We start from the raw sequence: 144,179 nt of genomic DNA on the forward strand, positions 1-144,179 counted from the left end.
AAGTGGAATAGCGACAGCTGGGCGAGGTTTTTTACGAGTTAGAAAATCATATAGACTTCTGACAGTTTTAGCGTCTTTCAGATGGAAGTCTTGGCGGTATTTTAGGCACGGGAGATGACATCGATACACACTTTGAGAATACATATGGAAACTAAGGAACGATGAAGGCCTTGGAGCATGTGAGTGCGTGCATTTTGGACGGATGCAAATAAGAAAGAAATGCAGGCGAAAAATGAAGAGACCAAGTTACTCTCAATGAGACCACCGTAGCTCGGAGGTAAGTATGTCCGCTTTTGACGCTGAATTCCCTGGTTCAAATCCCAGCGCGACCAATTTTACAGCGGTGGTTATATCCCCTCCAAACCTAACCTAGCTTAGGTAATCAGCAGTGCTAACTTCTCTACTGAGTGGTGTCGCTCAGCGGCATCCGTTCAGACTCGGCAACAAAAAGGAGATCCCTTATCATGGAGTTTAAATTTATATAGGAAAGAATTAATTGATACGAGAAAAGTATCACTGCTGTTACTCTTAATAATTTCTTAAAAGGAGCCGCAAAACGGAATTTAACAATGCTGTATTCAATCCCATGGCAGCCGGTTGTACGACCCGGATTGACCCGATGGAGTTCTTCATCGGTAAGGGCTACCGCATTTTTTTCGTTTTGTTTGATTTTAAAAAGAGAAAATAGCTTTTTCCAATGACTTGGGGAACGAATCGAGTCTCAATTCCCACAGAGCTAGGATTGATGCCGACGTGCAAGATGTATGTCCCGATTGTAACCAGGGACCGCACGATACACGTCACCTGTTTAACTGCCCGGCCAGACCCACTCGACTCAGACCCCCAGATCCCTGTGGACGCACCCCATCTTAGTCGCGGAGTTCCTGGGTCTTGACACTCAACAGAATCAAGCAGACGAAAGATAGTACACAATAAACTGCTACAACAACAACAACAACAACAACGAATCGAGTGGCAACAAGCGTGAAAAGTTAGGCCGGGCCGAATCTTACATACACTCTACCATGGATCTCATTTGTCATTTTTTTGCCCCGATATCTCTTTATAGGCAAGCAAAGGATAATGGATAAAAATTGCGAAGTTATTGGAGCTATTTCAGGTTATCAACCAATTCGGAACATGCTTGGTTTGGCTGTTGGAGACCATAGTAGATGTCATTGTGTAAAATGTCAGCAAAAATTGGATAAGAATATAAGCCCTATAGGCTTAAGAATTAAAATCGGGAGATCGGCTCATATGGGAGCTATATCAGGTTATGGACCCATTCAGACCATATTTGGCACGTATGTGGAAGGTCATAGGAGAAGTCGTAAAAATAATGTTTAGCCAAATCGCATAAGAAATGCGCCCTCTAGAGGCTTAAAGAGTCAAATTAGGAGATCGGTTTATATGGGAGCTACATCAAGTTTTAAACCGGTTTGAACCATACTTAGCACAGACGTTGAAAGTCATAACAAAATATCTTATGCATAATTTGAGACAAATGGGATAAGAATTGCGGCGTTTAGGGGCTCAAGAGGTCAATATCCGAAATCGGTTTATATGGCAGCTATATCAAAACATAGACCAATATGACCCATTTAAAATCCCAACTGACCTACACTAATAGGATGTATTTGTGCAAAAATTCATGCGTCTGGCTTTATCCCTTCGAAAGTTAGCGTGCTTTTGACAGATAAACGGACCGACATGGCTAAATCGATTTAGAAAATATACATATATACTTTGTTGGGTCTCAGATGAATATTTCGATGCTTTACATACTTTACTTTACTTTAATTGGCTATGACAGAATATTTGTTCCACTAGCCGAACGTAGAATAGCGTTCCAAGCGCCTCCATCTTCTGCGCTCATTCTAAAATCTCTGACACCAAGTTTTGAGGTGTCTCCCACAACTTGATCTTTCCATCGAATCTTTCGATTCTTTCAAAGGCTGCAGTTACTACTTCCGGTAACCGACCTATGATATCGATGTCGTCAGCATAAACGAGTAGCATGTGTTCTCTTGTGATAAGTGTGCCATATCTATTCACATCTGCATCTCGTATAATCTTCTCCACCAGGATATTAAAGAGATCACACGATAGGCTGTCTCCTTGTATGAAACCTCATTTGGTATGAAATGGTTCGGAGAGATTCTTTCCTATTCTTACTGAGGAACGCGTATCAGCAAGTGTCATCCTGCAGAGTCTTATTAATTTTGCAGGGATACCAAACTCAGACATGGCTTGAAATACCTTTGAACCTAAAGGAGTATCGAAGGCGGCTTTGTAGTCAACAAAGAGATGGTAGGTGTTAATTTGTCCTTCTCAGGTCTTTTTCAGGATTTGGCGCAGTGTGAATATCTGGTCTAGGGTGGATTTACCAGGTCTAAAGCCGCATTGATAGGGCCCAATTATCTCATTGACTTTAGGTTTTAATCTTTCACACAGTACGCTCGAGAGTATCTTGTATGCGATGGGGAGGAGACTTATTCCTCTGTAGTTGGCACATTCCGTCTTGTCTCCTTTCTTGTGTACGAGACATAGTATGCTGAGGTTCCAATCATCGGGTATGTGTTCTTCTAGCCAGATTGCGCAGATAAGCTGATGCATACGCCTTATCAGCTGTCGCTTCCGGTCTTAAATAATTCAGCTGGTAACCCGTCGGCTCCTGCTGCCTTGTTATTATTTAGTCGGGTTACTGCTACTTGGACCTCATTCTGACTAGGAGGTAAACATTCTATACCATCATCAGGGATTGGTTCTGCGGTATCCTCTTCGCCGCCAACATCGGACACTAGCAGTTGGGTAAAATGTTCTTTCCATATCCTCAGCATGTTGTCTATGTCAGTTACCAGATTTCCTTCTTTGTGTCTGCAGGAGGATGTGCCTGCACCAAATCCATCGGTTTGGTGTTTAATTCTTTGGTAGAATTTTCGGACTTCATTCTGACTCCTGTACATCTCAATTCGCTCGAACTCACGTCTTTCCATTTTCTTTTTCTTTCTGCGGAATAGACGTTTCTCCACTCTCCTTTTCTCCCGATACCTCTCCTTCATCTGGCGCGTTGCTACTGATTGCTTTGTTGCTCTATATGCCGCATTCTTGGCTTCAGTAGCATCTCGGTCATACCATGGGTTTTTTGGAGGAGGCTTCCGGTACCCAAGTACGGATTTCGCGGCATTTTCCATGGAGTGGGCAATAGTTTGCCACTGCGCCATTATATTATCGGAACAAGGAGTGCTTTCATGAAGCAGTTGGGTCAGTCGAGTGGAGTATGCCGCTGCCATTTGTTGTGTTTGCAGCTTTTCAATGTCCAGCTTCCGTGCAGTGTCAGATCGTACTTTCCTCGCCATGTTCAAACGGGTGCGAACCTTTGCAGCAACAAGGTAATGACCCAAATCTATATTCGCTCCACGGATCGATCGATCTTACACGCTGGATGAATGCCTTCCATCTATCACAACGTGATCAATTTGGTTTCTCGTGTTTTGATCGGGTGACAACCATGTGGCTTTGTGAATATTTTTATGTTGAAATCTGGTGCTACTAACTACCATGTTTTTTGCCGCGGCGAAATCTATCAGCCTCAACCCATTACTGGACGTTATCTCGTGGAGGCTAAACTTTCCGACTGTTGGACCAAACATTTCTTCCTTCCCTTTTTTCGCGTTAAAATTTCCCAGAACGATTTTAATATCATGAGCGGGGCAGCCGTCATATTCTATGATTAACATACAGAATGACGAAATTAGATTATGATGGAGGGTATAAAAAGAAAAAAACAAATTTAGTGGTTTAGGCCGGAAGTTTTTGTACTGAAGTCTTAAACGGATAGTTATTCACAGTTGTCGCAACTATTATTGAAGGAATATCCAGGGCTGAAAATTTTTTCTAATATTTTTGGCATGTGTAAGCCGAAGATGACATTAGGTAGGCCGATAAAAAGTGGAAATTCGATTGAATTTAAAAATGACAATGTGATGGGAATCAACAGCGAGCATCACCAAAAACAAATTCAGCGCCATCTATTGGGAGATAGAAATTATTTGAATAGCCAAGCAAACACGAACAAAGAAATAGAGGTACAGGAGAGTGTGTTCAAAGTTGATCATATGCTTTTCACTACTGTTTTGACAAGTTGTCAGTCCTTCGAATAAACAAAATAAAGGAACTAACCTTTGACTGTTTTCGGCTTTATTTTTTTAACCCTCCTACACTGGGACAAGCTTCCACAATAGTCTAAAAGTTCTATAAAAACATGGCCGCAAAATATATACGTAACTTAGTGAATGCAAAGAAGAGTAATTGAAAAGAAAGTTATAATTCATATGGTGTAAAAGGAAGCGCAGCGAAGCGGACCGGGTTCAGCTATCTATCTATCGATCTATCTTCTATCTCTATATAAGATATATAATTTGTTGATATCGGAAGGGGGCTGACCCTCCCCCGATACCCCACCCAAAAACAAGGTTGACCGATAGGGACAATATGGGCATAAAATGAAAGGTATTGGCGAGTATAATACGAATATGGTGTTAAAAGTCGGGTCCAAGGAACCCAGGGGCCACTCCAGCCCCAAAAGTTCCCCAAACAAACATATTTGACGTATGTATCAATATGGGACTCAAATGAAATATAATCGGGAGAAGATTACGAATATGACATAAAAAATGATTTCTAAGTATTTGAGGGTCGCGCCACCCACAAAAGGCCCCCCAAATGGGAATTTTACTCGATCATAGCAATATTATACTCAAATGAAAGGTATTTGAAAGTTGATTACGAAAATAACATTAAATATTGTGTCCAAGAATCTAGGTGGCGCTTTACCTTCAAAAATCGCCTCCAATAAATTTCATCCCCCATATATATTAATTATATGGGGGATGAAATGATAGATATTTTTGAGTAGAGTACGTCATTCGAATATGTGCTCAAGTGGCAGATGGAGTGTGGCGCACAACACTCATATAGACACCCTCCACCAAACGGCTGTTTACACCAATCATGACAATATGAGGTTAAATTAAAACTATAAAGTTGTGGACTGCAAATCTGATGCCTTCCTTCTGCTCAATTATCTAGCGGACCACCTCACCCCAAAACAGTCGATCAATCATAATGACGTGATATCACTTTTTAACTTAATTAATGTATGAGGACACAAATAAATGTAGGCCGCCATACCTCAAAAATTATGACGTTTGCCGTGATAGGAGTTGCAAACCCTAACGTTAAGATTGCAACCATTTTTAGCTCATCGATAGACAAGACCAAACGACGTGCTGCTGGGCAACACTTTTTTTGTTTAAAAGTTGTTCATGGTTTAATAGTAAGAACTATATAGACAGTCATATTAGCTCTTTACTACCGAAAATCGTTTAATATTTGGTTTGATTTAAAAAAGACTAAATGAGACTATTTAATAGGTAGCCATATAGTCAAATATAGACAACCACCACATGATGATCCATTCCAGGCGAGTAGCACTAACATTTAAATTAGCCCATCTAATGGCTGTCTTCAATTTTATTTAGTTAATCCAGCTCGCCAGCCAGTAGATGGCGCTAATTTAGAGAAGCCAACAAGAAGAGAGAGATTTGTTTGTTTGTGTGTTCCATAGAGGCTCAAAAACGGCTGAACCGATTTTCTTGAAATTTTCACAGGTGGTTTTATGGACCCGTGGTGAAAATGGAATTTTTTGATATGTAAAGGGGGGCGACCTTCCGCCTTACCCAGATCTCGGAGATGGGTAGGGTAATTTAAGATAAATTTAGTTTGCACCTTATAGTAACCTAAAAACAAAAATTTGGTATCAAAATCTGGGGTGGGGTGCCCAGGAGGGCCGCTCACCCCCAAAAACCGCCAAAAGGATTTATAAACCAATCACTACAATATGGGAATCAAATTAAAGATTTTTGAGAATAGAAAACGAACTTTTTTTTTAACTGAAATTAGGCAGAAATTTCCAAATTTAGAGTCCTCTCTAACATAGCATTATAGGGCGCAGCAGAGCGGGCCGGGCTCAGCTTGTATATATATAAAAATAAATTTGTGTTTGTTTGTTTGTGGGTTTGTAAATTTGTTTGTTCCGTATAGACTCAAACAAGTAAGAAGGCGTTAAGTTCGGCCGGGCCGAACTTTGGATACCCACCACCTCGGGCATATATGTGAACTACATTTCGTCAAAATACAGTGAAAAATGCATACCTTATGCCCCATAGCAGCTCTATAGATATCATCCGATTTAGACCAAATGCTTATAAGTACAAGTCATTGTTCAACCGAGAGATCGGTCTATATGGCAGCTATATCCAAATCTGGACCGATCTGAGCCAAATTGAAGACAAATATCGAAGGGCCCAACACAAGTCATTGTCTCAAATTTCGGCGACATCGGACAATAAATGCGCTTTTTATGGGCCCAAAACTTTAAATCGAGAGATCGCTCTATATGGCAGCTATATCCAAATCTGAACCGATCAGGGCCAAATAGAAGAAAGATGTCGAAAGGCCTAAGGCAAATCACTGTCCCAAATTTCAGCAAAATCGAATAATAAATGTGGCTTTTATGGGCCTAAGACCATAAATCGGAGGATCGGTCTATATGGCAGCTATATCCAAATCTAAACCGATCTGGACCAAATTAACGAAGGATGTCGGAGGGCTCAACGCAACTCACTGTCCCAAATTTCAGCAAAATCGGATAATGAATGTGGCTTTTATGGGCCTAAGACCATAAATCGGAGGATCGGTCTATATGGCAGCTATATTCAAATTTGGACCGATCTGGACCAAATTGACGAAGGATGTTGAAGGGCCTAACACAACCCACTGCGCCAAATCGGATATAAAATGTGGCTTTTATGGGCCTAAGACCCTAAATCTGAGGATCAGTCTATATGGCAGCTATATCCAAATTTGGTCTGATTGGAGCCAAATTGATGTCGAAGGGCACAACGCAACTCACTGTCCCAAATTTCAGCAAAATCGGATAATAAATGTGGCTTTTATGGGCCTAAGACCCTAAATCGGCGGATCGGTCTATATGGGGGCTATATCAAGATATAGTCCGATATAGCCCATCTTCGAACTCAACCTGCTTATGGACAAAAAATGTATCTGTGCAAAATTTCAGCGCAATATCTCAATTTTTAAAGACTGTAGCGTGATTTCAACAGACAGACGGACAGACGGACGGACATGTCTAGATCGTCTTAGATTTTTACGCTGATCAAGAATATATATACTTAATAGGGTCGGAAATGGATATTTCGATGTGTTGCAAACGGAATGACAAAATGAATATACCCCCATCCTTCGGTGGTGGGTATAAAAATGCTAAACTGATTTCTTTGGAATTGTCACAGATTGTGGGGAGTGGTTCGGAAGGAGCAATAAGATATTTAATTTTTGGATATCGCAGGGGGGGGGCGGTACTACCCAAAAATAAAAGTGGATCGATCGGGTTAATATGGGACTTAAATAAAAGATATTCAAGAGTAGAGTACGAATTTCATATTAAAAATTAGGTCCAAGTATTTGGGACCTCCCCAACCCCAAAAACCTCCCAAAATAGGTTTTTTGGACGATAATGACAACAGAGGGCTCGAATGAAAGGTATTCGGGAGTAGACTACCAATATGGTCAGGTAGGAGGTATAGGCTATACAATTTGTTGATATTGCAAGGGGGGCAAACCCTCCCCCATAATCCTAAAAATGCCACCCAAAATCAAAAGTGGACCGATAGGAAAAATATGCGTATCAAATGAATGGTATTGGAGAGTAGAATACGAATATTGTATTAAAGATTCAAGTTCAAGTGCCCAAGGAGTCGTCCAACGCCAAAACTTCCCCAAACATACATATTGGACGTACATATCAATATAGGACATAAATGAAAGCTATTCGGGAGTAGACTACGAATATGACATAAAAAATGTGATTCAAGTAATTGGGGGTCGTCCCACCTCTCAAAGCCCCACAAATGGGAATTTTACTCGATAAACCTATATGAGACTCAGATGAAAGGTATTTAGGAGCAAATTACGAATATGCCATGAAACTTTGTGCCCAAGAATCTAGGTGGTGCTTTGCCTCCTAATATCGCCTCTAAATGTTATTTGACCAATTAAAACAATGGGGCATCAAATGATAGATATTTTTGAGTGGGGTGCCTCATTCAAATGTGTGCTCAAGTGGCAGATGGGGTGTGGCGTACCACCCCTTTTACAGACGTCCTCCACCAAACGGCTGTATACATCAATCATAACAATATGGGATTAAATTAATAGTATAAGGTTGTGGACAGCGAATCTAGGATCTTTATTCTCTCATATATCTAGCTAACCACCTCAACCCAAAACAGTCCTTGGTCCTTAACATAAAAATAAGTAAAATATAGGAATTTCGTTGCGATCGTTTGTGGTATTATTTTTCTACTTTTCCACCCTAATACGGGCCAAAACAGTAGGTAAAGGTACAGGTAGTTTAGGTGGCTATAGTAGAGTGCGAATATCCACGTTTGTGTTTAACGATTAGAGGGGAAGGCTCAATCAACGTATATAGAATCAGAGCTATTGGAGAGCAGGCCACATTACAAATGTGACATTTTTCTACTTTTGTAATGTAGAGCGAACGCGTAGTGGAGCGGGTTTGATTGAAATTTTACTTAACGATAAGAAGGCTTCTTTTAATAGTCGACTCCAAGAGACGACCCGATAAGCACCTTTTTTTGTTTTTGTTTTCACTCGATTCGTTCGCCAAGTTATTGAAAACAGCTGATTTTATAATCGGAAAATATATGGTTTCAATGGCTTGGCGAACGAATCGAATGAGAACAAGTAAAAGCGTGCTAAGTTCGGTCAGGCAGAATCTTATATATCCTCCACCATGGATCTCATTTGTAATTTTTTTGCCCAATATCTCTTTATAGGCAAACAAAGAATAATGGATACAAATTGCCAAGTTATTGGAGCTATTTCTGGTTATCGACCGGTTCGAACCATACTTGGTTTAGATGTTGGAGATCATAGTAGAAGTCATTGTGCAAAATTTCAGCCAAATTGGATAAGAATAGAGCCTTATAGTGGCTCAAGAATTAAAATCGGGAGATCGGTTCATATGGGAGCTATATCAGGTTATGGACCGATTCAGACCATATTTGGCACGTATGTGGAAGGTCATAGGAGAAGTCGTTAAAATAATGTTTAGCCGAATCGCATAAGAATTGCGCCTTCTAGAGACTCAAAAAGACAAATCAGGAGATCAGTTTATATGTGAGCTATATCAAGTTTTGAACCGAATTGAATCATACTTGGCATGGTTGTTGCAAGTCATAACAAAATTACTTATACAAAATTTGATATCTGATTATATGGCAGACTAGCTGACCCGGGCCCGCTCCGCTGCGCTTTCTTTTACTTTATATGGGACAAAAGTTTCCTTGGAATATTTATTTTCGACAATTAAAGATCTTTTAGTGAAATACCATGCTGCGAAAATAGTATATCGCTTGACTAACAGTTTACCAATATAAGTGCCTTTGTCTGAATCCCATATGGTCTTTATTGGTCTACGAATTTAAGTTTGGATGTAAGGTGTAGTCCATTCTTAAAATACTTTTTTCAGCCCGCTACTCTCATGATATCTGATTTAGGGGTGTTTTCGGGGGTGAGGTGGTCCCCCAGACATTTGGCCCTGAAAAAATTTCAGCATCGTGCTCTTCTCTCACATACAATTAATTTAAACCTCATATTTCCATTGGCTTAAGAAGAGTTTACAGGATGAGGCGTCCCCAAACGCATGACCCCAAAATAGGTTATCAAATTCGTTTTCTAATCTCAAATACCTTTCATTTGAGCCACATATTGGAATGGTCGAAAAAATTTTTTCCTTTGGGGGTGTTTTGGGAAAGGGGTGATGCCCTACATACATGGTCCTACATTTGGATATCAAATTCGTATTCTACTCCCAAATAAAAAATAGCGGTTTGTAGGGTATTTTGGTAAAAGGGTAGACCCGGAGAAAATTGGTTCCAAAAATGGGTATCAATTCTTGCTCTACCCCCCAATACCTTTCACTTAAGCGACACATTGTCATGGTCGGTAAATGTGCCCGATTTAGGGGTATTTTGAGGAGTGAGTGTCTCTTTAAGACCCAAATTGTCTTGGTGAGCAAATAGGTCTTATTTGGGGGTTGTTATAGTGGTGGGACGTGAGTTAGACAGTTGTTAATATCAGATACGAGGTCTACTCCCACATACCTTTAATTAGAGCCCCATATTTCCATAGTCGGCAAACATGACCGGCTTGGGGGGTGTTTTGGGGGATGGGCGGCCACTCAGTAAATTGGCCTTGAAAATATATATCGGATTCGTATTCTACCTTAAAAACCCTCTTATTTGAGCTTCATATTGCAATATTCAGAAAATACTTACTATTTGGGTAGTGTTGTGGGGGTGGGGTTGGCCCATAGACACTTTTCCCAAATATTGATATCAAATTCGTGCTTTACTCCCAAAGACCTTTCATTCGAGCCCCATATTGCTACGGTCGTAAATTTGTCCACTTTGGGGGATGTATTTGGTGAGAGGCGGCCCCCCAAACACTTGGTCCCATATTTGGACATTAGATTCGTATTCTGCATTCAAATACCTTTTATTTAAGCCCCATATTCCCATGGTCAGTAAATAAGTCCTGTTTGGGGGGTGTTTTGGGGAGGGGGTGGACCCCCAGAAACGTGGTCCCACATTGGATATCAGATTCGTATTCTATTCGTAAATACCTTTCGTTTGAGCCCCATATTGCCATGGTCGGTAAATATGTCCGTTTTAGGGGTGTTTTGGGGATTGGGGTGGTCCCCCTAGCACTTGGTCCGACAATTGGATATCAGATACGTTTTCTTATTCTAAATACCTTTTATTTCAGTCCCATATTGTCGTGATTGGTCTAAATATATGTTTGGTAGGTTTTAGAGTGGGGCAGCCCCCCTAGGTACCCCATCCGAAATTTCCAAACCAAATTTTTATTTTTAGGGTACTATACGAGAGCACACAAAATTTCGCTTAAATCGCATGAGATGAAAATTAGGGTAAGGGGGAGGGTCCGCCCACCTTCAGATATCAAAAAATGTAGTACCCTATTTTCACCACGGGGTCATTATGCACCATCTGTGAAAATTTCAAGAAAATCGGTTCAGCCGTTTCTGAGTCTATAAGGAACACACAAACAAACAAACCTACAAACAAACACAAATTGATTTTTATATATAAGATATATAAAACATGGACCGATATGGGCCATTTACAATTCCAACTGACCTACATTAATAGGAAGTATTTGTGCAAAATTTCAAGAGCCTAGCTTTATCCCTTCGAAAGTTAGAGCGCTTTCGACAGATGGACGGACGGACACGGCTAAATCTACTTAGAATGCCAAGGCGATCAAAAATATACATATATATTTTGTTGGGTCTTAGATGAATATTTCGATATGTTACAAACGGAATGACGAAATCAGTTTACTTCCGTTCTATGGTGGAGGGTATAAACAGAAAACAAGTAAAAACGTGCTACGTTCAGCCGGGCCGAATCTTATATACCCTCCACCATGGATCGCATTTGTCGAGTTCTTTTCCCGGCATCTCTTCTTAGGCATAAAAGGATATAAGAAAAGAGTTGCTCTGCTATTAGAGCGATATCAAGATATGGTCCGCTTGGACCACAATTAAATTATATGTTGGAGACCTGTTTAAAATGTCAGCCAATTCGAATAAGAATTGCGCTCTTTGGGGGCTCAAGAAGTAAAGTAGAGAGATCGATTTATATGGGAGCTGTATCGGCTATAGACCGATTCAGACCATAATAAACACGTATGTTGATGGTCATGAGAGAATTCGTCGTGCAAAATTTCAGGCAAATCGGATAGGAATTGCGCCCTCTAGAAGCTCAAGAAGTCAAGTCCCCAGATCTGTTTATATGACAGCTATATCAGGCTATTATTGAAGGAATATCCAGTGCTGACATTTTTTTCTCAAATTTATACCATGGGTAAGCCGAAGCAGCATATCCAGGCAGAACAGTGACATTAGATAGGCCGACAAAAGAGGAAATTCGATTGAATTCAAAAATAGACAAAATGATGACAATGTGATGAGAATCAACAGCGAGCATCACCAACAACAATTTCAGCACCATCTATTGGGGGACATAATTTATTTGAATAGCAAAGTCAACCCGGACTTAGGCAGCATTGCAATTGGTCAGACGTGTTTTTTTTTACTGAGCGAAATTTATTTTCTTAAATAAAATCTCTTTATAAACAATTTGTCTCACACGGGCGTCGTAGCTGCATTTATTTGCAAAAGAATGCCTGGTCTCCGCTCTTCTATTATGGAGTGCGACGTAGTAGAGGAAATAGCGACATCTCGACAGTCAACATATATGGCAGCAAACAACAACATCAACTAGGCTATAAATGTAACTAAGGACCGTAAGCGTCAGCGACTAATTAATATTAATGTGTCCGACCTAAATGAGAAGTTGGCCGAACATAAAACTAAGGATTAAAATCAGTTTGCACTTCTGAATGTGCTTGGCGATCTGGAAATTCAGCAAAACCTCCCTGTCAACAATTCTCAGTCAGAAACTATCAACAAATGAGAATACAAAGTTGTGGTGTCCTCTAATTTTTTTATTCAATGTGAAAGTCAAAGATCTTGTCGGAACGCTTAAAGCCAAAATACCAGCCACTTCATTTAAAATAAGAAATGTAAATAGAAACAAATGCAGACTTTTTTCTCTGATTCTTCTGTTCACGCATCATGATGTATTTTCTTAAGACTAAGAACATTTCCTCCTATTCTTTTACACCAAAAGAATTAAAACAATCGTCATTCATCATTCGAGGCCTTTGTGCAAGTACGGATATTAATCTTTTGCAGTTTGAATTGGACAGTGTTGTTCCTGATACGGTTTCAAAGGTCATGAAATTTAAAATTGCGACAATGTGGATACGGGTCTTTTTCTTGTTTCACTAAAACCAGGAAAGAAATTGGCGATGTTTGTCATATTCATGGTCTGCAAAATCAAGTTTTTCTTTGGGAGAAACCAAAGAAAAAAGACGGTGACATACAGTGTTGAAGGTTATAGCATTGGGGTCACTTAGCCAAGAACTGCAACTCACCGTACAACTGCGTTAAGTGTAACCAAAAACCTGACCCGGGTGAATGTGATCGCAACCGATCAGATTCATCAGAGCCTTTTTGTACAAACTGTGGGCAGACTGGTCATCCTGCTAATTATAGGGGTTGTCGCTCATATAAAAAAATTTGTATCCGCACGAAAAGCAATTTTGGCCAAAGCAGCAGAGAAGAGAACAAGCGCCAGACACAACGTCAACAGAGCAGTGGCTATGTAGAGAATTTCACCAGGCAAATCATTCGCTAATCTTTTCAATGCTCGCATAGCAAATAAAAGTGCACAACCATCTAGACCGTCAATTGTGGATCAGTTTATGAATCTAGCAACATATATCCCTGAATCAGAAGAACTAACGCTGGAACAAGAGATCAGCATATTTTTAGTAAAATATCAAGACATGCCCAAGAATAAAGCCAAAATCGAATTCTTGCGTTTATTTCATTTCACAAAATTAAATCTCAAAATGGACCATAATTCCTTAAACTCCGTTTACACTGCTCATTAAATCAGGATTAAGGCTTTCGTCAGCTGATTTTATAAAGGGAAAACAGATAATCGATCCATTAAATCCGGATTTAAAGAGCAGTGTAAACGAGGTTTTAAAGCTATTATCGTTAAATGTCAGATCTTTGGTTGACACAAGTCGCCAAATTGATTTATGCAACACAATCAAATGTAATAAAAAAAAAAAGGTTAAAATTAATGATTACAACTTCATTTACGATAGCTCCCCTATTGATGTGGCTGTTCTTATTAAAGATTCTATTCAGTACAGAGTTTCCCAAGATGGCGGTGGAATTCACAACTCTTTTGTACAAATAGACTTTTTGTCCAATAATATACGGAGGAAATACATATTCGGCTCTCTTTACATTCCTTGTGCATATCCAGCTCATCGCTTTTTGACTGATTTGGATCGAATTCTCCAATATTGCAAAGATTTTCATGGTTTTATTTTCTGTGGGGACTTGAATTCCCGAAATCAATCCTGGGGAGATTTACATGATAACCCTAATGGAAAACTTCTTATCAAGTTAGATCTGAAAATGGATTCATCAATAATTTTAAAATCACCACGTATCTTCACTTCTTATGGTAATACAAACTGGAACAGGTTCCAGCATGATGCAGGAACATCACTTTTACTGCCTTCAGCACACGGATGTTTGAACAACCATGAAATTGATTCATTGAAAAAAGATTTTATAGGGAGCACCCCGACGGAAAAACGCCGCTATCTGAAAGGCTAAAAAAATTATGTAGAATCAAGCATGAGTGGCAGCAAGAATTTAAAACAAGTAAAAGCGTGCTAAGTTCGGCCGGGCCGAATCTTATATACCCTCCACCATGGATCTCATTTGTCGAGATCTTTTCCCGGCATCTCTTCTTAGGCAAAAAAGGATATAAGAAAAGATTTGCTCTGCTATTAGAGCCATATCAAGATATGGTCCGGTTTGGACCACAATCAGCCAATTCGAATAAGAATTGCGCCTTTTGGGGGTTCAAGAAGTAAAATAGAGAGATCGATTTATATGGGAGCAGTATCGGGCTATAGACCGATTCAGACCATAATAAACACGTATGTTGATGATCATGAGAGAATGCGTCGTACAAAATTTCAGGCAAATCGGATAATAATTGCGACCTCTAGAGGCTCAAGAAGTCAAGTCCCCAGATCTGTTTATATGACAGCTATATCAGGTTATTAACCGATTTGAACCATAGTTGGCACAAATGTTAAAGGTATCATAACAAAATACTATGGGCAAAAATTCATTCAAATCGGATAAGAACTGCGACTTCTAGAGGCTCATGAAGTCAAGACCCAAGATCGGTTTATATGGCAGCTATATCAGGTTATGGACCGATTTAAACCATACTTGGCACAATTGTTGGATATCATAACAAAACACGTCGTGCGAAATTTCATTCCAATCGGATAAGAATTGCGCACTCTAGAGGCTTAAGAAGTCAAGACCCAAGATCGGTTTATATGGCAGCTATATCAGGTTATGAACCGATTTAAACCATACTTGGCAAAATTGTTGGATATCATAATAAAACACGTCGTGCAAAATTTCATTCCAATCGGATAAGAATTGCGCACTCTAGTGGCTCAAGAAGTCAAGACCCAAGATCGGTTTATATGGCAGCTATATCAGGTTATCGACCGATTTGAACCATACTTTGCACAGTTGTTGGATATCATAACGAAACACGTCATGCAAAATTTCGTTCCAATCGGATAGGAATTGCGAACTCTAGAGGCTCAACAAGTCAAGACCCAAGATCGGTTTATATTGCAGCTATATTAGGTTATTTACCGATTTGAACCATTCTTGGCACAGTTGTGGGATATCATAAAAAAACACGTCGTGCAAAATTTCGTTCCAATCGGATAGGAATTGCGCACTCTAGAGGCTCAAGAAGTCAAGACCCAAGATCGGTTTATATGGCAGCTATATCAGGTTATGAACCGATTTAAACCATACTTGGCAAAATTGTTGGATATCATAACAAAACACGTCGTGCAAAATTTCATTCCAATCGGATCAGAATTGCGCACTCTAGAGGCTCAAGAAGTCAAGACCCAAGATCGGTTTATATGACAGCTATATCAGGTTATGGACCGATTTGAACCATACTTGGCACATTTGTGGGATATCATAACAAAACACGTCGTGCAAAATTTCGTTCCAATCGGATAGGAATTGCGCACTCTAGAGGCTCAAGAAGTCAAGACCCATGATCGGTTTATATGGCAGCTATATCAAAACATTGACCGATGTGGCCCATTTACAATACCAACCGACCTACAGTAATAAGAAGTATTTGTGCAAAATTTCAAGCGGCTAGCTTTACTCCTTCGGAAGTTAGCGTGCTTTCGACAGACAGACGGACGGACGGACATGGCTAGATCGACATAAAATGTCGCGACGATCAATAATATATATACTTTATGGGGTCTCCCCATCCTATGGTGGAGGGTATAAAATTTTTTTCATCAGCCAGGAAATCGACATAGCAGTGAGTATACAATTCTTTCTAAAAAAATTCTTTCAACTGCTAAAAGTAATCATAAGAGTGTGGGAATATTGAACAAGCTAAAAATATTAATAATAGATTAAAAAATATAAAACCTGGCCCTTCAGCATTCAAAGAGATCTATAAATTCACAATCAATAAAAAAATCCGGATTCTGTGAAAATAATCCATAATGAAAATACGATATTAAACACTCTTGAAATCGCTGACAAATTCCAGAATTTCTACGCATCAACTTTCCGTCCACCATCACTTCGCATCCCCATCGAATTACTAGAGTCCACTGTGTCAACTGCGTTAGCCCCATTCCACGCCATATTTACAATTTCGTCGAGATGTCGTTGTTTTTTTTATTAATTGATTTATTTCAAATTTTTCCAATATTTCGATTACCGCCGGTAATCTTCATCAGGGAATGGATGACTAAAAAGATTATAGTAACAGAAAACAGAATTTATCAAAAGCACAGAAACAAAATATGAATTTGATTAAAATTTAACGTTTGAAAACAGAAATTACATTTTAAAACAAGTGAACTTATATCTTACACCACACAAGAATGACTAAAGCTTATTGTCTATTGCTTATATTGGTCTATTGCTTATATTTTTGTATTAAGTTTCTATATATTGGTGCACAGTGGTCTGTTAGGCAGTTGGGGTGTTAATTATATGCAGCATTTCTAATGTGTATCTTCTTTTGTAGTTAGGTTCTTGGGCTAATATCTTGACGTCCTTGAAATTTGGTACATGTCCTCGAGTTTCACATTGAGCCTTCTGTTCTAAAGGCTTTTCCTTTGCCTTTTGATCCGATTTATGAGCGGACACCCGTGTCTTCAGTTTTGTTTTTGTAGTCGTCTGTTCTAAAGGCTTATCCTTTGCCTTTTGATTCGATTTATGAGCGGAAACCCTTGTCTTCAGTTTTGTTTTTGTAGTGCCAATATATGCCATTGGGCATATATTGGACTTGTCCTCATCGCACGTTCGATTTTTCCTCTTTCCTTATCCTGGTTTTAGTCTTGCTAAATAGGTTGTTGACGGTATTGCCGCTTTTTAGTGCCAGTTGGTATAAGTCTTTGTTGTAAATGTTGGAATTACCAAATCTCTCCGAAAAGCCGGAAATATATGTTGTCCTTTTATAAATTCTTGGTGCAAGTTCCTTCGTATCCTTGTCCTTTTTATTCTTCCCGTATTTTAGTAGATCCGTTACCGTTTTTCTTGGGAAATCATTTTGCTCTAGTATGTTTCGAATTCTCTTCTCATTTTCGATGTGGAAGGATCGATACATTTTGTGGCAATGTTGATTTTTATCCTCCTTGGATGCTTTGAATAGAAGTTAATGAACCTTCCCGATGCTGTTTCTTTTTGGTACAAATCGAGCTTCAACCTGTTGCCTTTCCTATGGACTATTGTGTCAAGGTAGGATAGCATGCCATTTGTTTCGCATTCCATTGTAAATTGGATCTGTTTATTGAATGAATTCGAAATTTCTAAAGGAAAATTAGGAGATTTTAATATTAAGCGCAGATAAAGGAGGAAAAACTGTGTCGATGAAAAAGAGAGAATATGATTACTCACGGCAGCGTTTATAGACTGTCTAGACAAGTACCAGAGTTTAGTGCCTTACCAAAATCGAACCATTTGGAATTAGTGAGGGAAGAGGTCAGAAAAAGGTTACAGAAGAGTTACCGCAATAGGGCTAGCAAATACCAAATTCGTGCCCGAAGAGTCAGGGTTTTCCCAGGTCAAAAGGTTTATCGACGTAACCATCAATTGAGCGACTTCAGTAGAAATATAAACGCAAAACTCAACAAAAAATACATTAAGTGTCGAATAGTTAAGGCAGTCGGAAAGTGCTTATATGAGATTGAAGATCTAAAAGGGAAATCATTGGGCGTTTACCATACTAAGGATCTAAGACAGTTAATACCTTCTAGCCTTGAGCTGTAATTAAGGCGAAGCCGTTTATTTGTAGCTGTTTAAATTGCTTCCATAAGATTCTGCTTGCAATTTATGTCCCATAGTCAACAAGCGGTGAGGAATGTGTGTGTGTTTATGATGATGAAATTGACCTAGAGGATTGGGACTTTATACTTACCGTCAACTTACCTGAGTTATCCGTCGGGGCCGCCAGGAGTGGTCCAGTGCCTCGACCGCGGGAGAGCTCGCTGTCAACCTCGTGATGTGTGACCCGTCTTTCTATCACTATGGCATCTTGGACATGAAGCGCGAGTTGCTGCAGGAGGCGTTTTGTCCGGACGAGAGATTATCATCTCTCGATGCCGGACCCAGGAGATCACTCAACCACGGTAGAGCCTCATGTCAACCTCGCGATGGGTGATCGACAGTAAATACCTTCTAGCCTTGAGCTGCAATTAAGGCGAAGCCGTTTATTTGTAGCTGTTTAAATCGCTTCCATAAGATTCTTCTTGCAATTTACGTCCCATAGTCAACAAGCGGTGAGGAATGCGTGTGTGTATATGATGATTAAATTGACCTAGAGGATTGCGACTTTATACTTACCGTCAACTTACCTGAGTTATCCGTCGGGGACTGAGAGCGACGAAACTCATGATATTACGCAGTCGCGAGTGCGGGGCCGCCAGGAGTGGTCCAGTGGTGTAATGTGCACATGGGTTAGAACGGGGTAGTGCCAATTCTCCCTGCCTATCTGGGGTGCCTCGACCGCGGGAGAGCTCGCTGTCAAACTCGCGATGTGTGACCCGTCTTTCTATCACTATGGCATCTTGGACATGAAGCGCGAGTTGCGGCGGGAGGCGTTTTGTCCGGACGAGAGATTATCATCTCTCGATGCCGGCTCCAGGAGATCACTCAACCACGGTAGAGCCTCATGTCAACCTCGCGATGGGTGACCGACAGAAGGACAGAAGCAATAGAGACAGACCCATTGATAATTATACCGATCGACTCAGAATTGCTTTCTGATTCGATTAAGCTATGCCCGTCTGTCTGTCTGTCCGTCTGTTTGTCTGTCTGTCCATGTTAGTTTGTGTATAAAGTATAGGTGCCAATTTTCATCCAATCGTCTTCAAATTTGGTAGAGGCATGTTATTAAGTCTAGGGACAAAGCGTATTGAGATTGGAAAAAATTGGATCGGATTTGGATATAGCTGCCAGATATACATGTTTGTCCGATTTGTACTAAAATTGGAATTATATCGTCATTTGTAAACCGATTTTCACTCATTTTTGCCCGAGGGATTCTCTTATAAGTCTTGACTTTATTGATGAATGTCATAGAAATCGGTTCAGATTAAGATATAGCTGCCACATATATATGTTCGTCCGATGTGGATTAAAATTGGAATTTTACCGTAATTTGTAAACCGATTCTCATGAAATTTTGCCCGTGGGATTCTCTTATAAGTCTCGACGTTATTGGCGAATTTCAAAGAACTCGGTTCAGACTTACATATAGGGTGATTTTTTTGAGGTTAGGATTTTCATGCATTAGTATTTGACAGATCACGTGGGATTTCAGACATGGTGTCAAAGAGAAAGATGCTCAGTATGCTTTGACATTTCATCATGAATAGACTTACTAACGAGCAACGCTTGCAAATCATTGAATTTTATTACCAAAATCAGTGTTCGGTTCGAAAGAAGAAGAAGATAAATTTTTTGCGGGAAAAAAATGTCGTTAAAAGCCCTACAAATTGATCGACCATTTTCTTTGCCATAAATCTTGAATAGAACAGCGTTTATTAATATGCGAGGAGCAATGGGACAAGCGGGTCTGTCAATTACAGTACCCTTCACCAGAAACAACGGCTCCGATACTCCTGCTGCCTCCATCATAACAAGAACAAACCGAATCTTGTGAAGCTGGGACTGTTGTCCATAAAAAGTTAGAAAATTGATAATTCAAATGTGGACACTATTAGAAAAATAGCTCTCTACGACCTCAAGAAGTTTAATAGAATAATCGGTTTATATTTTGGCGGTATCCAAATATGGTTAGAGTTGCATCATATTTAGCATAACTATCGTCGGGCTCCTACAAATTAAAATCTAAATTCCAGCCGAATCGAACAAAATTGTTTACATAGTAGCTTATATGAATATTGTGAAGTAGGGCTTTATTTAACAGGGACTACGGTAGTAAAACACAACTAAAGACTTTACGTATGATTTTAAAAGTTCTGTTCTGGCAGTGATATGTGAGAAGTTTGCCCAAGTTTCTTAATGGAATGCAAATTTGCATTTTGTCCTAGCGATGGAAGCGCGTGTAAGCTCGCACATATAATTATTGACTTTTTTTTATTTGGATTTGACTACAACTTTTAACACAAAATACTGCTTTCAAGATAAGTATCATTAAAATTTTACAAAATTCTCAACCTATTGACTTATTTTTGGAAGCAAAAGCGCCACCTAGAATTTAACACAAATTTTAATGTCATATTCGTAATCTACTCTCAAATACCGCCCACGTCTGATATCTAAAAATTATATAGCCTATTTTTCCTTTCAGCCAAACTTACACAATCTGTGAAAATTTTAAGAAAGTCGGTTCAGCCGTTTATGATTCTACGGAACAAACAAAAAACCGAGTCCCATATAGTCATGATGGGTCATATGCTCAATTAAGGCGTTTTTGGAGGGTAGGGTGACCCTCTATACTTCAATCTAATTTTGTATGCCAGATTCGTAATCTACTCCTGAAAACCTTTCATTTGAGGCCCATATTGACATGAACGTCCAATATGTCTGCTTGGGGGAATTTTGGGGTTTGGGCGGCCCAATGGGTGCTTAGAGCCAAATTTTAATGCCATATTCGTATTCTATTTTCCAATACTTTTCATTTAATACCCATATCGTCCTGATCGGTCCACTTTTGATTTTGGGTGATGTTTTTGGGTAACGGGTGAAAGTCCGCAGCCTTCCGAAATCAACAAATTACAAACCCTATATCTCCTTCCTGACCATATTCGCAAACTCCCGAATACCTTTCATTTGAGTCCCATATTGTCATTATCGTCCAAAAAATCTATTTTAGTGGCCTGCGAATCTCATATCTTTATTCTGGTTATATATCCAGGGGATCACCTCATCCCAAAACAGTCGATCATTCATATAACTATGTGATTTAATTAATGAAGCTACAATAAACAATTTAGGCCGCCTTGCTCCAAAAATTATAAGGATTCGTTCGGCGTCATACGCGAAGATGCAAACCTTAGCGCCACGTGGCGTTTCAAATCTTAGTTCATCGATAAGGGACCTTTCTTTCCTAGGCAATTGCAAACGACGTGCCATTGGGCAACACTTTTTTTGTTCAAAATTATTATATATTATATAATTACCAAGAAATGTCGCCACCAATAGTATGGGGATGACCATCACAAAATTTTTTCCAAAGTCCTCGCCTAATTTCGAACCCAGACGTGCAGCTGTACAGGTGGTCATGTAGACATCTGCGCAAAGGTGACTACCAAATATATAGACTGGCTTATTAGTTCCGTACAAGGTGGCCGCTTCGGCGAATTGCTACAAAAAAGCATTTTTTTGGGATCTTGATATGCCAACATTTGTATACAGGTCGAAAAAATCGATTCGCCGGGACATTTAAAATTTACGGCAAATTTGCTTCAGCCAATCAGAGCAAGAAGAAAGTAGTTTATTAATATTTGAGGGTCAAGCAAGAAAATACAAATTATAAAATGTTCAAAATTTCCATTGGCTCCAGAGGCTTTACCCACAAAACCACCAAAATTGCATGTTATTGCTACCAAGTGCAGACCACGGTAGTTCTGGCTTTTTTTGAATTTTTTTGGGGCGACAAAGCGATTAAGGTTGTTAGACGAGTACCATTATATAACCTAAGTTTAAGAACCATAACAGCAGCAAACACAAAAATCAATTTAGAAAATTTTTATTTTGAAGTTTATATTTTTATAAGGCGAATTCTAAAATGAATTGACATATCGAGTTCCATCAGCTGTGCTGATGCGGCCACCTTATTAAATACGCCTTGGTTCCGAAGGACAAGAAAATCGATTACTATGGCAATTTGAATTGATTTAAAAAAGAAACCTGAGTGAAGTTACCTACGATAACTCGCAAGATGACAGTAATACAGGGTGACTAACACAAATTCAGTATGTACGGAAATTATCAACCGTTTTTAGCTACTGTCGCCGGAATATTAAGCTTTGAATAAACTAATTCCATTCTGGAGGAATGAGATCAATACCTTTAATTTGGTATACCACACATATACCAGAATTGTTTTTCGTAGAACAATCCTTCCAGTTTTCCGTTCTACGAAAAACAGTTCTGGGGTAAGTGTGATAAGCCAAATAAAAGGTATGGATCTCTCCTATGTGTTGGTATACGCACTTTTTCGAACTAAGTCCATTTATGGTTTCCAGACTGAATTTTGTGTCCTGCCCCCTAGCATCGAAATAGAAATCTGGAAGGCTTGTTCTACGAAAAACAGTTATGGGGTAAGTGTGTTATCCCTCCCCTTGATCTCCCCTTTAATTTGGTATTACACTTTTATTTGGTATTTTCACTTTTATATCTTCCAGAGTGGATTTAGTGTCCTGCCTTCCACTTTCGAAGCAGAAAACTTGAAAGTTTTTTCTACAAAAAACAGTTCACTTACAAAAAACATACACTTTCTACAAAAAACATACACTTTTTTGAACAAAGTCAATTTATGGCTTTCTGCCCCCCAGTTTCAAAACAAAAATTGTAGTGTGCGGCCTAATGTACATACCCAGAGCCATTATGTCACTGTGTCACTAATATGATTCCAGCGACCCCTGCTGGTTATATTTGGCCCATCAGGGAGAGAGATATAACCAGCTGACACCAACCTGTCATTATGGCTGCCCCATATGTTTTGTTGGTGCCGGCTGGAAGACCTACATCATGATGGGGGTCAACCAAAGCCAAGTTGGCTAGAGCCCTCAAAATGAAGGTTCCTTTTTTGGTTTGAACTCGGCAGAGAAAAGGAGGTGGAACACAACACAACCCAGAAAAAGAAAAAACGAACATTAAAGGTTGAAAATTGTTTTATTAGACTTTACAAAAGGAAAAGGCTTAAGATTATTTGAGTGTAAATTTTAAAGAAACGTCGAAGAATAATAAACAATTACAAAGCCTTAAGTGTTAAAGGAAAATAATTAAAGCTTGAAAAATAAATAAAGAAATAAAACAAAAACTGAAGAACTGAAAAAAAATTTAAGTTATTAGAAATCTGAAACAAAAGAGAAGTTTCACAAAAAAAACTGAAAATTATTAGAAAGAACTTAAAATTGTTAAAAGCCAGTGAAGACAACAAAAACTGAAATCACACAAAAACCAAACGCCAAAACTTAAGATTCTCCACCTCCGCTGCCCATCTTGGGAACATCCGACTACTGGGTGACATCATAGGCACTGGTCAGCGGTACGAATAACAGAAAGAAAGATAATTTATTAATAAAGCGGCTAGGAAGGCAAACACCATATAAATACATATCTTTGGTTTTTTGTAGACGACGCGAGAGCAAATAGGCGCCGTTCAACCTTGTACCAGGGGAGTAGCAGTTCTAGCTTTTGGGACGAAAAGGAGCCCCTACTGCATGTGGTGTTCGCTTTGAACTTAGGCCCTTGGAGGAAGAAATATAAACATATAAAACAGACAAAAAAAACTTTTATTTACGGGAAACCCAAAAACAGACGGAATACACATACTTATCACAACTATACGGACGGACAGACAAGAGGGAATGCTGACGCCGGCGAAAATACACGTTGCTGAAAAGGAGGACCAGGAAGACCGGCTGGACATGCACAAAAAGAAGAGACAGTGTATTGATATTATTTTATTTGAAGTTTTTATATTGTATTAAATTTGAAATTATTAGAATTTTGGATTGCTGTTGTCACTATAATTTCTGGTTTGTTAGTTTTTTGTCTTCTTTATCATTTGAAATTTAGGTATGAATTTTGCATTATCCAAATAAATTCTCACCATTTTCATAACGTTGAAATGAAATTCATCTTCGCCTAGTTCTCATTTCACAATGGAGGAGTAGTTGTTAAGGTAAGAAAGAGGTAGTGCACCATGCTGTAGAGGGGGTTGAGTAGGACGATTCTGGGGTATCCAAAATGGTTAAACATCGGATACCGTGGTTGGGGTGGGTCATCCAGGGTATTGAAGTGTATCTCAGTGCCCACTGAAGAGCGGATCAAGGCGGTAAGTGCGAGCGGAAACAGTTTCAATGTGACTGTCTTAATGAATGTGTGTGACCCTTTTTTCAGTTCCATCCAGAGCTGGTTTAAATTTGGTTTTGTCAGCTGTCTCTGGAGATGGTGTGTTGGCAAGACCCGCGCCCCAGACTGAGCCACAACCGGTGCTTTAAACGCCAAAAGCCAGCGCCCACCAGCACATTGTGTCCACCTTCTCCGTCGAGACAGTCCGGATCCACTGGGTTCCACGACAAAATCTGGTAGATTTGTTCAACAAAAACAGTTCTGGGTTTAGTGTGATATACCAAATTGAAGGTAGTGATCTCCCCTTTAAATTGGTATATGTACTTTTGTGAACGAAGTCCGTTCCTGGCCTCCCGGCTGGAAGTAGATAATTCACAGCTTAATTTTCGTTTGATAATATCCGTACTTTTTGATTAGTTTGTGTCACCCTGTAATTTTATAAATTTTTGCGTTATGAAAGTTACAACGTCGTTAACATCACACAGGTGAATTCACGGTTGAGTTAAGAAGTTTTGCTCACTTGCCCAGCTGATGGAATTGTCCAACTTCAGAGTTGTTTCCAAATTCCATTCGATCTTGTGGCTGGTACGCATCATAATGCAAATAAAAATTAGAATGTCAATTAAAAAGTGTCCAGAAATTTGACAGCTCAGTGGGAATTTGTGCCACCATCATTACAGGGTTGTATAGTTAATTTTGTTGTTGTAGGGCAAGTGAGCCAACCTTGTTAATTCAACCATGGGTAATCGCCAACAACACGTATCAATTTGTTGACTTTGAAGTCGATTATTCGACATTTTTAATCAGTCAAAGTCGACTTTGACAATTAATCGATTGGTCGAAAGACGACTTTAAGATTCCTAAAAAGCACATTGTAAACAATAAAATAAACAAATATGTTTGTTTTGGCAGAGCTTAAGGATACGGTGCGCATAGCACCAGAACAATTTAATCTAAAGTTGCTAGACGCCATAAGCGATGAAATCAATCGAAAGCTGGCCAATAAGGTAAATATGAAACAAAATAGGCAAACAATATTCTCCCAACCCTGTTGGCACTCTTACAGGTCCTTTTAAATGTTGGTCTTTGTATAGCCTTAAAGGATATTGTGTCTCTGAAAGACTCCATTATACTGCCGGGCGATGGCGCCTCCCATACAGAAGTCATTTTTCGCTACATAGTATTCCGTCCCGCCATCAGCAACATATTGACGGGAAAAATACGAAGCTGCAGTCATGAGGGCGTTCATGTTACTTTGGGCTTCTTTGATGATATTCTAATACCACCTACGGCATTGCAACATCCTTCTCGCTTTGATGAGACAGAACAGGCTTGGGTATGGGAGTATCCCTTGGACGATGGGGGAAAACATGACTTATTTATGGACATTGGAGAACCTATAAAATTTCGGGTATCAAGAGAAATGTTTGAAGAAAGTTCTCCAATTGGACCGCCAAAAAATGACAACATGAAACCAGGAACCTCGGCGGCAACTACATCCACAACTGCAGGTCAGAGTGGGGAGTCAAAAACACCATATCGCATTATTGTGAGTATGAGATGAATGAGATAATGGTGATTAAATGTTTCTAAAGTATGGTAAAATTTTATAGGGTGCCATAAATGAGTCTGGTTTAGGAGTATTATCGTGGTGGGATCAACAGCAACAGGAGGATGATGAAGCGGGTGAGGAAGAGGGCGAGGAAGACAATAATGACTATGAAAACGATGAAAATGGCGAGGGTGCCTATGAGGAGTGAAGACCAATAAAACTTAAATATTGAAATAAGAAAAAGACTTTTTAAGAAAATGAGATAAAACACAAATAAGGCAAAAATAACCAAAAACTGTATACATGCAAAACAGTTGGCTGGCACGTGGTAAACTATACAACGCAGGTGAGGGCTCGCCAGATGCGTGCCACGCAGTGCAATAGGATTTAGACTAGACAGAAGGGTGCTCTACGAACTGTGATGGCCTTACGAGGACCACCTCCATCAGGAGACACATACTTCCCATGCGAATACATAACTACATGTTGTCTAAGCAGTATTTAAGAGACTGTTATCCACCATCTTGTAGATAGGCATCCACCGCCCAGAGATATCAGCGCTTCAAGAGAGTTGGTGCATAAAAGAGCCATTTCAGGATATGGGCGGACCCCGACCAGATTTTCCATGCATGTTTAAAGGAATAACAAATTCTCACGTGCACCATTGACCAAAAATTCCATCCATGGCATGAAGAATAAAATCGCTAAATATAGAAAATGTTTACGTATATTGATTTAAATTGAAGAGGAGTTGTTATACTTCAATTGCTTAAATAATTCTACTAAAATAATGGTGGTTTTGGTTTATCGCCCACTCTTCTCGTGATCCGACGGAAATTATGTTTTACTAAAATTTTGTATATTTGTCTCTTAATTTCAAGCTAATTATCTAAATTCCGCTTTATTTTCAAATGGATGATGAGGATGTCCAGTAGCACTGCAAAATAAATGAAAAAAATATGAGGAAATAACCTCATGAGCTTCCCCAAATGAATTTCTTACTCAATCATTAACATAAAACGTCCACCGAAATCCATGCCATCCAAAACCTGCATATCTTCATCACTTAGGGTAAAGTCATATACTTTTAAATTTTCCTCCATATGCTGCTTGCCGGATGATCTTGGTATAACAACATTGCCTCTTTGTAATTGATAACGAATCAAGATTTGAGCCGGTGTCTTTCCACTCTTTGAGGCTAATTGCAATATTGTCGGGTTTTGAAGTATGGGAAATTCACCAGGTTTCTTGTAAGGTGAACTTGGTGATCCTAAGGGACTATATGCAGTAACGGCTATATTGTGTTCTTTACAAAACTGCATGAGTTCTTTTTGATTGAGATATGGATGACATTCAATTTGTAAATTTGCGGGAGGTATATCTGCCACATTTAAAATACGTTTAATTTGTGCGATGTTAAAATTAGATAAACCTATGCTATGGATTAGACCTTCCTCCACCAAGGTCTCCATACTTTTCCAGGTGTCTATGTAATCGATTTGGGAGAAAGCCAAAAAGCCATAGGCATCTTTGGGATAAAGATCTTCGCCATCTCTATAGGCCATAGGCCAATGAATTAAATAATTATCCAAATAGTCAAGATTTAAATTGTCTAGAGTAGTATACAAGGCCTGACGTACCATAGAGGGATGATGAAATGTATTCCATAGTTTGCTGGTAACAAAAATATCTTCTCTAAAAAATGAAACAAGGATCAAGAAGACTTTCAGTAAGCAAAAACATTTTTTTTACTGTTCCGCACAACGAACCTTTTTATCACACCCTTTTCCATGCATTCATTAAAAGCTTCTCCTACTCCTTGTTCATTGCGATAAATATGGGCGCAATCAAAGTGTCTATAACCCACCTCTATGGCATCTCGCACAACCTCAGAGGCTTTGCGTTGCAACTGTTAAAACAAAGAGAAAGTGAAAAGCTTAACCAACTTTTAGAAAAACATGCATGTGTCCATGTGCTTGATAATGACCCTGAAAGTTGCAATTTCTTTTATAGGTCAAGTTCAATTGTATTGCTGACTTGGACAATGCAATGATTTCAGCGTATGTACTACATATGTATTAACTAACTTACTCTCCATGTGCCCAAACCTATCATGGGCATTTGACGCCCATTATTTAAAACTACGCAAGGCACATTTTGCGATGACACCAAAGACATACTACTATCTACTATAATATCTATATAAAAGCTGTCTTTAAATTTCCGGAAAATATGACTATACGAGAATATTCTTCTCTGCGATATGAGTTGCACTGAGTATTTCTATTATGTAGCGTTCAGTTACTGCACTACAATGGTGTCTTCGAAGCTTTTTGTAGTTGGATAACGTCAAGCTTTCAGGTCTCTGAAAATTTAAGTGCCGTTAATTTAAAAAATCACAATCAAAATAAACAGTGATTATGTTTTTATTGATTATTTCTTCTATGTTTACTGCCTTTTATGATTATCTTTGTCTATGTGGAATCTACATAGATGATTACAGTGGTTAGCCTTTTCTAGTGCTGACGGCACTTGCGAAATATTTACCGTAGGTAATCAGCCGTGTAAACTTCCTTACTAAACTGGCGTCAATCTGCGCCAAGCCGTTCGGGTTCCGCAATAAAAAGGTTGTTGTTGTAGCAGTTTGTTGTGTTCTATCTTTCGTCTGCTTGATTCTGTTGATTGTCAAGATCCCAGAACTTTGCGACTTTGGTGAACTGCGTGCAGAGGGATCTGGGTCTGAGTCTGTCTGGCTGGCTGGGCAGTTAAACAGGTGACGTGTATCATGTGGTCCCTGGTCACAATCAGGACATACATCTTGCACGTCGGCAACAATCCTTGCTCTGAAGGAGTTGAGGCGGTGGCATCTGCCGGGACGTAATTGAGCCAGAACTACTCTGGTATGCCGTGGGAGGTGAATTTCTTCAGATGCAATGGGAGGCGGTCGTTCTCCAAGGACTACATTCACTTGATCTAGAGTTTCTCTCTTGTAGCGCTGAACCTCACGCTCTAGAGCATGTAAATCTACATTAAGACTTCTGGCCGGTGGATATCTATCCACAAGATGATGATTTGAATGGTCTCTGCGATAACGGCCCAAAAGGTATTGCTTAGACAGCATGTAGTTATGTCTTCGCACTAGTAGAATCTTTGTCTCCTGATGGAGGTGGTCCACATGAGAACTGAGGAGACAGTCCGTCGCAGTTCGGAGGGCGGCATTCTGACAGATGTGGATATTATTCCACTGCGTGTCACAGAACTTACGAGACCACACTGGCGCTGCATAACTTACTATAGACAATTGCTTTACCAACAAGTTTTCTTTGTCTGCACCCCAAGTGCTGCCAGCAAGTGACTTGAGGACCTAGGTTCTACTTTTGACTGTATTGCAAATTGCTGTGGCATGTGGGGAGAATGTGTAAGAGCTGTCAAATGTGACGCCAAGTATTTTGGGACACTTGATGGTCGGAATCATTTCTCCATCGGCCATGACAGTCAGCCCGGCATTCACCTCACGCATATTTGTAGTGAACAATGTGGCTGAAGATTTGGTGGCAGATTTCTTCAGATTTATTTATTTCATTTCGTGCAATGCGAAGCCATTTCTCCATTTCTGCAGCGAAATATGAGGCAAGTTTGTTGAGGTAGACGTTCAACCTATCGCAGATGTCAACAATAGGTTGGGCCTGATGCCATGTTCGAACAATCGTCCGCATATGATACGATATTCTATGCCGTCAAGCGAGGTGGAATGGAGGATATGTAGAGGTGCCGGAGATATCACCCCAGTGATGGAGATATTACCCCGCCTTGGGAAACTCCCTGTTTCTCTCTACGGTGCTTCGACTTTTTATCCCTAAATTTCACAAATGACTGGCGACCACACAGATAATTCCTTCGATAGGTCCAGTGCCACGAGAACCGTCCTATCACATGGCCTGGGCTGATTGAAGCCACGGCAAATGTGTGTGGTGTCCAGTTTCCGAAATCCATGTTGATGCTCTGCGAATGAAAATTCTCCTACGAGGCCTAAGGCCTCCAAAGCGTACTGGGGAGAGAAGGGAGATCGGTCTGTACGACTCCCCCAAACTCAGGTCCTTTCTAGGCTTCAGTAGCGGGATCACTCTGCCCATTTTCCAGACATCGGGAACTATAAGAGTGTTCAAAGACAGGTTGAGGACAGTAGTAGGGCCCAACGCCTTGGATGATTTGGCGCCACGGATGACTCTCGGGATGCACAATAAATTGACGGTTGAACAACCTGGCGCATCTCTTCGAATCAGTCACGGTTACGTCGCCATAAGTGACTGAGGTCCTGTCATCCCGTCTACCGGGGTGCGAGAGTGACTTAACAGTAGACCACAGCTTGCCTAAGTTACATTGCTCCAAGTGTTCCATCCACAAATTCCGCCTATGTTCGTTGACTACCCTGTTTATTTCCAGATTCAGGTCACTGATTCTGGGGTTAGTGGGGTCCGTATAACGAATCTAATCCGCTCGTCTGCGACTATCACTGTCTGTGCCGGGAAATTGGACCGCACTTGGGATATTCGACCGGCTGTTATAAAGCGAGAGGCTGCTGCGTTAATGATGTCTCGGAATTTCCTCTCGGCAAATAGCATATCCGAGGGGTGTCAGTTCACTGAAGAACCGATTGGTGTACTCTCTGAAGCCAGCCGAATCGGCCTTCTTCTGATTGATAAACGTCCGGCGCTCAGAGGTTATGAAGTGTTTGGTCGATGGTGAGAATTATGGGGAGGTGGTCTGACCCCAAAGAGATGACTGCTTGCCAGGATACGTCACTCAAGAGATCAGGGGATGCAATATAAATGTCTAGCAAGCTGCTACACCCTCTCGTTATCCTAGTGGGGTCATCGTCATTCACCGTGCAAAACGTGGACACTTCAATCTGCTCTGCCAAAACTATGCCCCGCTGGTCGTTATCTAGGGGAAAATGTCATGAAACGTGATGCGCATTCAAGTCCCCTAGAACCTGACGATTATGGCCGGATATTAACTCACTTATGTCTGGTTTCTAAGCCTGGCCATTAATTGGGACACAGCTACCAACCGGCGGTATGTACACGTTGTATAGCTCTCTGTTCGCATGCAAGACATGTAGGGGTCACTAGCGCCAGGCGCAAGAGAGATGGGCCTATACTGCACGGAATGGTGTGTCACGACGGCCAAACCCCCACCTTTATTCCTTGAGCGATCCTTACGTATCCGTGACAACTGTGAAATCTGTAGGTGTTGGTCAGCGTTGTCTCCTGGATCGCTGCAACCAATATGTTTTTCCGACTCATAAAATCCAAAAAGGTCCAAAATCCAAAATAAAAGGTCTCTTAAAACTAAAACTTGTATCGAACAGAACTCATTTATATGAGAGAAGTATAATCGCTGGTCCTTGATGAATTTTTCATGCGGCCAGCATTGAGAAGAGATAACTACCGCTTAAATTTTTTTAATGTTCTCGGCAGGATTCGAACCCAGGTGTTTACTGTCATAAGCGGACGTGCTAACCTCTGCACTACGGTGGCCTCATTATAGCTGTCTTTCGATAAAAATTCAATTTTGGAATTTTTTGTTACTTACATCCTTTTGATGAAGGCTGTTCGATATGTAGTTGGAAATAACGGTAAAAAATAAATTTGTGATAAACATTAAAATTTATCGAGAAAATTGTAGTTGGCGATTAATTATGTTTAAAAACATGGTCGACATCTACACAAAAATGTTAAAAGTCCAATTGCAGGGAATACTACATTGTTTCTTGTTTTGAAGAAATTCAATTATTAACAATTTTGATATAAAAATTCGCTATCGTATCAACTTCCACATTTTAATCGATTTCAATGCAAGATTGGCAAATTGACTTTTCGATTTTTTAATTGAAGGAGTTGATTAATCGATTAGTCGATTGCCAGCTTTATCTTAGGGATCCCAAGTTGGTTTGAAAAATCGACTTTTAGACTTTTCGACTTTTATCAAAATAGCAAAGGTCGATTTTTCGACTTATTGTTGCGAAATGTCGCCTTTTCGACTTTATCAAAGTCGATTTTGCAAACAGTAGACGACTTTTTGTCAAAATTTTCCAAAATTTTCTAAATAATTGTCTATTTCCTATAAATCGTAGACTTTTGCCATGAAGATATAATGATTATTGGGAAAAATTTCAAATGCAATTGGCGAATTTTTTGTATCAAAACCATCCCGCTATCTTAAAGCCAAAATGCCTTATTGTAGAAGTTTCCAAATTTACGTTTACTTTGCCTTTTTTGTTGTTGAATTTTATTGTATACTACCTAGACAACTTTGTTGTTGTTGTTGTAGCAGTTTATTGTGTACTATCTTTCGTCTGCTTGATTCTGTTGAGTGTTAAGACCCAGGAACTCCGCGACTAAGATGGGATGCGTCCACAGGGATCTGGGTCTGAGTCGAGTGGGTCTGGCCGGGCAGTTAAACAGGTGACGTGTATCGTGCGGTCCCTGGTTACAATCGGGACATACATCTTGCACGTCGGCATCAATCCTAGCTCTGTGGGAATTGAGGCGGCTGCATCTGCCGGAACGTAATTGAGCCAGAACCACTCTGGTTTGCCGGGGGAGGTCGATTTCTTCGGGTGCAATGGGTGGCGGTCGTTCTCCAAGGACTACATTCACCCGGTAGCCAATTAACGCGTCTGCTACCGTGTCTGCATGAATGTTGTTCAGACCCGCTTGATATGCCGCTTGATCTAGAGGTTCTCTCTTGTAGCGCTGGACCTCACGCTCCAGATCGTGTAGATCTACCTTAAGGCTTCTGGGCGGTGGGTATCTATCCACAAGATGATGATTTGGATGATTTCTGCGATAACAGCCCAAAAGGTATTGCTTAGACAGCATGTAGTTATGTCTTCGCACTGGTAGGATCTTTGTCTCCTGATGGAGGTGGTCCACATGAGAACTAAGGAGACAGCCCGTCGCAGTTCGGAGGGCGGCATTCTGACAGATCTGAATATTATTCCACTGCGTGTCACAAAGTTGACGTGACCACACTGGCGCTGCATAACTTACCACAGACCGGCTAATTGCTTTGTACGTGGTCAACAAGGTTTCTTTGTCTGCACCCCAAGTGCTGCCAGCGAGTGACTTGAGGACCTTGTTTCTACTTTTGACTTTATTGCAAATTGCTGTGGCATGTGGGGAGAAAGTGTAGGAGCTGTCAAATGTGACGCCAAGTATTTTGGGACACTTGATGGTCGGAATCATTTCTCCATCGACCATCACAGTCAGCTCAGAATTCACCTCACGCGTATTTGTAGTGAACAGTGTGGCTGAAGATTTGGTGGAGGATATCTTCAGATTTCTTGCAGCGAAATATGAGGCAAGCTCGTTGAGGTAGACGTTCAACCTATCGCAGATGTCATCAATGGGTGGGGGGCCTGATGCCATGATCGTACAGTCGTCCGCATATGATACGATCTCTATGCCGTCTGGAGGGGGTGGGATGGAGGATAGGTAGAGGTTAAACAGAGCCGGAGATATCACCCCACCTTTGGGAACTCCCTGTTTCACTCTACGGTGTTTTGACTTCTTATCCCTAGATTCCACAAATGACTGGCGGCCACACAGATAATTCGCGACCCAACGTTTCAGGCCTGGCTGGAGGGACGTGTTGGCGATGTCCTCAAATAATTTGGCATGGCTGACCGTGTCGAATGCCTTCGATAGGTCCAGTGCCACGAGGACCGTCCTATCACATGGCCTGGGTTGATTGAAGCCACGGCAAATGTGTGTGGTGATGGCATGCAAAGCTGTTGTTGTGCTGTGCAGTCTCCGAAATCCGTGTTGATGCTCGGCGAATGGAAATTCTCCTACGAGGCTCGGGAGGAGTAATGCCTCAAGCGTCTTAGCCACTGGTGAGAGAAGGGAGATCGGTCTGTACGACTCCCCCAAACTCGGGTCTTTACCAGGCTTCAGTAGCGGGATCACTCTGCCCATTTTCCAGACATCGGGAACTATAAGAGTGTTCAATGACAGGTTAAGGACAGTGGTAAGGTACTCAACTCCAGGTAAATCCAGATTCTTCAGCATCAACGTAGAGATTCCGTCGGGGCCCAACGCCTTGGAAGGTTTGGCGCCACGGATGACATTCGTAACTTCGCCCACGGTAAATTGTGATGGCTGTTCATCGGCTCGGAGAACACGAATACGGCGAATGGCTCTCCTCCTTGCCCTGTCTCTCTCGGGATGCACAATAAATTGACCGTTGAACAACCTGGCGCATCTCTTCGGATCAGTCACGGTTAACTCGCCAAAAGTGACTGCGGTCCTGTCGTCCCGTCTACCGGGGTTCGAGAGAGACTTAACAGTGGCCCACAATTTGCCTGCACCGGTGCCTAAGTTACATTGCTCCAAGTGTTCCAGCCACAAATTCCGCTTATGTTCGTTGACTACCCTGTTTATTTCCAGATTCAGCTCGCTGATTCTGGGGTTAGCGGGGTCCATAGCACGAATCCCATCACGCTCGTCTGCGAGTACCACTGCTTGCGCCGGGAAATTGGGTCGCACTTGGGGTATTCGACCGGCTGGTATAAAGCGAGCGGCTGCTGCGTTGATGATGTCTCGGAATTTCCTCTCGGCCACAAGCACATCAGAGGGGGGTGGCAGTTCATTGAAGCGGCGATTGGTATACTCTCTGAAGCCAGTCCAATTGGCCTTCTTGTAATTGATGAACGTCCGGCGCTCAGAGGTTATGAAGTCGGGTGGTCGGTCGATGGTGAGGATTATGGGGAGGTGGTCTGACCCCAAAGAGATGACGGCTTGCCAGGATGCGTCACTCAGGAGATCAGGGGATGTCATGGAGATGTCTGGCGAGCTGCTGCACCTCCTCGTAATCCTAGTGAGGGCATCCTCATTCACCGTGCAAAACGTGGAGCTATCTATCTGCTCTGCCAAAGCTATGCCACGCTGGTCGTTACCTAGGGGAGAATGCCATGACGAGTGATGTGCATTAAAATCCCCCAGAACCAGACGACTATGGCCAGATAGCAACCCACTTATGTCGGGGCTGTAGGCCTGGCCATTAATCGGGACACAGCTACCAACCGGCGGTATATACACGTTGTATATCTCTATCTCGGCAGTACCAGACCTGACTGCTACCCCCATACATTCCATGTATGGGTCACTAGCGTCAAGCGCAGGCGAGATAGGTCTATACTGCACGGAATGGTGTATAACGAAGGCCAATCCCCCACCTCCATTCCTTGAGCGATCCTTACGTAGCACATTGTAGCCGTGACAACTGTGCAAGCTGCAGGTGTTAGTCAGCTTTGTCTCCTGGATCGCTGCGACCGATATGCTCTTCCGACTCATAAAATCTACAATCTCATCAATCTTGCCTCGCAGTCCATTGCAGTTTAACTGCAAGAACGATACATTTCCCGACACTGGCCTGGCAATAGTAGGGCTAGGGTGCTGTCGTTGCATAAATTGCCGTACGGGAGAGGTCGGGGGGGTCACATATTCCGACGACGAGGACGCCGAAGGCGACGACGGCGACGCTTGTGACCCACTGCTGGCTATATTCGCACAGCACCTAGCGACATAGCCAGTATGACTATACTCCCGTAGCGAAGTTAGGCCAGAGCAAGAACGGAAATGTACCCACTCCAAGCACCGGTTACACCTCACCGACACTGACCGATGATGAAGGCGGTTCTGGCAAACGGAACAGAACCAGGGTCCGGGTTTTCTTTGCAATCCCGGCACGGACCAGAAGCATACGGAGAAGGCACTCCGGGATGTGCCTCTCCCATGACGAAAAAAGACGAACACGTACACTGAGGCGGCAGTCCTTGCCGATGAAGATTCCATCGGGTCAATCCGGTGCGTACAACCGGCTGCCATGGGAATGACCTAGACAACTTTCAACTAGTGTTGCTCTGAATGTTAAATTCCAAATAGAACGTCACATTTTATTGCACATATGAGTAACGAACTTTTATAATTGAGAAATTACTTCCTCTGTAAAACCCCAGAAGAAACACAAAATCATCTATATTTTATCCGATTTTATGCATCCGACATTAACAAAGACAATTTTTCAAAAATGAAATTAAACTTGAAAACAGACCGCCTTCCCCAAATCGGAGTCTACAAATTTACAAATTTTGCACATGAGCATTCTATTAAGGAACAGGGGTAAACTTCTCACATATCAATTTGTGCAGTCCGATTCAAGTTTAAGCTCAATGATAAGCGACCTCCTTTTTATAGCCGAGTCCGAACGGCGTGCCGCAGTGCGACACCTCTTTGGAGAGAAGTTTTACATGGTATTGTACCTCACAAATGTTGCCAGCATAGGGAGGGGAAAACCACCGATGAAAAAGAAATTATTTTTGATGGTATCACCAGGATTCGAATTCAGGCGTTCAGCGTCATAAGCGGACATGCTAACCTCTGCGCTACGGTGAAATCGGAGTCTACCTATTCTAAATTCCAACTTGACTTCGCTGAATTTGGTGCAAAAATCTCTATTTGTGAAATGTACCCTTCTATGGAAGCTACTGTAAAACATTGTTCGAGTCGCCCATGGATTGGAATATACTTTTACCATGCCAAGAAAATGTTGTTTGCTAAATTTTAAACTAATATTTCTCTGCAACTTTCTTTTGGACTTCAAAATCGATTATTTGACTTTTTAATCATTGAAAGTCGACTTCGACTTTTCGAATTTTTACACAAAAAGTCGACTAATCGACTAGTCGAAAGTCGACTTTGGGATCCCTACTTCAACTAAGAATATAAAAGCCCACAGCTGACCCGCTATTTCATTTATTCGGAAATATTACCGGTGTGTTAACGTGCCAGTAGCAAATCAAATATTTAAAAATCCTCCTAAATTGTTTAAATAAGTTGGAAATGGTGAATGTACCAAATGTTATGTTGAATAGTGGTCATCCCATGCCTATTTTAGGGCTGGGAACTTGGGGTGTAAGTAAAAAGTAATTTTAAATGCTTTAGCGAGTGAATATATTGCGACATTCAATTTAGTGGCCACTTCTTTCTAGCCCATATAAAGGCAAATATATATTTATTAAACTTTTTTTTATCAGTTTTATTGTGTTGCTCGCACTTAAGATTGCACAACGTACATCCACAGAACCGGTACAAATACACCCAAACCCACAGTTATTTATTTATTACTGATTGTTCTTGAAGTGTATAAAAACCTAACATAGCTACGGCATCAACATACTAAAGTAGCACAGTGGGACTGATTATATTGTGAACTATGCTACGAACAAAAATTAGATATCCGAGAAACTATCATCAAAACGATAAAGTATTCTGTAAGCGATTTTAGCTACTCTGTATGCAGCATTCCAATATTCGCAACCTGTGGACGTGTCTGGTAGCTCGCCACTAAGCTTCTCGTGAGAGCGATGAATACCACACAGATCTGACCTTAATGTTTGCTTAATGCATCGCAATATCGATTTAGACTGATTTATTTTGGTACTACTACACATTTGTTAAATCTAACGGACGGTATTAGAGCTGCTCTTTACGCTCTTAACCATAATATTGGTCCGCTTGTTATTTTAGATTTAACTAAAGCATTTGGTAGAGTAGACCACTTAATACTTGTAGACAAGTTAAACACCAAATTTTCACTTTCTTCCTTCGTTTGCACACTATTTTTATACCCTTCGTCATTCTGTTTGTAACTCCTCGAAATATTCGTCTAAGACCCCATAAAGTATATATATTCTTGATAGACATGACATTTTATGTCGATCTTGCCATGTCCGTCCGTCTGTCCGTCCGTCTGTCAGTCGAAAGCACGCTAACTTCCAAAGGAGTAAAGCTAGCCGCTTGAAATTTTGCACAAATACTTCTTATTAGTGTAGGTCGGTTGGTATTGTAAATGGGCCATATCGGTCCATGTTTTGATATAGCTGCCATATAAACCGATCTTGGGTCTTGACTTCTTGAGCCTCTAGAGTGCGCAATTCTTATCCGATTGGAATGAAATTTTGCACGACGTGTTCTTTTAATGATATCCAACAACTGCGTTAAGTATAGTTCAAATCGGTTCATAGCCTGATATAACTGCCATATAAACCGATCTTGGGTCTTGACTTCTTGAGCCTCTAGAGTGCGCAATTCTTATCCGATTGGAATGAAATTTTGCACAACGTGTTTTTTTTATGATATCCAACAAGTATGGTTCAAATCGGTCCATAACCTGATATAGCTGCCATATAAACCGATCTTAGGTCTTGACTTCTTGAGCCTCTAGATTGCGCAATTCTTATCCGATTGGAATGAAATTTTGCACGACGTGTTCTTTTAATGATATCCAACAACTGCGTTAAGCATAGTTCAAATCGGTTCATAACCTGATATAACTGCCATATAAACCGATCTTGGGTCTTGACTTCTTGAGCCTCTAGAGGGCGCAATTCTTATCCGATTTGAATGAATTTTTGCACAAAGTATTTTGTTATGAAAGCCAACAATTGTGTCAAGTATGGTTCAAATCGGTTCATAACCTGATATAGCTGTCATATAAACCGATCTTGGGTCTTGACTTCTTGAGCCTCTAGATTGCGCAATTCTTATCCGATTGGAATGAAATTTTGCACGACGTGTTCTTTTAATGATATCCAACAACTGCGTTAAGCATAGTTCAAATCGGTTCATAACCTGATATAACTGCCATATAAACCGATCTTGGGTCTTGACTTCTTGAGCCTCTAGAGGGCGCAATTCTTATCCGATTTGAATGAATTTTTGCACAAAGTATTTTGTTATGAAAGCCAACAACTGTGTCAAGTATGGTTCAAATCGGTTCATACCTGATATAGCTGTCATATAAACCGATCTTGGGTCTTGACTTCTTGAGCTCTAGAGGGCGCAATTATTATCCGATTTGAATGAATTTTTGCACAAAGTATTTTGTTATGATATCCAACAACTGTGCCCAATAAGGTATGAATCGGTTCATAACCTGATATAGCTGCCATGTAAACCGATCTGGGATCTTGACTTCTTGAGCCTCTAGAGGTCGCAATTATTATCCGATTTGCCTGAAATTTTGTACGACTGATCGTCTTATGACCATCAACATACGTGTTTATTATGGTCTGAATCGGTCTATAGTCTGATACAGCTCCCATATAAATCGATCTCTCTATTTTACTTCTTAAGCCCCCAAAGGGCGCAATTCTTATTCGAATTGACTGACATTTTACACTGGTCTCCAACATATAATTTAATTGGGGTCCAAACCGGACCATATCTTGATATCGCTCTAACACCAGAGCAAATCGTGTGTACTTTGACACACGAAGATTTTGCCTGTTTGAGAAGCAACTCACTGCTGTCGTTTTCTCAATCTCTTCTTTTTCGATCTAACAGCATTTAATTTCCAGCCAAGGGCTTTAGTGTCATAGACAAACCTCTGCTCTAGGGTGGCCAACAATGTGTGAGTTTTGTTGTTGTTGTTGTAGCAGTTTATTGTGTTCTATCTTTCGTCTGCTTGATTTTGTTGAGTGTCGAGACCCAGAAACTCTGCGAGTAAGATGGGGTGCGTCCACAGGGATCTTGGTCTGAGTCTTGTGGGTCTGGCCGGGCAGTTAAACAGGTTACGTGTATCGTGCGGTCCCTGGTTACAATCGGGACATACATCTTGCACGTCGGCATCAATCCTAGCTCTGTGGGAATTGAGACGGCTGCATCTGCCGGAACGTAATTGAGCCAGAACCACTCTGGCTTGCCGGGGGAGGTCGATTTCATCGGGTGCAATGGGTGGCGGTCGTACTCCAAGGACTACATTCACCCGGTAGCCAATTACCGCATCTGCTACCGTGTCTGCATGAATGTTGTTTAGACCTGCTTGATATGCCGCGTGATCTAAAGGTTCTCTCTTGTAGCGTTGAACCTCACGCTCTAGATCGTGTAGATCTACCTTAAGGCTTCTGGGCGGTGGGTATCTATCCACAAGATGATGATTTGGATGGTTTTTGCGATAACAGCCCAAAAAGTATTGCTTAGACAGCATGTAGTTTTGTCTTCGGACTGGTAGGATCTTTGTCTCCTGATGGAGGTGGTCCACATGAGAACTGAGGAGACAGCCTGTAGCAGTTCGGAGGGCGGCATTCTGACAGATCTGAATATTATTCCACTGCGTGTCACAAAGTTGACGAGACCACACTGGCGCTGCATAACTTACCACAGACCGGCCAATTGCTTTGTACGTGGTCAACAAGATTTCTTTGTCTGGACCCCAAGTGCTGCCAGCAAGTGGCTTGAGGACCTTGTTTCTACTTTTGACTTTATCACAGATTGCTGTGGCATGTGAGGAGAATGTGTAAGAGCTGCGAATTTGACGCCAAGTATTTTGGGACACTTGATGGTCGGAATCATTTCTCCATCGACCATCACAGGCAGCTCAGTATTCACCTCACGCGTATTTGTAGTGAACAGTGTGGCTGAAGATTTGGTGGAGGATATCTACAGATTTCTTGCAGCGAAATATGAGGCAAGCTCGTTGAGGTAGACGTTCAACCTATCGCAGACATCATCAATGGGTGGGTGGCCTGAAGCCATGATCGTACATTCGTCCGCATATGATACGATCTCTATGCCGTCTGGAGGGGGTGGAATGGAGGATAGGTAGAGGTTAAACAGTGCCGGAGATATCACCCCACCTTGGGGAACTCTCTGTTTCACTCTACGGTGTTTCGACTTCTTATCCCTAAATTCCACAAATGACTGGCGACCACACAGATAATTTGCGGCCCATCGTTTCAGGACTGGCTGGAGGGACGTGTTGGCGATGTCCTCAAATAATTTGGCATGGCTGACCGTGTCGAATGCCTTCGATAGGTCCAGTGCCACGAGGACCGTCCTATCACATGGCCTGGTCTGATTGAAGCCACGGCAAATGTGTGCGGTGATGGCATGCAAAGCTGTTGTTGTGCTGTGCAGTCTCCGAAATCCATGTTGATGCTAGGCGAATGGAAATTATTTTACGAGGCTCGGGAGGAGTAATCCTCAAGCGTCTTTGCCACTGGTGAGAGAAGGGAGATCGGTCTGTACGATTCCCCCAAACTCGGGTCTTTTCCAGGCTTCAGTAGCGGGATCACTCTGCCCATTTTCCAGACATCGAGAACTATAAGAGTGTTCAATGACAGGTTGAGGACAGTGGTAAGGTACTCAACTCCAGGTGAATCCAGATTCTTTAACATCAATGTAGAGATTCCGTCGGGGCCCAACGCCTTAGAAGATTTGGTGTCACGGATGACATTCGTAACTTCGCCCACGGTAAATTGTAATGGCTGTCCATCGGCTCGGAGATCACGAATACGGCGAATGGCTCTCCTCCTTGCCCTGTCTCTCTCGGGATGCACAATAAATTGACGGTTGAACAACCTGGCGGATCAGTCACGGTTATTTCGCCAAAAGTGACTGCGGTCCTGTCATCCCGTCTACCGGGGTTCGAGAGTGACTTAAGAGTGGCCCACAGTTTGCCTACACCGGTGCCTAAGTAATTTGGCATGGCTGACATTGCTCCAAGTGTTCCAGCCACAAATTCCGCTTATGTTCGTTGACTACCCTGTTTATTTCCAGATTCAGCTCGCTGATTCTGGGGTTAGCGGGGTCCATAGCACGAATCCCATCACGCTCGTCTGCGAGTATCCACTTGGGGTATTCGACCGGCTGGTATAAAGCGAGCGGCTGCTGCGTTAATAATGTCTCGGAATTTCCTCTCGGCCACAGGTACATCAGAGGGGAGTGGTAGTTCACTGAAGCGGCGATTGGTATACTCTCTGAAGCCAGTCCAATCGGCCTTCTTATAATTGATGAACGTCCGGCGCTCAGAGGTTATGAAGTCGGGTGGCCGGTCGATGGTGAGCATTATGGGGAGGTGGTCTGACCCCAAAGAGATGACGGCTTGCCAGGAGACGTCACTCAGGAGATCAGGGGATGCAATTGAGATGTCTGGCTAGCTGCTGCACCTCCTCGTAATCCTAGTGGGGGCATCCTCATTCACCGTGCAAAACGTGGAGCTATCAATCTGCTCTGCCAAAGCTATGCCACTCTGGTCGTTACCTAGGGGAGAATGCCATCACGTGTGATGCGCATTGAAGTCCCCTAGAACCAGACAATTATGGCCAGATAGCAACCCACTTATGTCGGGGTTGTAAACCCGGCCATTAATCGAGACACAGCTACCAACCGGCGGTATATACACGTTGTATAGCTCTATCTCGACAATACCAGACCTGACTGCTGTAGGGGTCACTAGCTTCAAGCGCAGGCGAGATAGTTCTATATTGCACGGAATGGTGTATTACGAAGGCCAATCCCCCACCTCCATTCCTTGAGCGATCCTTACGTAACACATTGTAACCGTGACAACTGTGCAAGCTGCAGGTGTTGGTCAGCTTTGTCTCCTGGATCGCTGCGACCAATATGCTCTTCCGATTCATAAAGTCCACGATCTCATTGATCTTGCCACGAAGTCCGTTGCAGTTTAACTGCAAGAACGATACACTTCCCGGCACTGGCCTGGCAATATTAGGGCTAGGATGCTGCCGTTGCGTATATTACCGTACGGGAGAGGTAGGGGGGGTCACATAGTCCGACGACGACGACGCTTGTGACCCACTGCTGGATATGTTCGCACAGCACCTTGCGACATAGCCAGTATGACTATACTCCCGTAGTGAAGTGAGGCCAGAGCAAGATCGGAAATGTACCCACTCCATGCACCGGTTACACCTCACCGACACCGACCGATGATGATGGCGGTTCTGGCAAACCGAACAGAACCAGGGTCCGGGGTTCTTTTCAATCCCGGCACGGACCAGAAGCGTGGGGAGAAGGCACTCCGGGATGTGCCTCTCCCATGACGAAAAAAGACGAACACGTACACTGAGGCGGCAGCCCTTGCCGATGAGGGTTCCATCGGGTCAATCCATCGGTCAATCAATTTAGACAGCCGGCTCAATTCCGTCAAATTTCTTGCTAGTGATGGGCTTTACAATTCCATTAAGTGTACGCTGTCCATAAGTGATCTAGCAAGTTCGTTGGCAGACGTATTTCCTATTTACTACCGACGAAACGAATCTAAGCTTAGTCTGACAGCCCACTCCATGGTAGCCTTAAAATGGGGTGGTGCCGTTTTAATGGCGGGATGTATTTAAACGTGTATTTAAGGTTTTCTATTCACCGGCTACCAAAATTTCCATTATACAACCAATTGGTACCCCAATTAATCTCTTTAATATTTCTTTAACAAGTAAGAGCGTGCTAAGTTCGGGCGGGCCGAATCTTATATACCCTCCACCATTGATCGCATTTGTCGAGTTCTATGCGCGGTATCTCTTTTTAGACAAACATAGAATATTGAATAAGAACTGTTATCCTATTGGAGCTATATCAAGTTATAGTCCGATTCGAACCATAATTGAATGCTGATTGACATTGTAGAAGTCATTGTGTAATATTTCAGTTCATTCGGATAAGAATTGCGCCTTGTAAGGGCTCAAGAAACAAAATCGGGAGATAGGGAGCTGTATCAAGCTATTGATCGATTCACACCATACTAGACACGTATGTTGAAGGTCGTGAGAGAAGGCCTTGTACAAAATTTCAGCCAAATCGGATGAGAATTGCGCCCTCTAGAGGTTCGAGAAGTCAAGATCCTAGATCGGTTTATACGGCAGCTACATCAGGTTCTATATCGATTTACGCCATACTTAGCACAGCTATTGGAAGTCATAACAAAACACCTCATGCAAAATTTCAGCCAAATCGGATGAGAATTGCGCCATCACTTGGCTCAAGAAGTCAAGATCCAAGATCGGTTTATATGACAGCTATACCTGATTATGAACCGATTTGAATCATACTTAGCATAGTTGTTGAAAGTAATACCAAAACACTACGTGCAAAATTTCATTCAAATCGGATAAGAATTGCGCACTCTAGAGGCTCAAGAAGTCAAGACCCATGATCGGTTGATAGGGCAGCTATATCAGGTTATGGACCGATTTAAACTATACTTGGCAAAGTTGTTGGATATCAAAACAAAACACGTCGTGCAAAATTTCATTCCAATTGGATAAGAATTGCGCCCTCTAGAGGCTCAAGAAGTCAAGACCCAAGATCGGTTTATATGGCAGCTATAACAGGTTATAGACCGATTTGAACCATACTTGGCACAGTTGTTGGATATCATAACAAAACACGTCGTGCAAAATTTCATTGCAATCGGATAAGAATTGCGCACTCTAGAGCCTCAAGAAGTCAAGACCCAAGATCGGTTAATATGGCAGCTATATCAGGTTATCGACTGATTTGAACTATATTTGGCACAGTTGTTGGATATCATAACAAAACACGTCGTGCAAAATTTCATTCCAATCGGATAAGAATTGCGCACTCTAGAGGCTCAAGAAGTCAAGACCCAAGATCGGTTTATATGGCAGCTATATCAAAACATGGACCGATATGGCCCATTTACAATACCAACCGACCTACACTAATAAGAAGTATTTGTGCAAAATTTCAAGCGGCTAGTTTTACTCCTTCGGAAGTTAGCGTGCTTTCGACAGACGGACGGACAGCCGGACGGACATGGCTAGATCGGCATAAAATTTCGCGACGATCAAGAATATATATACTTTATGGGGTCTCAGACGAATATTTCGAGTAGTTACAAACAGAATGACGAAATTAGTATTCCTATGGTGGAGGGTATAAAAATAAGCATTGTTTCTAATATGATTATATTTTAATCGACAACACCAATTTTGAAAAATTAATTGTTATTCATTTCACCGTCCAAAAATTTCGTATCGATTTTGTGTACTTGACAACTAATATTTTAACACACACATTATATTTCATCCGGATTAGACATTATCATCATTATCAACTCATGACCTGTTAAGTTATCTTAAATGAAGTAGTGACCATGCAATATTTCTAAATTATTGATAAACTGCAGCTGTAATTCAATATCCAGTGGTTAGGCAAACGATTTAAATACCTAATCAAAGAAGGGAGGGTAGTCATTACCAGATTTAAAATGCAAAAAGTCACCAACTACATCTGGGAGCCGTAACAACATGTGCATTCATATAATATTCACAAAAGTAAACTAGGACAATGTAATGTAGGTTGCTTCTTCGCTAAATCTATGATTTGTCATTACCGAAAATTACTACTCATGGAACATGTACTTGAAATTTGCTTCATTTTATTATCACAAGTGAGTTTATACATGAGTGAAGTTATTAAATATGTTGCCCATTATCACATGCAACTCCATCCCATACACCCTATTCTTGAGGTTTTGAAGGAGGTAATACATCATAGATGATTGTACAGATGATTATTTAGTTAGTATTATTATAATTATTTTTTTTTGTTTATGTCATAAGAAATATAAATCATATACAAATTTAATATTCCTTACCATAAACCAACAAAAGACTCGTTTCATAGACCGGATATTCCAATCTTTTGAAATATGTTTTATTGTAGACAATTTATTAGCTACTAAATTTAATTTTTATTAATTGGACGGTTTTTATTTTGTTGTTGGTGTTGTTGTTGTAGCAGTGTGTTGTACATTGAGGCGACACCCCTTGCCGATGAAAGACTTCGCCGGGTCAATCCGGTACGTACAACCGGTTGCCATGGGATTGGTTTTTGTAAAAGGGAACAACGACAATGCACAAATGAAAGAAACTATGCGGCATGGTAACACTTTGACATACAGTCATGGTAGAATAACATAATTATTAGCCTACCATGCATACAGTTTTGAATATTTTCTTATCTCGATAAGTGATTTATGACTCGAATGACGAAACACAATATAAATTTTTTGATTATTGTAAAGAAACGAACTCATGTAAAGAGTTAAGAAAGGTAAAGATGAAACATGATAAGAAGAGAATTATATGCTGGGGAAATTCTTGTTTAACTCTCTGTGTGTTTCTAACTTCCACGTTTGATTATCTACAATATACAGTGGCACAGATAAGTCTACATATCTTTTCGTAAATGGCAGCTTCGTAAACTGACAGCTACATAATAAGGATAAACCGAATAGAATAAATTTTAACTATTTTTAATACGGGTGACCATGGTGAACACTTTTAGCAACATGCAATATTTCGTTTTGTAAAACGTGTTTTCAGAGTGGGCTATTTAGACTTTTCTGTGCCACTGTATATATTATAAATCGCTTGCAAATCATTGAATTTTATTACCAAAATCAGTGTTCGGTTCGAAATGTGTTCATTCACCGTTCAGCGATGAGGCTCATTTCTGGTTGAATGGCTACGTAAATAAGCAAAATTGCCGCATTTGGAGTGAAGAGCAACCAGAAGCCGTTCAAGAACTGCCCATGCATCCCGAAAAATGCACTGTTTGGTGTGGTTTGTACGCTGGTGGAATCATTGGACCGTATTTTTTCAAAGATACTGTTGGACGCAACGTTACGGTGAATGAACACATTTCGAACCGAACACTGATTTTGGTAATAAAATTCAATGATTTGCAAGCGTTGCTCGTTAGTAAGTCTATTCATGATGAAATGTCAAAGCATACTGAGCATCTTTCTCTTTGACACCATGTCTGAAATCCCACGTGATCTGTCAAATACTAATGCATGAAAATCCTAACCTCAAAAAATCACCCTTTAGTTCACAATACAATTCTTCGTCTAGTTTGGGAGATCTGACTCTATTGAAAGTGGGTGGAGTGATCGATCGACCGCATCAAACTATCTTCTCGTGGTCCAGAACTATTTCCCCATTGAATGTGGCTAATGCGTGTGAGGATTGTTGGCGATTATCAGCTGGAAGTAGGTACGAGCTCAAGCTGTGTAGAAGTGAAGCCCCAAGAGTCATACATCTGCTGTATTTAAAATAGGATAAAATGGTTATGCTCTCGACAATGTACCGTAAATGTAGAAAAAATATACCGTTAATGTGTAGAGGCAATTTTATTAAGGCCTGATTATGCTCTCATAAATGTAGAATAAATGTAAAGAAGCAATTACATAGATAAATTATCAGGCCTTTTCCGGTTTGCGATTTCGCAAAAAAATTGTTTTATCTATATTTTCTAAATTCTTTTATTTTAAGATTTGAAATCACTTGAGGTTCCTCTTACTATTGGGTTGCCCAAAAAGTAAGTGCGGATTTTTCATACAGTCGGCGTTGACAAATTTTTTCACAGCTTGTGACTCTGTAATTGAATTCTTTCTTCTGTCAGTTATCAGCTGTTACTTTTAGCTTGCTTTAGAAAAAAAGTGTTAAAAAAGTATATTTGATTAAAGTTCATTCTAAGTTTTATTAAAAATGCATTTACTTTCTTTTAAAAAATCCGCAATTACTTTTTGGGCAACCCAATATATAGAGGTTTGATTAGGGAATACATTCAAAAACCAAAGTTACAAGGTTTGCAAGAACTAAAACAAATGCATTTTTTCGTTTTCGTAAATCGGAACAGGCATGTAAAGAATTTGAACTTCGCACATAAACTATCTGGTGGCGATTGTGTATATAGATAAATGAGATTTATCTAAGAACACGCCGCAAACATAATTCTGGTCTCTATGGCATGGAGTTTGCGTCGTTTGCATTTTCTAAATGTGCATTATTTCCTTTCCCATGAAGCAAACTATGACGTAATGCACGTATATAGGGTTTCGGCAGTCGTAGCTTCCAATATGTTTATTTTTATTTCTTTTGTTTTTGCTGTAAATTAAAACAGCTCTGCTAAATTTTGTTAGCAGAGCTGTTTAAAGAAAAATAAAATAATTAGCGACATCTTTAAGTTTGACATTTGCTGTAATATCTTGAGAGCACAAAAATGTCTGTTATTTCAATCCTCTTTGCAATTATGCTTATTACCAAACGTAGCATTTGACATTTCAAACAAAACAATTTTATTAACAAAAAATACTTTAAGGTGAGGGAAGTTCTGACGTCGGAGAACTTCAGACATACCCTTTCGCACAGTGATGCGAGAAGTCGACTCGTCTCTCTAACTGAAGGAGTATGCGATGGCGGCCGTTCTGAATATTGAGAGGGCATTTAACAAGGGGGAGTTGCGTGGACAGCTACTGAATGTTTACCGAATTCTACGGTCGTCAGATGTTCGGTAATAGTTTAGGTTTTACATTTGTATGTGTATTCATAAGCCAAAACCAGTCAGCTGACACCTTTTCTACATTTACGGTATGTTTACGAGAGCATAACCGGGCCTTAAATGTAGGAAAACGTGCCAGCTGATTGGCTTTGGCTTATGAATACAAATACAAATGATTACCAAGCGTCTGTCGACGGAATCCGGAAAGTAGAATTCAGTAAAAACAAAATTTTACGTTCCGTTTTCGTGTCAGCTGATAAAATTTGAAGTTTGAACAAATTTCAAAACTAAAAATTTATATTTAGAAAACTGCTTTTCCTATATTCTATGATTTCTCTGTGGAATTTATCATATCATATCATTTAATAGTTTAGGTTTAGGTTGAATGGGTAGCCCATAAGAAGAAATTACAAGAATATAGTAGGGGGTAAGCGCCAATACGGCGTCGGCGTATACGCTAATCCATGTTAGCATTATGTTGTGAAACTGGGGTCTATTCAGGGATTCCACACACTCCACCACGCACTTCGACTTTATTGTATTAGAACCCGGCACAGTATAGCTGTGAGCATCACACAGGCTGGAGCATTGAGGTCCGATCTGTGTGGTGTTCATTGCTGTTACGAGAAACTTAGCTGCGAGCTACTGGGCGCGTCCACGGGTTGCGGATAGTGGAATGCTCCATACGGAGTAGCTATGATGGCAGTCGCGGACATTCAGCGGTATCGAGCGGCGAGTCTCAGTGAGAGGTCAGGCGGCACCGACTCTTGCACAAATAGTGAGTGCCTATGATGCTCGATATGACAAGGTGAGTTATTGGCGCCTTTAAATAACCAATGACCATACTGTTATCACGGCAATCGGTCCTTTCGACTGGAACGAGCTTGCATTACCAGATTCAATCCCATGGCAGCCGGTTGTGCGTACCGGATTGACCCGATGGAAATTTTCATCGGCAAGGGTTGCCGCCTCAGTGTACAATACACTGCTACAACAACAACACCGAACGAAACCAAGTATAATCTGACAGCCCATTTCATGGTAGCCCTAAAATGGAGTGGAACCGTTTTAATGGGGGATATACCAAAACGTGTATTGAAAAATTTTTACAAGGTTTTCTATCCACTGGCTACCGAAATTTCCAATATAGAGTCAATAATTACCCGAATTGATCTCTTTAACATTTCTTTAAAATGAGGAAATCATAGCATATCTTAGATTGAAATATGATTTTTACATATGTATCACTTCTTTGGTTTATGTATTGGGTTGCCCAAAAAGTAATTGCGGATTTTCCATATAGTCGGCGTTGACAAATTTTTTCAAAGCTTGTGACTCTGTAATTGCATTCTTTCTTCTGTCAGTTATCAGCTGTTACTTTTAGCTTGCTTTAGTTTTATTAAAAATGTATTTACTTTCTTTTAAAAAATCCGCAATTACTTTTTGGGCAACCCAATATATAGTGGTAAAAAATGTTTGTGCATTTAAATAAAGATAACGGTATTTTTTGGCACTTACATCTTTTTCGCTGTCACATAAATGACATCGTTTTAACTAATTTAAAGGTAAGTGCGATTAATACCATTGTTTGAAAGTGAGCTTGAAGTCTCAATTTAATTCCGAATACAATTTGGAACAGAGAGTCATATTAGATACCTACACATTTATGCCAACTTTCGTCCATATCCGACCATATTTGGAAAAAGCTGTCGTATAGACAGATCTCCCCATTTAGGGCCTGAAGCTCATAAAAGCCGCATTTATTATCCGATTCTTCTGAACAGTGAATTGTATAAAGCCTCATGACATCCGGACCGAATATGGTCCAGTTCAGTCCACATTTGGATATAGCTGCCGCATAGACGATCTCCCAAATATATGGTCTTAAGCCCACAATAGGCGCATTTGTTATCCGATTTCGGTGAAATGTAGAACAGAGATTTTTGTAAGGTTCCTCAACATGAATATGGTCCAGGTAGGACTTTTTTATATAGTTCCCGTATAGAACGATCTGCGATTAAAAGTAGAAAGAATGGACCCAAATTGTACTTAATAACCGATATCAATCGAAATTTAAAACTGTGTGTTGTTTTTGACGTCTCAAAACTCTTGGCCGATATAGTCTAGATCAGGACGTAATATATTGGGTTGCCTAAAAAGTAATTGCAGATTTTTTAAAAGAAAGTAAATGCATTTTTAATAAAACTTAGAATGAACTCTAATCAAATATATAATTGCCATTTTGTTCGTTAACCTTTTGCCATCTTCCTGGCAAATTTAAGAACTTCTGGCCTTTATCTGCAAAAAACTGAACCAAGTGCGATTTTATAGCCTCATCATTGCCGAAATTGCAAAGATCGAAATAAATGGTAGTCTGATGGTGCAAGGTCAGGGCTATATGGTGGATGCATCAAAAGTTCCCAGCCAAGCTCACTCAGTTTTTGGCGAGTGACCAAAGATGTGTGCGGTCTAGCGTTGTCCTGGTGGAATATGACACCTTTACGATTGACCAACTCTGGTCGCTTCTCCTTAATGGCTGTATTCAATTTGTCCAATTGTTGACAGTAAACATCCGAATTAATCGTTTGGTTCCTTGGAAGCAGCACAAAATATACCACACCCTTCCAATCCCACCAAACAGTCAGCATAACCTTCTTTTGGTGGATATCAGCTTTTGAAGTGGTTTGAGCTTGGATGGTTCACCCTGTTTGGACCATGATCGTTTTCGACTAACGTTGTTGTAAACAATCCATTTTTCATCTTCAGTTATGATTCGTTTTAAAAACGGATCGAATTCATTGCGTTTAAGGTGCATATCACAAGCGTTGATTCGGTTTGTTAAATGCATTTCTTTCAATACATGTGGTACCCAAATATCAAGCTTTTTCACCAGTCCAAGACTTTTTATGTGGTAATGAACGGTTGATTTTGGTATATTTAACTTCTCTGCTATCTCGCGCTCAGTTGCATGACGATCCAATTCGATTAATGCTTAAAATTTGCTTAAAATTTGTCAACACCGACTATATGAAAAATTAGCAATTACTTTTTTGGCAACCCAATAATACCTATATACATATGTCTAAAGATTTCTCGAATAAAATTCTTGTGGTATAAATATTGTTTTTTTTATCGAATTAAAGCCTGGCCAATCATAACGTGTTTTTACGTACAATCGACACATAATTCCGTGTTGGGGAGTTTCTTTGGCGTACTTTTCTTTCAAACGCCTTTAATATGCATCCTATATTGTCCCGGTGACTACTGTACTTCCAAAAACTTTAAATTTAAGTCCAAGCACTTACATCTTTTTGGCGGTAATGGGACGATATTTTAATTGACAACATCAATTTTGAAAAAGTGATTGTTATTAATTTCACCATCCAAAAATGTAGTATCAATTTTATGTACTTGACAACTAATATTTGAACCCACATAATATTTCACCCAGATTAAACATTATCATCATTATCAACTCTTGACTTGTTAAATTATCTTAAATGAAGTGGTGACCATGCAATATTTCTAAATTATTGATAAACTGCAGCTGTAATTCAATATCCAGTGGTTAGGCAAACGATTTAAATACCTAATCAAAGAAGGGAGGGTAGTCATTACCAGATTTAAAATGCAAAAAGTCACCAACTACATCTGGGAGCCGTAACAACATGTGCATTCATATAATATTCACAAAAGCAAACTAGGACAATGTAATGTAGGTTGCTTCTTCGCTAAATCTATGATTTGTCATTACCGAAAATTACTACTCATGGAACATGTCATTGTCATCAAGAAAATTGCTTCAATTTCTTATCAGAGATTGGTATATCATGAGTAAAGATATTTATTACGTTGTCCAATAGCACATACTACTGAATCCCGTACACCCTATTTTTGGGGTTTTGGAGGAGGTTATACATTTTAAATTGTATAGATGATTATTTAGTAAGTAAGTATTAATCTTTTTTGTTTTTGTCATATGAAAAATAAATCATATACAAATACTATTACCGGTGAATGAGGATGCCCCCACTAGGATTACGAGGAGGTGCAGCAGCTCGCCAGACATCTCAATCGCATCCCCTGATCTCCTGAGTGACGTATCCTGGCAAGCCGTCATCTCTTTGGGGTCAGACCACCTCCCCATAATCCTCACCATCGACCGACCACCCGACTTCATAACCTCTGAGCGCCGAACGTTCATCAACTATAAGAAGGCCAATTGGACTGGCTTCAGAGAGTATACCAATCGCCGCTTCAATGAACTGCCACCCCCCTCTGATGTGCTTGTGGCCGAGAGGAAATTCCGAGACATCATCAACGCAGCAGCCGCTCGCTTTATACCAGCCGGTCGAATACCGCAAGTGCGACCCAATTTCCCGGCGCAAGCAGTGGTACTCGCAGACGAGCGTGATGGGATTCGTGCTATGGACCCCGCTAACCCCAGAATCAGCGAGCTGAATCTGGAAATAAACAGGGTAGTCAACGAACATAAGCGGAATTTGTGGCTGGAACACTTGGAGCAATGTAACTTAGGCACCGGTGCAGGCAAATTGTGGGCCACTGTTAAGTCTCTCTCGAACCCCGGTAAACGGGACGACAGGACCTCAGTCACTTTTGGCGAGTTAACCGTGACTGATCCGAAGAGATGCGCCAGGTTGTTCAACCGTCAATTTATCGTGCATCCCGAGAGAGACAGGGCAAGGAGGAGAGCCATTCGCCGTATTCGTGGTCTCCGAGCCGATGAACAGCCATCACAATTTACCGTGGGCGAAGTTACGAATGTCATCCGTGGCGCCAAATCTTCCAAGGCGTTGGGCCCCGACGGAATCTCTACATTGATGCTGAAGAATCTGGATTTACCTGGAGTTGAGTACCTTACCACTGTCCTTAACCTGTCATTGAACACTCTTATAGTTCCCGATGTCTGGAAAATGGGCAGAGTGATCCCGCTACTGAAGCCTGGTAAAGACCCGAGTTTGGGGGAGTCGTACAGACCGATCTCCCTTCTCTCACCAGTGGCTAAGACGCTTGAGGCATTACTCCTCCCGAGCCTCGTAGGAGAATTTCCATTCGCCGAGCATCAACACGGATTTCGGAGACTGCACAGCACAACAACAGCTTTGCATGCCATCACCACACACATTTGCCGTGGCTTCAATCAACCCAGGCCATGTGATAGGACGGTCCTCGTGGCATTGGACCTATCGAAGGCATTCGACACGGTCAGCCATGCCAAATTATTTGAGGACATCGCCAACACGTCCCTCCAGCCAGGCCTTAAACGTTGGGTCGCGAATTATCTGTGTGGCCGCCAGTCATTTGTGGAATTTAGGGATAAGAAGTCAAAACACCGTAGAGTGAAACAGGGAGTTCCCCAAGGCGGGGTGATATCTCCGGCTCTGTTTAACCTCTACCTTTCCTCCATCCCACCTCCTCCAGACGGCATAGAGATCGTATCATATGCGGACGACTGTACGATCCTGGCATCAGGCCCCCCACCCATTGATGACATCTGCGACAGGTTGAACGTCTACCTCAACGAGCTTGCCTCATATTTCGCTGCAAGAAATCTGAAGATATCCGCCACCAAATCTTCAGCCACACTGTTCACTACAAATACGCGTGAGGTGAATTCTGAGCTGACTGTGATGGTCGATGGAGAATTGATTCCGACCATCAAGTGTCCCAAAATACTTGGCGTCACATTTGACAGCTCCTACACTTTCTCCCCACATGCCACAGCAATCTGCAATAAAGTCAAAAGTAGAAACAAGGTCCTCAAGTCACTCGCTGGCAGCACTTGGGGTGCAGACAAAGAAACCTTGTTGACCACGTACAAAGCAATTGGCCGGTCTGTGGTAAGTTATGCAGCGCCAGTGTGGTCACGTCAGCTTTGTGACACGCAGTGGAATAATATTCAGATCTGTCAGAATGCCGCCCTCCGAACTGCGACGGGCTGCCTCCTTAGTTCTCATGTGGACCACCTCCACCAGGAGACAAAGATCCTACCAGTGCGAAGACATAACTACATGCTGTCTAAGCAATACCTTTTGGGCTGTTATCGCAGAAATCATCCAAATCATCATCTTGTGGATAGATACCCACCGCCCAGAAGCCTTAAGGTAGATCTACATGATCTAGAGCGTGAGGTCCAGCGCTATAAGAGAGAACCTCTAGATCAAGCGGCATATCAAGCGGGTCTGAACAACATTCATGCAGACACGGTAGCAGACGCGTTAACTGGCTACCGGGTGAATGTAGTCCTTGGAGTACGACCGCCACCCATTGCACCCGAAGAAATCGACCTCCCCCGGCAAACCAGAGTGATTCTGGCTCAATTACGTTCCGGCAGATGCAGCCGCCTCAATTCCCACAGAGCTAGGATTGATGCCGACGTGCAAGATGTATGTCCCGACTGTAACCAGGGACCGCACGATACACGTCACCTGTTTAACTGCCCGGCCAGACCCACTCGACTCAGACCCAGATCCCTGTGGACGCACCCCATCTTAGTCGCGGAGTTCCTGGGTCTTGACACTCAACAGAATCAAGCAGACGAAAGATAGTACACAATAAACTGCTACAACAACAACAACAACAACTATTACCCCTTGCTATAAACCAACAAGAGTCCATTGATTTACTCGGTCCATAGACCGGATATTCCAATCTTTTGAAATGTGTTTTATTGTAGACTATTTATAAGCTATTAATATTAATTTTGATTAATTGGTCGGTTTTTATTTTGTTATAGGGAACAACGGCGATGCACAAATGAAAGAAACTATGCGGCATGGTAACACATAGACATACAGTCATGGTAAAACAAAATAATTATTAGTCTACCATGCATACAGTTTTGAATATTTTCTTATCTTGAAAAGTGATTTATGGCTCGAATGACGAAACACATAATTTTTTGATTATTTGAAAGAAACGAACTAGTGTAAGGAGTTAATCCGAGGCGTATCGGCGAACTGCTACAACAAATCATATTTTTTTGGGAATTTGATATTTTAAAATTTGTGAACAGGGCGAACAAGTTCGATTCGTCGTGACATTAAAAGTTTGTGGGTAAATTTGTTTGGGCCAATCAGAGCAAGAAGAAGGATGTTTATTAATTTCGTGTGAAAAACAAAACAAATTTAAAAATGTTCAAAATTCCTATTAGCCCCAGAGGCTATACCCCAAAAACCGTCAAGATGGAAGGTTTACCGTCACATAGTCCTTTCGACATTCTTGACTACAATTGGAGCTTGAAATGGCAAATTGGAGGGAACTTTTCCAGCTCGCCTGGCCCCAAATATTGTCATGCATGATAACACCTTATCTTCTTCATTCTAATGTCTGGCATTGTACTGCGTTCTTCAGCTCTTTTTGAATCACTTTCGGGGGCGACACATGAACCTAAGTTCCCTGAGTGAAGCTGAGGCGATTGAGGTTGTTAGACGCGTACCATTATATTACCTAACATAACCATAACAGCAGCAAACACAAAAATTAATTAATAAAATATTTATTTTCAAGTTCATATTTTTATAAGGCGAATTAAAAAATGAATTGACACATCAAGTTCCATCTGCTGTGCTGATGTGGCCACCTTCAAGGTGTATATAATAGGGAAGTCGCATCGGCGAATTGCTACGACAAAGCTTCTTTTTTGGGAACTTGATATGTCAAAATTTCTAAGCAAGATGAATAAAATTCTATTCGTCGTGACATGTCAAATTTGGGGCAAATTTGCTTCGACCAATCAGAGCAAGAAGTTTATTCATTTTTAAGAGTCAAGTATGAAAAAACAAATTTGAAAATGTACAAAATTCCCATTAGCTCCAATGGCTTAACCCACAAAACCACCATGATGGCATGTTTAAATTATTGTAGAGGTAGATAGCTACCAAGTGAAGGTGGTCAAAAGGCTCAAATAGGAAGATTGTGACTAGAGCCCAATCAGATCATTTAAAGAGCACAATTAAAGTTTCTTGGCTACGAGGATGACGTTGTCATTATAGTGCGTGCCAATGGGCTTGATGTATCCCCCGAAAGATAAAGTTTGTTCTATTCACCAACATGAGGTAACTTAGTGTGTTCATAGGGGATCTTTCCTAGACGGTGTAAAGCTATCGCTCAGAACTTTGACGTCGCGCAGGACAAATGACGGACATACGTTTGACTTGTGAGGAAGAGGAGGAGTTGCGTGATTATTTGCAGGATTATGACTAAACGAACCACTTTTTTATGTCTAAATTATTTTCAGGTACATATTCCTTGCGCCATTCTTGACTACTATAGCTTTAAATGGTTGTTGTTGTTGTTGTAGCAGTGTGTTAAACACTGAGACTAAAGCCCTTGCCGATGAAGAACTCCATCGGGTCAATCCGGTGCGTACAACCGGCTGCCATGGGATTGCTTTAAATGGTAAATTGGAGGGAATTCTCCAGCCCGCCTGGCCGCCGTTTTGTCATGCATGTCGGCGCCTTCTTCATTCTACATAACATAACAAGTTCTATCAGCTCAGCTGATGCGGCCACCTTATAAATACGCCTTCTTCATTCTAGTGTCTGACATTGTACTGACGTAAATCTTATCCATGTTCTTTTGCGGTTTTTGAATATTTTTGGTGGCGACACAATGGATCTAAGTTCCCTGAGTGAAGCTTACAGCGATTGAGGTTCTTAGTCACGTGCCTAAGTTTCAGAACCATAACAGCAGAAAACACAAAAATCAATTTAAGAAATATTTATTTTCAAGTCTATATTTTTGTAATTAATTGACATAACAAGTTCTATCAGCTGGGCTGATGCGGCCACCTTATAAATACGCCTTGGCCACCTTATTAAATACGGCTTGAGTTAAGAAAGTAAAGATTTAACCAAGGCGTATTTAATAAGGTAACCGCATCTGCACAGCTAATGGAACTTGATATACAATTCATTTTTGAATTGGCCTTATAAAAATATTAACTTCGAAATAAATATTTAAATATTTTATAATTTGATTTTTGTGTTTACTGCTGTTATGGTTCCTAAACTTAGGTAATATAATGGTACGCGTCTTACATGGACCTTCTATGGGTCCAGAACTATTTTCCCACTGAATGCGGCTTATGCGTGTGAGGATTGTTGGCGATGGCCAGCTGGAAGGTACGTACTCTAGCTGTGTAGAAGTGGATCCTCAAGAGTCATATGTATAGGTATTAGGGTATATTACATCTGCTGTACTTAAAATAGTCTAAAGGTCTGTTTATGCTCTTGACAATGTGCCGTCAATGTAGAAACAAGTAGAAATTTTCGGCAACGGTATCGATAACGAAAAATTCGCTTAGGACAAATGTCAATACATTTCTTATGGTAACGAAAAATTCGCCAGAGATGCACACTGCCATTAAACCTATACCATTTAGGCTTTAGATTTATTTATTTTAACATGTTATCGAAGTCATTCAGCCCATTTAAGAATTAAAATTTTAACACACAATGATATCATAACTACCAATAAATAATAACAATAAATGCTAAGTTTGGCCGGGCCGAATCTTATATACCCTTCACCATGGCTCGCATTTGTCGAGTTCTTTGCGCGGTATCTCTTTTTAGGCAAACAAAGGATAATTAATAAGAACTGTTATGCTATCGGAGCTATATCAAGTTATAGACCGGTTCGAACCATAAATTAATTGAATGCTGAACATTGTAGAAATCAATGTGTAATATTTCAGTCCATTCGGATAAGAATTGCGCCTTGTAGGGGCTCAAAGAGCAAAAAAGATCGATTCAGATCATATTGGACACGTATATTGAGGGTTATGGGAGAAGCCGGGGTACAAAATTTCTGCCGAGGCGGATGAGAATAGAGCCCTCTAGAGGCTCAAGAAGTCAAGATCATAGATCGGTGTATATGGCAGCTATATCAGGTTATGTACCGATATGTGACATACTTAGCGCAGTTATTGAAAGTCATAACAAAACACCTTGCGCAAAATTTTAGCCAAATCGGATAAGAATTGCGCCCTATAGCGGCTCAAGAAGTCAAGATCCAAGATCGGTTTATATGGCAGATATACCAGGTTGTGAACCCATTTCGACCATAGTTAGGACAGTTGTTGGAAGTGATACCAAAACACCACGTGCAAATTTTCCTCCAAATCGGACGACAATTGCGACCTCTAGAGGATCAAGAATTCAAACCCCGAGATTGGTTTATATGGCAGCTGTATCAGGTTATGAACCAATCTGAAGCGTACTTAACCCAGTTGTTGGAAGTGAGTCCTAAACACCACGTGCAAAATTACAGCCAAATCGGATAAGACTTGCCCCTTCTAAAAGCTCAAGAAGTCAAGACCCAAGATCGATTTATACGGCAGCTATATCAGGTTATAGACCGATTTGAACCATACTTAACACAGTTGTTGGAAGTGATACCAAAACACCACGTGCAAAATCAACTGGGACGATAATTGCGCCCTTTGGAGGCTAAAGAAGACAAGATCCAAGATCTGTTTACATAGCAGCTATAACGAAACATGGACCGATATGGCCCATTTACAATCCCAACCGACATACACTAATAAAAAGTATTTGTGCAAAATTTCAAGCGCCTAGCTTTATTCCTTTCGAAAGTTAGAGTGCTTTCGACAGACAGACGGACGGACATGGCTAATTCGACTTAAAATGTCATGGGGTCTTTGAAGCATATTTCGAGGGTTTACAAACAGAATGACAAAATTAGTATACCCCCATCCTATGGTGGAGGGTATAAAAATAAAAATTACTTAACAGTTTAAACGTACATAGAAATCATAGCTACTCATAATAACAATAAATTGTTAAAAAAATACACAGAAATAATAGAATGGGACAAGCAGGCTTCTTTTAAATTTCTTCTACAATTTAAGACCAATGTGATTATCAGGCCTGTTCCGATTTTCGATAACGCAAAACGAAAAAATTTATTTGCTTTATTTCTTGCAAACCTTGTAACGTCTGTGTTTGAATGTATACTAATAAATAAATCTTTTATCAGCTTAAGACCCTTAATTGGCATATCGCTCTATATGACAGCTATATCTAAATACAGTCCGATTTTGCTCAATTTTGAAACAGTGAAACAGTGAGTTGTTTTAAGCCTCCCGGCATCTGACCCAAATATGGTAATGATCGGACTGTATTAAGATATAGCTGTCATATAGAGCGATATGAGTCAGATCACACTATATAGATATAGCTGTAATAAAGACCGATCTTCCGATTTAGGGTCTTAATCCCATAAAAAACAGATTTATTGTCTGAAAATGTTACTTGTATATGAGTACTCGGGACCTAAATAAAATATGATTGAGACCAGCCTCTATTAAGATGTAGCTACGGATATAGTAGTGAGTTATAATAAACTAGGATGATTATTATATCCATATAAAACGATCGCTCGATTTAAAATCTTGGCCTTATAAAAAGCGCAATTATTATCCGATTTCGTTGAAATTAATGCCGAACTTCATGCCTTTTTACTTTTTTTTGTTTTGTCATAAAAGATATCATAAGTGATTAGAAAGCATATCATTGGTGATAAGGAAATTTTTATCATAGCTACAAAACACCCTTTTTAACGTTGAAATACTTTAGCTTACTTAAGCTTTTACCAGCGAATGGCAGCCTTTCTGTTATAGTCTTACCGATATTTAGGTAGGTTATAAGACAGAAATTTTAAACTAATTGTTTCTATGCTATGCATTATGTTTTATTTCAGAGTCCCAAGGGTGAAGTAGCCCAAGCTGTAAAAGATGCCATTGATATTGGTTATCGTCACATTGACTGTGCCCATGTCTATCAAAACGAACATGAGGTGGGCGAAGGTATTGAGGCTAAAATTAATGAAGGTGTGGTAAAACGGTAAGTAAACAACACAATTAATAAATAAACACTTCAATAATAATAATTGAATTTATATTATCTTTCAAATTCAATCAGTGAGAATCTCTTCATTACGAGTAAATTATGGAATACCTATCACAGTCCTGCCTTGGTGCGTGGTGCTTGTGAGACCACCTTGAAAAATTTGAAATTATCCTATATCGATATGTACCTGATTCACTGGCCCATGGGCTACAAGGAAGGCGGTGAATTGTTTCCCGTCGATGCCAATGGCAAAACTGCTTACTCCGACGCTGATTATGTTGATACCTGGAAGGAAATGGAAAAATTGGTTCAAGATGGTTTGGTTAAATCCATTGGTGTTTCGAACTTCAATAAGAAACAAATTGAACGTGTATTGGCTGTAGCCACCATACCACCAGCAAACAATCAAGTTGAATGCCATCCCTATTTGACACAAAAGAAATTAATGGAATTTTGCAAATCGAAAAACATAGCCATTACTGCTTATAGCCCTTTGGGTTCACCCAATCGTCCAATGGCTCAACCAGGCGAGCCTGTGTTGATGGAAGATCCTAAGGTAATATAATTAATAAAATATTTTGATGTTTAGTTTAGTAAGAGAACTGTAATTTAGAAAGGTTTGCATATTGTGAGAAATTCTTGACGTTTTCAGTATAAGGACTATGCATTGTCATGCTTGAAATACAAAGCTTTAAAGAAGTAGTGCCTCTAGTATCTTGACTATTGGCGGGAAAGCCGGTCTCTACGCACTGCTTTAACTTGAATCCTTCGATGGCTTCAGTATCGAAATCACTCCGAGAATAACTAGACTGCTCAGAGAAAGCTTCAGGAAACTTTTGGAAGCTAAACTACCAGCTAATCCAATTGTTTACACATCATGGTTTAGAATAAATGCCTAGCCCATCATAAAGGGTGAGAAAAAGATATGTGGGTGCCAACGCAAAGAAAAAGTATGAAAAATGTAAAATATAAGCAGAAATTACGAACCTAATTTTTGTACATGGTATATCCCTTCTCAGAATTTCTTTGCGGCTGTCGATATGCCACAGACCTCTGCCTCAAAAACGTACACTCGTCCGGCAGACTCAACGACTTACCCAAGTTGAGAATCAATCAGTCAATCAAATTAATTTACGTACACATGCGTCAAGCAAATAAAATGCCTATAGTCATCTAATCATCATTAATGTATGCATATTTACTTACTGTTTTGGCACTAAACTTCTATGGAATATAGATTTTTAGTGCCAAAAAATAAATAAACTTCAATGTATTGTCCCGATGGAGTCCTTTATCGGCAAGGGCTGCCGCCTCAGTGTACAACACACTTCAACAACAACAACAACAACAACAACAACAACAGTGGAATATAGATTATTACCATGAGAAGGCTGAAAGACCTAAAAATTGTCGGAAATTCATATCAAGAAAGTTAACATAAAGAAAGCCCATCATAATTTTTGTGAAACCAAAAAAGTTTTACATGGCCTTTGTACTCTGTTATATGCGAAAATTGCTTTCAATCGTCGATTCACGCTTTAAACCAGAATTTGCGTGGCGATTTTCCCTATATAGTCTCATTCTTCTCATAAAGTAACATGAAATCTTCTGTTTTTGGATACTTTTATCGAGTAATCCTCGTTTTGGTCTATCAGATTCATGCCAGATTCTTTTGCGTGTGTTAAAAGCTCTTAACTATAACTTCATTATCATTTTCGAACTCTTAAAGCCGTATTGTTAAGATCTAGGTTAGTTGAAAATAAAATTTGCTTGAATTATGGCACGTTTTTTCCACACTTGGTTCCAAATTATTACTGATTTGCGACCCAAAAAAAATATATATATATATATTCTTGATCGTCTTAACATTTTAATTCGATTTAGCCATGTCTGTCCGTCCGTCCGTCTGTAGAAATCACGATAGCGATCGAACGCGTAGAGCTACCTGCATGATATTTTCCATAGATACTTCTAATTGATATAGGCCGTCGAGGATCGAAAATGGTTCAGAACGGTTCAGATTTGGATATAGCTCCAATATAAAATGGTCTTCGACTTGATTTCTTGAGCTCCTACAAGCTGCAATTAGTATCCGATGGGGTTGAAATAATGCACATAGTGTTCCGTTCCTACTTCCAACAATCGTGCCACGTGTGGTCTGAATCGGTCTATGACGTGATATATCTCCCATATAAACCGATCTCCCGATTTGACATCTTGAGTCCCTACAAGCCGCAGTTGTTAACCGATTGAGCTAACATTTTGTGCGTAGGGTTATGCTATGATTTCCAACAATCATGACAAGTATGGTCCAAATCGGTGCATAACCTGATATAGCTCCTATATAAACCGATCTCCTGATTTGAAATCTCAAGCCCCTTAAAGCCACACTTTTTTCCAATGGGGCTGAAATTTTGTACGTAGTGTTCTATTACGACTTTCAACAATCGTGTCACGTACGGTCCAAATCCTTTGTGTAAATTTTTAGCAGAATCCCTGGTGGTGAGTTTGCAAAATTCGCCCGGCTGAACTTAGCACGCTTTTACTTTGTTCGATTTGGTATGCTCAAGAAGTCAAACCGGGAGGTCGGTCTATATGGAAGCTATATCAGGTTATAGACCGATTCGGACCGTACTTGGGACAGCTGTTGGAAGTCAAAACAGAACATTAGATGCTAAATTTCAGCCAAATTACACAAAAATTGCAGCTTCCAGGGGCTCAAGAAGTCAAATCGGGAGATTGGTTTATAAGGGAGCTATATCTAAATCAAACCCGATATGGCCCATTTGCAATCCCCAATGACCTACATCATTATTAAGTATGTGTGCAAAGTTTCAAGCGGCTAGCTTTACGCATTTGGCCGCTATCGTGCTTTCGACAAACAGACGGACGGACGGACGGACATGGCTAGTTCGACTCAGAACGTCGAGGCGATCGATGATCGGGAGACAACTGGGAGCCAAATCGGACAAAGTCAAATCGGGAGATCGGTTTATATGGGAGCTATATCAGGTTATACCCCTATTCGGACCGTACCTGGCACAGTTGTTGAAAGTCATAACGGAACACCGCATGCAAAATTTCAGCCAAAAAGTCAAATCGGGAAATCGGTTTTTATGGAAGCTATATCTAAATCTGAACCGATATGGCCCATTTCCAATCCCCAACGACCTACATCAATGCTTCTGTGCTTTACGCGTTCGACAGCTATCGTGATTTCGACAGAAAGCGGACGGACAGGCATGGCTAGATCGAGTCAGAATGTCGAGACGATCAAGAATATATGTGCTATATGGGGATATCGAGATGTTACAAAGAGAATGACTAGATAAATATAATCCCATCCTATGGTGGTGGGTATAAAAATACCATTGACTACGGAAAAATATGCACCTTGACATATTTGATGTATACCGATCAGCTTAGAATTACTTTCTGATTCCCTTTAGTTATGTTCGTCTGACTTTGCATGTATTCTTGTAATCAGGGTACAGTCGCATTTGTGGTCCGATTGTCCTAACATTTTCTCTTTTTTGGTTCAAGGACGAACGCTATTGATTTTGAATAAAAATCTGATCAGATATTGATATAACTCCCATATATATCTTTCGTCCGATATGGCCTTTGAAGTAGAGCTGGCAAACTATCGATAATCGCAACATTCGGTATTTTCGATAGTTTTTATAATAAATATCGATAGTACCAATCTATCGTTAATTTTCCATCACTTATATTTCAAACGAAAATGAGAAGTAAAAATCAGGAGATCGATTTATATAGATACAATATCAATGCACAGACCAAATAAAACCAAGGTTAATAAAGTCAGTTGCAAGTCATGAGAGAAATCATTGTACAAAATGTAAGCCTAATCGGATGAAAACTGCGCCCTCTATAGGCGCGATGTATCTTAGAGGATACATTCAGTGCCGGATTGCTAGTTTTTGTTAGATTTGCAAAAAAGTTTACTTTTACGATAGTATCCATAGGAAAAATGTCAATCGATATTTAGTCAAATAATTAAATATCGATAGTGCCATCGATATTTTGCCAGCTCTACTTTGAAGGCCGTAGGCGCCACAACTATGGTCCGATCATTATAAATATCTTTACAAAATGAAATGTTTTATTTGACGTCCCAATACGTGTGCAAATATTCATTAGAATCGGTTCAGATTTAGATATAGCTTCCACATATATCTTTCATCCGATATGGCCTTTTAAGGCTTTAAGGTTTTTAAGGTTTTTTGTTGAATAAACGGAGTGTACTTAAATTTATTTGACTCACTGTATGTGTATCGGCTGTACCCGTGATGCGAGAAGTTGAGACGTCTCTCCATCTGAAGGATTACGCGATGGCGGCCTTCTCCAATATTGAGAGGGCATTAAACAACGAGGAGATGGGTCGACAGTCACCGCCCTGACCAGCACGGGGAGACAGAACACGGCCAAGATTCTCTTCTGGACACTGTGGATGTGGTGGGCAGTCTGAGGAGGGTTTCAGGAGACAGGGACTGGATTAGGGCTATACTGCGACACACACAACATTTCAGAGAGAGCTATGTGCCATAACGATAGACGCAAAAGAAATTCTGGGAAGGTATTTACACTTTTCGAAATCCATTTTTGGTGCTGATGTTGTAGCCACATTTGTATGTTGAGGTAGCCGTTCTCGTTCCGGTCCATAGGACCGATCGTCGCGGGAACGTTATGACCATTGGTTTTTAAAAGACGACAATAGATCGCCTTGTCACGTCCAGTATCACAGGTACTCAGTATTTAAGCACGATCCGTTGCCGTCCTCTCACTGAAACTCTCCCTTCGATACCGCTTATTGTCCGCGACTGTAATTGCAGCTACTCCGTATACGATGCATTCCACTAACCGCAACCTGAGCTTCTAGTTATGACGATGAACACCAAACAAATTTTAGCTCAGAGTTTCAGCTGATGTATGTGTATATGGCGGCCCTCAAGGTCGTGGGCGTGGATTAGCGGATACCGCAGCGCCGTATTGGCGGATACGACAGCGCTTACCTCTTACTCTCCTCTTGAAATTTCTTGTTATCACATATGTCTCACTTTTTCATTTACTTTTCTCATCAGGTCAGACTAGCCACCTTTTCTTAGTGGGCTACCCATTCAACCTTAAATATTAACAATAAATTCCACAGAGAAATCGTAGCATAGAAGTATGACAGTTTTCTAAACATACATTTCTGGTTTTGAAATATACCGGTATGTACATGTTGGAGGAGACGTCTCTACAACTGAAGGAGTACGCGAAGGCGGCTTTTCTGAATATTGAGAGGGCCGACAGTCACCGCCCTGAACCGCACGGGGGTCCAACTGAGTCTCTATGCTACGTGATAGGGCTATCAACGCGGACTTCGGAGATAATGTAGTCAGAAGGCCGGTGATAAGGGAAACACCTCAAGGGTGGGGTGTTCTCGGGATCCGCTTTCCCGAGAGGGAGGAATGGGAAGTGAATCCTGTGAAGAGAATGATACCTCGGTCTTAATAGATTGCTCCAAAATGGAGACAGGGACTGGATTGGAGACAGGGACTGAGATTGCCGGACGAGTGTAATCAGTACACATATGTGGCGGTCCTCAAAACCACGGGTTCTAGGACAGTGATGTTGAAGTTCTTGGCGGAATGTGTGGAATCCCTGAATGGCTTCCAGTTTTACGACATAGTGCTGACATGGATTAGCGCACACGACGGCGCCCTATTGGCGCTTAACCCCTACTATCTTCTTGTAGTTTCTTTTTATCACATACTGACTACCGAGTGAACTCACCTTTTCTTATCTAAACCTAAACAATGAAGAATAAATTGTGATAAATTCCACGAAGAAATCACAGTATAGGAGAAAAGCAGATTTCTAAATGTAAATTTTTGCTTTTGAAGTTAGTTCAAACTTCAAATTTTGTCAGCTGCCACAAAAACGGAACGTAAAATTTTGTTTTCCCTGAATTCTACTTTCCGGTTAAGGCTCTTTTACACGGCATGTTGTTTTTTTATGACATATCAAACTTAACACATAACATGTCAATTAGAGCGTGCTCTATTCCTTCTGACAAAAAAAAGGAAATCAGCTGATTTTGTTGTCAGTCGAATGAATACAACCCCAAATTAAATTGTTTTCACAAATGTATGATTTAATCAGCTTTCTAACAACTTTTTTGCGCATAAAAAATCAGCTCAAATTTTTAGGTTATGTCGTACGAAAATAACATACAGGTGTGATAGCAAAAATGATGAATAGTATGTAAATTGACAATTTTGACAAACATTATCAATTACATGTGAATACAAACGTGACATGGCATACGTTTTGTCAGCTGCTTTGTTTTGGCTTATAAATATACATATAAATTATTACCGAACGTCTTTCGACCGAAAAGGCGCTATTATACGGACATGTACATGCTGTATATTCATAAGCCAAAACAAAACAGCTGACACGTTTTCCTACATATACGGTATGTTTACGAGAGCACAACCAGATCTTTAATATAGATTTGAAATAGGTATATTCGACAGACTTCCTTTATAGAACAGTGAATTAAACCTATTTTAAGACTTTATTAAGATTTGTGAATACGGTCGTTAGGATCTCTTATACCGGGGTTTCAGAGTGACTTGACATCTTACGTAGCATAAAACTTATTACAAAGTGACATGCACATCTGAGGGGGCTGCAGTTAATCGGTTGTGCCAAAGCTATACGACCCTGACCTCTGCATTAAAGTCTTCTTGCACCAAGCGATGTCAGGCTTCTTAAGGATATTGAATTTTTATTATAAATCAAATTAATAAACTTTTCTCCTTATTCAAAATTTCATTAATCTTCTAAATCCATCATTTCAGATTGTTTCCATTGCTACAAAATATTCTAAAACTCCTGCTCAAATTCTGATTCGTTATCAGATTCAACGTGGCAACATTGTCATACCCAAATCGGTTAATAAGGGGCGCATTGCTTCTAACTTTGATGTATTCGGATTTGATTTGACCGCTGAGGATGTGGCCAACATAGATAGCTTCGATTGCAATGGACGCTTGCTACATTTAACATCGTAAGTTTTTAAATAACGCCAAAAATATATTTATGATATGCTATAGACATACCATTGTTATTTTATTTTTTTTTGTAATATAGCGATGCTGGACCGCATCCTCATTATCCTTTCAATGATGAGTTCTAAAGCAACTCTATCTATATATACATGTATAGTATATTACGAAACATCCTTATTAAGAAAGGGTAAACATCAACATTGTGGGTTATATATTTTATCATTTGTTTAGTTTGCTGGCACATGGCTTTTTCACTAATCTAGAGTTTGAGGCTATGTAAGACAAGCGCTCTAGTTTTCCTAATCTATGCAAAATTGTAGCAAACAATTGTTGAATGTTTTAGTACTTCTAAGGTAGTTTATAAAGCCCGTTGTCAATGTCATGCATACTCTAAAATTTAGCCCTACAGTCAGTATTTGAAGAACATGTTGTTTGATGTATGCTAAATTTATGTTTTTTTTTAATAAGAAATGCTTGCTTGATTTGAATGAAAAAAAAGCAAATGATCACTCAAACACTCTAACATATAAAAGCTATAGGCAATTATCATTTCCATACTAAGAGCTGACTGTAAATTCCATTCCATTCCACTCTGTCCTAGACTAATTTTTCCTCACATTTCTGTAGATTAACATTGAACAAAAATTATTTAGACATTTTTTCTACACACCACCATGTGATAAAGGATGTATTGGGGTTTCCAAGAAGAGATGTTATTTTGGTATACAAAGAAAAATTCAACTTTTGTGAGATAAATGTTCGGATGTTTATTTCATTATAGATGAGAGGTATGCCATTAATGAAAAAGAACATCAGTCAAATGACCCAACGACCACGCTTACAGGACCATGCCGAGTGATTCAAAATGATACCTCTTGTTGGAAAACCTTATATATTTAAAGGATTTTCCAATAAGAGGTGTTATTTTTGTATTCAAAGAAAAAATCCATTTTTTGAGATGAATCATCGGATGTTTATTTTATAATAAAGAGGAAGGCATGTAAAATAACACCTCTTATTGGAAAACCCCATACATTGTGCAAGCAGTCTACACTTTTGAAAATTGCAAAATACGGATACCAATTCGCCATCACTAAGGTGGCAGTTCGTGGCTAATGAGATGTTCTATGAGGTCTTGAACTGATCATTGGTTGAAAAGTCTTCTAACCAAAGACGAAATGCGTCCCATAGTGGTTGGTGTGTGTTGCTATTTTTGGCTTTCCTTTTCCATTTGCAATCTCCGATCATTGAGCTCGTCTCAAAAGAGAAACAAGCAAAAATTTTAAACTTTAATGATCTTCGCTCTAACAGACAAAAAACTTAAGAAATAAAAATAAAATCGTTTTCAAAAAAAAAAAAATAATTCATTCAGTCATTTTTTAATTGAATAAGATTTTTTTTTCATTACAGTCGAGATTGAAATTTTTGCCATTTTTAATAAATTTTTAAGTGAAACTACATATTTTTATACCCTCCACCATACGATGGGGGTATACTAATTTCGTCATCCCATTAAGTATATATATTCTTGATCGTCTTGCCATTCTGAGTCGAACTAGCAATGTCCATCCGTTTGTCGAAATCACGATAGCGGTCGAACGCGTGAAGCTAGCCGCTTGAAATTTTGCACAGATGCCTAATATTGATGTAGGTCATTCATGATTGCAAATGGGCCATATCGTTTAAGATTTGGATATAGCTCCCATATAAAATGGTCTTCGACTTGACTTCTTAAGCTCCTAAAAGCTGCAATTAATAACCGATGGGGCTGAAATTATGCATATAGTGTTCTGTTATAACTTCCAACAACTGTGTTAAGTACGGTTCAAATCGGTCAAGAACCTAATATAGCTCCCATATAAACCGATTTCCCGATTTGACTTCCTGAGCCACTGGCCAAATTACGCCCATATTGTTATGTTATGGCTTCCAACAACTGTCCAAATCGGTCAAGAACCTGATATAGCTCCCATTTAAACCGATCGTCCAATTTGACTTTTTGAGCCCCTAGAAGCCTCAATTTGCATTTGCAATTTGCATGTTCTATTATGACTCTCAACAACTGTGCCCAAATCGGTCAATAACCAGATATAGCACCCATATTTTAGCAGAATCCATGGTGGTGGGTTCCCAAGATTCGGCCCGGCCGGACTTAACACCATTTTACTTGTTTAATCAAATCTTGTAAAATGTTGAAATATGGTGCTTAGGTAAATGTAATTAAAGGCTATTTTGTCACCTACAATATAAAGGGAAGAAGATTTCCAAGACCCAAACATCGCACATTTCTACAAATCTATAGGAATACCATGTCAGCCGGTTCTACACGCCGGATTAACATCATTGAAGTCCTTCATCGGCCAAGGTCTGCTGCCTCAGTGCACAGCACATTGCTAAGACAACAACAACAAAAAAATAGGGCACTCCACAATTCCATGGTAGCCGGTTCTTCATGCCGAATTGAACCGATGGATTCCTTCATGCGCAAGAGCTGCCGCCTCAACGTACAAAACCAACAACAACTATTACATATTAAAAAAATTAATTGAAAATTTCAATCATACTTTTAATTGGATCAATTAAAAATTATTTAAACAATTCGATTAAAAAATGTTTGAATCAATTAATTTTTTAATTGAAAACCAGTAAGGAAGGGCAAAAGTCGGGCGGTGCCGACTGTATTATACCCTACACCTACCCCATAAGTATAATGTGTGAGCTATATCCCATTCAGTACCAATTTTGATGGACCTCGGCGGATGTTTTCAGACGTGTTGTTAATGTTCAAACAATTATGTTCAAACTGTAATAACTTCGGTTGAAAGTTAAAACATTATTGCAAATTAGCCTAAATGTGACGTACATATATATGGGAGCTATATCTCGAGCGTTGGGCAAAATTTTGGCAAGATTGGTCATACAACGCCTTTGCAGTGGCTCTTGGCGTGAAAGTCTAGCAATATATACATACTAGCTGACCCGGGCCCGCTCCGCTGCGCCTTCTTTTACTTTATATGGAACAAAAGTTTCCTTGGAATATTTATTTTCAACAATTAAACAGCTTTTAGTGAAATACCATGCTACGAAAATAGTATATCGCTTTACTAACAATTTAACAATATAAGTGCCTTTATCCGAATTCCATATGATCTTTATTGGTCTTCGAATTTAAGTTTGGATGTAAGGTGTACTTTATTCTTAAAATACTTTATTTCAGCCCGCTACTCTCATGATATCTGATTAAGGGGTGTTTTCGGGGGTGAGGTGGTCTCCCAGGCACTTGGCCGTGAAAAATATCAGCATCGTGCTCTTCTTTCAAAATTTATTTTATTTAAACCCCATATTGCCATTGGTTTAGGGGAGTCTACACGATGAGGCGTGCGCCAAACATATGGCTCAAAATAGGTTATCAAATTAGTTTTCTAATCTTAAATACCACATATTGGCATGGTCGAAAATTTTTTATCCTTTGCGGGGTGTTTTGGGGAAGGGATGATTCCCTAAATACATGGTCCTAAATTTGGATATCAAATTCGTATTCGACTTCCAAATACCCATATTGCGATGGTCAGTAAAAATTGCTGTTTGTGGGGTATTTTGAGAAAGGGGTATACCCCCAGAAAATTGGTCCCGAAAGTGGGTATCAATTCGTGCTCTCCCCCCCCCCCCCCATACCTTTCATTTAATCTCCACATTGACATGGTCGCTAAATATGGCCGATTTAGGGGTGTTTTGGGGATTGGGGTGGTCCCCCAAACTCTAAGCCCGGAAAATATGTCAGCAACGTGCTCTATTCTCATATATCTATATATCATTTATTTCAACCCCATATTTTGGGAAAGGGGTTGACTCCCAGAAAATTGGTCCGAAAGTGGGTATCAATTCTTTCTCCACCCCCCAATACCATTAATTTAAGCTCCACATTGACGTGGTCGGTATATATGGCCGATTTAGGGGTGTTTTGGGGATAAGGGTGGTCGCCCGGAGTGGAACACGAATCCGATATTTATTTTCAAGACCAACTCACTGAGTGGCCGCCCATCCCCCAAAAACAACCCCAAGTCGGTCATGTTTGCCGACTATGGAAATATGGGACTCAAGTTAAAGGTATTTGGAAGTAGACCACGTATCTGATATCAACATTAGGGACCAACCGTCTAGGGGACGTCCCACCACCATAACAACCCCCTAATAGGACGTATTTGCTCACCAAGACAATTTGGATCGTAAAGAGAGTGGAACTAAATATTCATAGTTTTTAAGGCCAACACCCCAAACCGGGCGTATTTGCTGATTTGTGCGATAAGGAGTTTAAATGAGATTAGAAAACGAATTTGATATCCAATTTTGAGGACAATGGCAATATGGAGTTCAAATAAATGATATACAGATATATGAGAAAAGAGCACGTTGCTGATATATTTTCAGGGCTTAGAATTTGGGGGACCACCCCACTCCCCAAAACACCCCTAAATCGGGTATATTTACCGACCATATCAATGTGGGGCTTAAACGAAAGGTATTGGGAAGTAGAGTAAGAATTGATACCCATTTTCGGGATCAATTTCCCAAAATACCCCATAAACAGCAATTTTTTAGTGACCATCGCAATATGGGGCTCAAATAAAGGTATTTGGGAGTAGAATACGAATTTGATATCCAAATGTAGGACCATGTATTTAGGGCATTCCCCAAAACACCCCCAGAGGGAAAAAATTTTTCGACCATGTCAATATGTGGCTCAAATAAAAGGTATTTGAGATTAGAAAACGAATTTGATAACCTATTTTGGGGCTATGTGTTTGGGGGACGCCTCATCCTTTAAACTCTTCTTAAGCCAATGGCAATATGGGGTTTAAATAAATGGTATTTGAGAGAAGAGCACGATGCTGATATTTTTTAGGGCCAAGTATCTGGGGGACCACCTCTCCCCTGAAAAACCACTAAATCAGACATCATGAGAATATCGGGCTGCAGGGTTGCCTGTCCCAATACAGGCATCTTCTTCAAATGCTATGTTTTATTTTAGTATAATATACTACAAATCCCGATAATCGATTATTAGAAACTGATATCACCTGATATCGATAAATATCCGAAACATCTGATTTATCCGGATAGAATTTAAATAAAATGCGGCAGAATGGAGTACACCCTACATCCAAACTTAAATTTGTAGACCAATAAAGATCATATGGTTTTCAGATAAAGGCACTTATATTGTTAAACTGTTAGTCAAGCGATATACTATTTTCGTAGCATGGTTGTTCACTAAAAGATCTTTAATTGTCGAAAATAAATATTCCAAAGAAACTTTTGTTCCATATAAAGTAAAAGAAGGCGCAGCGGAGCAGGCCGGGTCAGCTAGTATATATATATATAAGAGCTACATCTAAATTTGGACCAATTTCCATGAAATTCATTAGTAATGTCGAGTCATAAAAAATTCCTTCCTGCTAAATTTCGAGAGAATCGGTTAACAAATGACCATTTTATTCCATTATTATTAAAAATCTCACGAACATATATATGGGAGATATATCCAAATCAGAACCGATTTTTTCCAATTTCAATAGGCTTCGTCTCAAGACCGAAAAACATGGCTGTATCAAATTTGAAGACGATCGGATGAAAATTGCGACCTGTACTTTGTACATAAATTAACATGGACAGACGGGCATAGCTTAATCGAATCAGAATCAGATCAGTGATCTGATAATATATTTTTTTCGAAATTTTTATATTTAAATTTTGACCCTTCAGTTCATTATGGTCAGAATGCTCCAGGTTACAAAAATCCTAAATATACATATATATTGACATATTCTTATCCAACGATTAATTGCTTTAACAATAATACATAGACCATCAAAACTCTCTTCCATGGTGGTGTACATAAAACTATTTTGGCCTAGTCCTATCTTAATTCTCTTTCGCTGATATATTTGGTTTCTACAACTTTAATTCTTATAAAAATTTTGTTAAAAATCACCTTCATTGAATGAAGTTCCTTTTAAATTAGCACGAACTTCTAACAACAGCGCTTAAATGTCCTTTAGTTTAATAATTGAATGCGTTTCTTTTGTGTCTTGTCCTTTTGTAATGAAATAATTTTCACATAATAATCAATTTTTGTATTTTTCTCTCCCTTTTTAGTGTAAAAGATCATCCCCACCATCCGTTTGCAAACGATGACTAGAATAAATCCCAGTTACTACAAGCTTTTGCTGGCAAAGCCTTAAATGTTTTTTCTATCAATGTATACAAGCTGACTTTTTTGTAAATGTAAAAGCCTAACCTTTAAAAAAACTGTTTTTGATAGATTTACCCAATTTTGGAGTAAGAAACCTTAAGGAAGTTTTTATGGATTTCGCCATTTACATAAGCACCCTTAGTAGTCTTTAGATTTGTATCACCATTGTGTCCCATATTTTTTTTAAGAATAATTTAAAATCGTTGCTTGAATAAATATGTAAAGGCAAAATAAAAAAAAGATTTTTACTACAAAGCATCTTTAGGGAAAAGCGTTAAGTTAATCCTAATGCTTTTTTATTATTTATATAATTTTTTTTTCATTCTTTTCCTTTGGTTTTTGTTTAGTGTAAAATTCCATTTTGCTGCAGTCACTGTAGCTCTGCCGCTGATGATCTTCAAGTGATTGATATAAAATATGAACACTTCTAGGGTTTCATTGCAATGTACTAACAACAACACCAACACTAACACTAACAACAACATCAAAAATAATAGCATTCATTCATTATCAAAGTTTTCGTTCAGTTCAATTACAACAACAATAAAAACAGCAGCTAAGCAATGTTAATGACATTAGCATTTGCTTTTGGTTTTACAGTTACAGTGTGTGAATGCTGAGCAAGGGGCAAGGCTTATAAAGGCGAAGCCATGCAAAATTTCTTTTTTGAGTAGAGACACTTTAAAAACACACGTATATTCTTCATGTTTGAGCGTTGATATCCTTTTTATTTGATGATTTATTTCAATTAAAAGCACTGATTTCGAATGGTGCTAGAATTTTGTTTGTTATGAGAATTTCACCAAAAACATGATTGATCCACATTCAAAACTTTTTAACCCATCTATGCACCAACCGATCTCAGTTCTTTAAAATTGAATTGGTTATTCGAAACATTTATGAACATAGGAACACAAACTTTTAATACAAATCACTATTTTTTAAATTGTTACAAAATTTCTTTGTTATTAGTTGTTAAACTTTAATCCATATCCTTTAAAGTATGTTTATTGCTTAATTATTCGTAACCGTTTTGTTTAGCATGGCATCGGCTCAATATTGCTGGCGGCGGTGGTGGTGGTTTTGTTAGCATGATGTTTAAAGCTCTTTCGTCTGACATCAACTGTTTGTTGTAAATTTAAAACCTCAGCTTAAATGTTGAAAACTTGTTACAGCTGAGAAAACTTTTACAAAAGAAACGTTTCTTTCTGCTGCTACCACCTCCGCTGCCGTCGTCGAGTTGCAGTTGCTGCTGCTACACATATAGTTTACAGGTATGACTTTTTATAGTTTCCTTACACTGCACCATGCCTTCTATACCAATTGCCCCCCCTCCCCCATACAAGTTCATACGACTAATAAAATTTACACAGCAAAAAAAAAAGATTAAAAAAAAGCTTTATGTAAAAATGTATATAACATTTGTGAAATATTTTACACACATGGAAAAAATCCTACTGATCGTAGCAAACACTGTCTGCTGACTGTTAGTAGTTAATTTTACTGCTATTACAGCAGACAGTAGTTCTGCTGTCATAGCTATATGTTTGCAATATCAGAACAGCAGTATGACTGCTGAAAAGTCTTTTGTTTGCTGAAAATTACTGCTGCTTAATTTATAATGGGGTTGTTGCAATGAGAGTAAACTAAAAGAGAAGATTTTTAATTTTTCGATCGTAAGCAGAAAAAAAATACGTAAAATTATTAAAACACGTGATCGGTAGTATCAGGCAAACATAATTAATAGCCCACCATTCCACAAAACAATATTCATAGCAATACAATAACAATAGACAAGTAAAAGAGTGCTGAGTTTGGCCGGGCCGACCCTTATATATCCTCCATCATGGATCGCATTTGTCAAGTTTTTTGTCCGGTATCACTTTATAGGCAAACAAAAGATAATAGCTAAGAATTGCTATGCTATTGGAGCTATGTCAGGGCCATACTTGGCTTGGATGTTCAAAACAATAGTAGAGCAAAGAGCAAAATTTGAACCAAATCGGATAAGAATTGAGCCCTAGAGGGAATTAAGAAATAAAAGTAATAGCGTGCAAAGTTTGGCTGGGTCGAATCCTATATATCCTCCACCATGAATCGCATATATCAAGTTCTTTGGCCGATATCTCTTTATAGACAAACAAAGGATAACGTCTAAGAATTGCTATGCTCTTTCAGCTATACCAAGTTATGAACCGATTGGGGCCATACTTGGCTGTTGGAGACCAAAGTCGCTGTTGGAGATCAAAGTAGCTGTTGGAGACCAAAGTGGAATTCATTTTGCAAAATTTCAACCAAACCAGAAAAGAATTGCACTCTATAGTGGCTCAAGAAAGAAAATTGGGAGATCTGTTTATATGGAAGCTATATCAGATTATGGACCGCTTCATATTTAACATGTATGTTAAATTTCATATAAGAAGTTGTTATGGAAAATTTCAGCCAAATCGGATAATAATTGCGCCCTCTAGAGGCGCACGAAGTCAAGAAGCGAGATCAGATTAAATGGGACCTATATAAGGTTATGAACCGATTTGGACCATACTTGGCAAGTTGTTGGAAGTCAAAATAAACAAGTAAAAAATTTAGGTGGGCCGAATCTTGGTAACCCACCACAATGGATTCTACAAATAATGCATACAAATTAAATTTATTTGAAGGGCATAATTTAATTCTATATACCAAACTTCTGTCCAACCAGCAAAAATTAATGCTTCTAGGAACCGAACAATGACGATCGGGAGACTGCTTTACATCGGACAACAAATTGAGGCTTGTATGGACTCAAGAAGTCAAATCGGGAGACCGGTTTATATGGAAGCTATATCAGGTTATAGACCGGTTTGGACCGTACCAGGCAAAGTTGTTAGAATTCGTAACAAAAACTACAAAACTACATGCTCAATTTCAGCAAAATCAGACAAAAATTGTGGCTTTCAGGGGCTTAAGAAGTCAAAGCGGGAGATCGGTTTACATTGGAGCTATATCAGGTTATAGACCGATGTGGACCGAGACGATCAAGAATATACGTTGTATATGGGGTCTTAGAGAAATATTTCGAGGTGTTACAAAGGGAATGACTAGATTGGTATACCCCCATCCTATGGTGGTGGGTATAAAAGCTTGTTGTAACATTTCACCCAAATCGGGTAATAATTGCGTCTTCTAGAGGCCCAAGAAGCAAAGACCCGGTATCGGTTATATGGCAGCTATACTAAAACATGGACCGATTTGGCCCATTTACAAACTCAACCGACCTAATGAGGAGTATTTATGCAAAATTTCAAGCACTTATCTTTACTCCTTCGAAAGTTAGCTTGCTTTCGACTGACAGACGGACGGACGGACATGGCTAAATCGACTAAGAATGTCAAGACGATCAAGAATATAATTACTTTATTGGGTCTCGGATCAATATTTTGATTTGTTACCACCGGAATGACGAAATTATTTATTTATTTATTTATAAATCGGGTAAAACGTACGCCGTTCATGTGATTAAGCACTAATTCGGATGATCGATCCAAATGATAGGTATATTTAAATATGGTCCGATCTGGGCCATATTTGGGTTGGATGTCGGGAGTCTTAAAGCAGCTCACTGTTTAAAATTTCAGAAAAATCGGAGAATAAATGCGCTTTTTATGGTCTTTAGATTCTAAAGATTTGTCTCTATGGCGGCTATATCTAAATATAACCCGATCTTGACCATATTTGGGACAGATGTTGGGAATCTTAATACAATTCACTGTTCCAAATTTCAGCGATGTCGGGTAATAAATGCGCCTGATTTAAGCCTAAGACCCAGTATCGGCAGATCGGTCTATATGACAGCTATATTCAAATATGTTCCTGTACGGGTTAATAGATGCGCCTGTTATAGGCCTAAGACCCAAAACCGGTAGATCGGTCTCAATGGCAGCTATATCTAAATATAGCCCGATCTGGACCATATTCGGGACAGATAATGGGAATCTTGATACAATTCACTGTTACAAATTTCAGCGAAGTCGGCTAATAAATGCGCCTGTTATAAGCTCAAGACCCTAAATCGGCATTTCAGTCTATATGGCAGTTATATGTATATATGGTGCGATATACATCATATTCGGTTCGGATGTCCAGGGCCCTAGTGCAAATCACTGTTTCAAATTTTAGCAAAACCTGAGAATAAGTGCGCCTTTTAGGGCCTTTAGACCCTAAAGCTAAAGATCGATCTCTATTGCAGCTATATCTAAATATAGCCCGATCTGGAGCATATTCGGAACAGATATTGAGAGTCTAATAAATGCTCCTGTTATAGGCCTAAGACCTAATCGGCAGATCGGTCTAAAGGCAGCTATGCCAAATATGTTCGAATCTGAACCATTTTTGGTTCGGATATCGGCGGGCCTATAAAACTCACTATGCCAAATTTTAGCGAAATCGGGTAATAAATGTTTAAGATCGGTCTATATAGCAGTCATATCCAAATATTGTCCGATGTGGCCCATTCAAGAATTTAACCTGCGTATAAAAGAAATACGAGTCTGTGCAAAAGTTCAAAGACAGTTTGAGGACAGTAGTAAGGTACTCAACTCCAGGTAAATCGAGATTCTTCAGCATCATTTTAGAGATTCCGTTGGGGCCCAACGCCTAGGATGATTTGGTTGATATACGTAACTTCGCTCACGGTAAATTGTGATGGCTGTCCATCGGCTCGGAGACCACGGCTCTTCTCCTTGCCCTGTCACTCTCGGGATGCAAAATAAATTGAGGGTTGAGCAATCTGGCGCATCTCTTCGGATCAGTCACGGTTACGTCGCCAAAAGTGACTGAGGTCCTTTCATTCCGTCGACCGGGGTTCGAGAGTGACTAAACAGTAGACCACAGCTTGCCTAAACCGGTGCAAAAGTTACATTGTTCCAAGTGTTTCAGCCACAAATTCCGCCTATGTTCGTTGACTATCCTGTCTATTCATCTTGGGTATTGCCTTCTTGTGCTTCTAGAGTGCGGAATTCTTATCCGATTTGACTGAAATTTTGCTCATATCGTTTTGGTATGACATCCAGCAACTGTGTCAAGTATGGTCTAAATCAGTCTGTCTAAATCAGTCAATATCCTGATATAGTTGCCATTAGACTTCTTGAGCCCCTATAAGGCCCAATTCTTATCCAATATGTTGTATATGTCGTTTTGGTATAACTTTCAACAACTGTCTCAATCGGCTCCTAACCTGACATAGCTGCCATATAAATAGATATCCTAATTTGACTTTCTGAGCCCAATTATTACTCGATTTGCCTGAAATTTTGGAGGTGATATTTTTATATGATTTGTACGGCATAGCAAGTTCTGTCAATAACTTGATATAGCTCATATATATTTGAAAAAGTTATTCAAAGAACTTGACAAATGCCATCTATGATGGAGGGTGTATAAGATTCGGCCCGGCCGAACTTAGCATGATTTTACTTGTTTCTTACTAACTTTAATTGGCTATGGGAGAACATTTGTTCCATTGCCTCGGTCTTCTGCACTTCTTCTAAAATTTCTGACACCAAGTTTCGAGATGTCCTTTACCACTTGGTCTTTCCATCGGGCTTTTGTGTCGTCCCGGTTTGCGTGTATCAAAATCGCAATCTACCTACGACAGATTCATAGCAGTTTTACCCTAGAAACCATGGGTCTAAAATCGTAATTGAAGCTCGATTTTGGTCTAAGATCAGTGAGGGACACACTAAAGGCCAAAAAAGCAACTCTGCAAAGAAATGTCAAAAAACTATAGCGCAAAAGTTAAACAATTTTTATACCCACCACCGAAGGATGGGGGTATATTCATTTTGTCATTCCGTTTGCAACACATCGAAATATCCATTTCCGACCCTATAAAGTACATATATTCTTGATCAGCGTAAAAATCTAAGACGATCTAGACATGTCCGTGCGTCTGTCTGTTGAAATCACGCTACAGTCTTTAAAAATTGAGATATTGAGCTGAAATTTTGCACAGATTCTTTTTTTGTCCATAAGCAGGTTAAGTTCGAAGATGGACTATATATCGGACTATATCTTGATATAGCCCCCATATAGACCGATCCGCCGATTTAGGGTCTTAGGCCCATAAAGCCACATTTATTATCCGATTTTGCTGAAATTTGGGACAGTGAGTTGCGTTGGGCCCTTCGATATCCTTCGTCAATTTGGCTCAGATCGGTCCAAATTTTGATATAACTGCCATATAGACCGATCCTCAGATTTAGGGTTTAGGCCCATAAAAGCCACATTTTATATCCGATTTGGATGAAATTTGGCACAGTGAGTTGTGTTAGGCCCTTCAACATTCTTCGTCAATTTGGCCCAGATCGGTCCAGATTTGGATATAGCTGCCATATAGACCGATCCTCCGATTTAGGGTCTTAGGCCCATAAAAGCCACAATTATTATCCGATTTTGCTGAAATTTGGGACAGTGAGTTGCGTTTGGCCCTTCAAGATCCTTCGTCAATTTGGCCTAGATCGGTTCAAATTTGGATATAGCTGCCATATAGACCGATCCTCCGATTTATGGTCTTAGGCCCATAAAAGCCACATTTATTATCCGATTTTGCTGAAATTTGGGACAGTGATTTGCCTTAGGCCCTTCGACATTTTTCTTCTATTTGGTCGGTTCAGATTTGGATATAGCTGCCATATAGACCGATCTCTCGATTTAAGGTTTTGGCCCATAAAAAGCGCATTTATTGTCCGATGTCGCCGAAATTTGGGACAATGACTTGTGTTGGGCCCTTCGATATTTGTCTTCAATTTAGCTCAGATCGGTTCAGATTTGGATATAGCTGCCATATAGACCTATCTCTCTGTTGAACAATGACATGTACTTATAAGCATTTGGTCTAAATCGGATGATATCTATAGAGCTGCTATGGGGCATAAGGTATGCATTTTTCACTGGATTTTGACGAAATGTGGTTCACAAATATACCCGAGGTGGTGGGTATCCAAAGTTCGGCCCGGCCGAACTTAACGCCTTCTTACTTGTTAACTTTAACCCGAAACCTTTCGCAGTCCGTGTAAGGGCGTGGGCGACGAATGCGCATGTAACACTATGGAACAGCGAAACACCGGGTAGGACGGCTAACATCCTATGGGGTGATCCGGATCGTGAGAGGACGAGGCTGTCACTGAAGGGAAGTAAGAAGAAGGTCAGTATAGCTTTTAGTATCATAACGGGACGCATTGGACTACGAGCTTATGCAAAATCTGTGCGGCAAGTGATAGCATGTGTAGGCCATGTGGAGAAGATGATGAGATATTGGAGCATTTCCTATGTCATTGCCCGACTTTCGCGGCTAAAAGACATCGGTATTGAGGTGGGGACACAATACCAGACATGAACCAACTTAGGGGCGTGGCATAGAAAACAATTAAGGATTTTGTAAGTAGCACCGAATTCCTAACTTAGATTTTCTTTTTCGAGATACTTTTTTAGTATTTAGAGCGCACAACAAGCCGATTACTGGTGGATTAATATCCGCACCCTCTTTTCAACCTGACCTAACCTAACACAATTGAAAATACTAATTTGTGTTTGCATGAAGGACTGTTAAATGCAAACGATCAACTAAGTGAAGTTGTTGGCATGTAGAGTAACAGCAATGCGTCAACCGAAGCTTGCTTACAGAGAACGTGTGGTTCTGTTCGGCCCTATGCTCGCAGGCATAGGAAATTATGTGCGTTTGTGTCTTCGTGCCCATCTAAGTTTTGGGCCCATGGTTTTTTGGTCAAAACTAAAGAATTTGCCATAGATTACGGTTTTGACAACCACCAAAATTGACCCACCCCAATGTAAAGTAAATTATTATAATTTTTGCTAAAGACGACACTACACTTTGGATGCAATTTTTGCAGAAAATTCATCATTTAAGGTTGTTGGATTCTTGGCAGTTCCCAGAGTTTTTTGGCATTCTCGTGAATTGCGCAACCTTTTCATCCTTAGGTTATGTTATGTGAAGCAAATGCAAATTCGCCCACGAACGTTCCCTTAAGGAACAGGAACAAACTTCTTACATATCAATGAGTGCTATCCGATTCAAGTTTAAGCTCAATGATAAGAGACCTTATTTTTATACCCTCCACCATAGGATGGGGGTATACTAATTTGGTCATTCCGTTTGCAACACCTCTAAATTTGCGTCAAGGACCCCATATAATGTATATATATTCTCGATCGTCATGACATTTAAGGTCGATCTAGCCATGTCCGTCCGCCTGTCAAAAGCACGTTATCTTTTGAAGGAGTAAAGCTAGGTGCTTAATATTTTGCACAAGTACTTCTTATTAGTGTAGGTCGGTTGGGATTGTAAATGGGCCAAATAGGTCCATGTTTTCATAAAGCTGCCATATAAACCGATCTTGGGTCTTGACTTCTTGAGCCTCTTAAGGGCGCAATTCTTATCCGATATCCACTTCCAACAGCTGTGATAAGTATTGTTCAACTCGGTTCATAACCTCATATAGCTGATATATAAAACGATCTTCTTGAGCTTCTAGAGGCCTCAAATCTTGTCCGATTTGGCTGAAATTTTGCACACATCGTTGAAGAATGACTTCCAACAAATGTGCCATGTATGGTATGACTCAGTCCATAACCTGATATAGCCGCCATATAAACCAATCTCTCGATTAGACTTCTTGAGCTTCTAGAGAGTGCAATTCTTATCCAATTTGGATGGAATTTTGCGTATGTCTTTGGGTATGACTTCCACCAACTGTGCCCCGTGTGGTTTAAATCGGTTGATAACCTGAAAGAGCTGCTATATATACCGATCTCCGAATTAGACTTCTTGAGCCACTGGAGGCCGCAATTTTTCTCGATTTGCCTGAACTTTTGGAGGTGGTATTTTCTACGACTTCTAACAGCCATGACAAGTGCGGTCCATATCGGTCAACAACTTAATGTAGCCCATATATATATATATATTGAAAAAGTCATTCATAGAACTTGACAAATGCGATGCATGGTGAAGGGTATATAAGATTCGGCCCGGCCAAACATAGGACGCTTTTACTTGTTAAAAACTATTCTGCGGGTGCATAGGCCACCCCCAGAGGGGTGGTCTGCAAAAAAAAGTTACTAATGCCCAAATGCTTTGTCCATTTTAATTTCAGGCCAATCGGTTCAGATTTAGATATAGCTCCTATATATACCTTTCATCCAATATAGCCTTTTAAGGCCTTAGAAGACATATGAACTGAACTGATTTTGATAAATTTATGCACACATGGTGGAACATTAAATAGAACGTCTTGTGCAAAATTTTGTAAAGATCGGACCAAAATTATGGCTACTAAAGCCTCAAAAGGTCATATCGGATGAAAGATATATTGGGGAGCTATATCTAAATCTGAACCGATTCTATTCAAAATCAATACCGATCGTCCTTGGACCAAAAAAGTGACTTGTATAACATTTTACGATAATCGCACAACAAATGCGACCTGTACCTTGATTAAAAGAATATCGAAAGAACAGGAAAAATATTTTTGAAGTCGAGAGACGCGGATTAGGATTTTATCTTGAGAGAAACATCTTAAAATTGTTTGTAGTTTACGTTTTTGCTATACGATATTTAATTTATATCAATTAAAATTAATTAATTTATACCATAAAAATCAACCCGGCCTAATACACATACATATAATGCGGATCGTTGTAAAATACTAAGGCGACTTAAAGATGTCCGTGTGTCTGTCCGTCCGTCTGTTGTGATCACGCTGCAGCTTTCAAAAATTCAGATATTGAGCTGAAATTTGGCGTAGATACAGCTTTTTGCTGCACGTAGGTAAAGTTCTTTTTATACCCACCAGCATAGGATAGGTTGTTGTTGCTGTAGCAGTGTGTTGTGCACTGATGCGGAAGCCCTTGCCGACGAAGGAATCCATCGGGTCAGTCCGGTATATCATTCTTTTTGCAACACATCGAGGTATCCACTTCCGTCCCTACAAAGTAAATATATATCGGATCGTTGTAAAATTCTAAGACGATTTAACGATGTCTGTGTATTCGTCCGTGTGTCCCCCAGTTGTAATCACGCTACCGCTTTAACAAGTAAAAAGGCGTTAAGTTCGGCTGGCCCGAACTTTGGATACCCACCACCTCGGGTATATATATGTAAACCACCTTTCGTCATAATCCGGTGAAAAAAATGCATGATTTACGACCCAATAGCAGCTTTATTGAAAAGTGGTCCGATTTGGACCAAATTCGACACGGATATTGAAAGGTCTAGTAAGTACGAGTCATTGTTCAATTTTGTAGAACAAGATATTGGTCTTTTTGGTAGCCATATCCAAATATAGACCGATCGAAAATACTAAATCGAGCGATCGGTCTATATGGCAGCTATATTCAAATCTGGACCGATCTGGGCCAAATTGAAGGAGGATGTCAAAGGGACTAACACAACCCCCTGTCCCAAAATTTCGGCGACATCGGACAATAAATGCGCCTTTAATGGGCCCAAAACCTTACATGGAGAGATCGGTCTATATGTCAGCTATTATATCCAAATCTGAACCGACCTGAGCCAAGTTGTAGAGGGCTGTCGAAAGGCCTAGCGCAACTCCTTGTCCCGAATTTCGGCAAAATCAGATAATAAATGTGGCTGTTATGGTCCTAAGACCCCAAATCGGCGAATCGGTCTATATGGGGGCTATATCATATATAGTCCATCTTCGAACTTAACCTGCTTATTGACAAAAAAAGACTGTATCGTGATTTTAACAGACAGACGGACGGACATGGCAAGATAGTCTAAGATTTTTACGTATTTTTTCTATACGCAGGTAAAGTTCTTGGATGGGCCAAACCAGAATATATTTGAATGTAGCTGCCATATAGAACGATCTGGCGATTTGGGGTCTTAAGCCCATAAAATACGCATTTTTTGTCCGATTTCAAATTTAAAACAGGAAGTTGTACTAGGAGCCCCGATATTCAAACCGAATATGGCCCATATTGGATCATAAAGGGTGATTTTTTTGAGGTTAGGATTTTCATGCATTAGTATTTGACAGATCACGTGGGATTTCAGACATGGTGTCAAAGAGAAAGATGCTCAGTATGCTTTGACATTTCATCATGAATAGACTTACTAACGAGCAACGCTTGCAAATCATTGAATTTTATTACCAAAATCAGTGTTCGGTTCGAAATGTGTTCAAATTTTGACAAATTTTGTTCAGCGATGAGGCTCATTTCTGGTTGAATGGCTACGTAAATAAGCAAAATTGCCGCATTTGGAGTGAAGAGCAACCAGAAGCCGTTCAAGAACTGCCCATGCATCCCGAAAAATGCACTGTTTGGTGTGGTTTGTACGCTGGTGGAATCATTGGACCGTATTTTTTCAAAGATGCTGTTGGACGCAACGTTACGGTGAATGAACACATTTCGAACCGAACACTGATTTTGGTAATAAAATTCAATGATTTGCAAGCGTTGCTCGTTAGTAAGTCTATTCATGATGAAATGTCAAAGCATACTGAGCATCTTTCTCTTTGACACCATGTCTGAAATCCCACGTGATCTGTCAAATACTAATGCATGAAAATCCTAACCTCAAAAAAATCACCCTTTATTAACATATAGCTGCCATAAAGAGCCATCTGCCGATGAAGGGTTTTAAGCCTATAAAAGCTGCATATATAACCCGATTTCGCTGAAACTTGAAACAGTGAGTTGTTTTAAGCCTTCCGTCATCATACCTACATATGGTTCAGATCGGACGATATTTAGATATAGCTACCGATCTGCCGATTAAGGGTCTTAAGCCCATAAAAAATCGCAATTATCATCCGATTTCGTTAAAATTGGAAATAGTGAGTTGTCTTAAGCCTCCCGACATCCGACCTAAATATGGTTCAGATTGGATTATATTTAGATATAGCTGCCATATAGACCGATCTGTCGATTTAGTGTCTTAAGCCCATAAAAAAACCCAATTATTATCCGATTTCGCAAAAATTTTAAATAGTGAGTTGATTAAAGCCTTCCAATATCCGGCTCAAATATGGTTCAGATCCGTCTAAATTCAGATATAGCTGCCATATAGACCGACCTGCCGATATAATATCTAAATCCGCTAAAAGGCGCATTTATTATCCGATATCGCTGGAATTTGACACAGTGACTTGTAATAAACTTCCCGTCATCCGACCAAAATATAATACAGATCAGACTATATTTAGATGCAGCTGCCACATAGACCAATCTTCTAATTTATTGTCTTAGTCCCAAAAAAATTCGGATTTGTTGCCTGATTTCGCTGAAACGGTTAATTCTTTAAGAGTTCTCCGGACCAGAATCAAATATGATCTAGACCACCCCCCATTTGTATATATTACTATGGATATGGTAGTAGATATTTCTATGGTATGGTAGGACAGTGAGTTGTGTTAGGCCCTTCGACATCATTCGTCAATTTGGCCTAGATCGGTCCAGATCAGATATAGCTGCCATATAGACCGATTCTCCGATTAAGGGTCTTAGGCCCATAAAAGCCACATTTATTATCCGATTTTGCTGAAATTTGGGACAGTGAGTTGTATTAGGCCCTTCAACTTCCTTCTTCAATTAGGCCTAGATCAGTTCAGATTTGGATATAGCTGCCATATAGACCGATCTTTCGGATTTAGGTCTAGGGGCCATAAAAGGCGCATTTATTGTCCGATTTCGCCGAAATATGGGATATGGAGTTGTATTAGGCTCTTCGACGTCCATCCTCAATTTGGCCCAGATTTGAATATATCTGCCGTATAGACCGATCTCTCGATTTAAAGTTTGGGGTCCATAAAAGGCGCATTTATTGTCCGATTTCGCCGAAATTTGGGACAGTGCGTTGTGTTAGGCTCTTCGACATTTTTCTGCAACTGGGTCCATATTTGGATATAGCTGCCATGTAGACCGATATCTCGATTTTAAGTCTTGGCCCTATAAAACGCGCATTTATAAACCGATTTCACTTAAATTTGAAACAGTGTCTTATATTAGGCATTTCGAAATCAATCAATCAACGCGCAGTGGCTGTCTCCTATGAATTCAGTGCATTGTGATAGCAAGGGGAAACTTAAGGATCGGATGGGGGAGGGAGGGAGTATTGTTTTTTGACATTAGTTTTAAATTTCTGTAGGTCATAGTTAAGATGAAAGACATTGGCAGGAAGCCTATTCCACATACGAACTGTTCGGGAAAAAAAGAATTCTCTCTATAGTGCATGGTCCGGTCAGCCGGTCAATCTATAACAAACGGGTATGAGTTCTTAGAAAGTCTAGTATTTCTGATGAACATCCTTACTTTAGAAATAAGAAGGCTAATGTCTGTGGAGCACACACCATGGAAATATCGGTGAACAGCTTCACACAACCTACATTACGACGATGCTCAAGGGAGTCAAAAGAGTTGGATACCCTTCTCTGAACGCGGCCCAGAAGCTCCAAGGATGATTTAGACACTACAACACTGCGCCTTACTGTCACTAAAATCTACTCTGTTCATTCGACCCCTGTTGGCGAGCAACTCCTCGCAGAGTGTCACATCCATAATACGCCTTCTATCTTCAGTTTCCCGAAGACTTGGTCTGGGGTCGAATGAGTATGAATGACAAAGGCTGCTGTCATCCGCATGTGAGTAGATTGGATTTGAAGTCTGGCTCAATAGATCGTCAAATGGAAAAATGAGAAAAAGAGACGGAGAAAGGACAGAGCCTTGTGGTGCACCAGCGGTCAAATTGTATTCATTGAATGAATACAATCTCAAGAAAGCTCGTTATAAAACGGGAGAAGTCATTGTCGACTCCAAAGGCGTTTAGCTTTGATAAAAGTGCACCGTGCCAGACTCTTTCGAATGCCTTGGGGATATCCAGTGCCACGAGCTTGCTTTCATCCAACTAGTGGAAAGAGCGACTCCAACGTTCCAACAAAAATGCCATCTTGCCACCGGTGGAGCGATTATTGCGGAATACATACTGTCTATCGCTGAGGAGGTTACTGATAAATGCCGCGAAATCTGTACTTGTGTACCGGAAACCTCCCTCAAGAAACCCATGGTACGACCAAGAGTTTCGATATGCTACTGAAGCCAAGAATGCGGCATACAGAGCAATCCAGCAATCAGTAGCAACGGGAGTAAAGGAGAGAGGAGAAATATCTATTCCGTAATGAAGAAGTAAATGGAAAGACCTGAGTGTGAGCGAATTGAGATGTACAGGAGTCAGAATGCAGTCCGGAAATTCTTCCAAAGAATGGAACATCAAACCGATTGCTTTCGTACAGGCATATCCTCCTGCAGGGTCAAACAAGGAAATCTGGTAACTGATACAGATAATGTTCTGATGATATGGAGAGAATATTTTAGCCAGCTACAGCATTTTAGCCGATGATGGTATAGAATGTTTACGTCCTAGTCAGAATGAGATCCAACTAGCTTCTGACCCGACTAAAGAACAACAAGACAGCAGGAGCCGACGGGTTACCCGCTGAACTATTTAACTAGAGGCGATACGCTGATAAGGCGTATGCTCCAGCTCGTCATCGCGATCTGGCTAGAAGAACGAATACCCGATGATACTATGCCCCATACACAAGAAAGGAGACACGATGGAATGTGCCAACTATAGAGAAATTAGTCTCCTTCCCATCACATACAAGATACTCACGAGCGTACGGTGTGAAAGATGAATACCTAAAGTCAATAAGATAATTGGCCCTATCTATGCGGTTTTAGACCTGATAAACCTACCATAGACCAGATATTCACACTGCGCCAAATCCTGGAAAAGACCCGAGAAGGACAAATTAACACCTACCATCTCTTTGAAAGCGGTTTCGAAACCCCTTTACGTTCAAAGGTATTTTAAGCCATGTCTCAGTTTGGTATCCCTGCAAAATTAATAAGACTCTGCAGGAAGACACTTGCTGATACTCGTTCCTCAATAAGAATAGGAAAGAATCTCTTCGAACCATTCCATATCAAACAAGGTTTAAGACAAGGAGACAGCTTCTCGTGTGATCTTTTAAATATCCTGCTGGAGAAGATGATACGAGATGCAGATTTGAAAAGATATGGCAAACTACACATAAGACCACACATGCTACTCGCATATGCCGACAACATCCATATCAAAGGACGATCACTGGAAGTAGTCAATCCCATGGCAGCCGGCTGTACGCACCGGATTGACCCGATGGAATCCTTCATCGGGAAGGGCTGCCGCCTCTGTACAGGGTATTATAACTTAGTGAAGGGAGATACCCCATTGATAAGTATACCGATCGACTCAAAATCACTTTCTGATTCAACTTAGCTATGACCGTCTGTCCGTCTGTCCATATTAATTTGTGTGCGAAGTACAGGTCGCAGTTTTCATCCGATCGTCTTAAAATTTGGTACAGGCATGTTTTTCGGCTTAGAGACAGATTTGGATATAGCTCCCATATATATTTTACTCCGATTTGCAGAAATAGTGCAATTAAATGGTTATTTGTCAACCGATTCTCTCGAAATTTGGCAAGAAGAATTTTCTTACTGGGGAATTTCATAGAAATCGGTTTAGATTTAGATATAGTTGCCATATATTTATATCGCCCGATTTTCACTTCTAGAGCCACTGCAAGCGCATTTATTGACCTATCTTGCCAAAACTTTGTACAACACTTTCCAAGACAACTACTACAATATCTGAGAAGTTTGCTCCAAATCGCTTCAGATTTATATATAGCTCCCATATATACGTTCGTCCGATTTTGAGTAATATTGCATTTATTAACCGACTCTATTGAAATTTGGTGGGATGTATTTTCTTATGACTCTTAATATTACTGATAGATAGATATTTGGATATATGGTCCCTGCAAGCGCATTTATTGACCAATCTTGCCATAATTTTGCACAATGCTTTCCTCGACGACTACCACAATATCTGAGAAGTTTGCTCGAAATCGGTTGAGAATTAGATATAGCTCCCACAAATTTTTGGTAATATGCATTAATGTTGTCATTTGTCAACCTTAGTTATTACAGTTTGAACATATTTGCTCGAAATTTCGAAAGGGATTGTTTAATAACCCATCTGAAAACATCCACCAAGTCCATTAAAATTGGTTCAGAATTTGATATAGCACTCACATTGTACTTATAGGGTAGGTGTAGGGTATTATAAAGTCGGCACCGCCCGACTTTTGCCCTTCCTTACTGGTTTCGCCATGGGAGAGGCACATGCCGGAGTGCCTTCTCCGCAAGCTTCTGGTCCGTGCCGGGATTAAAAAGAACCCTGGACCCTGGTTCTGTTCGGTTTGCTAGAACCGCCCGTAACCGGTGGATGGAGTGGATACATTTCCGATCTTGCTTTGGCCCCACATCACTACGGGAGTATAGTCATACTGAATATGTTGCCAGGTGCTATGCAAACATAGACAACAGTTGGGCACTAGCGTCGTCGTCGTCGCCTTCTGCGTCCTCGTCGTCGGACTATGTGACCCCTCGACATAAGTGGGTTACTATCTGGCCATAATCTTCTGGTTCTAGGGGACTTTCATGCGCACCATATTTCATGGCATTCTCTCCTAGGTAACGACCAGCGTGGCATGGCTTTGTGGAACAGATTGAAGGCTCCTTCCATTGCATCCCCTGATTTCCTGAGTGACGTATCCTGGCAAGCCGTCATCTCTTTGGAGTCAGACCACCTCCCCTTAATTCTCACTATCGACCGACCACCCGACTTCATAACCTCTGAGCACCGGACGTTTATTAATTATAAGAAGGTCGATTGGACTGGCTTCAGAGAGTATACCAATCGCCGCTTCAGTTCACTGCCACTCCCCTCTGATGTGCTTGTGGCCGAGAGGAAATTCCGAGACATCATTAACGCAGCAACCGCTCGCTTTATACCAGCCGGTCGAATACCCCAAGTGCGACCCAATTTCCCGGCGCAAGCAGTGGTACTCGCAGACGAGCATGATGGGATTCGTGCTATGGACCCCGCTAACCCCAGAATCAGCGAGCTGAATCTGGAAATAAACAGGGTAGTCAACGAACATAAGCGGAATTTGTGGCTGGAACACTTGGAGCAATGTAACTTAGGCACCGGTGTAGGCAAACTGTGGGCCACTCTTAAGTCACTTTCGAACCCCATTAGACGGGATGACAGGACCTCAATCACTTATGGCGACGTAACCGTGACTGATCCGAAGAGATGCGCTAGGTTATTCAACCGTCAATTTATTGTGAATCCCGAGAGTGACAGGGCAAGGTATTCATCGTATCCAAATCGATGGACAGCCATCACAATTTACCGTGGGCGAAGTTGCGAATATCATCCAAATTATCTCAGGCGGTGGGCCCCGACTCTACATTGATGCTGAAGAATCTGGATTCACCTGGAGTTGAGTACCTTATCATTGTCCTCAACCTGTCATTGAACACTCTTATAGTTCCCGATGTCTGGAAAATGGGCAGAGTGATCCCGCTACTGGAAAAGACCCGAGTTTGGGGGAATCGTACAGACCGATCTCCCTTCTCTCACCAGTGGCAAAGACGCTTGAGGCATTACTCCTCCCGAGCCTCGTAAAAGAATTTCCATTCGCCTAGCATCAACATGGATTTCGGAGACTGCACAGCACAACAACAGCTTTGCATGCCATCACCGCACACATTTGCCGTGGCTTCAATCAGCCCAGGCCATGTGATAGGACGGTCCTCGTGGCACTGGACCTATCGAAGACATTCGACACGGTCAGCCATGCCACACTATTTGAGAACATCGCCAACACGTCCCTACAGCCAGGCGTAGAGTGAACTAGGGAGTTCCCCAAGATGGGGTGATCCCTCCGGCACTCCCCTCCAGACGGCATGGAGATCGTATCATATGCGGATGGTTGTACGATCATGGCATCAGTCCCCCACCCATTGTTGACATCTGCGATAGGTTAAACGTGTACCTCAACGAACTTGCCTCATATTTCGCTGCAAGAAATCTGAAGATATCTGCCACCAAATCTTCAGCCACATTGTTCACTACAAATACGAGTGAGGTGAATGTCGAGTCCGTCTGTCGAAATCACGATAGCGTTCGAACGCGTAAAGCTAGCCGCTTGAAATTTTGCACAGATATTTAATATTGATGTAGGTCGTTGGGGATAGCAAATGGGCCATATCGGTTCAGATTTGGATATAGCTACCATATAAACCGATCTCCCATTTGACTTCTTGAGCCCTTATAAGCCGATCAACTGTGCCAAGTACGGTCCAAATCGGTATATAACCTGACATTGCTCCCATATAAACCGATCTTCTGATTTGACTTCTTGATCCCCTGGAAGACTAAATCTTTGTCCGATTTGAAATTTAGCATGGGATATTCTGTTACGACTTCCAACAACTGTGCCAAATACGGTCCAAATCGGTCAGGAACCTGATATAGCTTCTATATAAACCGATCTCCCGATTTGACTTATTGAGCCCTTGGAAGCCTCAGTTTTCATCCGATTTGATTGAAATTTTGCACATAGTGTTCTGTTATGACTTCCAATGACTATTCCAAGTACAGTTTAAATCGGTCCGTAAACTGATGTAGCTCCCGTTTAAACCGATCCCCCGATTTGATTTCTTGAGCCCCTGGAAGGCGCAATTTTTGTCCGATTTGGCTGAACATAGTGTTCTGTTATGACTGTTAAGTGGTGATAATGAGGATATTGATTAGGATGTTGATACTTTTAATTATTTCTCTGCTGCTACTAGTAATTCTTCAGGTGACCATTTAATACCCACCACCATAGGAAGGGGGTATACTAATCTAGTTATTCCGTTTGTAACACTTCGAAATATTGGTCGAAGACTCTATCTATATATATAAAAATTAATTTGTGTTTGTTTGTTTGTAAATTTGTTCCGTATAGACTCAAAAACGGCTGAACCGATTTCTTTCAAATTTTAACAGATTGTGAGGAACGATCCGAAAGGAGTAATTGGCTATAAATTTTTTTGATATCGGGGCGGTCGGGCTCCCCGCCCCGACCCCAAAACCCCCTAAAATGGGTTTATTGGACGATAATGACAATATGGGACTCAAATGAAAGGTATTCGGGAGTAGATTACGAAAATGGTCAGGAAGAAGGAAAAGGTTTTTTAGTATGTTGATATTGGAAGGGGCGGTCCCTCCCCCGTTACCCCAGAAACACCACCTTAATTCAAAATTAGACCGATGGGACAATATGGGTATCAAATGAAAGGTATTGGGGAGTAGAATACAAATATGGTATTAAAAATTGGGATGAAGTATGCGAGGGGTCGTCTAACCCCAAAAACTCCCCCAAACAAACGTATTGGACGTAAATATCAATATGGGATTACAATGAAAGGTATTCGGGACTAGACTACGAATATGACATAAAAAATGAGCTCCAAGTAATTAGGGGTCGCCCCACCCACAAATGGGAATATAATTCGATCCTAGCTAAATGAGCCTCAAATTAAAGGCATTTGGTAGTAGATTACGAATATGACATTAAACTTTGTGTCCAGGAATCTAGATGGTGCTTTACCTCCTCATTAAAACAATGGGGGATCAAGTGATAGATAGTTTTAAGTGGAGTGCGTCATTTAAATTTGTGCTCAAGTGGCAGATGGAGTGAGGCGTCCCCACCCAACGGCTGCATACACCAATTATGACAATATGGGGTTAAATTCAAAATATAAGTTTGTGTACTGCGAATATGATACCTTTATTCTGCTCATAAATCTAGCGGACCACCTCACCTCAAAACAGTTGATCAATTAAAACAGGACAAACTAACAGGTGGCCGCCATTTTTAGCTCATCGACAAGGAGCCATCTTTTCCTAGACAAGTCCAAACAACGTGCTGCTGGGCAATACCTTCATGTTCACAAGTTTTACAGGGTTAAATTACTTAGAACTGTCGCCACCGCACCTAATATAAAGACCGGCAAATTAGTTCTCTACCACTTAGAATCGTTTAATCGTTTAATTTGATTTGATTTAAACGGGTAGCCATATATTCAGTTATATACAGCTACCACATCATGATCAATATTGTAGGCGCTAAGCTGCTCCTAGCGAGTAGCAGCAAGGAAATCTATAGACTCATAACATATGTTCAAAAAAACTCTAACAGATGGGAGAAATGTTAAATTCTCACTCGTATATATGTAATTGCGCAAGCATCCGGGGCGACATGGAACGGAGAACTATGAAGTTATTTTATTAGCATTTTGGGTATTAAAGTCTAAACCTTTCCCTTATCGATGGCAGTACTAACATTTAAATAAGCGCCGTATATTCTGTTTGTAAATGGAATGGAGACGCCACCACGAACAGAGAGAGGGCAGAGTGGTAAAAATTGATCATGCAGCATTTATCTTTGTTATGGCAATATATCGGTCCGTAAAATAAAGAAAAACAAGTAAAAAGGCGCTAAGTTCGGCCGTGCCGAACTTTGGAAACCCACCACCTCAGGTATGTATGTAAATCACCTTTCATCAAAACCCTATGAAAATAGCATACCTTATGTCCCATAGCTGTTATAACGAAATATGTTCCGATTTGTACCAAATACATATAAGTACAAGCCATTGTTCAACTGTGTATAACAAAATATTGGTCTTTTTAGTAGCTATATATAAAAATAAACCGATCTGAACCATATGCAACATAGATGTCGAAAAGCCTAATATAAGTCACTGTTTCAAATTTCAGTGATATCGGATTATAAATGCGCTTTTTTGGGGTTAAGACTTTAAATCGAGATATCGGTCTATATGGCAGCTATATGCAAATCTTGATCGATCAAGACCAAATTACAGAAATATGTGGAGGGGCCTAACTAACTCTCTGTCCCAAATTTCGGCAACATCGGACAATAAATGCGTTTTATGGGCCCAAAACATTACATCGAGAGATCGGTCTATATGGCAGCTATATCCAAATCTGGACCGATCTGAGCCAAATTGAAGAAAGATGTTGAAGGGCCTAACACATCTTACTGTCCCAAATTTCGGCGACATAGGACAATAAATGCGCCTTTTATGGCCCCAAAACCTAAAACCAAGAGATCGGTCTACATGGCAGCTATATCCAAATCTGGACCGATCTGTTCCGTATTGCAGAAGTATGTCAAGGGTCTTAACGGGTCGAAAGTTTCGGCGACATCGGACAATAAATGCGCCTTTTATGGGTCAAAAACCTTAAATCGAGGGAGCGGTCTATATGGCAGCTATATCCAAACCTGGTCCGATTAAAGCCAAATTGAAGAAAGATGTTGAAGAGCCTAAGACAACTAATTATCCCAAATTTTAGCAAAATCGGATAATAAATGTGGCTTTTATGGGCTTAAGACCCTAAATCGGGGGATCGGTCTATATTGCAGCTATAACCAAATCTGGACCGATCCGGGCCAAATTGACGAAGAATATCGAAGGGACTAACGCAACTCACTGTCCCAAATTTCAGCAAAATCGGATAATAAATGTGGCTTTTATGGGCCTAAGACCCTAAATCGGCAGATCGGTCTATATGGGGGATATATCAAGATATAGGCCGATATAGCCCATCTTCGAACTTGATCTGCTTATGGACAAAAAAAGAATCTATGCAAAGTTTTAGCTCAATGTTTCTATTTTTAAAGACTGTAGGGTGATTTCAACCGACAGACGGACAGATGGACGGACATGTCTAGATCGTCTTTGATTTAGGTCGGAAATGGATAATTCGATGTGTTGCAAACGGAATGACAAAATGAATATACCCCCATCCTTCGGTGGTGGGTAAAATAAAGCATAGGAATTTCGTTGCGGTTGTTTTTGCTGTATTATTTTTTAAATTTCCCACCCTAAGACGGGCCTTAACAATAAGTGTTCCAGGTAGTTTAAGTGGCTATCTTTGCCATAGATAAAAATTTATTTAGTAGAGTGCGGATATCCAAGTTTGTGCTAAACTGTTAGACGGGAAGGCTCAACGAACGTACACAGAATATGAGCTATTGGAGAGTAGGTTACGTTACAGAAGTGACATTTTTGTGCGTATTGAAAGCGAAAGCTCAGTGGATCGGGTTTGATTGAAAATTTAGCTCAAAGATACGAAGCCTCCTATTGCCATTTTGCCTCTCGATTTGTTCGTCAAGTCATTGAAACAGCTGATTTTATAAAGGGAAAAAGCTTCGCGAACGAATCGCGTGACAACAAGTAAAGTGTGAAAAGTTCGGCCACACCGAATTTTACACACCCATTTGTCATACATCTCATTTGTCTTTTTTTGCCCGATGTCTCTTTGTAGGCAAACAAAGTATAATGGATAAAAATTGCAAAGCTATTGGAGCTATTTCAGGTTATCGACCGATTCGGGCTATGTGTGGTTTAGCTGTTGGAGACCATTGAAAATGTCAGCCAAAATTTGATAAGAATTGAGCCCTATAGTGGCTTAAGAATTAAAATCGGGAAATCGGTTCAGATGGGAGCTATATCAGGTTATTGACCCATTGAGACCATATATGACACGTATGTGGAGGAATATGTGTGTTCATAGGAGGAGTCGTTTAAATAATGTTTAGCTAAATTGCATAAGAATTGCGCCCTCTAGAGGCTCAAAGAGTCAAATTAGGAGATGGGTTAATACGGGAGCTATATCAAGTTTTAAACATGTTTGAACCATACTTAGCACAGATGTTGGAGGTCATAACAAAATATTTTATACAAAATTTGAGACAAATCGGATAAATCGGCGTTTAGGGGCTCAAGAAGTCAAGATCCAAAATCGGTTTATATGGCAGCTATATCGAAACATAGACCAATATGAGCAATTTAAAATCCCAACTAACCTACACTAATAATAAATATTTGTGCAAAATTTCATGCGTCTAGCTTTATCCCTTCGAAAGTTTGCGTGCTTTCGACAAATGGACGGACCGACATGTCTAAATCGACCTAGAATGTCAAGACGATCAAAAATATATTGTATATAAATACTTTGTTGGGTCTCAAATGAATATTTCGATGCTTTACAAACGGAATGTCGAAATAAGTTAATGATGGAGAGAATAAAAAGAAAAAACTAATTTAGTGATTTAGGTCGTAAGTTTTTGTACTGAAATCTCAAACGGATAATGGTTATTGTCGCAACTATTATCAAAGAAATATCCAGTGCTCAAAATTTTTTTCTGATATTTTTGGCAAGGGTAAGCCGAAGATGCTTACCCCCTAGTGTTTGCTTACCAAGAGAATTTGGGTCTTCAAGGCAGTGGAGCTCGATACTCATAGTTTTTAGGGCTCATACCCCAAACCGGACATATTTGCTTGCTTTTGCAATGAGAGATTTAAATTAATGGTACTTGAGATTAGAAAATGAATTCGATGTCCGATTTTGAGGCCAATGCCAATAAGGGGTTCAAATAAATGATATATAGATATTTGAGAATAGAGCACGTTACTGATATGTTTTCAAGGCTTAGTGTTTGGGGGACCACCCCACTCCCCAAAACACCCCAAAATCGGGCATATTTACCGACCATGTCAATGTGGGGCTTAAACGAATGGTATTGGGGGGCAAAGCAAGAATTGATACCCACTTTCGGGACCAATTTTCTGGGGGTCAACCCCTTTTCCAAAATACCCCACAAACAGCAATTGTTTTACTGACCATCACAATATGGGGCTCAAATAAAGGTATTTGGGAGCAGAATATGAATTTGATATCCAAATGTAGGACCATGTATTTAGGGCATCACCCCTTTCCCAAAACATCCCCCAAAGGGTTAACATTTTACGACCAAGCCAATATGTTGCTCAAATGAAAGGTATTTGAGATTAGAAAACGAATTTGATAACCAATATTGGGCCATGTGTTTGGGGGACGCCTCATCCTGTAAACTCCCCTTAAACCAAAGGCAATTTGGGGTTTAAATAGATAGTATTTGGGAGTAGAGCACGATGCTGATATTTTTTTCAGGTTAAGTGTCTGGCCTAACACAACTCACTGTCCCAAATTTCCTCACCCCTAAATTGAACATAATTGGAGAAAATTTTCCAACCATGGCAATATGGCGCTCAAATGAAAGGTATTTGGGTGTGGTGCACGAAATTCGTACCCACTTTTGGGACCATGGGGGGGTCCACACCACCCCCTTAACCTGCGAACCACCACTCTGGTGGTCCTTCCCAGTATCCATATAGAAGCGTTTTCAGAATGGGGTACATCTAACATCCAAACTTAAATGACCTTTAACCCTCTGAGCGAATTCATACACCAATATAGATCATATGGGATCCAGATAAGCCATTTATATTGTTATACTGTTTCATTAAAAGCTCTTTTATTGTCAACAAGTAAAAAGGCGTTAAGTTCGGCCGGGCCGAACTTTGGATACCCACCACCTCGGGTATATATGTAAACCACCTTTCATCAAAATCCAGTGAAAATTGCATACCTTATGTCCCATAGCAGTTACATCGAAATATGATCCTATTTGGACTAATATTTATAAGTACAAGTCAATGTTCAATTATGTATAACAAAATATTGGTCTTTTTAATAGCTATATTTAAAAATAAACCGATCTGAACCATATACGACACAGATGTCGAAAAGCCTAACATAAGTCAATGTGTCAAAATTCAGTTAAATCGGATTATAAATGCGCCTTTTTGGGGCCAAGACTTTAAATTGAGATATCGGTCTATAAGGCAGCTATATGCAAATCTTGATCGATCTAGACCAAATTGCAGAAATATGTGGGGGGGCTTAACTTAACTCTCTGTTCCAAATTTCGGCATTGCCATACAATAAATGCGCCTTTTATGGGCCCAAAATATTAAATGGAGAGATCGGTCTATATGACAGCTATATCCAAATCTGGACCGATCTGAGCCAAATTGACGAAGGATGTCGAAGGGCCTAACGCAACTCATTGTCCAAAATTTCAGCAAAATCGGATAATAAATGTGGCTTTTATGGGCCTAAGACCCTAAATCGGCGGATCGGTCTATATGGCAGCTTTATCCAAATCTAGATCGATTTGGGCCAAATTGACGAAGGATGTCGAAGGGCCTAACACAACTCACTGTCCAAAATTTTAGCAAAATCGGATAATAAATGTGGCTTTTATTGGCCTAAAACCCTATATCGGCGGATCGGTCTATATGGGGGCTATATCAAGATATAGTCCGTTATAGCCCATCTTCGAACCTGCTTATGGACACAAAAAGAATCTGTGCGAAGTTTCAGCTCAATATCTGTATTTTTAAAGGCTGTAGCGTGATTCCAACAGACAGACGGACGGACATGTCTAGATCGTTTTAGATTTTTGCGCTGATCAAGAATATATATATACTTTAACGGAAATGGATATTTTAATGTGTTGCAAACGGAATGACAAAATGAATATACGCCCATCCTTCGGTGGTGGGTATAAAAATAAATATTCAAAGGATAATTTTGTTCCATATAAAGTAAAAGAAGGCGCAGCGGAGCGGGCCCGGTTCGGCTAGTAAAGTATATATATTCTTGATCGTCTCGAAATTTTGAGTCGATCTAGCCATGTCCGTCCGTCTGTCGAAATTACGATTGGTAGAACGCGTAAAGCTAGCCGTTTGAAATTTTGCATAGATACTTAATATTGATGTAGGTCGTTGGGGATAGCAAATGGGCCATATCGGTTCAGATTTGGATCCGATTTGGCTAAAATTTGAAACAAAGGCTTAGGTTATGACTTCCAATACCCATGCCAGGTATGATTAGAATGGGTCTATAAACAGATATAGCCCCCAAAAAACCGATCCCCCGATTTGACTTCTTAAGCTTTTAGAAGCCTCAATGTTCATCCGATATGGCTGAAATTTGGTCAAAACCCTGTTGGAAGTCGTACAACATCCATGGAAGTCGTACAACATCCGAATCGGTCAGTATGGTAATATAGCGCCCCCTCCAAGTACTGATATGACTTCTTGAGACCAAATTAATTCAAATACAAACTCAGTTAATAAGGGAAAATTTTAAGCGGAATCCATGGTTGCGTGTGTTCACAATACGGCCCGGCCGAACTTAGCACTCTTGCACTTGTTATATCCTACACCATAGGATGGAGGTATACTAACTTCGCTATTCCGTTTGTAACACCTCGAAATATTGATTTTAGTTATGGGGTCTAAGATCAATATTTCGAGGTGTTATTATATATAGTAAGTATATATATTTTTGATCGTTTAGATATTTTAAGTCGATCTATCCCTATCTGTGCGTCTGTCTGTGGAAAGCACGCTAACTTTCGAAGAAGTAAAGCTATGTTCTTGAAATTTTGCAGATTTTTTATTAGTGCAGGTCGGTTGAGATTGTAAATGGGGCAAATCGATCCATGTTTAGGTATAGCTGTCATATAAACCGATATCGGATCTTGACTGCTTGAGTCCCTAGAGGGCGCAATTCTTTTCCGATTTGACTGAAAGTTTGCAACAAGTGTTTCATTTTGACTTTCAATATCTCTGTCAAGTATGGTCCAAATCTTCTTATAACCAGATATAGCTCCCATATAAACCGATCGCGGATCTTGACGTCTTGAGCTTCTAGAGGGCCCAATTATTATCCAATTTAGCTGAAATTTAGCATGAAGTGTCTTGTTTTGACTATCACCAACTGCGCCAAATTGCCCAAATAGGTTCACTGATATAAACATGAACCGATTTGGCCCATTTACAATCCCAACCGACCTGCACTAATATGAAGTATTTATAAAAAATTCAAGCAGCTACTCTTTCCTTCTAAAGTTAGCGTGCTTTCGATAGACAGGCAGACGGCAGACGGACAGACGCACGGACATGGCTAAATCGACTGAGATTGTCAAGACAATTAAGAATTGTTAGGATTCAGATCAATATTTCCATGGAATGACAAAATTAGGATACCCCCATCCTATGGTGGAGGGTATAACAACATTAAAAGCTATATAGACCGATCTGGCGATTAAGGGTCTGAAACCAATAAAAGCTGCATTTATTATCCGATTTCGCTGAAATTTGAAGCAGTGACTTGTATTAAGTCGCCTAATATCCAACTTAAATATGGTTCAGATCGGTCTATATTTAGATATAGCTGCCATATAGACCGATCTGCCGATAAAGGGTCTGAAGCCCAACAAGTAAAAACGTGCTACGTTCGACCGGGCTGAATCTTGGGAAAATACCACCATGGATTCTGCTACAAATTTATAAAAAATAAATTTAGTTGAAGGGCATAAGAGAGAGACCGGTTTACAAGGCACAATTATTGGAAGACGTTACAGAACACCGCATACAAAATTTCAGCCAAATCGGACAAAAAGGCTTGTAAGGACTCAAGAAGTCAAATCAAGAGATAGGCACAGTTGTTGAAAGTCATAACAGAACATAACAGAGCATGTAATTTCATTCAAATCGGACAAAAATTGCGGTTTTCAAGAGCTCAACAAGTACCGATTTGAACCGTACTTAGCACAGTTGTTGGAAGTCATAACAAAACAATGCATGCATAATTTCAGCCAAATCGGACAAAATTACGGCTTCCAGGGACTCAAGAAGTCAAATCGAAAGTTGTGGTTTATATGGGAGATATATCAAGTGATAGACCGATTTGGACCGTACTTGGCACAGTTGTTGGAAGTCGTAACAGAAAAACCCATGCAAAATTTCATTCAAATCGGAAAAAATTGCGGCTTCCAGAGACTCAAGAAGGCTAATCGGGAGATCGGTTTATATGGGAGCTATTGGGTTGCCCAAAAAGTAATTGCGGATTTTTCATATAGTCGTCGTTGACAAATTTTTTCGCAACTTGTGACTCTGTAATTGCATTCTTTCTTCTGTCAGTTATCAGCTGTTACTTTTAGCGTGCTTTAGAAAAAAAGTGTAAAAAAGTATATTTGATTAAAGTACATTCTAAGTTTTATTAAAAATGCATTTACTTTCTTTTAAAAAATCCGCAATTACTTTTTGGGCAACCCAATATATCATTTGCAGTCCCCAACGAGGTACATCGATAGTAAGTATTTCAAGCGACTAGCCTTACGCGTTCGACCGCCATCGTGATTTCGACAGACGGACGGACGGTCGGTCGGAGATGGCTAGATCGACTCAAAACGTCAAGACGATCAAGAATATATATACTGTATGGACGAATGTATAGACGAATATTTCAAGGTGTTACAAACAGATTAGTATACCCCATCCTATGGTGGTGGGTATAAAAGAGCAGATCTATTGACTGATTTCACTGAAACTGTGACTTGTATAATCACCAGCCCCAATTTAGATATAACTATGGATATGGTAGTGGAGTTATAATAAAATAGGCTGATTATTATATCCATGGTGGTGGGTATCCAAAGTTCGGCACGGCCGAACTTAACACGTTTTTACTTGTTTTCTAATATCATAATTTTAAAGAATTTTTTTTCCGGTGTAGTCGGTTACTCTTGACTTAGCTCAAAACACACTCACTTCATATAATGTACGAATACTTTGGCCCATCTAGTATTACACTGAATCCCAAAGACAGCGGCAGATGAACGAAAAGTGTCTCTTTTTTTTGTTTTGTTATTTATTTCTATTTGCATTAAAGTCATCATCAATACAACGACATTAGCGTCATGTCTTTGAAGCTTCTTTTATTACATATCTTATTGTTTAAATTTGGTGTATGTTGATCTCTCTCACTTTCACTCTCTCTCTCTCTCTCTCTCACTAACTATATGCAATTTTTTTAAACTTCAAGCTCGAGAAGAAGGGTTAATTTGATTTTTAATAAATCGTTTAAATTAATCCAATATTTCGTCCTTTTTTATTGAAGGACATCATCGGGGATATACAACGATTGTCGCCTTAACCGCTGACGTTTAACAATCAATGAAAATGGACGAAATATTGAATTAAATAAAACGATTTACTAAAAATCAAATTAAACCTTGGTCTCGAGCCTGAAGTTTCAATCGAAATAAATCGGGCTATAGACCGATTCAGACCATAATAGACACGTATGTTGATGGTCCTGAGAGAATCCGTCGTACAAAATTTCAGGCAAATCGGATAATAATTGCGATCTCTAGAGGCGCAAGAAGTCAAAATCCCAGGTCGGTTTATATGGCAGCTATATCAGGTTATGAACCGATTTGAACCTTATTTGACGCAGTTGTTAATAGTAAAAATAAAATACGTCATGCAAAATTTCAGCCAAAGCGGATAGCAATTGCGCCCTCTAGAAGCTCAAGAAATCAAGTCCCCAGATCTGTTTATATGACAGCTATATCAGGTTATGAACCGATTTGAACCACACTTGGCACAGTTGTGGGATATCATAACAAAACGCTTCGTGCAAAAATGCATTCACATCGGATAAGAATTGCGCCCGCTAGAGGCTCAAGAAATCAAGACCCAAGATCGGTTTATATGACAGCTATATCAGGTTATGAACCGATTTGAACCATACTTGGCACAGTTGTTGGATATCATAACAAAATACTACGTGCAAAATTTCATTCCAATCGGATATGAATTGCGCACTCTAGAGGCTCAAGAAGTCAAGACCCAAGATCGGTTTATATGGCAGCTATATCAGGTTATGGAGCGATTTGAACCATACTTGGCACAATTATTGCATATCATAACAAAACACATAGTGCAAAATTTCATTCCAATCGAATAAGAATTGCACCCTCTAGAGGCTCAAGAAGTCAAGACCCAAGATCGGTTTATATGGCAGCTATATCAAAACATGGACCGATATGGCCCATCTACAATACCAACCGACCTACACTAATAGAAAGTAGTTGTGCAAAACTTCAAGCGGCTAGCTGGTTTAGCTGCCATAACACGAGGCATGAATTTGGCTGCGGATTTGTGGTTAGTGGGAGACTGAAACACCTAGTCTCCAGCTTTACTCCGGTGGATCAGAGGCTAGCCACAATCCCCATAAAAGCCAAATTCTTCAACATCAGCCTTATTTGTGGCCATGTCCCGACGGAAGACAACGACGAGCAGATCAAGGATATTTTCTACGAGCGAATTGTGAGAGAATATCACCGCTGCCCGCCCATGATTTTAATATCACTCCATGGAACATGCCGCGAAATCCATACTTGGGTACCGGAAGCCTCCTCCAAGAAACCCATGGCACGACCAAGAGTGTCGAGATGCTACTGAAGCCAAGAATGCGGCATATAGAGCAACCCTGCAATCAGTAGCAACGGGCCAGATGAAGGAGATGTATCGGGAGAAAAGGAGAGATAAGAAACGTCTATTCCACAGAAAGAAAAAGGAAATGGAAAAACGTGAGTGTGAGCGAATTAAGATGTACAGGAGTCAGAATGAAGTCCGGAAACTCTACCAAAGAATGAAACATCAAACCGATGGCTTTGGTGCAGGCGCATCCTTCTGCAGAGACAAAGAAGGAAATCTGGTAACTGACACAGATAACATGCTGAGGATATGGAAAGAACATTTTACCCAACTGCTAGTGTCCGACGTTGGTGGCGAAGAGGATACCCCAGAACCAATCCCTGATGATGGTATAGAATGTTTTCCTCCTAGTCAGAATGAGGTCCAAGTAGCTGTGACCCGACTAAATAATAAGAAGGCAGCAGGAGCCGGCGGGTTATCCGCTGAACTATTTAAGACCAGAGGCGACACGCTGATAAAGCGTATGCATCAGCTTATCTGCGCAATCTGGCTAGAAGAACGCCTACCTGATGATTGGAACTTCAGCATACTATGTCTCCTACACAAGAAAGGAGATAAGACGGAATGTGCCAACTACAGAGGAATAAGTCTCCTCCCCATCGCATACAAGATACTCTCGAGCGTACTGTGTGAAAGATTAAAACCTAAAGTCAATGAGATAATTGGGCCCTATCAATGCGGCTTTAGACCTGGTAAATCCACCCTGGGTCAGATATTCACATTGCGCCAAATCCTCGAAAAGACCCGAGAAGGACAAATCAAAGCCTACCATTTCTTTGTTAACTACAAAGCCGCCTTCGATACTCCTTTACGTTCAAAGGTATTTCAAGCCATGTCTGAGTTTGGTATGCCTGCAAAATTAATAAGACTCTGCAGGAAGAATCTTGCTGATACGCGTTCCTCAGTAAGAATAGGAAAGAATCTCTCCGAACCATTTAATACCAAACGAGGTTTTAGACAAGGAGAAAGCTTCTCGTGTGATCTCTTTAATATCCTGTTGGACAAGATTATAGGAGAAGCAGATGTGAATAGATATGGCACACTTATCACAAGAGAACACATGCTACTCGTTTATGCCGACGACATCGATATCATAGGTCGGTTACCGGAAGTAGTAACTGCAGCCTTTGAAAGAATCGAAAGAGAGTCAGTGAAAATGGGTCTGGCAGTAAATGGAGATTAGACGAAATGGATGGTTTCAACTCCCAAAAAGCCTTGCACAACCAAGCAGATAAAGAAAATGGAGAAAGTTGGGAACCACAACTTTTAGACAGTCAGTAGCTTTATTTACCTCGGCACCGGCGTAACCGAAACGAATGACACCAGTTTTGAGATAAAGCGAAGAATAATACTGGCAAACAGATGCTACTTTGGACTAAGTAAGCAGTTTAAAAACAAGGCCCCCTTTCGACAGACGAAGATTACACTATACAAGACGCTGATATTACCTGCGTTGTTATATGGTTCTGAACGGGTACTTGTGAAAGCATATGAGGCAGTGCTTGGATTATTTGAGAGAAAGATTGTTCGTAAAATATATGGACCAGTTTGCGATAATGGGGAATATAGGCGACGTATTAACCACGAGCTGTATGAGCTGTATGACGACGATAGCATAGTTACACGCATCAAAAAAAAAAAACGGCGTTGGCTAGGTCATGTTGTCAGAATGGATGAGGAAGCTCCAGCAAAGAAGTCTTTTAAAGACAAACACGGTGGTACACGCAAACCGGGAAGACCAAAAGCCCGATGGAAAGATCAAGTTGTGGGAGACACCTCGAAACTTAGTGTCAGAGATTTTAGAATGAGCGCAGAAGATCCAGACGTTTGGAACGCTATTCTACGTTCGGCTAGTGTAACAAATATAAAAGTAAAGTAAGTAAGTAAATCGTTTTGGCTTTAAGTTTGTTCGAAGAGGAAGATGTAAAAAACAAGTAAAAGCGTGCCAAATTCAGTCGGACCATTGATTCCTCTAAAAATTTACCCTTATTAACTGAGTTTCCATTTAAATTATTTTGGTCTCAAAAAGTCATATCGGGATATCGGTACTAAAAATGTCCTATATCACCATATTGACCTATTCGGATACGGAACTTGGTACTGATGTCGTAAGTCATAAGATGGGGTTATGCCAAATTAGTTGACAATTTAGCCTTCTAAGGGCTAAAGAAGATAAATCCGGGGACCAGTTTATAATTGAGCAATATCTGTTTATAGACCGATTCGGATCATACTTTGCATAGATGTTGGAAGTCATAACTCAAGTCTTTGTTCCATATTTCATCCAAGTCGGATGAAAATTGAGGCTTCTAATTGCTGAAGAAGTCGTATCCGCCTATCGGTTTATATGCACTCAACCAAATTTGTTATTGAAAACAGCAAAAATGTTTGGCGAAAATGGGTAAGCTGACATTACTGCTGTTTCAGCAAACATTGGGCTGCTGTATTACCAAACATTTCTTATTGCTATTTCAACTCACAAAATCTGTTGTTGTGAGTGCACAAGACTGCTGAAAAAAAAAATTGTATGCTACTTTTTATGGTTACCTGTTACTTGTTTTGATTATTTTAGGTTTTTTTTAGATTTTTTAAAATATTGTTGGAAAATATGATTTTAATTTGTGGAATATTACTACTGTAAGGAAGTTACCTGACCGATCCATTGGTATACATTTCGAAATGTAGCTGAGCTCGCATTTTTATAGCCTGCACAACTACTGTGGTACTGGGTATTATAACTTAGTGCATTTGTTTGTAACTCCCAAGAAGAGAGTTAGATAGATATATATATATATTTGTTGGAAAATATGATTTTAATTTGTGGAATATATATATATATATATATATATATATGTATATATATATATATATATATATATATATATATATATATATGTATATATATATATATATATATATATATATATATATATATATATATATATATATATATATATACATATATATATATATATATATATATATATATATATATATATATATATATATATATATATATATATATATATATATATATATATATATATATATATATATGTATTCCACAAATTAAAATCATATTTTCCAACAAAATTTGAAAAAAATCTAAAAATACCAGACCCGGGCCCGCTCCACTGCGCCTTCTTTTACTTTATATGGAACAAAAGTTTCCTTGGAATATTTATTTTCAACAATTAAAGAGCTTTTAGTGAAATACCATGCTACGAAAATATTGGGTTGCCCAAAAAGTAATTGCGGATTTCTCATATAGTCGGCGTTGACAATTTTTTTCACAGCTTGCGACTCTGTAATTGCATTCTTTCTTCTGTCAGTTATCAGCTGTTACTTTTAGCTTGCTTTAGAAAAAAAGTGTAAAAAAAGTTTATTTGATTAAAGTTCATTCTAAGTTTTATTAAAAATGCATTTACTTTCTTTTAAGAAATCCGCTATTACTTTTTGGGCAACCTAATATATAGACTAGCTGAGCCCGGCCCGCTCTGCTGCGCCCGATTATGCTATGTTGGAGAGTACTCTAAATTTGAAAATTTCTGTGTAATTATAGTTGAAAATTTATTCCATTTTACCTATGGATTTTTCTACACTCAACTTCCCCTTATTTAAACTCCACATCGCAATGGTCAGTAAAAGTCCTTCTTGGGGTGTGGTGGACCCCCAGAGACTTGGTCCCAAAAGTGAAAGTCAATTTCGTGCTCTTATGGCCCCCAAACCTAAAACCGAGAAATCGGTCTATATGGCAGCTATATCCAAAGCTGGACCGATCTGAGCCAAATTGACGAAGAATGTCGAGAACCCTATCACAACTCACTGTCCCAAATTTCAGCAAAATCGGATAATAAATGTGGCTTTTATGGGCTTAAGACCCTAAATCGGAGGATTGGTCTATATGGCAGCTGTATCTAATCTAATTGTATGTATCCAAATTGACGAAGAATGTCGAAGGACCTAAGACAACTCACTGTCCTCAATTTCAGCAAAATCGGATAATAAATGTGGCTTTTATGGGCCTTAGACCCTAAATCGGAGGATTGGTCTATATGGCAGCTGTATCTAAATCTGGATCGATCTGGGCCAAATTGACGAAAGATGTCGAAGGGCCTAACGCAATTCACTGTCCTCAATTTCAGCAAAATCGGATTGTAAATGTGGCTTTTATTGGCCCTAAATCGGCGGATCGTTCTATATGGCAGCTATATCCAAATCTGGATCGATCTGGGCCAAATTGACGAAGAATGTCGAAGGACCTAAGACAACTCACTGTCCTCAATTTCAGCAAAATCGGATAGTAAATGTGGCTTTTATTGGCCTAAGACCCTAAATCGGCGGATCGGTCTATATGGGCGCTATATCAAGATATAGTCCGATATAGTCCATCTTCGAACTTAACCTGCTTATGGACAAAAAAAAGATTCTGTGCAAAGTTTCAGCTCAATATCTCTATTTTTGAAGACTGTAGCGTGATTTCAACAGACAGACGGACGGACATGTCTAGATCGTCTTAGATTTTTACACTGATCAAGAATATATATACTTTATAGGGTCGGAAATGGATATTTCGATGTGTTGCAAACGGAATGACAAAATGAATATACCCCCATCCTTCGGTAGTGGGTATAAAAATTGCCTCTCATACTACGGTTACAATTTATCGTATCGATTCGTATTCTTGTAAAATAATTTTATTTTCTGAAGAAATGCTTATTGCTAATCCTAACGATAAACCTTAACCCGCAGATAGGTGTGCGTAAGTGACTTATCGTCCCGTTACATTCAAAAAGTGGGTAATTTACAAACAGTTGTTATACCCTCCACCAGGGGATGGTGTAACACCTCGAAATATGCATCAGAGACCATGTCATTTTAAGTCGATCTAGCAATGTCCGTCCGTTCGTCCGTCCGTCGAAAGCACGTTAACTTTCGAAGGAGTGAAGCTAGGCGCATCAAATTTTGCACAAATACTTTTTATTAGTGTAGGTCGGTTGGGATTGTAAATGGGCCAAATCGGTCAATAATTTGATATAGCTGACATATAAACTAATCTTGGGTCTTGACTTCTTGAGTCTCTAGAGGGCGCAATTCTCATCCGATTTTACTGAAATTTTGCAAGACGTGTTTTGGTATCATTTCCACAAACTGTGATAAGTATGATTCAAATCGGTTCATAATTTGGTATAGCTATCATATGAAAGCAATCTTAGATCTTGACTTCTTGAGCCAAGAGAGCGCGCAACTCTCATCCGATTTGGCTGAAATTTTGCATGAGGTGTTTTGTTATGACTTCCAATAACTGTGCTAGGTATGGCGCAAATCAGTACATAACCTGATATAGCTTCCAAATAAACCGATCTGGGGTCTTGACTTCTTGAGCCTCTAGACTGCTCAATTTTTATCCGATTTGGCAGACATTTTTTACAACGGCTTCTCTTATGGCCTTCAACATGCGTGACCATATTAAAGGTCGGAATCGATATATAGCTTGATACAGCTCCCATATAATATCCGAAAGAACTGAAATATTATACAATGACTTCTACAATGTTCAGCATTCATTTATGGTTCGAATCGGACTATAACTTTATATAGCTCCAATAGTATAACAGTTCTTATTCAATATACTTTGTTTGCCTAAAAAGAGATACCGCGCATAGTACTCGACAAATGAGATCAATGGTGGAGGGTATATGAGATTCGGCCCGGCCGAACTTAGCACGCTCTTACTCGTTTTTTGTTTACCGATTGCTGCTTAATATAAGGCGTGTTCGCGTACTTATCCAGTAACAATTTGCCAGTACACATTTGGAAAAGAATAAGTAATTTCTGCTGCGAAAACAAAACTCTAGCAGAAATTGACAACCTCTTCTTTACAAATCCCCAACTCTTTTCCGGCTTCACACTCTCTCATACACCACTTCTGTGGTACAGGGTATTATAACTTAGTGCATTTGTTTGTAACACACAGAAGGAAGAGAGCTAGATCCATTGATAAGTATACCGATCGACTCAGAATCATTTACTGATTCGATTTAGCTATGTCCGTCTGTCCATGTTAATTTGTGTACAAACTACAGGTCACAGTTTTCATCGATCATCTTTCGATTCTCTCGAAATTTGGCAGGAAGGGTTTTATAATGACTTTCGACATTACTTGAGAATTTCATGGAAATCAGTTCAGATTTAGATATAACTCCCATATATTTATATATCGCCCGATTTTAACTTCTAGAGTAACATCAAGAGCATTTGATAACCAATCTTGCCAAAATTTTGTACAACGCTTTCCTCGACGACTACCACAATATCTGAAAAGTTTGCTGGAAATCGGTTCAGATTTATATATAGCTCCCATATATATGTTCGTCCGATTTTGAGAAATATTGCATTAAAGTTCCCATTTATTAACCTTCTAGCTGATCGGGGCCCGCTTCACTGCGCCTTCTTTTACTTTTTATGGAACAAAAGTTTCCTTGGAATATTTATTTTCGACAATTAAAGAGCTTTTAGTGAAATACCATGCTACGAAAATAGTATATCGGTTGACTAACAGTTTAACAATATAAGTGCCTTTATCTGAACCCCATATGATCTTTATTGGTCTACGAATTTAAGTTTGGATGTAAGGTGTACTCCAAAAATATTATAAATTAAAATACTTTATTTCAGCCTAATATTCTCATGATGTCTGATTTAGGGGTGTTTTTGGGGGAGAGTTGGTCCCCCAGATACTTGGCCCTGAAAAAATGTCAGCATCGTGCTCTTCTCAAAAATACAATTTATTTAAACCCCATAGTACCATTGGCCTAAGAGGAGTTTACAGGATGAGGCGTCCTCCAAACACATGACCCAAAAATAGGTTATCAAATTCGTTTTCAAATCTCAAATACCTTTCATTTGAGCCACATATTGGAATGGTCGAAAAATTTTTTTCCTTTGGGGGTGTTTTGGGAAAAGGGTGATGCTCTAAATACATGGTCCTACATTTGGATATCAAATTCGTATTCTACTCCCAAATACCTTTATTTGAGCCCCATAGTTTACAGGATGAGGCGTCCTCCAAACACATGACCCAAAAATAGGTTATCAAATTCGTTTTCAAATCTCAAATACCTTTCATTTGAGCCACATATTGGAATGGTCGAAAAATTTTTTTCCTTTGGGGGTGTTTTGGGAAAAGGGTGATGCTCTAAATACATGGTCCTACATTTGGATATCAAATTCGTATTCTACTCCCAAATACCTTTATTTGAGCCCCATATTGCGATGGTCAGTAAAAAACATGTCCACAGAAAATTGGTCCCGAAAGTGGGTATCAATTCTGGCTCTACCCCCAAAAACCTTTCATTTAAGCTCTACATTGACATGGCCGGTAAATATGCCCGATTTAGGGGTGTTTTGGGGAGTGGGGTGGTCCCCCAAACACTAAGCCCTGAAAATACAACAGCAACGTGTTCTTTTCTCAGATATCTATATATAATTTATTTGAACCCCATATTGCCATTGGCCTCAAATTTGATATCAAATTTGTTTTCTAATCTGATTTAAACTCCTTATTGCAAAAGTCAGCAAATATATCCTGTTTGGGGTATTGGACCTAAAAACTATAAATATTTAGTTCCAATCTCTTTAAGACCCAAATTATCTTGGTGAGCAAATACGTCCTATTTGGGGGTTATTATGGTGGTGGGGCGTCCCCTAGACAGTTGGCCCCTAATGTTGATATTAGATACGTGGTCTACTCACAAATATCTTTAATTTGAGCCCCACATTTCCATAGTCGGCAAACATGACCGGCTTGGGGGGTGTTTCGGGGGATGGGAGGCCACTCAATAAATTGGCCTTGAAAATATATATCGGATTCGTGTTCTACTCTAAAAACCCTCTTATTTGAGTCTCATATTACAACAGTCAGCAAATACTTCCTATTTGGGTGGTATTGTGGGGGTGGGGTTGGCCCCATAGACACTTTTCCCGAATATTGATATCAGATTCGTGCTTTACTCCCAAAGACCTTTCATTTGAGTCCCATATTGCCATGGTCGGTAAATATGTAGGATTTAGGGGTATTTGGGGGGTTGGGGTGGTCCCCCTAACACTTGGTCCGACAATTGGATATCAGATACATTTTTTTCTCTTAAATGCCTATAATTTGAGTCCGATATTGTCGTGATTGGTCTAAATATATGTTTGGTAGGTTTAAGAGTGTTAGACAGCCCCCTAGGTACCCCATCCGAAATTTGGATATCAAATTTTTATTTTTAGGGTACTATATGAGAGCACACAAAATTTGGCTTAAATCGCACCACAAATCTCCGAGATCTGGCGTTTCTGAAAATTAGGGTAAGGGGGAGGGTCCGCCTCCCTTCAGATATCAAAAAATGTAGTACCTTATTTTCACCACGGGGTCATTATGCACCATCAGTGAAAATTTCAAGAAAATCGGTTCTATAGACTAAGGAACACACAAACATACAAACAAACAAACACAAATTGTTATATATAAGATTCTCTCGAAATGTAGCAGGAGTGATTTTTGATAACTTTCGACATTGCTAGTGAATATCATAGAAATCAGTTCAGATTTAGATATAGCTACCATATATGAGTCGCCCGATTTTCACTTCCAGAGCCATTGCAAGCGCATTTATTGACCTATATTGCCAAATTTTTGCACAACGCTTTCCTCGACGACTGCCTCAGTATCTGAGAAGTTTCTCGAAATCGGTTCAGAATTAGGTATACCTCCCATATATATAAAGGGTGATTTTTTTGAGGTTAGGATTTTCATGCATTAGTATTTGACAGATCACGTGGGATTTCAGACATGGTGTCAAAGAGAAAGATGCTCAGTATGCTTTGACATTTCATCATGAATAGACTTACTAACGAGCAACGCTTGCAAATCATTGAATTTTATTACCAAAATCAGTGTTCGGTTCGAAATGTGTTCATTCACCGTAACGTTGCGTCCAACAGCATCTTTGAAAAAATACGGTCCAATGATTCCACCAGCGTACAAACCACACCAAACAGTGCATTTTTCGGGATGCATGGGCAGTTCTTGAACGGCTTCTGGTTGCTCTTCACTCCAAATGCGGCAATTTTGCTTATTTACGTAGCCATTCAACCAGAAATGAGCCTCATCGCTGAACAAAACTTGTCAAAATTTGAACACATTTCGAACCGAACACTGATTTTGGTAATAAAATTCAATGATTTGCAAGCGTTGCTCGTTAGTAAGTCTATTCATGATGAAATGTCAAAGCATACTGAGCATCTTTCTCTTTGACACCATGTCTGAAATCCCACGTGATCTGTCAAATACTAATGCATGAAAATCCTAACCTCAAAAAAATCACCCTATATTAGTCAGACTTTGGTTAATTTGCAATAATGTTGTCATTTGTTAATCGTAGTTATTACAGTTTGAGTTTGGCTCGAAATTTGATACGGATTGTTTCATAACCCATCTGAACACATCCGCCGAGATCAATCAAATTGATTCAGAATTGGATATAGTTCCCGTTGTATTTATATTGGGTTGCCCAAAAAGTAATTGCGGATTTTTTAAAAGAAAGTAAATGCATTTTTAATAAAACTTAGAATTAGGTTAGGTGTAGGGTATTATACAGTCGGCAACGCCCGACATTTGCCCTTACTGGTTGATCATTTGAAATGACTTTTATAATTTTTCAAAATTTCGTTCATCTCATTTTGAAGTGCATAATCTAAACAAAACGTGGCATTCTGATGCTTTCTATATTTTATATGTTTCGATGTGGCGACCCATCCTCAAACCTTATGATGAGCATTTTCCTCCTTCAATGCTATAAACACGCTTTTGGAAGATCTTTACAAAATGTTCGTCACTTTGCCATAGTGACAATTGAATGGCTGGCTGAGTAGTTGATTGTTTGAGTAGTTGCTTGGTTAGTTGGTAGGTAATATAATTCAAGCATTTTTCCACTGCTTTTGTTATATGCTGGTACATAATTAGAATCTGCAGTGGTGGTAGCTCGAACAAATTTGTTGTAACCTTATCTAGAGTTACAACGACGTTTGCTTTCCTTTGTTGTCTCAATGCGAGATTTGTGGTACTTTTGTTTTACCCAGATATTTTTCTAAGAAGGAAGCCCTTCACCATGTTCAGTACATGCCTAGTTGTACATATATGGAAAACTGCGACATGCCTATGTAGCCACCACCACCTTCATGGAAGCTGAAGCACTGGATTCTCTATCCATTGCATGATGATGAATGGCCCAAAGTGTTGTGTTGCAATGTCTACTACTGCTCACTATCATAACAACATAACGGTCTGCCATTTGAGTTACTTTCATCCAAGTGTGGTTTCAATTCGGTGGCATCTTCATTGTTTGTATGTTGCAGCAGCGACAGCAGTTGGAGCTGAAGCAGCAACATCTTCTTTCAGGTCTATTTATGCTAAGATAAATGTATCATTCAACGGTCTTCATCAACATACCAGTCTCTTGGCTGCCAGCTAGAATATCGATTACATGGGCTATGGCCAATGCATACGTCTAAGGGATTTCTGTTTTTTGCCTTTGTTGAGGTTCTTCTAGAGCTCGGAGCCAAAAAAACTAGGATAGAGGAAAAGGAATGACATTTGCAAAACACAAAAGGTGAGACATTTGGTTTTGTGTAAATTATGGAGCAAATATTCGTACTTATACTAAATTTTATTTATGCAATCTAATAGCAAAAAACAAGTAAAAGCGTGATAAGTTCGACCGGGCCGTATCTTGGGAACCCACCACCGTGGATCGAATTTATCAAGTTCTTTGAATAACTTTTTCAAATAGAACAAATAAGAGCGTGCTAAGTTCGGCCGGGCCGAATCTTATATACCCTCCACCATGGATCGCATTTGTCGAGTTCTATGCGCGATATCTCTTTTTAGGCAAACAAAGAATATTGAATTAGAACTGTTATGCTATTGGAGCTATATGAAGTTATAGTCCGATTCTGACCATAAATGAATGCTGAACATTGTAGAAGTCATTGTATAATATTTCAGTTAATTCGGATAAGAATTGCGCATTGGAGAGGCTCAAGAAGCAAAATCGGGAGATCGGGGGAGCTGTATCAAGCTATATATCGATTCAAACTATATTGAACACGTATGTTGCAGGCCATTAGAAAAGCCGTTGTACAAAATTTCTGCCAAATCGGATGAGAATTGCGCGCTCTATTTGCTCAAGAAGTCAAGATCCCAGATCGGTTTATATGGCAGCTATATCAGATAACGATTTGAATCACACTTAACACTGTTGTTGGAAGCGATACCAAAACACCACGTGCAAAATTTCAGTCAAATCGGACGAGAATTGCGGCCTCTAGAGGCTCAAGAAGTCAAGACCCAAGATCGGTTGATATGGCAGCTATACCAAATTATGAGCCGATTTGAATCATACTTGGCACAGTTGTTGGAATTGATACCAAAACACCACGTGCAAAATTTCAGTCAAATCGGATAAGAATTGCGCCCCCTAAAAGATGAAGAAGTCAAGACCCCAGATCGGTTTATACGGAAGCTATATCAGGTTATAAACCGATTAAAACCATACTTAGCACAGTTGCTGGAAGTGATACCAAAATACAACGTGCAAAATTTCAGTCAAATCGGACGAGAATTGCGCCCTCTAGAAGCTCAAGAAGTCAAAACCCAAGATCGGTTTATATGGCAGCTATATCAATACATATACCGCTTTGGCACATTTACAATCCCAACCGACCGACACTAATAAAAAGTAGTTGTGCAAAATTTCAAGCGCCTGGCTTTACTCCTTCGAAAGTTAGCGTGCTTTCGACAGACAGACGGACGGACATTGCTAGATCGACTTGACGATCAAGAATGTATAAACTTTATGGGGTCTCAGATGCATATTTCGAGGTGTTACAAACTGAATGACAAAATTAGTATACCCCCATCCTATGGTGGAGGGTATAAAAACATCAGTTTATATGGCAGCTATATCAGGTTATATACCGATTTAGACCGTACTTAAAACAGTTGTTCGAAGTCATACCAAAACGACATATGCAAAATTTCAACCATATTGGATAAGAATTGCGCCCTCTAGAAGCCCAAGTAGTCTAATCGGGAGATCGGTTTATATGGCGGCTATATCAGGATGTGAACTGATTTAGAACATACTTGACACAGTTGTTGAAAGTCAAAACTAGACGAACCGGGCCCGCTTCGCTGCGCCTTCTTTAACTCTCTAATATCTTTTGAGGTTGGGGACATTTCGCCCTGAATGTGTATAACGAATTCGTGCCACTGTAGCCTATGTCCGTCTGTAACGCTGATCATGGTCATGTAAAAAATTCTCCCCAAAGAGGTGTCGCACTGCGGCACGCCGTTCGGACTCGGCGATAAAAAAATGTCTCTTATTATTGATAAACTCAAATTGAATCGAAAAGAACTCATTGATGTGTGAGAAGTTTATCCCTGCTCAGTTCCTGTGCAAAAATAGTGCAAACAAGTAAAAAGGCGTTAAGTTCGGCCGGGCCGAAATTTGGATACCCACCACCTCGGACATATATATAACAAAATATTGGTCTTTTTAGTAGTTATATCTAAAAACAAGTAAAAAGGCGTTAAGTTCGGCCGGGCCGAACTTTGGATACCCACCACCTCGGGTATACATGTACACCACCTTTCATCAAAATTCGATGAAAATTTCATACCTTATACTCATATACCTCATACCGATCTGAACTATATACGACACGGATGTCGAAAAGCCGAACATAAGTCACTATGTCAAATTTCAGTAAAATCGGACTATAAATGCGCCTTTTATGGGGCCAAGACTTTAAATCGAGATATCGGTCTACATGGCAGCTATATCCTAATCTGGACCGATTTGGGCCAAGTTGCATAAACATGTCGAAGAGTCTAACACTGAGCACTGTCCCAAATTTCGGCGAAATCGGAAAATACATGCCTCTTTTATGGGTCCTAAACCTTAAATCCAGAGATAGGTCTATATGGCAGCTATATTCAAATCTGGACCGATCTGGGCAAAATTGAAGAAGGACGTCGAAGAGCCTAACCATACTCACTGTCTCAAATTTCAGCGACATCGGACAATAAAATACGTCTTTTATGGCCCCAAAACCTAAAACCTAGATATCTGTCTATGTGGCAGCTATATCCAAATCTAGACCGATCTGTGCGATATTGCAGAGGTATGTCAAGGGGCTTAACTTAACTCACTGTCAAAAATTTCGGCGACATCGGATAATAAATTAGCATTTTATGGGCCTAAAACCATAAATCAGGAAATCGGTCTATTTGGCAGCTATATCCAAATCTGAACCGATCTGGACCAAATTGTAGAAATATGTCGATGGGCCATACACAATTCACTGTCCCTAATTTCATCAAAATCGCATAATAAATGTGGCTTTTGTGGGCCTAAAACCCTAAATCGGAGGATCGGTCTATATGGCAGCTATATCCAAATCTGAACCAATCTGAACCAAATTGAATAAACATGTCAAAGGGCCTAAGACAACTCACTGTCCCAAATTTCAGCGAAATCGGATAATAAATGTGGCTTTTATGGGCCTTAGACCCTAAATCGGAGGATCGGTCTATATGGCAGCTATATCCAAATCTGGACCGATCTGAGCCAAATTAATGAACGATGTCGTAGGGCCTAACGAAACTCACTGCCCCAAATTTCAACAAAATCGGATAATAAATGTGGCTTTTATGGGCCTAAGACCCTAAATCGGCGCATCGGTCAAGATATAGTCCGATATAGCCCATCTTCGAACTTGATCTGCTTATGGACAAAAAAAGAATCTTTGCAAAATTTCAGCTCAATATCTCTATTTCTAAAGACTGTAGCGTGATTTCAACAGACAGACGGACAGACGGACGGACATGGCTAGATCGTCTTAGATTTTTACGCTGATCAATAATTTATATACTTTATAGGGTCGAAAATGGATATTTCGATGTGTTGCAAACGGAATGAAAAAATGAATATACCCCCATCCTTCGGTGGTGGGTATAATAAAACTACTCATGCAAAATTTCGGCCAAACCGGATAAGAATTGCGCCCGCTTGAAGCTCAAGAAGTCAAGACCCAAGGTCGGTTTATATGGCAGCTATATAAGGTTACCTTCGGCCCCCCCATATTCTTCAAAATCGAAAATTGCCAAAATTCTTCTGTGAAATTGGTAAATATAACTAAATTTTTTTATACCCTCCACCATAGGATGGAGGGTATAAAAATTCATTCTGTTTGTAACACCTTGAAATATGCGTCTAAGACCCCATTATATATATATATTCTTGATCGCAGTGACATTTTAAGTCGAACTAGCCATGTCTGTCCGTCTGTCTGTCGAAAGCACGTTAGCTTTTGATGGAGTAAAGCTAGCCGCTTGAAATTTTGACTAATACTTTTTATTAGTGTAGGTCGGTTGGGATTGTAAATGGGCCAAATCGGTCCATATTTTGATATAGCTGCCATACAAACCGATCTTGGGTGTTGATTTTTGAGCTTTTAGAATTCGCAATTCTTATCCGATTTGGCTATAATTTTGCACATAGTATTTTGGTATCACATCCAACATTTGTGCGAAGTATGGTCCTAATCGGTTCATAACCTGGAGTAGGTGCCATATAAACCGATCTTGAATTTTGACTTCTTGAGCCGCCAGAGGACGCAATTCTCGTCCGATTTGACTGAAATGCACGTGGTGTTTTGTTATGACTTCCAATAACTGTGCTAGGTATGGCGCAAATCAGTACATAAGCTGATATAGCTGCCATATAAACCGATCTGGCTTCTTGACTTCTTCAGCATCTAGAGAGAGCAATTCAATTTAGCACAAACTTTGTACAACGGCTTCTCCCATGGCCCTCAACAACCGTGTGCAATATGGTCTGAATCGATCTATAGCTTGATACAGCTCCCAAATAAACCGATATCCCGATTTTGCTTCTTGAGCCCCTACAAGGCGCAATTCTTATCCTAATGGACTGAAATATTATACAATGACTTCTACAATGTTCAGCATTCATTTATGGTCCGAATCGGACTATAACTTGTTATACCCGCCACCATAGGATGGGGTATACTAATTTCGTCATTCTGTTTGTAACTCCTTAAAAAATTCGGCAAAGACCCCATAAAGTATATTTATTCTTGATCGTCGCGACATTTTAAGTCGAACTAGCCATGTCCGTCCGTTTGTCTCTCCGTCCGTCTGTCGAAAGCACGCTAACTTTCGAAGGAGTAAAGCTAGCCGCTTGAAATTTTGCACAAATACTTCTTATTAGTGTCGGTCGGTTGGGATTGTAAATGGGCTATATCGGTCCATGTTTTGATAAGCTTCCATATAAACCGATCTGAGGATCTCGACTTCTTGAGCCGCTAGAGGGCACAATTCTTATCCGATTTAGCTGAAATTTTGCATGATATGTTTAATTATGACTTCCAACAACTGTTTTAAGAATAGTTCAAATCGGTCGATAACCTGATATAGCTGACATATAAACCGATCTGGGGTCTTGCCTTCTTGAGCCAATAGAGGACGCAATTATTATCCGATTTCGCTGAAATTTTAGGCCCTTCGACATCTTTCGTCAATTTGGCCCAGATCGGTCCAGATTTAGATACAGCTGCCATATAGACCAATCCTTCTATTTAGGGTCTTAGGCCCATAAAAGCCACATTTATGATCCGATTTTGATGAAATTTGGGACAGTGAGTTGCCTTAGCTTCTTCGACGTCCTTCGTCAATTTGGCTCAGATCGGCCCTGTGTTGGATATAGCTTCCATATAGACCGATCCTCCGATTTAGGGTTTAAGGCCCATAAAAGCCACATTTATTATCCGATTTTGCTGAAATTGAGGACAGTTAGTTGTCTTAGGTCCTTCGATATTCTTCGTCAATTTGGCCCAGATCGATCCAGATTTGGATATAGCTGCTATATAGAACGATCCTCCGATTTAGGGTCTTAGGCCCATGAAAGTCACATTTATTATCCGATTTTGCTGAAATTTGGGACAGTGAGTTGTTATAGAGTCCTCGACATTCTTCGTCAATTTGGCTCAGATCGGTACAGCTTTGGATATAGCTGCCATATAAACCGATCTTGGGTCTTGACTTCTTGAGCCTCTAGGGTGCGCAATTCTTATCCGATTGGAATGAAATTTTGCACGACGTATTTTGTTATGATATCCAAAAACTGTGCCAAATATGGTTGAAATCGGTCCTAACCTGATGTAGCTGCCATATAAACCGATCTTGGGTCTTGACTTCTTGAGTCTCCAGCGGGCGCAATTCTTGTCCGATTTGAATGAATTTTTGCACGTAGTATTTTGTTATGATGTCCAACAACTGTGCCAAGTATGGTTCATAACCTGATATAGCTGTCATATAAACAGATCTGGGGCTTGACTTCTTGAGCTTCTAGAGGGCGCAATTGCTATCCGATTTGGTTGAAATTTTGCAAGACGTATTTTATTCTTACTTTCAATAACTTTGTCAAATAAGGTTCAAATCGGTTCATAACCTGATATAGCTGCCATAGAAACCGATCTGGGGTCTCGACTTCTTGAGCCTCTAGAGGTCGCAATTATTATCCGATGTGCCTGAAATTTTGTACGACGGATCCGCTCGACCATCAGCATACGTGTTTGTTATGGCCTGAATCGGTCTATAGACTGATACAGCTCCCATATAAATCGATCTCTCTATTATACTTCTTGAGCCCCCAAAGTGCGCAATTCTTATTCGAATTGGCTGACATTTTACACAGGTCTCCAACATATAATTTAATTGTGGTCCAAACCAGACCCTATCTTCATATCGCTCTTATAGCAGAGCAAATCTTTTCTTATATCCTTTTTTTGCCTAAGAAGAGATGCCGGGAAAAGAATTCGACAAATTCGATCCATGGTGGAGGGTATATAAGATTCGGCCCGGCCGAACTTAGCACGCTTTTACTTGTTAATTCTTTGTTTTTGGTGTTGTTCTTATTGGGAGGAGAGGGTGGGTCCCTCCGACGCTAAGATCTAAAAGACAATTTATTTGAGTCCTTTATTATCACTATCAACATGTCCTGCTGTACGGCTGGTTGTGACCAGATTGTTGAATCCTTATATCAATATTAGATTCGAACTCTACCGTCATAGACTTTTCGTTTAATTCCCCTATTATCCCGATTGAACTACACGTCTTATTGAAGCGTATTAGTTGGGTGGGCCAGTCTCAGATTCTGTTCCAAATGTGTATATTAGATTCGTAGTCAACTCTTAAAGACCTTGCATCTGATACCCATTTTGTGACGTTAGACATTCATATCCGTTTTGGGGGATTTTGGGATTTTTGAAACAAATTCATATAATACCTTTCATTTGATACCCATATTGTCCCAATCGATAAAAATGTCCTCTGTTGAGGGGTTTTTGGGGGTGGGGGCGCCTCAGATAGCAAGGAATACGTTTTTATATTAGCTTTTTACTATACTACCTTTCACTTGATATCCATAGGAGTGGCGATAAAATGTCCCCCTGTGGCGTGCCCTGTGCCACTTTCTCCCTCATATTTATGTCATGGGACACGCAATTTATCCACGTGTTCCTTAGCATATGATTTATACAGTTTCTAAGGACCGGGTCCACTTGGTCTAAGGATTGGATCAGTGTGTCGGTCCGCACATTGTTAAAAGCCCCTTCGATGTCAATGCATACCGCCATTGTACGTTTTGGAATCGAAGGATTCTTCTATTTTATGCACAACCTCGTGCAGGGCAGTCTCCACCGACCTTGCTTTGACATAGGCATGCTGTTTGTTTGTTTGCCTTTGGTGTCGCACACCTTGCCTTGCCGGGCTGGGGTATAAACACCACCCCTTGCTCCTGCCAGGTTTTCGGAGTATATGCAATTCCTAGGCACGCTGTGAAAATGTTGGTCCTCCGAGTACCAGTGTTAGCATAGAATAATTGGTAGTTGATGGCTCCTGAATTAAGGCAATATGAATCTTGCCCTTGCTGATGTTCGCCATCAGATCGTGTATAGCAGTCTCGCTCCGTTGGAGGTTTATCTGGATTACCTCAATCACTGGTCCTCCAGAAAATGGGCATCTTGGGAGTAGGTGATGATCTCGTCGTCTGTTCCCTGTTCTTTAAACTGCATTGACGTTCCTGTCACTGCACAGCCTGATTTCATCGTTTTAGGTTCTTTGCCTAGTCTGGTCTTCCGACTTTTTATTAAGTCGGTAATGGTTCCATCGTCGGGTCCCTGTTCATTAAGCTTTATTGGGGTTTCCATTCTCTGTACTGCCTGATGTTTCAATACTACGATCTTTGCCTATTAATTCCGTGCTCTATTCCCAAAGACCTTTCATTTAAGATGCATATTGCCATGGCCGGTGAATACGTTCGATTTGTGGGGTTTTATGGGGGTGGGGTGACCCACGAAACAGTTAGTTCCGCAATTGGATATCAGATTAGTTTTCTACTCTCAAATACCTTTAATTGGAGTCCCATATTGTAGTGATTGGTCTACATTTGCCAGGTTTTGGGGGTGTGCGGTCCTCCTGGGCACACCGCCCAAGATTTTGATAAAAAAATTTTTGTTTTTAGGTCGCTGTAAGTGTGCAAACGAAATTTCGCCGAAATCGCCTTACACATCTCCGAGATTAGTCGTTTTGACAAATAAACTACCTTAAACACCGTCTTGGGTGGGAAAGTTAAAAAATAATAGCGCAAAAAACAGCAACGAAATTCCTATATATTTTATTTTTCTTTATTCGAAGGACCGATAGGTTGCCATAATAAAGATACATGCTGGATGATAATTTTTACGAAATATTCGTCTCAGACCCTATAAAGTATATATATTCTTGATCGTCATGACATTTCATGTCGATCTAGATATGTCCGTCCGCCTGTCCGTCCGTCTGTCTGTCGAAGGAATAAATCTAGTCGCTTAAAATTTTGCTCAAATATTTCTTATAGGTGTAGGTCTGTTGGGGTTGTAAATGGGCCATATCGGTCCATGTTTTGATATAGCTGCCATATAAACCGATCTTGGGACTTGACTTCTTGAGCCTCTAGAGGGCGCTATTTTAGTCCGATTTAACTGAAATTTTACACGTAATGTTTTGGTGTCACTTCCAACAACTATGCTAAGTATGGTTCAAATCGGTCCATAAACTGTCATATAAACCGATCTGGGTTCTTGACTTCTTGAGCCTCTAGAGGACGCAATTCCTATCCGATTTGGCTGAAGTTTTTCATGACGCATTTCGTCGCAACTTCCAACAACTGTGCCATGTATGGTTCAAATCGGTTCATAACCTGATTAGCTGCCATATGAACCGATCTTGAACCTTGACTTCTTGAGCCACGAGAGGACGCAATTCTTATCCGATTTGGCTGAAATTTTGCACTGTATGATTTTCAAAAACTGTGCCAAGTATGGGTGAAATCGGTCCATAAACTGAAATAGCTGCTATATAATCCGATCTGGGGATTTGACTTCTTAAGCCTTTAGAGGGCGCAAATCCTATCCGATTTCGCTGAAATGCATTACGTGTTTGGTTATGAATTTCAACAACTGTGTAAAGTATGGTTCAAATCGGAACATAACCTGATTTAGCTGCCATTTAGCCGATCTGGGATCCTGACTTCTTCAGCCTCTATAGGGCGGAATTATTATCTGATTTGGGTGAAATTTGCACAACATGACCTTCAACATAGGTGTCAAATATGATCTGAATCGGTCTATAGCCTAATACAGCTCCCCTATAAAACAATCTCCCTATTTTACTTCTTGAGCCCCTAAAGGGCGCAATTCTTTTTCGATCTGGCTGAAATTTTAAACAATGACTTATACTATGGTGTCCAACATTCATTCCATTATGGTCCGAATCTGGCCATAACTTGATATAGCTCCAATAGCATAGCAATTATTTCCTTTTATCTTTTCCCTTACTTTGTTTGCCTAAAAAGAGTCACCGGGAAAAGAACTCGACAAATGCGATCCATTGTGGAGGGTATATAAGATTCGGCCCGGCCGAACGTAGCACGCTTTTTCATGCTTCAAATCAAATCCAATTGCCATATTAAATGATTTTCTGTGGTAAAAAACTAATTTGCCAGTCTATATATTTGGTGCGGCGGCGATAGTTCTTACTATTAAACCATGTAAAACTTTTGAACAGAAACGTGTTACCCAGCAACACGTCGTTTGGTCTTGTCTATCGATGAGCTATAATTGGTTGCAACCATAATGTTAAGGTTTGCAACCCCTGCTATCACGGTGAACGTTATAATTTCGTGGCTATGGCGGCCTACATTTATTTGTGTCCCCACACATTAATTAAATCACACAGTGTCCCGTTAGGTCATTATAATTGATCGACTGTTTTGGAGTGAGGTGGTCCACTAGATATATGAGCAGAATGAAGATATCAGATTCGTAGTCCACAACCTTATACCTTTAACTTAACCACATATTGTCATGATTGGTGTATACAGTCGTTTGCTGGACGGCGTCTATATAAGCGTTGTGCGCCACACTCCATCTGCCACTTGAGTATATATTTGAATATCTTTCATTTGATTCCCCATTGTTTTAATTGGTCAAGTAATCTATTGTAGGCGATTTTTGGAAGTGAAGCACCACCTAGATTCTTGTACACAAAGTTTAATGTCATATTCGTAATCAACTCCCAAATACCTTTTATTTGAGTCCTATATAGCTATGATCGAGTAAAACTCCCATTTGGGAGTAGTTTTGGGAGTGGGGCGACCAGGAAATACTTAGATATAATTTTTACGTCATATTAGCTGACACGGGACCGCTACGCTTCGCCTTCTTTTACTTGATATGGAACAAAAGCTTCCTTAGAATATTTATTTTCGACAATTAAAGATCTTTTAGTGAAACACCATGCTAAATTGACTAACAGTTTAACAATATAAGTGCCTTTATCTGAATCCCATATGATCTTTATTGGTCTACGAATTTAAGTTTGGATGTAAGGTGTACTCCATTCTTAAAATACTTAATTTAAGCCCGATATTCTCATGATGTCTGATTTAGGGGTGTTTTCGGGGGAGAGGTGGTCTCCCAGATACTTGGCCCTGAAAAAATGTCAGCATCGTGCTCTTCTTTCAAAAACCATTTATTTAAACCCCATATTGCCATTGGTTTAGGGGAGTTTACACGATGAGGCGTCTCCCAAACACATGGCCCTAAAAGAGGTTATCAAATTCGTTTTCTAATCTCAAATACCTTTCATTTGAGCCACATATTGGAATGGTCGAAAATTTTTTTTCCTTTGGGGGTGTTTTGGGAAAGGGGTGATGCCCTAAATACATGGTCCTACATTTGATATCAAATACGTATTCTACTCCCAAATACCTTTATTTGAGCCCCATATTGCGATGGTTACTAAAAAATTGCTGTTTATGGGGTATTTTAGGAAAGGGGTAGACCCCCAGAAAATTGGTTCCGAAAATGGCTATCAATTCTTGCTCTTCCCCCAATTTCTTTCATTTAAGCTCCACATTGACATGGGTGGTAAATATGCCCGATTTAGAAGTGTTTGGGGATTGGGGTGGTCCCCCAATCACTAAGCCCGGAAAATATATCAGCAACGTGCTCTATTCTCATATATCTGTATATCATTTATTCGAACCCCATATTGCCATTGCCCTCAAAATTGGATATCAAATTCGTTTTCTATTCTCATTTAAACTCCTTATTGCAACAGTCAGCAAATATTATTGTCGTGATTGGTCTAAATATACGTTTGGTAGGTTTTAGAGTAGGGCCCCCCTAGGTACCCCATCCGAAATTTGGATACCAAATTTCTTTTTTTAGGGTACTATATGAGAGCACACAAAATTTCGCTTAAATCGCACCACCCATCTCCGAGAACTGGCGTTTCTGAAAATTAGGGTAAGGGGGAGGGTCCGTCCCCCTTCAGATATCAAAAAATTTAGTACCCTATTTTCATCACGGGGTCTTTATGCACCATCCGTGAAAATTTCAAGAAAGTCGGTTCAGCCGTTTCTGAGTCTATAAGGACCACACAAACATACAAACCAACAAACAAACAAAACACAAATTGATTTTTATACCCACCACCGAAGGATGGGGGTATATTCATTTTGTCATTCCGTTTGCAACACATCGAAATATCCATTTCCGACCCTATAAAGTATATATATTTTTGATCAGCGTAAAAATCTAAGACGATCTAGACATGTCCGTCCGTCTGTCCGTCTGTCCGTCTGTCTGTTGAAATCACGCTACAGTCTTTAAAAATAGAGATATTGAGCTGAAATTTTGCACAGATTCTTTTTTTGTCCATAAGCAGGTTAAGTTCGAAGATGGGCCCCATATTGCCATTGCCCTCAAAATTGGATATCAAATTCGTTTTCTATTCTCATTTAAACTCCTTATTGCAACAGTCAGCAAATATTATTGTCGTGATTGGTCTAAATATACGTTTGGTAGGTTTTAGAGTAGGGCCCCCCTAGGTACCCCATCCGAAATTTGGATACCAAATTTCTTTTTTTAGGGTACTATATGAGAGCACACAAAATTTCGCTTAAATCGCACCACCCATCTCCGAGAACTGGCGTTTCTGAAAATTAGGGTAAGGGGGAGGGTCCGTCCCCCTTCAGATATCAAAAAATTTAGTACCCTATTTTCATCACGGGGTCTTTATGCACCATCCGTGAAAATTTCAAGAAAGTCGGTTCAGCCGTTTCTGAGTCTATAAGGACCACACAAACATACAAACCAACAAACAAACAAAACACAAATTGATTTTTATACCCACCACCGAAGGATGGGGGTATATTCATTTTGTCATTCCGTTTGCAACACATCGAAATATCCATTTCCGACCCTATAAAGTATATATATTTTTGATCAGCGTAAAAATCTAAGACGATCTAGACATGTCCGTCCGTCTGTCCGTCTGTCCGTCTGTCTGTTGAAATCACGCTACAGTCTTTAAAAATAGAGATATTGAGCTGAAATTTTGCACAGATTCTTTTTTTGTCCATAAGCAGGTTAAGTTCGAAGATGGGCTATATCGGACTATATCTTGATATAGCCCCCATATAGACCGATCCGCCGATTTAGGGTCTTAGGCCCATAAAAGCCAAATTTATTATCCGATTTTGCTGAAATTTGGGACAGCGAGTTGCGTTGGGCCCTTCGACATCCTTCGTCAATTTGGCTCAGATCGGTCCAAATTTGGATATAGCTGCCATATAGACCGATCCTCAGATTAAGGGTCTTAGGCCCATAAAAGCTACATTTTATATCCGATTTGGATGAAATTTGGGACAGTGAATTGCGTTGAGCCCTTCGACATCCTTCGTCAATTTGGTCCAGATCGGTCCAAATTTGGATATAGCTGCCATATAGACCGATCCTCCGATTTATGGTCTTAGGCTCATGAAAGCCACATTTACTATCCGATTTTGCTGAAATTTGGTACAGTGAGTTGCGTTTAGCCCTTCGACATCCTTCGTCAATTTGGCCCAGATCGGTCCAAATTTGGATATAGCTGCCATATAGACCGATCCTCCGATTTATGGTCTTAGGCCCATAAAAGCCACATTTATTATCCGATTTTGCTGAAATTTGGAATAGTGATTTGCCTTAGACCCTTCGACGTCTTCCATTTGGCCTTGATCGGTTCAGATTTGGATATAGCTGCCATATAGACCGATCTCTCGATTTAAGTTTTTGGGCCCATAAAAAGCGCATTTATTGTCCGATGTCGCCGAAATTTGGGACAATGACTTGTGTTGAGCCCTTCGATATTTGTTTTCAATTTGGCTCAGATCGGTCCAGATTTGGATATAGCTGCCATATAGACCGATCTCTCGGTTGAACAATGACTTGTTCTTATAAGCATTTGGTCTGAATCGGATGACATGTATAGGGCTGCTATGGGGCATAAGGTATGCATTTTTCACTGGATTTTGATGAAATGTGGCTCACATAAAGGGTGATTTTTTTGAGGTTAGGATTTTCATGCATTAGTATTTGACAGATCACGTGGGATTTCAGACATGGTGTCAAAGAGAAAGATGCTCAGTATGATTTGACATTTCATCATGAATAGACTTACTAACGAGCAACGCTTGCAAATCATTGAATTTTATTACCAAAATCAGTGTTCGGTTCGAAATGTGTTCATTCACCGTAACGTTGCGTCCAACAGCATCTTTGAAAAAATACGGTCCAATGATTCCACCAGCGTACAAACCACACCAAACAGTGCATTTTTCGGGATGCATGGGCAGTTCTTGAACGGCTTCTGGTTGCTCTTCACTCCAAATGCGGCAATTTTGCTTATTTACGTAGCCATTCAACCAGAAATGAGCCTCATCGCTGAACAAAATTTGTCAAAATTTGAACACATTTCGAACCGAACACTGATTTTGGTAATAAAATTCAATGATTTGCAATCGTTGCTCGTTAGTAAGTCTATTCATGATGAAATGTCAAAGCATACTGAGCATCTTTCTCTTTGACACCATGTCTGAAATCCCACGTGATCTGTCAAATACTAATGCATGAAAATCCTAACCTCAAAAAAATCACCCTTTATATACCCGAGGTGGTGGGTATCCAAAGTTCGGCCCGGCCAAACTTTACGCCTTCTTAATTGTTATATATAAGATAGGATCGGAAATGGATATTTCGATGTGTTGCAAACGGAATGACAAAATGAATATACCCCCATCCTTCGGTGGTGGGTATAAAAATAGAGATATTGAGCTGAAACTTTGCACAGATTCTGTTTTTGTCCATAAGCATAATTAAGTTCGAAGATGGGCTATATCGGACTATATCTTGATATAGCCCCCATGTAGACTGATCCGCCGATTTAGGGTCTTAGGCCCATAAAAGCCACATTTATTATCCGATTTTGCTGAAACTTTTGACAGTAAGTAGTATTAGGCCCTTCGACATCATTCGTTAATTTGGCCCAGATCTGTTCAGATTTGGATATAGCTGCCATATAGACCGATCCTCCGGTTTAGGGTCTTAAGCCCATAAAAGCCACATTTATTATATGATTTTGCTGAAATTTGGGACAGTGAGTTGTGTTAGCCCTTCGACATCATTCGTCAATTTTGTCCAGATCGGTCCAGATTCGGATATAGCCGCCATATAGACCGATCTCTCGATTTAAGGATTTATGCCCATAAAAGGCGAATTTATTGTCCGATTTCGCCGAAATTTAGGACAGTGCGTTGTGTTAGGTTCTTCGACATATTTCTGCAACTTGACCAAAATCGGTCTAGATTTGGATATAGCTGCCATATAAACCGAACTCCGGATTTAGGTTTTTGGGGCCATAAAAGGCGCATTTATTGTCCGAAATCGCTGAAATTTGAGACAGCGAGTTGTGTTATGCTCTAAGACTTCCTTCCTCAATTTGGCCCAGATTTGAATATAGCTGCCATATAGACCTATCTCTCGATTTAAGGTTTTGCGCCCATAAAAGGCGAATTTATTGTCCGATTTCGCCAAATTTAGGACAGTGCGTTGTGTTAGGTTCTTCGACATATTTCTGCAACTTGACCAAAATCGGTCCAGATTTGGATATAGCTGTCATGTAGACTGATATCTCGATTTAAAGTCTTGGCCCCATTAAAGGCGCATTTATTATCCGATTTCACTGAAATTTGACACATTGACTTATATAAGGCTTTTCGACATCCGTGTCGTATATGGTTCTGATCGGTTTACTTTTAGATATAGCTACTAAAAAGACCAATATTTTGTTATAAACAATTGAACAATAACTTGTACTTATAAGTATATGGTTCAAATCGGAACATATTTCGATATAACTGCTATGGGACATAACGTATGCAATTTTCACCGGATTTTGATGAAAGGTGGTATATATTTGTAATATACCCGAGGTGGTGGGTATCCAAAGTTCGGCCCGGCCGAACTTAACGCCCTTTTACTTGTTTTTAAATCAAATCAAATTGCCATATTAAGCGTTTCTCAGTGGTAAAGAACTAATTTGCCGGTCTTTATATTAGGTGTGGTGGCGACAGTTCTTGGTAATTAAGCCATATAAAACTTTTGAACATGAAAGTGTTGCCCAGCAGCACATTGTTTGGACTTGTCGAGGAAAAGAAGGCTACTTGTCGGTGAGCTAAAAATGGCGGCCACCTTGATGTTAAGGTTTGCAACTGCTCCTATTACACTGAACGTCATAACTTTGGCTGTATGGCGGCAGTGTCCTGTTAGGTCATTATAATCGTTCAACTGTATTGGGGTGAGGTGGCCCGCTAGATATATGAGCAGAATAAAGATATCATTTTCGAAGTTCACAACCTTATACTTTGAATTTATTCTCATACTGTCGTAATTTGTGTATTCAGCCGTTTGATGGGGGCGCCTTACTCGATCTGCCACTTGATCACAAATTTTAACACTCCACTTTAAAGTATCTATCACTTGATCCCAGATTGTTTTAATGGAGGGGTAAAACACCACCTAGATTCATGGACACAAAGTTTAATATCATTCTCGTAATCTGTTACCAAACACCTTCATTTTGAGGCTCATCTAGCTAGCATCGAATAATATTCCAATTTGAGAGTGGAGTAAATTTCAATTTCAATTTCCAATTACTTGGAGTAAATTTTTTTGTCATAGTCGTAGTCTAGTCCCGAATACTTTTCATTTGAGTAACATATTGATATTTACGTCCAATATGTTTGTTAGGAGGAGTTTTTGGGGTTGGATGACCCCTCGCATACTTGATCACAATCTTTAATACCATATTCGTATTCTACTCGCCAATACTTTTTATTTGATACCCATATTGTCCCTATCGGTACACTTTTGATTTTAAGTGGTGTTTTTGAGGTAACGTGGGAGGGTCCACCCCCTTCCAATATCAACAAACTAAAAAGCCTTTTCCTCCTTCCAGACCATCTATTCCCGAATACCTTTCATTCGAGTCCCATATTGTGATCGTCCAATAAACCTATTTTAGGAGGTTTTGCGGTCGGGCGGCCCTCCAGTCACTTGGATCCAATTTTTTAATATGAAATTCGTAGTCTACTCCTGAATACCTTTCATTTGAATCCCTTATTGTCCCGATCGGTTCATTTTTATTTTTGGGTCGTACTTTTAGGGTAAGGGGGAGGGTCCGACCCTTACCGATATCAATAAATTATATAGCCTATTGCTCCTTCCAGATCATCCCCCACAATCTGTGAAAATTCGATAGAAATCGGTTCAGCCGTTTCTATATATATATATAAATGAATTTGTGTTTGTTTGTTTGTATGTTTGTATGTTTGTTTGTTTGTATGTTTGTTTTGTTTGTTTGTAGGTTTGTAAATTTGTTTGTTCCGTATAGACTTAAAAACGGCTGAACCGATTTCTTTAAAATTTTCACATATTGTGCGAAGTGGTCCGGAAGGAGCAATAGGTTATATAACTTTTTGATATCTCAAGGTGGGCGGACCCTACCCCTTACCCTAAATGTATCACCCAAAAATAAAAGTGGACTGATCTAGGCAATATGGGACTCAAATGAAAGGTATTTAAGAGTAGAGTACAAATTCCATATTAAAAATTTGGTCCAAGTAATTGGGGGGCCGCCCGACCCCAAAAACCCCCCATAATAGGTTTATTGGACGATAATGACAAAATGGGAATCGAATGAAAGGTATTCGGGAGTAGATTACGAATATGGTCCGCAAGGAGCAATAGGCTATTTAAGTTTTTGATATCGTAAGGGAGGCGGACCCTCCTTCTTACCCCAAAAGTACCACCCAAAACTAAAAGTGTACCGTTTGGGAAAATATGGGACTTAAATTAAAGGTATTCAAGAGTACAGTACGATTTCATTTGAAATCGTCCAAATTGGTTTATTGGACGATAATAAAATATGGGGCTCGAATGAAAGGTATTCGCGAGTAGATTACGAATATGGTCTGGAAGGAGGTATAAGCTATGTAATTTGTTGATGTTGGAAGGGGGCGAATCCTCCCCCGTTACCACAAAAACGCCACCCAAAATCAAAAGTTGACCGATAGGGACAATATGGGACTTAAATGAAAGGCATTCAAAAGTAGAGTACGATTTCCATATTAAAAATTGACCCCAAAAATCCCCTAAATTGGTTTATTGGACGATAATGACAATATGGGGCTCGAATGGAAGGTATTCGTAGTAGATTACGAATATGGTAAGGAAGGAGGTATAGGCTATGTAATTTGTTGGAAAGGGGCGAATCCTCCCCCGTTACCACAAAAACGCCACCCAAAATCAAAAGTTGACCGATAGGGACAATATGGGTATCAAATGAAAGATATTGGAGGGTAGAAATCGAATGTGGTACAAAAACTAGGGTTCAAGTAGCCAAGGGGTAGCCCAAGCCCGAAAACTGTTCCAAATAGACATATTGGACGTATATATCAATAAAGGACTCAAATGAAAGGTATTCGGGAGTAGACTACGAATATGACATAAAAAACGAGGTCCAAGTAATTGATAGTCGCCCCATTCCCGATAAGCTTCCCAAATGGAAATACTACTCAATAATAGCTTGATGAAACTCAAATGATAGGCATTTGGGAGCAGATTACGAATATGACATTAAACTTTGTGTCCAAGAACCTCAGTGGTGTTTTACCTCGTAAAATCGCCTCCAATAGATTATTTAACTTATCAAAACAATGGGGAATCAAGTGATCGATTTTTTTTTAAGTTGAGTGCGTCATTCAAATTTGTGCTCAAGTGGCAGATGGGTTGTGGCTCACAACCCTCATATAGACGCCATTCACCAAACGGCTGTGTACACCAATCATGACAATATGGGGTAGAATTAAAGAAATCTGATATCATTATTCTGCTCATATATATTGCGGACCACCGCACCCCAAAACAGTCGATTAATTATGGTTGCCCAAAAAGTAATTGCGGATTTTTTAAAAGAAAGTAAATGCATTTTTAATAAAACTTAGAATGAACTTTAATCAAATATATAATTGCCATTTTGTTCGATAACCTTTTGCCATCTTCTGACATTTATCTGCAAAAAACTGAACCAAGTGCGATTTTATAGCCTCATCATTGCCGAAAGTTTTACCATTTAAGGAGTTCTGCAAAGATCGAAATAAATGGTAGTCTGATGGTGCAAGGTCAGGGCTATATGGTGAATGCATCAAAAGTTCCCAGCCAAGCTCACTCAGTTTTTGGCGAGTGACCAAAGATGTGTGCGGTCTAGCGTTGTCCTGGTGGAATATGACACCTTTACGATTGACCAATTTTGGTCGCTTCTCCTTGATGGCTGTATTCAATTTGTCCAATTGTTGACGGCAAACATCCGAGTTAATCGTTTGGTTCCTTGGAAGCAGCTCAAAATATACCACACCCTTCCAATCCCACCAAACAGACAGCATAACCTTCTTTTGGTGGATATCAGCCTTTGAAGTGGTTTGAGCTGGTTCACCATGCTTGGACCATGATCGTTTTCGACTAACGTTGTTGTAAACAATCCATTTTTCATCTCCAGTTATGATTCGTTTTAAAAACGGATCGAATTCATTGCGTTTAAGGTGCATATCACAAGCGTTGATTCGGTTTGTTAAATGAATTTCTTTCAATACATGTGGTACCCAAATATCAAGCCTTTTCACCAGTCCAAGACTTTTTATGTGATAATGAAGGGTTGATTTTGGTATATTTAACTTCTCTCCTATCTCACGCTCTGTTACATGACGATCCAATTCGATTAATGCTTTGATTTGGTCATCATCAACTTCATTTGGCCGACCTGAACGTGGCTCATCTTTAAGTGAAAAATCTCCAGAACGGAGTTTGCGAAACTAATTTTGACACTGTCTTCCTTTTAAGGCTTTATCACCATACACATCTCGTAACTTTTGAGCAACCTGCTCCGCGTTTTTTCTTTTACGGAAATAATAAAGTAAAATATGACGAAAATGCTCCTTTGTGGGCTCCATATTAAAATTGACGCCAAACAAACAAATGTAAACAAAATTTCGCGCACTTTTTTTCTAAAGCAAGCTAAAAGTAACAGCTGATAAAGTAACAGCTGATAACTGACAGAAGAAAGAATGCAATTACAGAGTCACAAGCCGTTGAAAAAATTTGTCAACGCCGACTATATGAAAAATCCGCAATTACTTTTTGGGCAATCAATATAATGACCTAACGGGACACTGTGTGATTTAATTAATTTGGGTAGGACGATTTAAACTAAGTTTTGTTTGCACACCTACAGCGACCTAAAAACTAAAATTTGGTATCAAAATCTGGGGTGGGATGCCTAAGAGGGCCGCCAACCCCCAAAACCCGGCAAACTGATTTATAGAGCAATCACTACAACATGGGACTCAAATCAAAGGTATTTGAGAGTAGAAAACCAATCTGATATCCAATTGTGGAACTAAGTGTTTGGTGCGACACCCGACCCCCATAAAACCCCTTAAATCGGACATATTTACCGACCATGGCAATATTGATCTTAAATGAAAGGTCTTTGGGAATTGAGCACGAAATTGACTCTCACTTTTGGGACCAAGTCTATGGGGGTCCACTTTTAAGGACTGACCATTGCAATGTGCGGTTTAAATAAGAGGTATTTGAGTGTAGAACAAGTAAAAAGGCGGTTAGTTCGACCGGGCCGAACTTTGTATATCCACCACCTCGGGTATATATATAAATCATCATTCATCATAATCCGGTGAAAACTGCATACCTTATGTCACATAGCAGATATATCGAAATGTGTTCCAATTTGGACCAAATACTAATAAGTGCAGCAGCTATATCTAAAAATAAACCGATCTAAACCAATTACGACATGGATATCGAAAAGTCTACCATATGTCACTGTGTCAAATTTCAATTAAAGTGGATTATAAATGCGCCTTTTATGGGGCCAAGACTTTGAATCGAGATATCGGTCTATATGGCAGCTATATCCAAATCTGGACCAATCTGGGCCAAATTGACGGAGAATGTCGAGGAGCCTAAGACAACTTACTGTCCCACATTTCAACAAAATCGGATAATAAATGTGGCTTTTATGGGCCTAAGACCCTAAATCGGAGGATCGGTCTATATGGCAGATATATCCAAGTCTGGACCGATCTGGGCCAAATTGACGAAGAATGTCGAAGGGCCTAACACAACTCACTGTCCCAAATTTCAACAAAATTGGATATTTAATGTAGCTTTTATGGGCCTAAGACCCTAAATTTGAAGATCGGTCTATATGGCAGCTATATCCGAATCTGAACCGATCTGGGCAAAAATGACGAAGGATGTCGAAGGGCCTAACACAACTCACTGTCCAAAATTTCAGCAAAATTAGATAATAAATGTGGCATTTATTGGCCGAAGACCCTAAATCGGCGGATCGGTCTATATGGGGGCTATATCAAGATATAATCCGATATAGCCCATCTTCGATTTTAACCTGCTTATGGACAAAAAAAGATTCTGTGCAAAGTTTCAGCGCAATATCTCTATTTTTGAAGACTGTAGCGTGATTTCAACAGACAGACGGACAGACGGACGGACATGTCTAGATCGTCTTAGATTTTTACGCTGATCAAGAATATATATACTTTATGGGGTCGGAAATGGATATTTCGATGTGTTACGAACGGAATGACAAAATGAATATACCCCCATCCATCGGCGGTGGGTATAAAAATCCATAGGAAAAATTGGAATACATTTTCAACTACAATTACGCAGAAATGTTCAAATTTAGAGTACTCTTCTCTAACATAGCAGAGCGGGCCGGGCTCAGCTAGTCTATATATAGGGTGATTTTTTTGAGGTTAGGATTTTCATGCATTAGTATTTGACAGATCACGTGGGATTTCAGACATGGTGTCAAAGAGAAAGATGCTCAGTATGCTTTGACATTTCATCATGAATAGACTTACTAACGAGCAACGCTTGCAAATCATTGAATTTTATTACCAAAATCAGCGTTCGGTTCGAAATGTGTTCAAATTTTGACAAATTTTGTTCAGACTGACTGAGAGTTTGACATTTCGTCAAACTCTCAGTCAGTTATATGTGATTGCGCAAAAATCCGGGGAAACATGGAACGGAGAACTTTTAAGTTAACATTTTGGATATTAAAGTCTAAACCTTTCTCTTATAGATGCCAGCGGTAACATTTAGAAAAGCGTCATCTGTTGCAAATGGATCAACTGAATGGAGACGCCACCACGAACAGAGAGAGGGCAGAGTGGTAAAAATTGATCATGCATTTATCTTTGTTATGGTAACTTTTCGGTCCTTAAAATAAAGAACAAGTTCGGCCGGGCCGAATCTTATATACCCTCCACCATGGATCGCATTTGGCGAGTTCTTTTTCCGGCATCCCTTCTTAGGCAAAAAGGATATAAGAAAAGATTTGCTCTGCTGTTAGAGCGACATCAAGATATGGTCCGGTTTGGACCACAATTCAATTATATGTTGGAGACCTGTGTAAAATGTCAGCCAATTCGAATAAGAATTGCGCCCTTTGGGGGCTCAAGAAGTGAAAAGAGAGATCGATTTATATGGGAGCTGTATCGGGCTATAGACTGATTCAAACCATAATAAACACGTATGTTGGAGGTCATGAGAGAATGCGTTGTACAAAATTTCAGGCAAATCGGATAATAATTGCGACCTCTAGAGGCTCAAGAAGTCAAGATCTCAGATCGGTTTATATGACAGCTATATCAGGTTATGAACCGATTTGAACCTTATTTGACACAGTTGTTGAAAGTAAGAATAAAATACGTGATGCTAAATTTCAGCCAAATCGGACAGGAATTGCGCCCTCTAGAAGCTCAAGTAGTCAAGTCCCCAGATCTGTTTATTTGACAGCTATATCAGGTTATGGACCGATTTGAACCATACTCAGCACAGTTGTTGGATATCATAACAAAATACTACGTGCAAACTTTCATTCAAATCGGATGAGAATTGCGCCCTCTAGAGGTTCAAGAAGTCAAGACCCAAGATCGGTTTATATGGCAGCTATATCAAAACATGGACCGATATGGCCCATTTACAATACCAACCGACCTACACTAATAAGAAGTATTTGTGCAAAATTTCAAGCGGCTAGCTCTACTCCTTCGGAAGTTAGCGTGCTTTCGACAGACAGACGGACGGACGGACGGACATGGCTAGATCGACATAAAATTTCGCGACGATCATGAACATATATACTTTATGGGGTCTCAGACGAATATTTCGAGTAGTTACAAACAGAATGACGAAATTAGTATACCCCCCATCCTATGGTGGAGGGTATAAAAACTTAGATATTCACAAAGACAACCACGCTTCGAAGACTTTGAAATATTAGGATATGGCAATCAGTACAAAATTCAGCTCTGACTTTATGGCCAAACGACACGCCGATGGGTTAATTGCTGTAGCCAATAGCGCCCACAATTTTATGAGGTATATTTCCAATTTCACAGTAACACAAATTTTTGCAATGTTTCATTTTGAAAAAATGTGGGGTTGGCCTCCCAAATTAAAATTCTGGCTACAGCCTTCAATGGGGGTCTACTAATTTTCATTTGTAAAACCTCGAAATATTCGACCCCATAAAATATATATATTCTGTTCGTCTCGTCGTTTTGAGTCGATCTAGCCATGTCCGTCCTGTCAAAATCACGATAGCGGTCGAACGCGTGAAGCTAGCCGCTTGAAATTTTGCACAGATACTTACCATCGACGTGGGTCTATGGGGATTGAAATGGGCCATATCGGTTCAGATTTAGATATAGCTCCCATATAAACCGATCTCTCGATTTGGCTTCTTGAGCCATTACAAGCTACAATTTTCTGTTCTGTTGTTCTGTTATGATTTCCAACAACTGTGCCAAAAATTGTCCTGACACAAAATTTTGCTCAGGCCCGTGCTCCACTAAATTAATTTTTCTAACGACAACATTTTAATGCATTTTTTTCTGAAGCCAAATTTTAATGAAATATCAGTGAAAATTTCTCCTAAAAAAATTTTCTTAAGACAATATTACAAAATAAATAAGACAAAAATTTTAAAATTTAATGATCTTCGCATTACCAGGCAAAAACCTTGAAAATTAAAGAAAATTCGGCATAGCCCTGCCGGGATTCGGATCTGGGCAAATGGAGCAACAGCCGTTGCCGTTGTCTAGGGTTCGAAGCCATCAATACAACTTCCAACAGATGTCTGGTCTAGAAGTAGTGTAATTGTCGCAGAAAAAAGTCTGTCACTACGCGTAAACACATGCATTGGGAAAAAGTAAAGCTAAAAGATTGTGTTGTCGAGCGTGGTAATTGAATCATATAGGCGTTTACGCAATTAATACGATTCAAATACAATGTACCAACGCACGGCCCTTGAAGCCATCACACCTAATATGGTTGAAAAATCTTCCAACCAAAGACGAAACGCGTCCAATAGTGGTGAGTGTGTGTCGCTATCTCTGGCTTTCCTCTTTCATTTGCAAAGAAAATCTCCGATCACTGAGCTCGTCTCGAAAGAGAAACAAACGAAAATTAGAAAATTTTCAATAAAGTTTTTAAGACAAAATTTCAAAAAATATTTAAAAACAAAATTCAGTGAAATTTTTTCAAAAAAATAAACCTCAGTACGGCCCGGATCGGTCTATAACTTGATATAGCTCCCATATAAACCGATCTCCCGATTTGACTTCTTGAACCGCAATTTTTGTCCGATGTGGCTGAAATTTTGGCTGTAGTGTTTTGTTGTGACTTCCAACAACTATGTCAAGTACGGTCCAAATCGGTCTATAACCTGATATAGCTCCCATATAATATATGGGATCTCCCGATTTGGCTTCTTGAGCCCTTACAAGCCGCAATTTTTGTCCGATTAGGCTGAAATTTTGCATATGATGTTCTGCTATGACTTCCAACAACTACGCTAAGCACGGTCAAAATCGGTATATAACCTTATATAACCTATATATATAACCTATTTTTATACCCACCACCGAAGGATGGGGGTATATTCATTTTGTCATTCCGTTTGCAACACATCGAAATATCCATTTCCGACCCTATAAAGTATATATATTCTTGATCAGCGTAAAAATCTAAGACGATCTAGACATGTCCGTCCGTCTGTCCGTCTGTCCGTCTGTCTGTTGAAATCACGCTACAGTCTTTAAAAATAGAGATATTGAGCTGAAATTTTGCACAGATTCTTTTTTTGTCCATAAGCAGGTTAAGTTCGAAGATGGGCTATATCGGACTATATCTTGATATAGCCCCCATATAGACCGATCCGCCGATTTAGGGTCTTAGGCCCATAAAAGCCAAATTTATTATCCGATTTTGCTGAAATGTGGGACAGTGAGTTGCGTTGGGCCCTTCGACATCCTTCGTCAATTTGGCTCAGATCGGTCCAAATTTGGATATAGCTGCCATATAGACCGATCCTCAGATTAAGGGTCTTAGGCCCATAAAAGCTACATTTTATATCCGATTTGGATGAAATTTGGCACAGTGAGTTGTGTTTGGCCCTTCGACATCCTTCGTCAATTTGGCTCTGATCGGTTCAGATTTGGATATAGCTGCCATATAGACCGATCCTCTGATTTATGGTCTTAGGCCCATAAAAGCCACATTTATTATCCGATTTTGCTGAAATTTGGGACAGTGAGTTGCGTTGAGCCCTTCGACATCCTTCGTCAATTTGGCCTAGATCGGTTTAAATTTGGATATAGCTGCCATATAGACCGATCCTCCGATTTATGGTCTTAGGCCCATAAAAGCCACATTTATTATCCGATTTTGCTGAAATTTGGGACAGTGAATTGCGTTGAGCTCTTCGACATCCTTCGTCAATTTGGTCCAGATCGGTCCAAATTTGGATATAGCTGCCATATAGACCGATCCTCCGATTTATGGTCTTAGGCCCATGAAAGCCACATTTATTATCCGATTTTGCTGAAATTTGGTACAGTGAGTTGCGTTTAGCCCTTCGACATCCTTCGTCAATTTGGCCCAGATCGGTCCAAATTTGGATATAGCTGCCATATAGACCGATCCTCCGATTTATGGTCTTAGGCCCATAAAAGCCACATTTATTATCCGATTTTGCTGAAATTTGGAATAGTGGTTTGCCTTAGACCCTTCGACGTCTTCCATTTGGCCTTGATCGGTTCAGATTTGGATATAGCTGCCATATAGACCGATCTCTCGATTTAAGTTTTTGGGCCCATAAAAAGCGCATTTATTGTCCGATGTCGCCGAAATTTGGGACAATGACTTGTGTTGGGCCCTTCGATATTTGCCTTCAATTTAGCTCAGATCGGTTCAGATTTGGATATAGCTGCCATATAGACCTATCTCTCTGTTGAACAATGACATGTACTTATAAGCATTTGGTCTAAATCGGATGATATCTATAGAGCTGCTAGGGGTCATTAGGTATACAATTTTCCCCGGATTTGACGAAAGGTGGTTTATATATATACCCGAGGTGGTGGGTATCCAAAGTTCGGCCCGGCCAAACTTAACGCCTTCTTACTTGTTAGTGGTGTTTTTGGGAGGGGCGGCCACCCAAAAACTTGGACCCACATTTAGATAAACGATTCGTATTCTAAACTCAAATAGCTTTTATTCAAGCCCCATATTGCCATGGTCAGTAAATAAGTCCTGTTTTGGGTGTGTTTTGGGGAAGTGGTGGACCCCCAGAAACTTGGTCCCACATTTGGATATCAGATTCGTATTCTACTCTCAAATAACTTTCATTTGAGTCCCATATTACCATGGTCGGTAAATATGTCCGATTTAGGGGTGTTTTGGAGGTTGGGGTGGTCCCCTAACACTTGGTCCGTCAATTGGATATAATATTGGGTTGACCGAAAAGGTAATTAAATTCATTTTTATTAAAACTTAGAATGAACTTTAATCAAATATATAATTGCCATTTTGTTCGATAACCTTTTGCCATCTTCCTGGCAAATTTAGTATTCCACGCTCATAGAACTTCTGGCCTTTATCTGCAAAAAACTGAACCAAGTGCGATTTTATAGCCTCATCATTGCCGAAAGATTTACCATTTAAGGAGTTCTGCAAAGATCGAAATAAATGGTAGTCTGATGGTGCAAGGTCAGGGCTATATGGTAGATGCATCAAAAGTTCCCAGCCAAGCTCACTCAGTTTTTGGCGAGTGACCAAAGATGTATGCGGTCCAGCGTTGTCCTGGTGGAATATGGTACCTTTACGATTGACCAATTCTGGTCGCTTCTCCTTGATGGCTGTATTCAATTTGTCCAATTGTTGACATTATACATCCGAATTAATCGTTTGGTTCCTTGGAAGGAGCTCAAAATATACCACACCCTTCCAATCCCACCAAACAGACAGCATAACCTTCTTTTGGTGGATATCACGTTGGACTAACGTTGTTGTAATCAATCCATTTTTCATCTCCAGTTATGATTCGTTTTAAAAACGGATCGAATTCATTGCGTTTAAGGTGCATATCACAACCGTTGATTCAGTTTGGTAAATGAATTTCTTTCAATACATGTGGTACCCATATTAAAATTGACGCCAAACAAACAAATGTAAACATAATTTCGCGCACTTTTTTTCTAAAGCAAGCTAAAAGTAACAGCTGATAACTGACAGAAGAAAGAATGCAATTACAGAGTCACAAGCCGTTGAAAAAATTTGTCAACGCCGACTATATTACTACTATATTACCGGCAATTACTTTTTGGGCAACCCAATATACTTTTTCTTATCCTAAATACCTTTCATTTGAGTCCCATATTGTCGTGATTGATCTAAATTTTTAAGTTATTATAAACAAACTAAATTTTGCTTAAATCGACCCACCCATCTCTGAGACCTGGCGTTTTTGAAAATAGGGTAAGGGGAGGGTCACCCTATTAAAGTTCGGATGTTAGATCTACTTCATTCTCTTGAATTTGGTGGTGGATTGGAGTACCCAAAGTCTTTGCTCCGAAAGTGGATATCATACTCCATTTCCAAAAACCACATTGGAGCTACATATTGCTTTAGTCGGTATATATGTGTGGTTTAGGTGTGTGGTTTATGAGGTGGGACGTCCCTGAAACACTTGGCTATGAAACAGATACAGGTTTGAGCCCCTTTTTGGCTTAATTCACAAATATGTCCAGTTTAATGGGTATGCAGGGGGGCGCGGCCACCACGTACTTAGCCCTGAAAAAATATCGGCATCGATCTTTACTCTCAAATCTCTTTTATTTTAGCCCCAATTGCCATTGGTTTAGGGGGAGTTTATGGGGTGACACAACCCCCAAACATTTGGGCTGAAAATTGGATATCAAATTCGTTTTCTACTATCAAATACCTATTATTTATCTTGACCGGCTTAAAGAGAGTTTAGAGGTGGACCCTAAATTAATATCAACATCGTGCTAGATCACGATTTTGTTTGAGCCCCATAATATGAAGCATTTTGAAGGTGGCTATCAAGATATTAAGGGCTACAGGTCTCGTTCCGATTCACACTAATAAATTATTTTGTATTGGTTATCTACATTCAAAATCATATTTCAAAGCGACCACGTCCTATTGAAGAGTATTTAGTGGGTGAGTCGGTCCCAGAGCCTGTCTTAAATGTGTATACCAGATTCGAAGTCAACTCCCAAAGACCTATCATTCAATACTCATTTTGTGACGTTGGACATTTACGCCTGTTTTAGGGTTGGGAAGGCCCCGTAGACATCTTGGACCAAATTCTTATAACAGATGTCCACTCAGCTTCTAAATATCTTTCGTTTGATACCCATATTGTCCCAATCGGTAAACATATCCTGTTGAGGGGTTTTGGGAGGTGGGAAGGCGCCTCAGACACCAAGGAATAAATTTTTATATCAGCATTGGACTCTACCTTTAAATAGATTTCATTTGATATCCATATTGTCCCAATCGGAAATATTTGTGCTGCTGGGGGGTTTTTCAGACACCGAAAAATTAATTTTTGTGTAAGATTTGTATTTTACTTTTAAATATCTTTAATTTTATACCCATATTGCCCAAAGCGGCAAAGTGTCCTGTTGGGTGGTGTTTTTGGGGGTGGGGGACCCCCCGACTCTTAGGGTAAGATTTTAATGCCAAGTTCGTACTCTACTCTTAAATACCTTTCATTTGATACCCATATTGCCCAAAACAGTGAAAGTGTCCCCTTGGGGCTTTTTTTTGGGGGTAGGGGAAAATTAAGAGTGAAATTTTTATACCAAATTCGTACTCATCTCTTAAATACCTTTCATTGGATACGAATATTGTCCCAAGCGCAAAATCAGGTTATTTGACCCAAAAATTTTATACCGATTTTGTGTTTTTGGGGTACGATAAGGTGGCATAAAAAATTTTGCTTAAATCAATGCACGCATCTCTGAGATCTGGCGTTTTTGAACATTGTGGTAAGGGAGAGGGTATGATTAAGGAGGGCTTTTGGGCACCTGAACCAAATATTATTAATATCGTAATATATTTAGATATTAATATGGAAATATTGTAGTAGTGTTATTATAAATTTTGATAATACATATATGTATGGTGGTGGGTAAATGTTCGGCACTGCCGAACTTAGTGCATTTTTACTTGACTTGTATAAACTAATCTCAATTTGCCCATTTTAAGCCCAAACAAAATATTTTTTTGGATAAAAACCGTAATAAGTGCAACGATTGACGAAATTCAGAAAAACCACGCCAACGATGATGAATTCATTATATTAATGAAAATTTTCATTGTAAATTTTTAAAATTAAATTTTCGTTGTTTTAATGAATACCGGTTAACGGATGCTGTTCGTTTATATGACAAACGGTTTTTTTTTTCATTCGTCCTATCATTCTATCAACAACGTTCTTGGCTGTTGTATCAACGAACTCGATACGCTAATACTTCCTTACTCATACTATCCCATCCACTGTCCACATTCATATTTTTAACGAAAATGTCTGTTATATTAATGACAGTCATTCGTTAAGTGTTTTCCTTTATGTCGACGATTGACTTAATCGTTCAGTCAATGTACTGGGTTATTGTATCAATGCTTGCAATTCGTTATTATTCATTGGCGGTTGATCGTTATTTGCAAACCTCGATTTCCGTGGTCAAATATGCCCAAAAGTTTTAAATCTTTATTAAGTTGAATTTGCAGGAGTGTTTCATGGCAACAGTTAGGAGTTTCTCAGTTTTTTATTAAAATATGGAAAATAAAAATTTCGTAATATTGATGAATGGGAACTTGTAAATACAACGATTGACGAAATTCAGAAAAACAGCGTCAACGATTGAATTCATTATATTAACGAAAATTTGCTTTGTATAAACTCAATTTTCTGGGCGCGGCCGAAATTAGCATACTAAATAATGTACCTTATGTTT

At 39.9% G+C, this 144,179-nt stretch overlaps 3 protein-coding genes across 4 annotated transcripts; 2 read left to right on the forward strand and 1 right to left on the reverse strand.

The window, feature by feature from the left end:
- Window positions 1-25,304: 25,304 nt before the first annotated feature.
- On the forward strand, window positions 25,305-26,328 carry LOC106095051 (DNA-directed RNA polymerase III subunit RPC8). The gene is made up of 3 exons (XM_013262291.2): window positions 25,305-25,488; window positions 25,548-26,030; window positions 26,095-26,328. Exons 1-3 carry the CDS (start codon window positions 25,378-25,380, stop codon window positions 26,239-26,241), a joined length of 741 nt encoding a protein of 246 aa, XP_013117745.1. The 5' UTR covers window positions 25,305-25,377; the 3' UTR covers window positions 26,242-26,328.
- A 414-nt stretch (window positions 26,329-26,742) lies between these two features.
- On the reverse strand, window positions 26,743-28,450 carry LOC106095050 (aldo-keto reductase family 1 member B1). Its single transcript, XM_013262290.2, has 4 exons — window positions 28,125-28,450; window positions 27,803-27,942; window positions 27,036-27,728; window positions 26,743-26,970 (listed from the first exon to the last, which is right to left on the reverse strand). The coding sequence occupies exons 1-4, from the start codon at window positions 28,209-28,211 to the stop codon at window positions 26,919-26,921; spliced, it is 972 nt and encodes a 323-aa protein (XP_013117744.1). The 5' UTR covers window positions 28,212-28,450; the 3' UTR covers window positions 26,743-26,918.
- Window positions 28,451-36,818: 8,368 nt separating this feature from the next.
- LOC106094588 (aldo-keto reductase family 1 member B1) lies at window positions 36,819-73,677 on the forward strand. 2 transcript variants are annotated; one of them, XR_009396448.1, is made up of 6 exons: window positions 36,819-37,012; window positions 59,957-60,099; window positions 60,178-60,661; window positions 66,981-67,189; window positions 67,273-67,377; window positions 73,347-73,677. XR_009396448.1 is itself a non-coding variant. In XM_059360406.1 (5 exons), the coding sequence occupies exons 1-5, from the start codon at window positions 36,941-36,943 to the stop codon at window positions 73,387-73,389; spliced, it is 951 nt and encodes a 316-aa protein (XP_059216389.1). In that variant the 5' UTR covers window positions 36,820-36,940; the 3' UTR covers window positions 73,390-73,677. The 2 variants fall into 2 exon arrangements, 1 of the variants encoding a protein (XP_059216389.1); XM_059360406.1 differs by lacking the exon at window positions 67,273-67,377 and having other exon boundaries at window positions 36,820-37,012.
- The last annotated feature ends 70,502 nt before the right edge of the window (window positions 73,678-144,179 follow it).

The sequence above is a fragment of the Stomoxys calcitrans genome, chromosome 1, assembly GCF_963082655.1.
Source record: "Stomoxys calcitrans chromosome 1, idStoCalc2.1, whole genome shotgun sequence".
Lineage (NCBI taxonomy): Eukaryota > Metazoa > Arthropoda > Insecta > Diptera > Muscidae > Stomoxys > Stomoxys calcitrans.

Bases quoted from the DNA above. Each gene is read 5' to 3' on its own strand.
- LOC106094588 (XM_059360406.1), top strand. From the start codon at position 36,941: ATGGTGAATGTACCAAATGTTATGTTGAATAGTGGTCATCCCATGCCT. The intron at 37,013-59,956 runs GTAAGTAAAAAG...GTTTTATTTCAG, and splicing joins TAGGGCTGGGAACTTGGGGT to AGTCCCAAGGGTGAAGTAGC. The intron at 60,100-60,177 runs GTAAGTAAACAA...AAATTCAATCAG, and splicing joins AATGAAGGTGTGGTAAAACG to TGAGAATCTCTTCATTACGA.
- LOC106095050 (XM_013262290.2), bottom strand. From the start codon at position 28,211: ATGTCTTTGGTGTCATCGCAAAATGTGCCTTGCGTAGTTTTAAATAAT. The intron at 27,729-27,802 runs GTTCGTTGTGCG...TTCATTTTTTAG, and splicing joins GAAAAGGGTGTGATAAAAAG to AGAAGATATTTTTGTTACCA. The intron at 26,971-27,035 runs GTAAGAAATTCA...TTTATTTTGCAG, and splicing joins CGTTTTATGTTAATGATTGA to TGCTACTGGACATCCTCATC.
- LOC106095051 (XM_013262291.2), top strand. From the start codon at position 25,378: ATGTTTGTTTTGGCAGAGCTTAAGGATACGGTGCGCATAGCACCAGAA. The intron at 25,489-25,547 runs GTAAATATGAAA...GCACTCTTACAG, and splicing joins ATCGAAAGCTGGCCAATAAG to GTCCTTTTAAATGTTGGTCT. The intron at 26,031-26,094 runs GTGAGTATGAGA...AAAATTTTATAG, and splicing joins AAACACCATATCGCATTATT to GGTGCCATAAATGAGTCTGG.